This window comes from Lactuca sativa, chromosome 5 (genome assembly GCF_002870075.4).
Source record: "Lactuca sativa cultivar Salinas chromosome 5, Lsat_Salinas_v11, whole genome shotgun sequence".
NCBI classification, from domain to species: Eukaryota; Viridiplantae; Streptophyta; class Magnoliopsida; order Asterales; family Asteraceae; genus Lactuca; species Lactuca sativa.
In genome coordinates this window covers 305,558,078-305,702,256 of record NC_056627.2, presented here as the reverse complement: position 1 = coordinate 305,702,256, position 144,179 = coordinate 305,558,078, and positions in this window count along the sequence as shown.

Genomic DNA, 144,179 nt, shown 5'->3' with positions numbered 1-144,179 from the left:
CTTGTCTTTTGACCCAATAAACAAACTTGGTGTTCGTAATCTGGTTGAAAAATGTACCAAAAGTTATAGCAATATCATCAATTTACAAAGCAATTTCATTTTTCACAGCTATAATTAGTGATTATGTGAAATTAAATAATAGTATAATACAATAGAATTGATGTGTGTGTGTGCATATACATGTTCTAGAGTTAGAAACATGATGACATTCCAAGAACCTGATCGTCCAAAATTTGGGATAAAGCCTTTGTAGAATGCTAGAGGTCCCTGCTAACATGAAATTAAAGGAAACATTACTTGAAGGTAAATTCGTAAAAAGGTAGGGCTGGCTTAATGAGGAAACCCACATTTCTCTGACTTTCTGTATTAAGTGGTTCTTTTTGCATTAAGTCAAGAAGAAGGAGAAAAAAAAGGAAATCAATGGAGATTACATCATTCTTTAAAGTCTTAACAAAACAATCAATGGTGCTTGTGTAGCTTGGATCTCCCATCATTCTTGATTTGACCTGAAAAAGTTGAAGAAAGTACCTGATTGACTTGATCATAACTAGCTAATTCAGCTGCGTTTATTATAGCATTATGTGTAACATTAGGTCCAATACCCATCCATAGAGACCGAATCCCTTCCTGAAATACCCAAATTTTGACTCATTTTCAATTAATTGGGTTGAAATTTCACTCTTTATTTAGAAAAATTACCAACAATTGAACTGATGGAAAGATTTACCTGTTTGACAATTGTTGAATAAGCATTTAATGCCCCGGAGGAACACCTTGGAACACCTGCTGCAAGTTTTCCTTCCGCTTGTATACGGACCTTCACTAGATCAGTAGGATTTGCTACAGCAATTGCAAGACCACCTACACCTCAGAATCAAATGCTATTTGTGGTTTTGGGGATCGGGGTTTTGGTGGTGGATTTCTCTGTTTCGAATCCATTCTATACTCACCAGCGACAGCAGCAATAGGACGACAGGAAGGGAAGAAAGGCTCGCATCGCAGGTGTGCTGTCCGATATTCAGGATGTTGTGTTCAATTGCGATCATCTTCGGGTTCGAAGAGGTTGAAGAGACAGAAGGAAGAGGGGAAGGAAGGGTGTTGATTCTCCGGGGACCCTTGTGGCTTAATCGTCGTCATTAGCAGCGCACAAATGGAGGAAGGAGCAAACAACAAAAAACGACATTTGGGGTGAAATCAGGAAGCATCATCGTTCGATGTGGATGGTTCATCTGTCAAGCAAGGGAAAAGGAAAATGGAAATAATTGGGATCGGCCGTGTGATGAAGGTGTCGATTGTATGCTTTATGAAATTAGGTCAACAGAATAGAGCAGAGTAATTATAGGAGTTTACAAAATTAGGGTAATGTTTATTTACCTGAATACCCTTTATAATTTTTTTAATTTGAAATTTAAAATTTAAATGTATTAATAATTAGAAAAATAACAAGTAATTATAGCCACACATCTTAAAAATTAGATGGTCCAGATTTGTTCTTGCGTTCTCAACCTTTTAGGTGTTCTCATTTGATCCTACTCCTATATATATATATATATATATATATATATATATATATATATATATATATATATATATATATATATATATATATATATATATATATATATATATATATATATATATATATATATATATATATATATATATATACACACAAAAATATCACATATTTATTAAAAATATCTCATACTTTAAATTAAGGGTTCTTTGGTAACTTTTTCAACTGTAGTACTAAATGACAACCTCTGCATGCTCAAATATTTAATAAGTTTGAAAAAGTCAAAATTACATATTAATCATTAAATGTGTGTTAATCGATCGTTTAATTCCTAGGAGCCCTCAGTCACCGAAACTTTTACGTTTTTTAAAATCCCCTATTTGTCCTAAGAAAAAACATGACATTTTCCCTCCATCGTCCATCAACGGCCACCAGAGATTGAATGGGAAGATATCGGATGGAGAGGTTGAAAGATATAAAGCACAACTCTTTGCAAAGAGTCACACAAATAGGAGGAGTTAATTATCATGACACCCTTGCACCGGCAACAAAGGTTGTTACCCTATGAAGATTGCTCGTCATTGCCAAAAAAAGGAATTAATTCATCCATCAACTCAACATGAACAATGCATTCTTGCATGTGGATTTTAATGAAACAGTGTACATGGAGATCCCACAATGTATATGAAAGTATGGGGGATACAAGAGTTTGTAGATTAAGAAAGTATATTATGGGCTACGAAAAGCTTCCGATAACTGGTACCAAAATTTCATGTTGGCACTGTCAAATCTCGGTTTCAAGCAATCAAATACATATCTTTCTCTCTTCATCTACAATCGAATAAAAACTATGTGGCAATCCCTATCTATGTTGACGATGTGATTGTTACTGGAAATGACATCACAAAGATTAAAAAAAAAATACACACAATAATCTTGATCTAAAGTTGAATACGAAATACCTAGGAACACTAGCTAAAGTATCTTTTGGGTATTGAAGTGGCTCGTACACCAAATGACCTTATCTTGAGCCAACAAATTTATACACCTTGGATGTCAGTGAATTATGGTGCATACCAAATTCCTATCCCATAAAACATAATTTCAAGCTAGATCAATGCAACAAGATTTTACACATTGATGCTAACCAATATCAGCATCTCATTTGGAGGCTTATTTACCACCAAATAACATGACAAACACTGATTATTTACTCAAAATGTTGAGTCAGTTTATTTTCAATCCTTGTCAAAACACAAAACAAGGATGTGGCTACAAGGACCTTCATGATACCACAAATCATTTCCTGGACAAGGCATTTTCTTTCCAAAGGATGTCGAAATAAACATTTCCACCTATTGTGATGTGTATTGGCTTGGGTTTGCTTATAAAAGACGTTCACGAACCGAGTAGTTGCTTTTGTTAGGGTTGTGGGAACCAATTTTCTCTTCTTTTAGCCCATATTCGATCCGTTCTAATACAAATCTTCTCATGTTTTAGCCCTTGCAAATTAGCATTTTATAAATTCCTTTAGTTTAGGTAGATTTTGTGCAAATTTATGTATTTATCTGCCTTTTACTAAATTAAATTTTCAAGCTTTGGATCCCATAGATCTTTAAATTATGTTATATTTTTTTTTTATAAAACCACATTCTAATCTAAATTTGTTCTACACCTAAAACTCATTTATGTTCCAATTGAAACTTGAAACGTCCTAGTGATAATAGGAAGACAATTAATCGTACCACTAGGACAAACACGTTCTGGTCTAATCTATTACATTAGCCTTAAACAAATTATATATTTAAAATTATCATCGAATCGTTTAGAATTGAATAAATGCCTTCGTTAATGAAAACAGTTAGTATATATATTGAAATACATTTGTAATATTTGGCATGTTTTCCTTCTGGTATCAGACTCTTTTTTTTTTGGGTTTATATATAAAGACAGTGCTTCTTCTCTTTTTATTAATTATTTAATTTTAATATTTTACATTAATACAGTTCAAAAAATATCTATTGTTTATAGTTACAACATAATTTTTATGATATGAATGCTTTTCTTAAATAAGTAAGTAATATGAATTTATATCAAGCTTGCGAAAAAAAAAAACAAAGGCTATGATATATGACTTAGGTACTATTTTTTTTTTATTTGCTAAAAAACTCTTCAAATCAGTTTGTGTTGCGCGGCACAGCACACGCATAGTCCTTTTTATCCCACAGTAGTTTATTTTTTCGCAGACCTCGAAGTTAAAAACCTCTACGATGTACTGTTCAGGACAACACTTGATATCTCTCTTCAAACCTAAAACTAAAAAAATAAAAAATAAAAAAAATCGGCTACACCCCCATAAAAAAAGCGCTACATATACTTTTCTTCCACCATTCGGACATCGATCGCAAGAAGCAGCCTCCCAAAGCCCTACCGTCGCACCTCCTACCAGCGCACCTCCCACCAGCATACCCTCCTCCCGGCGCATCCCCAACCGCTCGGATTCTCCTTCCATCGACAGCGGTTTCTTGAGTTCGGTAATTTCTCTTTTCTTTTTTCTTTTCATATTTTGTTGTTGAAGGCAACGATTTTGCATAGGTTTTATTGAGTTTTTCGATTTCTTGGTGGAACAACTTCATCTTTCATGCTTCATCTTAATTTTTTGATTTTTGTTGTTGAATCATTGTTGATATGTTTGTTCTTGCTCAATCTTGATGTTAATGTTATCAAATCTTTGATGATGTTGTTTTTATCTAAATTAATGATAAGTTCTTGTTGCAATGACTTAAATTTATGCTTAAATGTCGCATATTCTGCTGAAAGGTCATTAATGGATGCTGAAATGTCATAAAATGTTGCTGAATTGTTACTGAAATGTCATAAAATGTTGCTGAAATGTCATAAAATGTTGCTAAAATGTTGCTGAAGTGTCATAATTGTTGTTGAAATGTGAATAATCTTTGTTGAAATTCATTAGTTTAATCAATACAAGTTGTTATGCTGAAAGTTGTTGGTATAAGGTTTTGTTTGCTTAAGTCTGAATTCCATATGTTTTTTTTGTTAGTAGCAATGAGAGATAATCATATATGGACCAACGAGCAAATAAATTCTTATTGCACACTTGTATTGAAGAACTACAAACTATGGGTAGAAAAGTTTTGAGTTTGCACAAACATTCATGGAACAAGTTAGGAATAGCCATTAAGGAAAAGTATGACATGGATTTAACTCTAAAACAATTGAAAAACACCTATGACAACCTTAAAGCCAAATATATATGATGATTATACTTGAAAACCACTACAGCTTATGGACGTCCCTTCTATTGACATAGATGAGGATGATTACTTTTCCAATCATATTAGTGAGACTTTTACTCAACCACCACCTTCTGCTGATTCACTTTCTACTGCTTCACCTTCTCATAACCCTAACAAAATGGCTAAACCCTCAACTCCTAGACCTTGAGCTCCTAGTGCCTCACCTGATCCACCTTCTAGTGCCTCACCTAAAGCTTCTGCGACTACTGATGATTTAGCAACGGAGATGCAAAAAGCTTTACCACATTTGACTCATGGGCCTACAATTCCTCAATGTTTAGAGATGCTAGAGTTGCTCGAGTTAGGCCGAACATACACTCTACCATTTGTTGTGTATCTATAACACCCAGAATCAGAAAGACGAAGAAAATAAAGGAAAAGCTCTAAGTCATGAGTCAACTCGTCGAGTCCAGGGAGGAACTCGACGAGTCGGAGCGGGATCCGGGGCATAGAGTAAGTGGCCGACTCGGCGAGTCGGCTAGTGGCCTCGGCGAGTCTGGTATGGACGAGAAAAACCCTAATCCCGGGGGTTGTGCCCTATTTAAAGAACATTACATCCCTTCCCCAGCCTCTTTACCACCCTTTTGAGATCCAAAAACCCTAAATCGTGAGTGAGAGTCCTTGGAAGCAATTTGGAGCTTAGATAAGTGGTTTTTGTGAAGAGATCTTGATGATCAAGAAGCTTGGAGCAAGGGGCTTTGCATTGAATTGGATTATTCTTCAGTGGGAGGTCATCCTTGAGGTAATAAGTTGTTGCTTTGGCTTTATTGCAATTAGATCTATTCTTGAATGAGATTTTGGGGCTATTTTGGTAAGATTGAGATCTATTTCGGGTTTAGGGCTTATATCTGAGGTTGCTACTTCAGATCTAGGGTTGTGATGGTCCAGAATGTCTTAAAGCAGCAGTCAATGAGTTATTGGTGAAGCCCTTTTGTCTTAAACCCTATACCTAGAGTGTTTTGGGCCTTTAGCTCCTTGGTTTCACATAAAGTTTGCAACTTTACATGGGGTTTAGACTGTAGAAGAGTGGATATATGGATTAGAGCCTCTGCGTGGCTCGAAAAGCCACTGTATGGATTGAGATCTGAAGAGACTCGGCGAGTCACATAGGTGTACTCAGCGAGTTCTATGAACATGAGCATGGACTCGGCGAGTTGGAAGAACAACTCGGCGAGTTTGTTGAAGATTGCCTTGGACTCGGCGAGTCTGTTCTTGGACTCGACGAGTCTGGTCGCAGAACTTCAACCTTTTCTGGTTAAGATGCAGATCAGTGAGTTGAGTGGTGACTTAGTGAGTTGGTCAGGATGGGACTCAAAGATCGTTGAACTCGACGAGTCTTGGGGTGACTCGGCGATTTGAGTCCTATTTTGAGAGTTTCTGAGTTTAAGAACTCGATGAGTCTGTGAGTTGACTCGGCGAGTCGAGTCAACTGGAAGGTTGACTTTGACCAGGACTTTGACTTGGACCAGAGTTGACTTAGTTTGAATTCTAGAGTTCAATTTGGAACTAAGTGTTATATTGATAATAGTAGCTCAGGGAGCTAGTGGAGCAGCGGTTCGGAGAGTTGTCGGGGAGCAGCCAAAGAGTTATCAACAAGGTTCAGCAGTGCAGGTGAGTTTCCCTTCGTGTGAATGGGTCTACCGCCACAATGCCGGCACATGTAGTTATGAGTAGGAAGACTCGGGGGTTAGCCTTGGCATAGTATGCTAGTATGACATTCGGGACTAAGGTCCAATGTTAGCAGGAGGGTGCCCAAAGAATGGTTTGTATGATAGTTATACTTTTTGTCTATGTGATCCATGTATGTGCCTGGTAGGGAGGTGAGTGTGAGAGAGGTCCCGTATCTCACCAACAGTAGAGTATGGATGGTGTTCCATTCCTCATTAGCAGTAGAGAAAGGGCGAGGCCCAAGTAAGGAAAAGAGTGAGTGTGGGTCGGGCCCGTATCTCACTGTCAGTAGGAGTGTGGATGGGGTTCCATGATTCATCAGTAGTAGGACAGGGGCGAGGCCTTAGTATAGTAATCCGGTAGAGTTTGTTAGTTATGTGTTGTGATTTGATTGTATGCTAGTATATGTTAGCGGGCAGGGCCCAGAGACAGGCGGGGCCTAAGGAAAATAGATTTGTATGCCGAGCGGGGCTCGAAGCCAGGGGGCCCTGGTGACGGACAGGGTCCGATAGCGGGTGAGGCCCAATGTAGCAGGCGGGAGCCCAATATGTGGTTATGTGCTCAGTAATATGTATGGCATGTATGGACCAGTAGATATGTATGGTATGCGGTAGGTTGGGGAACTCACTAAGCTTCGTGCTTACGGTTTTCAGTTTTGGTTTCAGGTATTCAGTTTTCAGAAGAGGAGCTCGGGAGGGTTGCAGTGCACACACCATGGCAAGTTAGCCTGGGATGTTTACTTTGATAATTAAACAAGTGTTTTGGAAATGAAACTATGATTTGTCATATAAACCCTTTTTGTATGTTTGAATGACTTAACGCTATGAATTAGTAATGTTTTTAAAAGATTTTTTTTGGACTCAAAATTTGGGATGTTACAAGTTGGTTTCATAGCCTTGGTTTGAGGGATTCGGGCACGCTCTCGGGTGTGTCTGAACTCAAACTGAGGAAGTGGTATAAAATTTTCCAAAAGAAAAACCATATTTATAAAAAGGATTTTGAGGAAAGAAAGGGGTTTTAGAAAAAGCAAAAGGAACTTTGAAAAGAGAAAAGGGTGTGGTGCATGCAACCAACCAAGCTTAAGTAAGTTCTCCCAAATTACCCATACAAGTTTATGTTATGATATGTTTATGTGATCAGCATGCTAGATTTAGGTCTAAGGATCTAGGAGGATGCCTGCCTTATGTGCCTATTATATGCGCTTATTGAGCTATATGCTAGCATTGGTTAGACAGTGGTAGGATAGCCTGTTTAGGTTATGCCTGATTATGTGAGCTTATACTGCATGCTAGTACAGATTTCTGTGTAGAGGATAGAATAGTTTGATTGGATTATGTTATGGTTAGATTTTTCCTTTGTCCGAATGTTGCTTGCTCTATGCATTGTGGGATTCTGAGTGATGGGAGTTAGTCATTAGATGAATACGTTAAGTCACATGTGATCAGGGTTGAATAATCTCAGAGTTCTGGATTTGACCCTACGGCGTAGCTCTCGTTTAAGTCTAACTGATGTAGGGATGAGTCCTTTACGTGAAGGATTATCTGAGCCTCGTCACATGTGTTAGTATTCAGGTAATGGTTGATTAGAATTACGAGGAAACCTTCAGCAACTGAGGACTGGTTGGGTCAGAGGTTTCCCTAGGGTAAGCCTAGGATGAGGTTAGTGCTGGGAGCAGTGATGGTAGTAGTACAAGGGACTTGGTGGATTTGAGGCAATTCTTGAGAAAAGTACGAATAGATGTATAAGGTAGTATGGGATCGTACTACTGAAAGCAGAGGATCTGTACTCGATTCAAGAGGGGCCGGGACAAAACCAGGGAACTTGCAGTGTGTGTTAGGTCCCTCAGCAGTGATGTGTATTTTGATGATTGTTATGGCATGCTTTCAGTATGACGACATCGCAAGATGGACCAGTGGATGGATCATGTGTCAGAGAAGGGTCAGGCTCAGGTTCAGGGATCAAGCAGCTCGAGGAGCAGATGAGAGAGTTTGTATCAGCTAAGATTACGCGCGGTATTCTTGACCAGACTCTTGTGATCTTTCGCACGGTCAAGGAGGGCATCCTAGAGATTTTGGATGAGAGGCTTGGAGCCTTTCGCACAGAGCTGATGGCTATGTTGGGAGTGCGTACTTTGACTTTCCGGGAGTTCAAGGGTTGTGGAGCTGCAAATTATCATGGGGCTAGGGACCCCATTGCTAGTGGCAAATGGTTGGCTGATGTCGCCAATGCTTTTCGTTCTAGCCGGTGTCCCGAGGGGGACAAGGTTCGACTCGCCTCCTGTCTTCTGAAAGACAGAGCACGAGATTGGTGGGAGGAGGTTGATCATGCTATCAGGGATGATGTCGCGTTGGACGCGATGACATGGAGTGATTTCTCGGCCAGGTTCAAGGCCGAGTTTGCACGGATTATTGAGGTGCAACAGTTACCCCGGGAGTTCCAGGATCTACAACAGACAACAAAGACGGTGGCAGAGATCACCACCAAGTTCAGGGAGAGGGCTCTTCTTGTTCCGCAATATGTCGCGGATGAGGAGATGAAGAAGGCTCGATATCACGATATGATGAGAGACGACATACGAAAGTTTGTGAGTCGGTCCAGCTGCAAGACGCTGGAGGATATGATTACTCGGGCCAGGGAAAGGGAGATCGATCTGGAGCACCTCCGGAAGAGGAAGTCGGAGGAGGTTCCGGTATCTACGGGATCGGGCAAGAGGCCCAAGACATCAGACTCTAGATCGAGAGGTCCTCAGGATCGAGGACGCTGTGGCAAGTGCGGCAGGACGCACGAGGGTGTGTGTAAGAGTGGCAGCGGTGGTGATTCTGGTTGCTTCAAGTGCGGTCGGATTGGTCATTTCAGCAGAGATTGTACTGCTACCACCACCCAGGGATCAGACTTGTTATGTTTCCATTGTAGTTAGGGGGGCCACAAGAAGGAGTAATATCCGAGTTTGCATTCAGCAGGACAGGTGATAGCACCTGCCCCTACAACCATGAGGATCACCGACGACCGTCAGGCCCAGGCAGAGACACCTGCAGCGAGGAGCAGGGCGTACCAGTTGGTTTCAGATGAGGTGTGAGCAGCCCGATGTGTCAGGTACATATCTTCTTTCATTTCTCTAGCAACTTATGATATGGTCTTATTGTTATGGTTCTGCATCGGCATTAATAATGATACTTCGGAATTTTGCGGCCTACTGGTGATTGATTTATATGCCATCTGCATACCTTGGATGTTAGAATGATAGTTGGAGTTCGTCTCCTTTAGAGTGGGTTACTTAGGATGCATTATTTTTAGCATGCCTGTGAGGGGCTTGGTAGTGACTCGCTAGTTCAGGAAGGTGTCGATTGGAAATGGATCGGTTAGATTCCCAGTTGTGGTAAGTTGGGTTTTCAGCGAAGTGGCCAGGGGATGGGAGGAAGAATTGGAAATTCTTTTGAGTTGTGAACTGTGAGGAGCTAGTCAAGTTAAAGTGGGGGAGAGCCATCCGCGTGGCCAAGGATAGAAGTAAGTACAATACTGGGGTGGTTTCACAGTCTTGGTAAGGAAGGAAGCAGCTCAAGTGACTGTTTGGATGGAGGATCAGGTTAGTTAGGAATTGGAGAAACTTTCCAACCTTGAGTTTGTGTATTCATGTGAAGCGGGTGACTGGTTCGGGAAAACTAGGTCACAGAGCCTTCGCCAAGTACGAGTTTAGGCGGGATATAAGATTGTGGGGTAGCTGCAGAATTCCCTAGTATCAAGTCATGAGGAAAGTGTTGTAAGACTGCGGGTAAGCCGTAGTGTTCATTAGCAGTTTAGTTCGCGGAGTGTGGGCGAAGGCCCGTATCTCCTGGTTCACGGAGTGTGGGCGGAGGCCCGTATCTCATAGTTAGCGATGGGGATTAGGAAAGGCTAGGTCGTTGAGGTTTAGTATAGAGTTGGCCTGCATAGCCCTTGTTAGGTGAGGCCACTCTAGTATGCAGTTGGGTGAGACCCGTGGGTGAGGCCCGTATGTTAGCAACAATATAGGTGAGACTTGGGAGCAGGATTGCTCAGTAGTATGGTGAGACCTATGGGCGAGGCCCGTGTAATAGTAGCTAGGCAGGTGAGACTAGAGGGGAGGACCGCTCTAGGATATAGTCGGGTGAGACCCGTGGAGCGAGGTCCGTGAGATTATAGCAACACAGGTGGGACCTGGTAGGGACCTTAGGTTCAAGATAGGGGATCGAGGATCCCAAGACTCATAGCACCAGAGTGACAGGATAGATACAGCAGTTTAGATAGCCGAAGTTTCTTCAGAAGTCGCTGGGAGCGACTAAGAGATTGTTCTAGTTGTAGTGACCGGTGAGTATCCAGTAACCCAGTTACCGGAAGAATCTGTGGAGGGACCAGGGTGGTCTCGATCCATTCGGAAGGTGAATGAGAAATGGCAGGACTTTAAGGCAGGGAAGTAACGATAGAGAAGTATGGTGCGGGACAGCTAGTTGACCGAGGAGTGCTACGCCTCTCTCAGCAGGGTTGGATAATCTCAGAGGGAAGGGTTTGACCCTGTTGCAAAGCTCTCGTTGGATTCTAACCGTTACAGGGATGAATCTTTTATTCGAAGGATTATCTGATCCATACGCTGGGTTGGGTGCTCTGCGCTAAGTTAGAGTAGCATTAGGTGTTCGGTAGGTATCGATAGTAGTGACCAGCAATAGGAGTGGTTGGAGTAATGGATACCATGAAGGATATGTCTTTCACAGTGGTAGAGGAGGTGGTTCGTGGTGGAACATTTCCTTGGGAAGGCCGGAAAACGCGCAAGGACAAAGGGGGGTGAACCCCTAGGATTTCAGCATAAGTACTCGGGGAGTACTAGAAGGATTGTCAGTTGAGTGAGTTGTGTGCTCAGGATTGGTGGGATTAGAGTACACTTGAGGATTGATAACTACAAGGACTAGTTTTATTCTGGGTAACCGGGCGGAACGTCCATGGAAGTGGTCGACTGGAGATATATTCATCAGGCAGGGGTGATGTGAGCGGATTGTAGGATAGTTGGTCATAGCGGACTTTGAGGACGAAGTCTAGTTTAAGTGGGGGAGAGTTGTAACACCCAGAATCAGAAAGACCAAGAAAAGAAAGGAAAAGCTCTAAGTCATGAGTCAACTCGTCAAGTCCAGGGAGGAAATCGACGAGTCGGAGCGGGATCTGGGGCATAGAGTAAGTGATCGACCTGGCGAGTCGGCTATTGGACTCGGCGAGTCTGGTCTGGACGAGAAAAACCCTAATCCCAGGGATTGTGCCCTATTTAAAGAACATTACATCCCTTCCCCAGCCTCTTTACCACCCTTTTGAGATCCAGAAACCCTAAATCGTGAGTGAGAGTCCTTGGAAGCAATTTGGAGCATAGATAATGTAACGCCCCGTTCTAAAAGTAATTATTTATGGGTTCCCGAGATCAAGAGTAAGGGCGTTTCAGTGTTTTATGGGCAATGGGTTTCATTCGAGAAAGTTTCGGACCGGGGTGTGTTTCTAGAAGCGTGGGGATTGTCGCCACCTTTACGTGGATATAAAGTTCGTCGGGAACGGACTTAGGATAGAGGAGATATTGTAAATTAAAGATATTGGCATCAATGGTCCCTAAAGGGGAAAGTTTGGCAAAGGGGTCCCATGCATGCTAAGCATGCATGCATGTGTTTCGCTGGGTACGCCCAGCGTAAGCTGGATGTACGCCCAACATAATGGAGTAAATGAACGTGGGAGTCCCTAGACATACACCCAGCATACGTCTATCATCCAGAAACCCTAATATTTCGAGTGTGGATGCTATTTTAACAACTTAAGAGCTCATAACCCTCCCTAACCCTAGCCTCTACTATTTAGAGCCGTTTTCCCCAAACCCTAGCCAACTTCTTGAGTGTGTGAGCTTGTGAAGTGAATTTGGAGTGTTTTGAGAAGAAGGTGTTGCATCTAGTGAGTAGAGGAAGAAGGCCAGCGTGTAAATCTGAAGTTTTCTGGTGGTTTAAGAGCTCCTAAAGGTATAAAGCTTCTTGCTTGACATCTATTTTGTGTAGATCTAAGTGTGGTGAAGTTTCGACACCATTCTTGTCCCAAAAAAACCCCCTATTATGATGCATGATGTGTTTTGGTTAAGATGAGTTGTCCTTTCAAACCATTGGAGAGGTCTTGAGTGATAAAAATGAGGATCCAATTGCCTTGGTTGTCCCATGTATGAAGTAGGAAGGTCTTAATGGGTTAAGACCTTGAGTTAAGAGCTTTATGGACGTCCAAAAGGATAAAGATTGAGACTTTATGAGTCCTAGGCCCTTTTGTCACTGGATCTAGCATACGGGCTTAAGTGCTTAAGCCATTAAGCATATGGAAGGATTTTTGGTACATACGTGCGTATGCCCCGCGTACCAGAGGAGTACGCCCTCTGTTGCGCTTTCGATTTTGGGCCGTGAAGTATTGGGCTGTTTATGGGCCAGTTGGGCTTGGGCTGTGATTGAACAGTGTAGATGGAGTAATTTGGGCCCAATAATTATTATGGACCTTGGATCTAGGCCCGATTAGAAAGGTGGGCCCAATTGAGTAAATTGGGCCAATATTGGGCTTTGCATAAGGACTTGGTTTTGGGACTTGGCCTAATACAAGGAAGATGGATTTAATGAATGGATTCTAATGTGATGATTTTCATGTGATAGTTGGGATTTCCGGTGACTCAGCGGTCAGAGATTTGCAGGATTTCGGCAGTTGCAAGGTGAGTTATCCTCACTGTACTCAAGGGTCTAAGGCACCAAGGCCAGCCCTTTGAATTGTTTTTTAGAGCTTGTTATGTTTATGTGATGATATGCTTGCTAGTATCCTGGTAGATAGGATGATGATATGAGGATATTCCTTGTTAGCTTAGTATCCTAGAGGAATGGATGGTTAAGTGATGGCTAGTTATGTTAGATCAGTGCCCTGGTAGTTGGGTAGTGGTTATTTATAGACCTGTAGTTGGTCTTGCCTTATGTACGCTGGTAGGAGGTTACCTACGGGTTATGTATGCTGAGCAGAGGGTATTCCATCCCGGTAGGATAATAGGGCCCTAGTATGTTGGTTCTGTAGAGTGTTATGTGGTTTCCTGTTATGTGTGCATGTTTGCTAGTGTGGGGCATTCCAACCCAATGGTTGTGGGCCAGGAGTATTCCATCCCGATAGGATGATTGTACTCATAGTAGGTTGGCATTCCAACCCGATGGTTGTGGGTCATGAGTATTCCATCCCGGTAGGATGATTGGACTCATAGAAGGTTTGCATTCCAACCCGATGGTTGTGGGCATGGGGTATTCCATCTTGCGAGATGATTGGAGCCATAGTACTAGTTGTTACTGTATGTATAGGAAGTGGGGCATTCCAACCTGATGGTTGTGGGCCAGGAATATTCCATCCCGGTAGGATGATTGGACACATATTATGTTGGCAATCCAACCCGATGGTTGAGGGGCCTGGGGTATTCCATCTTGAGAGATGATTGGACCCATAGTAGTTATTGTTGTACGTATAGGTATGGGCATTCCAACCCAATGGTTGTGGGCCAAGAGTATTCCATCCCGGTAGGATGATTGGGATCGTAATATGTAGGCATTCCAACCCGATGGTTGAGGGTCAGGGGTATTCCAATTGGAAGGTTGATTTGACTCATAGTATGTTTTTCTTTGTTGTATGCATATGTTTATGTGTTTATGGGTACTTTGGGGGAACTCACTAAGCTTTCGGGATTACAGTTGTGGTTCATTGTTTCAGGTTCTTCAGGAGATCATGGCAAGGCGAAGGTATGAGCATACCGCTCCTCATGTTTTATGTTCTTATGATATGGTTCTGGGAAATACTCTGATGGTTGAAAGATTTTGAAAACAAGATGTATGAACTTAATGGTTTTTGAATCAAATATAATGTTCTAATTTGGTTGAAATTTTCGGTCGTTACAGATAAGTGGTTTTTGTGAAGAGATCTTGAAGATCAAGAAGCTTGGAGCAAGGGGCTATGCAGAGAGTTGGATCATTCTTTAGTGGGAGGTCATCCTTGAGGTAATAAGTTGTTGCTTAGGCTTTATTGTAATTAGATCTATTCTTGAATGAGGTTTTGGGGCTATTTTGGTAAGATTGAGATCTATTTTGGGTTTAGGGCTTAGATCTGAGGTTGCTACTTCATATCTAGGGTTGTGATGGTCTAGAATCTCTTAAAGCAGCAGTCAATGAGTTATTGGTGAAGCCCTTTTGTCTTAAACCCTATACCTAGAGTGTTTTGGGCCTTTAGCTCCTTGGTTTCACATAAAGTTTGCAACTTTACATGGGGTTTAGACTGTAGAAGAGTGGATATATGGATTAGAGCCTCTGCGTGGCTCGAAAAGCCACTGTATGGATTGAGATCTGAAGAGACTCGGCGAGTCACATAGGTGTACTCAGCGAGTTCTATGAACATGAGCATGGACTCGGCGAGTTGGAAGAACAACTCGGCGAGTTTGTTGAAGATTGCCTTGGACTCGGCGAGTCTGTTCTTGGACTCGACGAGTCTGGTCGCAGAACTTCAACCTTTTCTGGTTAAGATGCAGATCAGTGAGTTGAGTGGTGACTTAGTGAGTTGGTCAGGATGGGACTCAAAGATCGTTGAACTCGACGAGTCTTGGGGTGACTCGGCGATTTGAGTCCTATTTTGAGAGTTTCTGAGTTTAAGAACTCGATGAGTCTGTGAGTTGACTCGGCGAGTCGAGTCAACTGGAAGGTTGACTTTGACCAGGACTTTGACTTGGACCAGAGTTGACTTAGTTTGAATTCTAGAGTTCAATTTGGAACTAAGTGTTATATTGATAATAGTAGCTCAGGGAGCTAGTGGAGCAGCGGTTCGGAGAGTTGTCGGGGAGCAGCCAAAGAGTTATCAACAAGGTTCAGCAGTGCAAGTGAGTTTCCCTTCGTGTGAATGGGTCTACCGCCACAATGCCGGCACATGTAGTTATGAGTAGGAAGACCCGGGGGTTAGCCCTAGGCATAGTATGCTAGTATGACATTCGGGACTAAGTTCCAATGTTAGCGGGCAGGTGCCCAAGTAATGGTTTGTATGATAGTTATACTTGTTGTCTGTGTGATACATGTATGTGCCTGGTAGGGAGGTGAGTGTGGAAGAGGTCTCGTATCTCACCAATAGCAAAGTGTGGACGGTGTTCCATACCTCAATAGCAGTAGATCAGGGGCGAGGCCCATGTAAGGAAAAGATTGAGTGTGGGCTAGGCCCATATAACACTATCAGTAGGAGCGTGGACGGGGTTCCATGATTCATCAGTAGTAGGACAGGGGCGAGGCCCAAGGTAGGCTAGGCCTTAGTACAGTATTCCAGTAGAGTATGTTAGTTATGTGTTGTGATATGATTGTATGCTAGTATATGTTAGCGGGCGGGGCCGGAGACAGACAGGGACTAAGGAAAACATATATGTACGCCGAGCGGGGCTAGAAGCCAAGCGGGGCCTGGTGACGGATGGGTTCCGATAGCAGGCAAGGCCCAATGCAGCGGGCGGGAGCCCAGTATGTGGTTATGTGCTCAGTAATATGTATGGCATGTATGGATCAGTAGATATGTATGGTATGTGGTAGGTTGGTGTGACATCCCCAATTTCACATCCAGAAAAGACCGATTTGTTTATGATTTGTTTTTAAAATCAGAGTAATCTTTTAAGGAAAACAGTTGCGGAATTTGTTCCCAAAACAAAATATGATAAGAATTTATCAAAACATTTCTTTAAAGAAACGTATTTTCATTATATAACAAAATCTCGGGATGTCATGTTCAATACAGACCAAATGCATAAACAGAGCAATTTGACCTTACAACAGTTATTTACAACTACTGGTCTATTATCCAAAATCTCTCGTCAAGTCCACCAACTTATACTCTTGTTCCATTACCTGTAATACAAAGAAAACTGAGTGGGTCAGGCTTGGGAACCTGGTGAGCATATAGGGTTTTCAACCCATAATGTTATATCATATATATATATATATATATATATATATATATATATATATATATATATATATATATATATATATATTAGAACTCAAAAACATATACAATTTCACTATATACAAGCAACTTTTATCCCAAACCATCGATCCTCACAACGACACGATCTAAACTCTTGCATCTAAAATTTTCCTCTTTACCTGATCCCTACTCACGGATCTAAAACTATCCTCTTCACCCGATCCATACTCACAGATCTAAAACTAACCTTTTCACCTGATCCATACTCACGGATCTAAAACTAACCTTTTCCCCTCATCCATACTCGCGGATCTAAAACTACCTGATCCATACTCACGGATCTAAAACTACATGATCCATACTCATAGATCTAAAACCTCCTGATCTGATCCATACTCCCAGATCAATAATTGTACCCAATCCATACTCCCAGAATATGGACAATTAACTATACCTTAATCTTCATCTGATCCATACTCCCGGATCAATAACTGTGCCCAATCCATACTCTCGGACTACGGACAATTAACTTAGTCTTAATCCATACTCCTAGACTAATAACAAGTTTTATCACTTTACCAGATCTATAATCCCGGATCTAAAACTAACCTATTGATCTGATCCATACTCACGGATCTAAAACTAACCTCTTGATCTGATCCATACTCACGGATCTAAAACTACCCATGTCTTACCCAACATATTTATAGTTACAAAATACATATACAGTTTACCTCATTAAAACCTATATAGTTCATCCATTCCACTAAAATCTCAAATAAACCACAATATATAAACACATAACACGTATTTCATAGCAAATACTTCATACTTAAGCGTTAGAAGAAAGTGACTATACAGTCACTTGATTAGAAGATGATCAGACAGTGCTACGGCTCTTGAAATAATCTTTTGTGACGAAATTGGGATGTTTTCCTCCAAAACCGGGCTTCACGCAGGCATAGTTTCGGCTTGAAAACTATTTTTCTCAGGTTTTTCGAGGCTTCAGGACTTGCTTCGGGTCTCGGGAATGATATCGGGCCTTCGGGGTATAAAATGCCAAGAAGAAAGAAGCTTAGGGTGAAGGAGTGTAAAAATTAGCAACAAAAGTCGGAGGCCTCGCTGCCCTTTTATAGGGGCTGAACCTCGCACGTACATTGGGTGTACGAGGCACTACGCGGGGCGTATTTTGGATCAGCCTACCACATGTCGAGCTTCGGGTGGTGGATCGTGGCCTCCTCCGGACTGTGAAAGATCGAAATACGCGGGGCGTACACCTAGGTACGTTGGGCGTACCCTTCAGATTGGATAGGTGGCTCCTCGGATTCGGATATTATCCGAAATAATAATTGAATAAATATATTTTAATTATTTAAAAAACTTCAGAAATTCATATCTTCCTACGAACTCCGTTTTCGGCTTTCTTTATATCTACGCGTAGGTGAGACTGTGCTCTACAACTTTCGTTTAGACTCCGTCGGCTAATTTTGAGTTTATTTTTATTATTTATTTTTAGTAGGCCTGGACAGGAAAACTTCGTTATAAATTCATAACTTCTTCATCTGACGTCTGTTTTCATCTGTCTTTTTTACCGTTGGACTACTATCAATGAGATCTTCGATTCTCGTTTAGATTGTTTTGACTAACAACCACTCGATCTCGAATTCGAGTTTCGGGCTGCATACTACTAAGCTGAAACTTAGAAAAATCATAACCTCCTCATACGAAGTCAGATTTTGGGCATTCTTTATATGCACGCTCAGGGTTTGACGAACTCTACGACTTTCGTTTAGATCACTAAGGCTAAATATTGCTCTATCGTAAATTCACTTTTTACGTCATCCAGCGTCGTGTAGTTTCTGTCGCGAAACTTCGACAGGTCATAACTTCTTCGTTATAACTCGGATTTCGGCGTTCTTTATATGTACGAAATCCTTGTAACATATACTACAACTTAGTTAAGATTATTCATTCTAAATAATCTTCTATCAAAATTTCATTTTTGACGCTTATCGTTTCTAAATTGACTAGCCCTGATCTACGGGCATGACAATTATCTCCCCCTTAGGATGAATACGTCCCAGAATCATCAACGAAACAGGGCTTGAACAATGATTCCATACGTTACCTCTTCATCCTAGGTAGTGTAACTTTTATGTTTCCTCGAAAGAGTATTTAACTCTATGGCTTTCTTGACCGAAGACGGTGCCCAATCTTGCATCTGCTTATCATACTATGTTGTACTCTCAATCGTAACCTTCGAGTTACCAAATAAGTCCTTATTATTGGCTCCTTCTTCTTATTAGGATAAATACTTTCCTTTATCCATTGTAACACACCGATGGGTCGTACTCCATGACCTCTCATCGCATGATGCAATGCTTAGACTCAGGTCTTTTAGAGTTAAACTCCATAATGGAATATACCTTCCTTCATATTCTAATGTGATATAATCATATTTCAGCATGTAGCATTTCTAGCTACAAATTTCATTAACAACGAGCGCGATACCAATGATCACATTAACTTCAATCTTTTGACTTACATCAGATGTTACTTCGAACTTGGTTCTCTGAGCCACATAACAAACTTGTCGTAGTCGGACTCAATTTGATATGACCACTAGGGTCGGAATAACAACCATCTTACTAGTCATTACTGAAACAAGGGTAATGACATACTTGAATAAAACAGAATCAATCACTAGCTTCTTGGTAACCTTGTGACTTTCCCTGATCCAAGTGCGAGTCCTGTGCTTCCGGTAGTATATGCATTTACTACCTTTCACACCTACTTGTACTCGTCCTAAGTATTGTCTTGCAGTCGACCAAGTCACCATACAAGAAAATCATACGATCATTCAACACACCAGATAACAAAACTAGGGTTTATATTATTTCCTTGAAACTATTACACAAAAGTTCAAGTTCACCCTATAATATGCCTCTAATAGGCTACACCATAAGTTACTATTCTCACTGCTAATTCATAACTTGATCTTTGGATATAAAATCCTCATCCTTGATTCCTCGCGTTGTCATTTGCTTCATCAAGGATCATTTGAAGTGCTCTTGCCTTTGGCATTGGCAGCACATTTGGCTTTGTAATCTCTTCCCTTCCTGGGCAGTTTTGTTTGAAGTGTCCATCTTCACCACACTTAAAGCAGGCTTCTCTTTTGTTTGTGCATTCGCTGGCATAATGACCAGTCTTCCCACATTTGAAGCAGGTCATTTCTTTAGTGCATCTCCTAATGTGCTTCCTCTTGCACTTATCACACCATTGTGCTTCTTCTTCGAGATTTTTCGAACCAGACTTTGAAAATTTTCTCTTCTCATCGGACCTTGAGGATCCTTCAAACTTTCTTTTCTCGCCAACTTCAACCTTGCTGGCGGTTCTTCCCTTAATCATATCTTCAACAAACTTGGCAGCCCAGATAGCTGCCTTAAGAGTAAGTACCTGATGCACTGGCACCGCATACTCCCATGGGAGTCCCTTTGCGTACCGGTCAACTTTAGTCGTCTGGGACGATGTGCAAGCCAAACTCCATCTTGTCTGTGAAGGCATTAGTGTATTCATCAACTAACATGCTGCCTTTTGTTAATGTCAGAAACTTGTTCTCCAACTCTATCAAATTTTGGGCCAAGCAGAACTTGCGCTTGAATTGCACCAAGAACTCTGCCAAAGTCAGTTGCAGTGGCTCATTAGGGCTTAGGGTCTTCCCTAGAGTGTTCCACCAACGGACAGCGCCACCTCTGAACTGACGTACTGTGAACGTGGTCTGCAACTTGCCTCAGCAACCACACGTCATGAAGGCTAGCTCCATTTCTGAGATCCAATCCATCACTCCGATCAGATCCTCTTTTCCAGTGATGGTCGATGGTTTGCAAGTCAAAAAGTATTTGTACTTGCATCCAAGCCCATCAATTCATCCCTCTTGTTTGTTTTGTCTAACTAACGGTGGGTTGGCTTGACCAACAGTCCTACAAAATTTACCTCCTTCCGAATGCCCTTCATTCAACTCGGGCTGTTCAATCGGCATTGAAAGTTCTTCATGATTCTGCCAAAGTAGACGTCTAGTTTCATCCATTTGATGATCCAACATCGTCTGAATCATCAATTGTACACCAACCATTGTTATTGGCTCAGGTGCTGCTGCTACAATAAGTACCCGCTCAACCACAGGTGGTTGATTCCTGTCTTCGTTCACATTTCCAACTCCACTTCTGGTTCTTACCATTATTGATCTACACACCGAATAAGTTGAATTTAGATCCTCATTCACGGTAGATATTTTAAATCATCCTTATCACTCCGAAACGTTTACATGCTAGCTCTAATATCGTAGTCATACGCTTAGAATCCTAAACACATAAGGTTTCCAGATCCGGTTGGCAATAGACCATAGATCCGAACAAATAATAGCATCAATATAGCTATCACACAAAACATTTAGCACATAAAAACATTTTAGGCATCATTCCTAAAATAAACTAGTGCTTGTATTAATTTAGGTGTACTACCAAACATATTTTAGACACACTCCTCACGATTATTACTTAGCATTCTAAGTTTAAGTCGAGAAATTTTCTACAAATTCCTAGTTCGCTTAAACTAATGCTCTGATACCAACTGTGACATCCCCAATTTCACGGTCAGAAAAGACTGATTTGTTTATGCTTTGTTTTTAAAATCAGAGTAATATTTTAAAGAAAATAGTTGCGGAATTTGTTCCCAAAACAAAATATGATATGAATTTATCAAAGCATTTCTTTAAAGAAACGTATTTTCATTATATAACAAAATCTCGGGATGTCATGTTCAATACAGACCAAAAGCATAAACAGAACAATTTGACCTTACAACAGTTATTTACAACTACTGGTCTATTATCCAAAATCTCTCGTCAAGTCCACCAACTTATACTCTTGTTCCATTACCTGTAATACAAAGAAAACTGAGTGGGTCAGGCTTGGGAGCCTAGTGAGTATATAGGGTTTTCAACCCACAATGTTATATATATATATATATATATATATATATATATATATATATATATATATATATATATATATATATATATATATATATTAGAACTCACAAACATATACAATTTCACTATATACAAGCAACTTTTATCCCACCCCATCGATCCTCACAACGACACGATCTAAACTCTCGTATCTAAAATTTTCCTCTTTACCTGATCCCTACTCATGGATCTAAAACTATCCTCTTCACCCGATCCATACTCACAGATCTAAAACTAACATTTTCACCTGATCCATATTCATGGATCTAAAACTAACATTTTCCCCAGATCCATACTCACGGATCTAAAACTACCTGATTCATACTCACGGATCTAAAACTACCTGATCCATACCCACGGATCTAAAACTAACCTCCTAATCTGATCCATACTCCCAGATCAATAATTGTACCCAATCCATACTCCCGGAATAGGGACAATTAAATATACCTTAATCCTGATCTGATCCATACTCCCGGATCAATAATTGTGCCCAATCCATACTCCCGGACTAGGGACAATTAACTTAGTCTTAATCCATACTCTCAGACTAATAACAAGTTTTATCTCTTTACCTGATCCATAATCCTGGATCTAAAACTAACCTCTTGATCTGATCCATACTCACGGATCTAAAACTAACCTCTTGATCTGATACATACTCACGGATCTAAAACTACCCATGACCTACCCAACATATTTGTAGTTACAAAATACATATACAGTTTAACTCATTAAAACCTATATGGTTCATCCATTCCACCAACATCTCAAATAAACCACAACATATCAACACATAGCATGTATTTTATAGCAAATACTTCATACTTATGCGTTAGAAGAAAGTGACTATACACTCACTTGATTAAAAGATGATCAGACAGCGCTACAACTCTTGAAATAATCTTTTGCGACGAAACTGGGATGTTTTCCTCCAAAACCGGCTTCACGCAGGCAGAGTTTCGGCTCGAAAACTATTTTTATCGGGTTCTTCGGGGCTTCGGGACATACTTCGGGTCTCGGGAATGATACCGGGCATTCGGGGGTATAAACTGCCAAGAAGAAAGAAGTTTAGGGTGAAGAAGTGTAAAAATTAGCAACAAAAGTCGGAGGCCTCGCTACCCTTTTATAGGGGCTGAACCTCGCACGTACGCTGGGCGTACAAGGCACTATGTGGGGCATAGTTCGGATCAGCCTTCCACGTGTCGAGCTTCGGGTGGTGGATCGTGGCGTCCTCCGGACCGTGAAAGATCGAAGTACGCGTGGCGTACTCCTAGGTACGCAGGGCATACCCTTCGGATTGGATCGGTGACACCTTGAATTCGGATATTATCCAAAATAATAATTAAATAAATATATTTTAATTATTTAAAAAACTTCAGAAATTCATATTTTCCTCATACGAACTCCGTTTTTGACGTTCTTTATATCCACGCGCAGGTGAGACTGTGCTCTACAACTTTAGTTTAGACTCTGTCGGCTAATTTTGACTTTATTTTTATTATTTATTTTTAGTATGCATGGACTGGAAAACTTCGTTATAAATTCATAACTTCTTCATCTAACGTCCGTTTTCGTCTGTCTTTTTACCATTGGACTACTATCAACAAGGTCTTCGATTCTCGTTTAGATTGTTTCGACCAACAACCACTCGGTCTCGAATTCGAGTTTCGGGCTACATACTGCTAAGCTGAAACTTAGAAAAATCATAACTTCCTCATATGAAGTCAGATTTGGGCATTCTTTATATGCACGCTCATGGTTTAACGAACCTTACGACTTTCTTTTAGATCACTAAGGCTAAATATCGCTCTATCGTACATTCACTTTTTACGTCATCCAGCGTCGTGCCGGTTCTTTCACGAAACTTCGACAGGTCATAACTTCTTCGTTATAACTTGGATTTCGGCGTTTTTTATATGTACGGAATCCTTGTAGCATATACTACAATTTAGTTAAGATTATTCATTCTAAATAATCTTCTATCAAAAAGTCATTTTTGATGCTTATCGTTTCTAAATTGACTATCCTTGATCTATGTGCGTTACAGTTGGGGAACTCACTAAGCTTCGTGCTTACGGTTTTCAGTTTTGGTTTCAGGTATTCAGTTTTCAGAAGAGGAGCTTAGGAGGGTTGTAGTGCACACACCATGGCAAGTTAGCCTAGGATGTTTACTCTGATAATTAAACAAGTGTTTTGGAAATGAAACTATGATTTTTCATATAAACCCTTTCTATATGTTTGAATGACTTAACGCTATGAATTAGTATTGTTTTTAAAAGAAATTTTTGGACTCGAAATTTGGGATGTTACAAGTTGGTATCAGAGATAAATTTTCCCAATGATCCACAGATATTAATAGGATGGATCGAGATGACTGCTACAAGTTTAGAAGTTTTACAGGATGGAAAGATTGTTCGTTAATTTTACATATTTAAGTTGTTTAGGTTTTAATTGCATGTGATGGAACTATGTGGTTGTGTTTATTGGTTATTTGGTACTTAAATGTTATTTATGGTATTTGGTACTTGAATTTTATTTTATTTGGTACTTGAGTTTTGTGTTATGGTATTTGGTACTTGAGTCTTATGTTATGTTATTTGGTACTTGAGTTTTATTTTATGTTATTTGGTACTTGAGTTATATGTTATGTTATTTGGTACTTGAATCTTATGTTATCTTATTTGGTACTTGAGTGTTACTTTATGTTATTTAGTACTTGAGTTTTATGTTATTTGGTACTTGAGCTTTATGTTATGTAATTTGGTACTTGTGTTGATTAATACGTTCCTAATGGATCACGACAAAAAGATCATGTTGGGAATAAATTCGAGATGAAGAATGCGGAATATCAAGAACAATCAAGAATCAATCACCAACATATGCAAGTAATCTGATAAAGGTTTTTCTTGTATTGATTATGAGATGAACGTACAGAGAAAAACCTAATCTAGTAAAAAGCTCACCCAAAAGTTAACCTAATGATTATTTATAGGGAAAAATAAATATCTACCATAAATATAAAATAAATGCCTAATATAAAACCAATGCCTTAGAAGGGCTCGATTAAGAACTTCTACTATAAAGGCACCATAAGGAATCATAAAATGATTAACCCTAAAAAGCTTCCCTAAATAACCAAATATGTCAAATCAGTTTCAATATCTCAAATACTCAACAATCTCCTCCTAGATGTTGAAACTGATGAAGATCACGATTTCTGATCTTCTTGGCATTTCTCCCCCTAAATTGCGATACACATCAGCACATGGGGTCTTCAAAGCGAGAGAAATAAAAATAATCTTCCAAATACAAACTCCCCCTTGAATAATCATCACTCCCCCTTGAATCTTCAACAAATACCATTGAGAGAATCCAGAAAGTTAAGAAGAATCACCAACAATCTTCAAAACCCGTCAGATGAGATGAAATAAATCCCTTTGGAATAAAACCAATCTTCAAAAATTAAAACCGGAAAAATAACAAAAATTAATTTTTTATTTTTCGATTTTTTTAAATTTAGACAAAAGAATAAAAAAAAGCAATAATTTAGAAGGGTTTTAAAAAGAATAAGACCAAAGAAAAGATTAGAAATTAAAATATTTTGGAAAGAAGGGGATAAAATGGTAAAAATCCGAGAAATTTGAAAAGAATTTTGGATATAGGGTTAAATCTGTGAAGTTCTGAAAGTCAGGGGCAAATATTGAAAATATAACCCATTTTCTTCAATGTAGTGCTGAAATAAGTGGCATCTTCCAAGGACCGGGAGAAACTGAAAAGTCTGTAAACATTGGAGGACTGGAACGTTCAAAACGCTGAAGTTTCAGGGACTGACAATGAAACTTTTAGTCTTCTTCCCCATTTAGACGTCTGATAAAACTCGTTTGCGTATGTTGAAGAACACGAATCCAAAACATCTCGCATTTTTACTTTCGTTCCGAGCATAAGGTTGATTGTGAGAGGCGAGTCCAAAATTAGTTTCACATATGGGAAATGGGTGCGAACCCGATTCCCTCACCTTTCGCTCCTAATTTGTTCGTCCTAAAATTTGACTTTTATGGTTTGACCTGCAAAAGCGAACAGATACACAAAAACATTTAATCTTGTTCCGATTGATGGGTCATTCCGAGTGAGGAATTAAGTTCCAATTTCGATTTTGTTTTGATGTATTGATTCCGAATGCGATTTCCATTTTGAAGGCGTCCATATTCCGATACCATAAATACGAAAGCGAGTTCCATTTTAAGTATGATATTAGTGCCGATTCCTCAAACCTTTGTTCCGATTCTGAACACAACAATGAGTTACGATTCCGTGACCTCATTTTACCATGAATGATAAGAACTGCAAATCACCTCGATCGAATAGATGAGAAACAGCGTTCAAAAGAAAACCACAATTTCGATTTCGATTTCAGCTCCAATTTTTGCTTATGAATGATTGCAGTTTCGCTTTTGTGTCTTAAGGCGAGTGACGAACTTTCGCGTATTGATTTGTCAGGTTGGTTGAGAATCTATAATCCAAGTTCGTTTGCATAACAATGACATCTCGCTCCGAATCAATTGTTCATGAACCAAAAGCTCTCTGGTTCGCTGCAATTTCATACCCAAAGCGAAATAAACTGAACGCTTCGGTTCCGTTGGGTTCCATTCGGTTCCAATTTTTGGACACTATTAGTTTATTGGTTCTGGGAGAGATGGTTAGCTTATTGGTTACGGGAGATGCTTATTACAGGATTTTATCCAATCACTTAAATTAATTTAAATTAACTTATTGTAAGAATAAACAATAATCATTTTCTTTTCCTATCCAAACACCCCCTAACCCAAGTTGGCTTCTTGTGATGAGTTTGCCTTTGGTTGCTCTTGAACAATAACCTGCGAATGTGATTGTCGTGGACGACAATTTACAGGAACCAAGTTTAAGCAATTTACCAGAGTTCCATTAAGAGCCCTTTTGGTTTTAATGAACTTGCAGTTTGTACTCAAAAGACCGAAAGTGATAATCATTTTGTGAATAACTCGGAATCTAACCCCAATACTTGCATAAAAGCGAATCTGACCCTTTTGATAACAGTAAACCGACAGCTTGTACCCTTTTTTGCTGAAATGTGTCAGGAAATTACCTCTTTTTTCAGAAAAATTCTCTTTTCATCCCATCTTTTCAACTTTTTCAACTTTTCTTATTTCCAACAATTAAAAAAAACAATAAAATTGATTTCTTCAACACACTTTCACATCTATGACTCAAATCCACCAGATTTCACCAAGATTTTGTCACTTTTTCGTCTTTTTTTTTTAAGGACAAAATCTTTTATGGGACTTTTGCTACCCATTTAAGGTTCAACATTGAAGTTCGTTTCTTGAAGAATATCTGTCATCCTCTGAAAATAATACCCGCCTTTTAGTTGGAAAACAAAAATTTCCAAAAAATTCATTAAACCAATCAAATTCTCTTTTCTTTTTCTTCCAAATTCTAACATTTTTAACTGAAGAAAAATAAGAATCAGAGATTCTTTGAACGAGCTTAACTTAACTTTTTCACAAGCATTAGGTACTTGTACCTTGGGCATCCAAACCTTCTTCATTTTACTTTTGTTCTTCTTCCTCTTCTTTTTTTTTTTTCTAATTTCTAGGCTTGATAAACGAATTTTGAATAGGAACAACCTTTTCATATTTCTAAATACGAACATTTGAAGACCTTTGAACATAATCCTAAGGAGTTGCATAGATATGAACATCTTGAATTATTGGCTTTCTGTAGGAAACCAATCATTCAAAGACATCATCAGAACACAATAAATCATCTGTTGTTGTTCCAATAGAACAAAATGTCTTTACTTTCATGACTTCCAAAGATTTGCTTTGAGATTCATTTTCAGAACAACTAGATTCAGAATGTAACTCTTCTAAAAATATGAACCACTTGACTCCCCCTCAACAAGAACAACTGGAGTCACTTTTGCTTCAGAAACTTGAAGAACAACATGAACTTCTTATTTTTCTTTTTCAGCCTTTTTCATCTTCAACATCTGTTTATTTTCTTGATCTAAATGTTCATAGATAATACGAAATTATTCTACTATTCTCTCATTCTCTCTTAATTCATGGTGATTAACAACATATGAGTATCTAGATATTTTCTTATGAACAAGAAGATTATACAACTCAGGAATATCATTCAATATAGATCGACCACTGATTTGAAACATGGTCACTTTGATAACACCATAGATTGGTTTAGTAACTTTTAATCCAAGTTCTAAAATGGAATCAAACAATAAATTTGTTTTATCCATTAGATCTTCAACAAATGATAGAACTTAAAGAGAGAGAAAGTAGATCTGCTAAGATTCTAGAGAGAAAAAATGGATCTGAAAGGGTTTCTAGATAGAGAAAATAGATCTAAGATTGAATTTAGAGAGATAAAGTAGATCTGAACACGAAAATCCAAATAAACACGATTTTTTTTCTAAATGTCTTCCAGAACATGATTCAAGAACAAATCAGATGAAATAATGAATTGAATAAAATAGATCTGAACAAGATTTTTCAATAAAAACGAGGTATAGACTTTTTCTTTTCAGAAAACTTACAAAACTTGAAGAACAAGGTGAGATTCAAGATAATATATCGCCATAAACAAGATCGATTCTTGCAAAAATCGTTGAGATCTACAAGAACCCGCTCTGATACCACTTGTTGGGAATAAATCCGAGATGACGAATGCGGAATATCAAGAACAATCAAGAATCAATCACAAACATATGCAAGTATTCTGATAAAGGTTTTTCTTGTATTGATTATGAGATGAACGTACAGAGAAAAACCTAATCTGGTAAAAAGCTCACCCCAAAAGTTATCCTAATGATTATTTATAGGGAACAATAAATATCTACCATAAATATAAAATAAATGCCTAATATAAAACCAATGCCTTAGAAGAGCTTGATTAACAACTTCTACTATAAAGGCACCGTAGCGAATCATAAAATGATTAACCCTAAAAAGGCTCCCCAAAATAACCAAATATGTCAAATCGGTTTCTATATCTCAAATATTCAACAGATACTTCTCATAATTCTAATGTACTTGTACGTCCGCTAATTTTGGAATAGGGGTGTGAAACGAGTGCGGGACAACGATACACAAATAACGGGATATGATTTACGTTAGAGTTACTTCACCGTAATCCTCTTCAATATGTTAAAGTACTACGCATGTCCCGTGAATCATTTGTCCGACTATGTGCTCATTTTAGAGTAAATTACACATTAAAGGATAACAAACCTGTATCAGTTAAGGAAAAGATGGTTATGTTTTTTATGATGATCGGTCATAACCAATGTTACGTGATTATCAAGTAAAGATTTCAACACTCAAAGCGAACATCATAAAATTTTTCATGAAGTGTTGGACAAAATTCTACTTTTCGCACATGACATTATAGTACCAACTTCTTTTATTCCGAGTCCAAACATTCCAGAACATAATAGGAGGCTACGGCGGGTTTTCAAAGGAGATGTTGGTGCACTTAATGACACTTTGATACATGTTATTGTCCCTGCAAACAAATGATATTTATATAGAAGTAGGGGAAAAGGCGATTGTTACCAAAATGTATTGACAATTTGTGACTTCAACATGATGTTTACGTTTGTTGTGGCCAGTTGGGAAGTGATATCATATGATTCTAGAATATTATCTTAAGCATTAACAAATGCACATGCACGTTTCCACCATCATGTAAGTTTATGGTTATTTAAGTAGTTTTATGTTAGTTTGAAAACTGAATATATATATATATATATATATATATATATATATATATATATATATATATATATATATATATATATATATATAGAGAGAGAGAGAGAGAGAGAGAGAGAGAGGAAAAGTTCAATAGAGAACCATGATTAGGGATACTTCAAGGAACCAAATCTTTTTTTCAATTTCTAGAGCTTATTCTTTATCGAAAAAAAAAAATCTAAAAATATCTAAATTCATATATTAACATTGTGAATGTGAAAAATATTTTTCGGATTCACTGTGTGAATCCGGATTCACGTTGTGAATTTTTGAAGATTCACATTATGAATTTGACGTAAAAAAAATCGAATTTTATATCATTGGAAAAAGGATAAAAAGTTATGAATTTATGTATTTTTATTTATTTATTTTTTTGATAAAAAAATAAGTTCTAAAAGTTGAAAAAAAGATTGGTTCCTTGGTTAATTATGGTTCTCTATTGAACCTCACCCTATATATATATATATATATATATATATATATATATATATATATATATATATATATATATATATATATATATATATATATATATATATATATATATATATATATATATATATAGAGGTGTTGGATTTGAAATTTCTGTCGAAGACATGCATTAACTAATAAAGAAAATATTAACCATGCACTCGCAAAACTTCAGAACATCATTGAACATGCTTTTGGTGTCTTGAAAGCACGATTCCTTATATTGAAGAAGATGGTACCATTCTCGTTGGTTACACAACAAAACATTACCCTTGCATGTTTCGTGCTTAATAATTTTATAAGAAGTGAGAGATTACTTGATGAGTAATTTTCACGATATGATGATTGAAATGTCACGGTTCGAAATAACAATGTAGCCGTTAATGATGATTAAGATGAGATTCCAACACATGGTATTGCAGCGGACGGTGAATATATGATCTAGTTAGGAGATGAAATTGTTGAACATTTGATGCAAAATATGGAATGAGAATTATTAAAGTTTGGTTGTATGAATTTTATTTCAATGTTTTAAAACTAGAATTATTCAATTTTCGGTATTTAAAAACTGTCATTGGTTTATTAAATCAGTTTATTTTAATTTTTTAATATTTGCGACAATCTGTAGATGTTAAAAAACAAGCACACTTCTTATTATAGTTTGCAGTTGTTTGGTCCACCTCTTCTGCTGCAAAAGGATTGCAGAGCTAGTCCGCAGACCTTTTGAATTTTTCTTTCAAAAAAACTAACAACATCGTAATAATTGTATAAATTGATTTTATGAAATGGATAAGAACGTATTGTTTTTACCTCTGCAAGTCTTTAAAGACGATTTTCCAAGTCTTCTATAAAAACGATGCACATACAAAGGACACAATTTTTTATTATATCTTATTTTTTAGCTAGAAAAACAAACACCATCTTACTCTTTCTTATTATATATTTTGGTTACTCATCGTTATTGCTGTTACTTACGTATATCAGTTAACAAATACATAAAACCAAGCTGTGACCGAGTACACTTCCCTTTAAAGCCCTGCGAATGTAATGTAACATTATCAATTTGCAATCAAGTTGAAGCTTTCATCACCATAATACATTTAGTTATAGCAAGTGTGATTCATTAACTTCCTCTCCGCACAATCGTAACGATGGATGGCTATCACCGGTTGATTGACAGCTTCCACCCATTGACCAATCACTACAACCACCACAGGGGACCAGAAATGTGTGTGTTTAGGTGCATCTTTCCTAGCCCAACACATCACCCACTCAACAATAAATGTAAGAATTACACATACCCACCTTTCAACAGTGTCTTCATAAATTTGTAACACCTCAAATCAACTTCCATTGGGTACGTCTACCCCTTCTTAAAGAGATGGATACGCTTCAAAAAATTGAACAATTGTGGTCCTTTTTTCTGGACTTATTTTGGTTCGATCCATATACCATGCTTTTTCATCATAAAAATAGGTTTACTTGAATCGGCAAAAGAATAGGATAGATCGAAAGCAAGCAAAAGTATTATTGCCAAAAAGATGGACCAGATAGTAAATGATTCTTCATAAAAGATCTTATTACAAACACATATTTGACGAATTCATTACAAGGAAAAACAGTTTGGCTTAGACTTGAGGGTTAATATATTAGTTCAACATTAGAAAAGAATGGTTCGAACTTTTTTAAAACAACCAACATAAATTTATTGAAACAACTTCCCAAAACATAGCCTAACAAAAATATAAGAATCAAAAAGTCAAATGAGGATTCTTGAGTAAATCTATCCAATACACCTTAAACTTTGTACATAGATGTCTAAAAAGAAGGAAACCGCTGCAATAGAGTCAAAGAGAACAAAATTAATTATCATCTTTGCATCATTATATGATGTTATTTAGGAAAAGGAAAATAACCAAACAAGTTAGATCACCACCACATCAAACCAATGCTTTCGAACCCCCTACACTTGAGTTTTTTTTTTTTTTTTTTTTTGTCAAACTTTATCATGGATTTGTAAACTAACAAGACACAGAACGGCTATGATTTCATATTATTGTCGAATGAGAAGTATAAAATACAATGAAAGGAAAAGACATAATATATAGACTAGCTAATTAGGGTTGTGTAGCTAATGTGCTAACATAAAACTCAATGCAAAATAAAACCCAAAATCTTATTAGGCTAATATCCCCCCCCCCCCCCCCCCCCCCCCCCAAACTCACAATTCAACAACAATAAGCATTGAGAGTTTGTCTGACAGAAAATAAAATCATGGAGCAACCAATGGCTTCGTAAGAATATCAACAATCTACAGAGTGGAAGGAACATAAGGAATGGAGATAGTGCCCTTCTAGAGATGATGTCGTGTGAAATGACAATCGATCTAAATGTGTTATGTGCGCTCATGAAACACTGAATTCTAGGCAATCATTATCGCACTCTCGTCGTGATAATACAAAGGGGTAGGCTGAGAGATGTGAACGCAAGCCAGCTCAACCAAACAATCTCACAAGTGGCGATAGGCATGGCATGATACTCAAAATTTTTAGAAGATCGAGAGACAACATCTTCTTTCTCAATCTTCGATGATATCAATGAATTTCCAAAAACAAAAACACAATACCTAGTAGTGGACTTACAGTCATAAATATCACTATCTCAATTAGCATCACTATAAGCACATAAATCAAGAGATGATGTAGATGCAAACACAAGGGTGCAAAACTGAGTATCCCAAAGATATCTTAAAATTTGAAGAACAGCTCCCCAATAAAAAACAGAAGGGGCAGTGAAAAACTAGTTAACCACATGAACTGCATGAGCAATATCCGGTCTAGTGATAGTCAGGTAAACCAAACTCCCTACCATTGTACGATAAATGCTTGGATATGATAAGGGGACACCATCAGTTAGAGAGTACTTTGCATTACTCTCTATAGGCGTATCAACTATCACATTGCCCATGGGTCGTGCGTGTTCAAATAAATCTGAAATATATTTCGTTTGAGATAAAAGATGACCCTTTGGAGACTGGGCAACTTCAATCCCTAAGAAATAAAGTAATAAACTCAAGGCTGTAACACCGTAAAGTTTTAAACCAAAATTTTCATTTTAAAGCACACAAAACTCATATATTATATTTCATAAAACCACAAGTGTCTCAATGTCAACATAAATTCCCAACAAAAGTCAAATCCCAGAATCCTCAACATAATCATAAACAAGTGTGTACAATCACGTCGGTGCCTTCCCGTGATCCTGAGAAGTACCTAAAACACATAACACATAACACGGTAAACACAAAGCTTAGTGAGTTCCCCAAAATACCACACACAACTCATTAGCCACTCTAGGCCATAACTCAAATAAGACCCTCCGGTCGATGTGTCTCAGTGGGACCCTCCGGTCCCAACTCAGTAAACTCATAATAACAATATCCAGCATAAATCACAAAGACATAATGCAGAATATTACAATACCACTCTTGGTAAGTATAGTGAGAAGACTCACCTCGTAAAACTAGCAAGTAACAGTCACGTACTCGGAAATCCCGAACTAGCCTCTACCTAACATATTAGACAAGCATCTCTAATCAATACCCCACTCTTACTCAAATACACCAAAAGTTTCTCTTACTCTCTCTCTCTCTCTCTAACTCTTGGAATGGGTAAAAGACCATTTTACCCCTCCACGGACTCCATTACTACGTTAGCCAAACCCTAAAGTCAACAAAACGTCAACTCGAGTTAACAGTCCCGGATTGACCTGACTCGCCGAGTGCACTCATGTGACTCGTCGAGTCCAGTCGTTACATAGAGGTATTTGTGAGGGTCAAACTCGCCGAGTTAACCCCTAACTCGCTGAGTAACAAAGTAGACGGCTCATCGGGACAAACCCTAACCGACTCGTCGAGTCGGATCCTCGACTCGGCAAGTCCATTCAGACGATTTTAAGGTAGAAAACCTTTCCAAACTCCAGATCTACACTCTCAAGGATCATTTATCACGTAAAGTCACAGACATTACGTCCATGCATGGCAATTTGTGACAACCCAAAATTTAGTCCGTCGTTATAACCCGTTTTCGTTAATAGAATATTCTATTTTATAAAAGTTCCGTTAAATTGGGGTCGACAAATAAATAAATGTTTTATTTATTTGTATTTTATGTTACTATCGTCGTAATAAAATAAATAAAAACATGAAAATTATCTTTTCATTTTACTGGAAAATGTTTATTTCTAGTTACGACCATTTAACCGGGTAAAAAGTTTAAATCTCGTTAAACATAAGTATTGGGTAGTCGTGAACAGGGTACATCACCCACTTCCTATATAAAGGAGGGTGGGCACTCCTTAGAAACCGTTTACCACACTAGACCCACTTTCTCTCTCTACTCTCTCTCCTCAAGTTAGATTTCACCTCAAAACCGCAAGTTTCCGCCTCCAAAACGTAAGATCCCTTACCCTAACTTGTTCTAGACATCATTTATTGTTGTTTTAACTCAAAAAGCGTTCATGAAGGCTGAAAAAGAGGAGTGTACGGCCTAAGAACATCCTTAGGCCGTAAACCCCTAAAATGTTGTCAAAAGTGCCAAATTTCTTCCCTTTAAGCTTAGAAACTAGTTTTGGACTTAGCCTAGAAGTGTTTGAACCTTGAATCAACAATTTTTAGGGCTAGAAAGAGGGTTTAAGGTCCAAGCACATGCTTAGACCGTAAACACCCTCTAAGTTTGCAAACCAAGCCCAAAACACTTCCAAACCACATTTAGGCTTAAGATATGGCTTAGGGACTTGCTATTTTGGACATGGAACACCTAAACATCAACATTTGAAGGGTAAACTAGAGTTTACGGCCCAAGCATATTCTTAGACCGTAAACTCCCCTAAACCACGCCAAAGGACCCTTTAAACCCCTAAAGAGCCTTATAACCCTCACTAGAACTTGTTAGAAATAAGCCAAGGACCTTGAAAGCAAAGAATGGAGGTGTCCAAGAGTTTACTACCGTAAACCATGGGGTTTACGGCCGTAAACTCCCAAGGAGTGGTCCTTGGACTGTAAACTCCAAGGGAGTACTCTTTTGTAACCTTGAACACCCTTATAACCTTGTGTATTGCCTTAGAATCACTTCTAGAACCACATGAGGCTTGAAAACACTCAAATACACTCCTCCAATGACTTTACGGCCGTAAACTCATGGGCGATGTGGTCTCCCAACGTTAAACTCACTTAAGGTGAGTTTTAGAAGAGTAAACTCCATGGTGAGGTCTTATACTCTTTCCTTACAACCCATTAGCCTTCTAGCACTCAACCATAATACCTTTAATCACATTAGAATGCCTACATGTGTATAATTAGAGTCTAAATCACTAATTACTTGTAAACATATGTCTTCATATGTTACTAGGGTCATAAAGGGTGTACAAGTCTCTACTTGACACCAAACGCTCATCCGACACTTCCACCCGATCTACTCATTACAGGTGAGTTCATACCCCTTAATGAACCTTTTTAAATGTTTTTACATGTTTTAGGGGGGGATACAAGTTTAAATTCTGCAAGCTTTTATTATTAAATCATATGTGATTCACAAATGATCATCAAAAAGGGATTTTTCTATACTTTTAGCTGCTTACCCATAAAACTGTTTTAGTTGATTATCAAATGCATTTTTAAGATTAAATTGTTGTTAAACTGTTTTTAAAATTGTGTTTAAATCAATTTTCTTTTTAAAATATATCTACACTAATATATTTATATAAGTAAGGCTTGAAGGACTTAGGACTGATAGCTCGCCTTATTTCCTGTTCTTGTTTGATGTGGTCTTAGGGTATCTATTATCCGTCCGACTGTCGTTGATTTCTTAGTTATATATCATATATATTTGTGTTAGATATGAAAGTCTTCATCTTATTCAATACCTTTGTTATCCAAAGGCAGGAAATCATACACTCTAGTTAACTATAGTAGGTATAGTTAAGACTACTACTCGTTACCACTACTACTATAGTCACCATAACTGCTATTACTACAAGTTAATACATGTATAAGAGAACACTCTACGAACTATACAAAAGACTACTATACTATAATACCAAAGAATACACGAATCCAGAGTATAACACACTATCCCTCTATAAGACACTCTACTACGCTTACACCATGTGACCAGGGCTTTCCGAAAGGTAGGCAACACTACCCGTATAGATCTATATAGGGCGGACACTATTACATCCCAACTGCTAGCTACAGTCCGAGCCGACTAGGCCCAGGGGTGGCACTACATCACTACACTACGCATGACCGTGAAGGTCATCGGGTACTCTATTATCACTTCGGTCTGGTTACATGAGGGGTTACACCTTTATCCAAACTAATACACTAAGACTTAAGTCTAAGCTAACATCCCGAAGTAAGTAAATATCTATTTCTATTGGAAGTTTGCACCACTACTACTGTCAGCAGGCATAACTTTTCTTCATCTATGTTACTCATATGAAATTTATTATCGTACTTTTACAACTGAAGGATGTTCAATGATAATACTTTCACACAACTCAAAGGATTTAACTTACAATGTACTTTTCTGGAAAATATAGGATTTTCTAGGGATTTCTACTACTCATAAATACAAATTTCAGTTTTTATACTATAAGTTTGTAAACACTTTTACATAACAACGACACTAAATTCTTATGAACTCACCAGCTTTATGCTGATACTCGTTTTCAAAATAACTTGTATCCTCAGGTCAAAGATAGACAGGTACAGGTGCAGCTTTTGGAGAAGATGGAGCACATACAAGACCCATCTTTTATTTTGTTATACTTTTGGTGTCTATTAAACTTTACAGAACACGTTTGTAATTAAATTTACTATATAAATGCAATGGTTGTTGTCGCTTGTATTTACTATTATGTAATCGTTATGATACTATACATGACGTCCTCCACCCCAGAACGTATTCTGCCGTTATCGGTTTTTGGGTGTGACAGATTGGTATCAGAGCATTGTTTATAGTGAATCAAGTATATCAACCTATAAAAGATATACGAACTATAAACACTTCGGGACTAAAACACTCTGACCAAGAATATATACTTATAAATACTAAAATATTTAATTAAGTATATATATACACACTCACCACTACAAAAGGGTCAATATCATACTAAAACAGAACAAAAGTATTAAGATTGTTGAACAACACAATTAAGCTTAGAGACATATAGTCACATCTGGGTGGATGTAGGCTGATCAACTACATTTTTCCAGGAGTGACTAGCATGTGCCTAAGAGTGATTGTGGTGTTGCAACAAGTCTAAAAACTTTCCAACACTACCACAAGAACGTTAGAACAAGAATACTATAAGAGTATTTTGCCATCTACTAACTACGTATGTGATAACAAAAAGGGTCGTTACTGGTAGGACAATGGTTGCTAAGTGGATACACCACGGGTATGTGTGACTAGGGCGTTATAAACTCAGAATCTGTGGCCTTTGCTTCATTTCCTGTTCTTGTTTGATTGGGGATCTGAAGTTAGGGTTGCTTATTCGAAGGACTATCTTGCTTCGGTTACATGTAACTGGTATGCACTACGCAAGTATTGGGTCGACCAATAACGATCCATCTCTTAAGTATCCTAGATAAGTACGTCTATTAACCTTTCTTTCCCCCTTTCTCGCGTAGATAGCATGGCTGGCTTCCACCATCCCGGCGATCCGTATTATCCAAACCAGGGCAATGGAGGACGGATCGATGAGGAGCCAGAAGATGATCACCCGATCCCTTTGGATGATCATCATGCAGAAGGCTTCTTGGATAGCTCCAGCTCCGAGCCAGAAGTTAACAATTTACCCCCTGAAGCTCCAAACCCCAACCCCCGTCCGGCATTTCAAGGTCCCACTCCCATGTGGGCAATAACCTTGAACCGATGGAGCGAGGAGCAGGGTCAGCCCTTACCTTACAATGGAGACCGAAGCTTCTACAACATAAGTGAGGGAGGATCAGCGGACCAAGTTCTGCCCATCCTGGTCCGAAGGATTGCCAGGAACGTCGAGCAAGGTCAGGCAGCCATTGGCCGAGTTGTAGAAGTGGATGCCAACTCAAACCTCAACACTGTTCACATCCGCCAACTTGAAGAAGCTATGGATAGGAAAAGGAGGACCAACGAGGCTCTGCAGCAACAACTAGCTGCATCCCGAGCCGAAGTTAAGGAACTCCGAGCACGTCAGAGGACTCATGAACGACAACTTTCAGGAAGTTATGTGCCAACTAGCAGATCTGAGGGTTCGCCCATTGGGGACCCGTCGCCAGTAGAGAATGTCAAATCATCTCACTCTTTTGTTTAAGGACTAGCCTTTTCTTTTCTATGCTCGGTAGAGCATTTGTCTGTAAACATTCCTAACTTTGAAAGTACTCTAATTAGGCCTCTAGACTGCCAACATTTTCCTTTTGGTTTGATGTAAGACCTACTGTTTGGTCACTTTTCCCGAACTTGTATTACATCATCAATACCAGTAAATTGGCAGTTAACTACTCTATTGTTATGACACTCTCTCTAATTTTTGGACTATGTTGATTTAGTCCGTGAAATACTCTTATCATACTTGCAATAGACTCTTACTATTGTCATCATCCCTATTAACTTTTAGTGAAAGATGCCTCCTCGAAAGTGCCCAAACAGAGGCAGACCAGCGACTCAAACTCCACCTCCTCCTCCGCAGTTCGATCCAGTGTTGTTTCAAACAGCTGTGACCGCAGCTATGGCCTAAATGAATTCTGGCGATGCTAGTGGAGCCGGAATGGGCACCAACTCCAGACATGGTGAAATCCCTTCTCGTATACAGGGGTGTACTTATAAGGATTTCATGAACTGTAAACCCACATTCTTTAATGGGACCGGAGGAATCCTTGCTCTGTCCCAATGGATCGAAAGAGCCGAATCTGTTTTCGAAATGTGCTCATGCCCCAAAGAAAGCAAAATCAAGTTCGCTGCTGCCACCTTCACTGAAAGGGCCCTGGCATGGTGGAATGGCCATGTCAGTTCACTCTCTCTAGTAACAGCCAATGCCATGGGCTGGGATACACTAAAGGACCTGCTGAGAAAGGAGTATTGCCCTAGAGGGGAGGTTCAAAAGCTTGAAGAGGAACTTTGGAACCTCAAGATGAAGGGAACGGACATAGTGGCTTACACGGCCTGGTTCTGCGACCGGGTAGCTATGTGCCCTAACATGATCCCTTCTGAGAGCAAGAAAATCGAGCGATACATCTGGGGATTAGTGCCCCTGTATCAAGGAAATGTTCTCTCTTCCCATCCTGCAACCTTTGACAGCGCCAAGGAGTTGGCCCACAGGTTGATTGATCATGAAACTCCTTCCACTCCAGCTACAGCAACCACAACTGCCACTGCACCGCCCAAGTCAACCGACAAAAAGAGGAAGCATTGGGATCGGAAGAAGGGAAAGAAAACTCAACCCTCCTCCAAAGATCAACAAATTGTGGTTGTCCATGCTGCCACCACTCCTGCTACCCCTGCACCAGCAAAAACTTATGTTGGGAACCTGCCCAAGTGCCCCAAGTGCCCCTTCCATCACAACGGCCCTGTCGTGAATTGCAATGCACCAACTACGGCCAGAAGGGCCATACTGTCTGGTTTTGCAGATCCCAACCCAAACCTATCTCTCAAGTCCCCAGTTCGGGAGTGAATCAGGCCTGCTATGGCTGCGGTGAAGCAGGCCATTTCAAGAAAAACTGTCTAAAGGCTGGGAATGCGGGAGGAACAGGAAGACTACTTGCTATTGGCCACAACGAAGCGGTAGCGGATCCCGCAGTAGTCACGAGTACGTTCCTTCTCAACAACTCTTATGCCTATGTCTTATTCGATAGTGGTGCAGAAAGAAGCTTCATAAACCAAAACTTTAAACACTTACTTAAACAATCCCCACAACTACTAAAAGAAACATTCGTCGTAGAAATGGCTAACGGAAAGACCGAAAGCTCTAACGAAATTTACATAGGTTGTACCCTCACATTAGGCGATCATTCATTCCCAATCAATCTCATACCAGTCTCGATCAAGAGTTTCGATGTCATTGTTGGCATGGACTGGTTGAGTCTTCATCGCGCTGATATTCTATGCTTCGATGTGACATCCCCTAATTTCTCGGCCATAAAAGACCGATTTAATTTATGCTTTTTAAAATCAAATCATAGAAATCTTTATAAAAGATGTTGCGGAATTGGTCCCCAAAACAAAATATGATAAAAGTTTGTCAAAACCTCTCTTTAAGAAATATATCATTTCCTTTTCTATCAAAACCTCGGGATGTCATGTTCCGATACAGATCAAAATCATAAACAAGACATTATAAGCCTTACAACAGTTATTTGTAACTACTGGCCTATAATCCAAAATTCACTCATCATCATCATCCGACTATGCTCGGGGTCCTCTACCTGTAATATAAACAGCTGAGTGGGTCAGGCTTGGAAGCCTGGTGAGCATATAGGGTTTTCAACCTACAATACATAAATTTATTATGTTTAAACATCAATCAATCAACCGAATTACCCCAAACCCCATTATTTTATTTATTTCTTGAGGGTTTACCCTAAGAATCAACTATCACCCCTTCCTAAGGATTCATCCTAAGGAATAGACACAAAGTCACCTCGTGACCGGGGTTTATACAACGGGCACTAATTCCATAGCTGCCAAAGTTTATTCAACATGTCCTAAGTCCATAGCTCTCATTTATCGACAGTATTATTTTCAGGTATTCTCTCCTGCAATACATGTCAATGGGTTTTTAGAGTACAACAAATGAACATATAGTTCATTACACCTACAGGTTGCGGGCATACTTTGCTGAATGACGGGGGCCAACAATTTGGATAAGTGATTCTCTCAAATTTTCACCACTCACCCTCAACTCATGATCAATATTATTGATCATCTCCTTTATCCAACTCACCTTTCATCATACCCACTATTTCATCTACCCATGTTTTACCCAACATTTTTCGTAGATAAAAATACATATATAGTTTAAATTATTTAAAAACATGTATAAATCATTCCTTCAGCACCCATCCCAAATAAACAAACAATATATATATATATATATATATATATATATATATATATATATATATATATATATATTCACACAACACGTATTTTATGTAAAATACTTCATATCTATGTGTAAGGTGAAAGTAACTATACACTCACTTGATTTAATGAAAACCGGGCAGCAATTCGTTTCCTAAAATGATCGTTTCTAATAAAACTGAGAGTTTTATTGAGAAACCGGGCTCTGCGAGGGTCGGGCTTCGAAACCGAAAAGATAAATTTTCCGGGCTTCTCGGCTACTTCGTGGCGTATTCCGTGGCTTACAATCGATACCGGGGCTTTGGGGGATTCTAAGATGAAGAAAATATGAAGAGAGGGGCTAAATATGGCAAAACTCCAAAAGTAACCGAGAGCCTTCGCAGGTACCCTTCTATTTATAGGGTCCGAAGTCCTGATCCAACGGCTGAGAAGCTTCTGATCCGACGGCTGAGAGGCTTCGCAGGGGGGTAGCTCGCACGAGGGTAGCATGTGCGAAGGGCTGCTGGCTTCTTATGATTGGTCCGAAGCGTGTGTCCGATGTGCAGGTGGTCAGCATGTGCGAGGGTCTCGGTGGCACTCGCTGATTGGACCGCGGAGTCGTGTCACACATGCGAGGCTCAGAGCTAGGTGCGAGGTTCGGTCCATATGCGAGCCTCAGATTGGACCTCCCTTCGGTCAAATCAGAATCCGACATGTGGCTTCGCATGACTCAGCAGCTTCGGTGACTCAGCAGCTTGGTGACTCAGCAGGACACGTGGCACTTTTTCAGCGAGGGTGACGTGGCAACTCGTGACTAAGCGAATTTTCTCGATTTTCGCGCCAAAACTTCTAAAATCCTTACTTTTCGCATACGAGCTCTGTTTTTGACGTTCTTTATACGCACGCGTAGCTAAAATTACGCTATACACCTTCCGTTTAGACTTCGTCGGCTAATTTTGACTTTAAATTTTATATTATTATTTTTAACAAACCGGGACAGGAAATCCGTTAAAAATTCATAACTTCTTCATCTGACGTCCGTTTTCGTCAGACTTTTTACCGTTGTGCTCCTAATAACGAGACCTTCAATTCTCGTTTAGGTTGTGTCGGCTAAAAATCGCTCGATCTAAAATTCGAGTTTTTAGCTGTCTACTACTAAGCTGAAACTTCGAAAAATCATAACTTCCTCATACGAAGTCAGATTTGGGCGTTCTTTTTATCGAACTTCTCGGTTTAACGAATACTACGACTTTTGTTTAGATTACTAAGGCTAAAAAGTAGTTTATCAAAAACTCACTTTTTATAACATTCAGTACCGTGCCGGTTTTGTCGCGAAACTTCGACAGGTCATAACTTCTTCGTTATAACTCGGATTTCGGCATTCTTTATATCCCCGAATTCCTTGTTTCGACCACTACAACTTTATGTAAAGATAGCGGGCTTATCTCACACTTTAATTTTGACGCTTATTTTTATTCTTAATTAATTAAATCCTAATAATTAAGCATAAAACACATAATTCACATAAAATTCACATAATTCCTTTTCATCTCTTCTAAATGAGTTACAAAGGTTAACCTAGACCATTATGTCAATATTAATGCCTAGCCTAGAAACACGAGCGTTACATTCGACAAAGCCATTCACCTAAATCCACCGAATAACGAAACTCTGTTGATCTACGAAGACAAACCCGGTACGAGCCTTCATATCATCTCAAGTATTCAAGCCCAGAAATACTTGCGTAAGGAATACCACGCCTTCCTTGCACACGTTGTCGACACGAGCCAGGAAGCGAGAGATCCAAAAGACATCCCTGTTGTATACGATTTCCCAGACGTCTTTCCAGAGGACCTTCCAGGTTTACCTCCCAAACGTCAGGTTAAGTTCAGAATCGACCTAGTCCCAGGAGCTACCCCTGTAGCTAAGTCGCCCTATCGTTTAGCGCCTGCCGAGATGCAAGAACTATCCGGTCAACTTAACGAGCTGCTCAGCAAGGGCTTTATAAGACCGAGCTGTAACATCCCCCTCTGACACATATCACAATATTGTCTGCTTTGGGCCACTCGGCACGAGGACTTCCCAGCGAGTCACCCATCCTGGTACTACTCCCGCCCGAGCACGCTTAACTGCAGAGTTCTTATGGGATCTGCTACCCTCACGGCTTTAAAACGTGTTGTGTTAGGGAAGGTATCTACACCCCTTATAAGGAATGCTTAGTTCTCCTTCCCAGCCGATGTGGGATCAGATCTAACCCACTTTCACCCCCCATTATAGGGTTCGACGTCCCCGTCGAACACATCGACCCGTGCCCTGGCTCTGATACCATTTGTAACATCCCCCTCTAGCACGTATCACAATATTGTCCGTTTTGGGCCACTCGGCACGAGGACTTCCCAGGGGGTCACCCATCCTAGTAATACTCCCGCCCGAGTACGCTTAACTGCAGAGTTCTTATGGGATCTATTACCCTCACGACTTTAAAACGCGTTGTGTTAGGGAAGGTATCCACACCCCTTATAAGGAATGCTTAGTTCTCCTTCCCAACCGATGTGGGATCAGATCTAACCCACTTTAAAAGTGGGTTAGATCTGATCCCACATCGGCTGGGAAGGAGAACTAAGCATTCCTTATAAGGGGTGTGGATACCTTCCTTGTCACAACGCATTTTAAAGCCGTGAGGGCAGCAGATCCCATAAGAACTCTGTAGTTAAGCGTGCTCGGGCGGGAGTAGTACCAGGATGGGTGACCCCCTGGGAATTCCTCGTGCCGAGTGGCCCAAAGCGGACAATATTGTGATACGTGCCAACGGGGGATGTTACACGAGCTTCTCACCCTGGGGAGCTACAGTCTTGTTCGTGAAGAAGAAAGACGGATCGTTCCGTATGTGCATCGATTATAGGGAGCTCAACAAACTCACGGCCAAAAATCGTTACCCTCTTCCTCGTATAGACGACCTATTCGACCAACTACAAGGGGCGAGTTACTTTTCCAAGATTGATCTTAGGTCCGGGTATCACCAGTTATGAGTGCTTGAGGAGGATGTTCCGAAGACAGCCTTCCGAACTCGTTATGGGCACTACGAGTTTGTAGTGATGCCCTTTGGACTGACTAACGCACCCGTAGTGTTTATGGACTTGATGAATAGGGTGTGTCATCCATACTTAGATCAGTTTGTCATCGTCTTTATTGATGATATACTCGTCTACTCACGGAGCGAAGAAGAACAAATAAATCATCTACGACGAGTCCTAGAAACCCTGCTATCGGAGAAGTTATACGCAGAGTTTTCTAAGTGCGAATTTTGGATCCGAAGAGTTGAATTCTTAGGAAACGTGGTTAGTGAGGAAGGAATCCATGTGGAACCATCCAAGATTAAAGCTATCGAGAACTGGTCAGCACCGAAGACACCTACAAAAATTCGTCAATTTCTAGGCCTCGCTGGCTACTACCGCAGATTAATTCAGAACTTTTCCCGGATTACGAAACCTCTTACCACATTGACGCAGAAAGGCGTAACATTCAACTGGGAAGAGAAGCAGGAGAAAGCATTCCAGAACCTGAAGCGAGCTCTATGCACCGCACCGGTATTATCCCTACCCGAAGGGACAGAAGATTTTGTGGTATACTGCGATGCATCGAACCAAGGGCTCGGTTGTGTCTTGATGCAACGAGGTAAGGTCATCGCCTATGCCTCAAGACAGCTGAAGACACATGAGGTTAACTACACCACTCACGACCTCGAGTTAGGGGCGGTTGTATTCGCTCTAAAGATCTGGAGAAATTACCTGTATGGAACAAAGAGCATAATATACACTGATCATCAAGGCCTCCAACACATACTGAACCAGAAGGAGCCCAACATGAGACAACGACGGTGGGTCGAACTACTCAACGATTATGACTGCGAGATTCGTTATCACCCGGGGGAAGCTGTCACAACTGGAAATTTTGTGTCATGTAATCTATACATTCAAGCTAATGTGAATCAAAAACTTCAATCAAATACATCATAGAAGTACTACAAATAGTCATCAAGCAATTGGAAACCTTAGAAGTCCTTGTTTAGGTCCATTTTGGACTAGAACTTCCTTATTGGATCCAAATGGACCAATAAGCTTCCAAATAGACTATCATGGGCTTAGAACCCTAATTGGATCCAAATTGGACCCACATTTATTTAATTCAACATTTTAGGTCATGTTGGACCTAGAATGAAATGAACTAAAAGCCTTGATACATGAATAACCTAAACTAGTCCAATAAAAATATGAAAATCCTACCACATTCTTTTAGGTATAAAACATACCCTAACTAACTCTAATTTTGGGCTTAAGGGGAAAAAGCCCAAAATTTTCTTTTCCCTTTCAAATTCTCGACCCAAGGCCCAAACCCAAAGAGAAATGGAAGTGTTGACTTTGGATGCCACCTCACTATTACCCAAAGGATATCCATGCATTGTATCTCATTCTTCCATGCAAGTATCACTTCAAAGATCACCTCACTTCTTCCTCTCTCTCACTCTCGGCCATACACCCACACACACCCACAAAAATCTCTCAAATTCTCTCTAGATTACTCAAGAACTCTCCTTCCTCCCCTCTTCAAAAATCTCGAGTTTTAGGAAGCATTCAAGAGGAAATTTCCACAAATTCTTCATCTAAGGTAAGATTATGCATAGATCTATGATTTAGATTCTTTTTGTTATCAAAATCCTTTCCTAATCTATGCAAAAATCGTGATCTTGCATCCTAGAACCATCTCAAACTCGAGATCTACCAAGGAAAGGTGCTAAGGCCAAAAATCATCAAGTTTTCCTCCATCTTTTCTTCCAAAAACCGAAACCACACCCAAGGTGAGCTTCATACCCCCTATTTTCTGTTTTTATAAGTTTTGTGGGGGGGGGGGGGGGGGGAATACAAGTGAAAGTGTAGATCTATATGTGTTTTGTATGCCTTGTATGATTTCCATGCTTATATGTATGCATTTGTGTGATATAATGTTGGATCTAGCCATAAAACCCCTCAAAACCGAGATATATCTTGTGATAAATGATTTTAGCTTCAAATATATTTCTAAATACAAAGTGTTTCAAGAAAAATGGTTAAGTGGGTTAGTAACAATTTTCTTTGGGTTAAAAACACAAATTTTGGGCCTAAAATGTGAAAAATACAAAATTAAGGGTCCAAATGGGTATATCACGAATTCTGATGGATGAAGTGTGCCAAAACAGTTTCCATAAACCAATTTCTGGAAATATACTCATTTAGGGGATTAAAAACATAAATTCCAAGCTTAATGGGCTAAAAATGACATTTTCGGCCCAATGAGGCCCATTATACGAATTTTTCTGTTTTGGAGGGCCAAAACTGTGATTTTCTGTAAAACAGTGGACCATAAGTGATCCAAGTCCTTTTCAAAGGTTTAAAATGCTTTTTAAATTAAAAAGGACCAAAGTTGCAAAAAATTTCCAATTTGGGCCAAAATTGTCAAAGTTGCGAAAAGAAGGGATTAAAACCGAGAAAACTGCATTTTCAGGGACTTAAACTGTTTTCTATGAAAAATATGCTGAAAAATATTAATTTCAATAATTTTTGGTGTTGAAATGTCAAGAAAATTAATTTAAGGACCAAACCGGGAAATATTCAATAAAAGGGTTGAAAATATAAATTTTACAAATAATGAGGGGCTGAAAACAGAAATATTTCAAGGCTAATTCAATATACACAATTTGATCAAATAATGGCACCGCGACTATCGACGAAATACAATACAGTACAATACCAAAAGTCGTTGTTAAACGAATTGGCTCGGTCTCGAGCCAATAGAAATCTACAACTACTAACACTACGACACTACGATTTATACAAGTAACGTTTGGGAATACATTATACATGCGAGTGTGCACAGACGTCTACGCACCATCTTTGGGCCCCAAAAGTGTAAAATCTTGTTCGTTGAGCCTAGCTAGCCCAATGACCTGATCTTAAGGCCCGAAGACATTTTTTTTACGGAGTGTTGGGTTTTACCGATCCGACACAACGTAAATGGACTTTCAATGGCTTGTATACTACCGGTCCCCAAGGGTCCTTTGGTATAGCTAGTAAAGTCTACATTTTATGCGAGGCGGGTCGGGGACCCCTCGTACATTTTCATCCCCAACCGGTTAATGGAGTCACCGGGGTCTTCGTGACCTCTTTCTCTTCGGATGTGGGACTACACCTAGTCAGGGCGATTGGATAACGTGATTAGTACGAACGACGCCTTCGGGATCGTTAGTATGGCTATAAACTGGGCGTTTGTGTAATGCGGGTTTGTAGTAATTAATCATGCTCGAGAACTTTCCAACGTCGCCTGGGACTGACACTATACGATATGCAATGGTTTCAATGTAACTTCATGTAATTCAAGGAACTAGGAGAACATCAGGTTTTCCTAGGGTTTTCAATACATACAGATTCAAAATGCATACAACTTCAATGAACATTTTTTTTTACAAAGTATAGGAATAAACAAGCATACCTATGGATCTTCACAAACGTTTTCAAAAGCTTTTTCTTTTCAGAAAATATCGGATTTTCTGGTGGTTTTCAAACAATACAAACATTGGATTTCAAACACTACTTATGAACTCACCAACATTTCATATGTTGACGTTTTTCAAAATACTTGTATTCTCAGGGAACTAGTGAATCAAAGGAAATCATATTCAGTGACGACTTGTAGTTTATTTATGTACGAACCGAACAATTTAATTTTTGGCAATGTAATGTTTAAACAATGTATGACATGTAAACGCTACTGGTTGTACTGTATTAATGAATGGTGACGAATGTTGTTATGTTTCATATATATTCAATGTTATGGTATTCAATTGAGTCACGACAGCCCCCGGACGTTTCCGCCGTCTGGTTCAGGGGTGTGACAGGTTGGTATCAGAGCTTTGTTTATAGTGAACTAGCATGTCGAGCCACACATTGATATGCAACTATAAACCAAAAAGAGGGACTAACATAACTCTGAACAAAACAAGTAAATAAAACACACTTGCTTGCATTAGAAATAAGGACCTAACGCCGAATCAAACACAATAATGCTAGTATCTCGGTTAATTCGGGACTGTTCTTAGTGATACCAAGGAGTGAATGTAGGCTGATCAACTACATTCTCTCCAAAGTAAAACTAACACACGTCTTGATGAGATCGGGATAGCTAGGGAACCTAAAAGTATACCTTTAACACCAAAAAGAGAACGTCTGTTTAGTCTGCAATAGTGGAAGAGGCATAGGATAATATTAGTGAAGTTTTACGTGTTTTGCTATGTGTTGCGAATCTAGGATTGTATGCTAAATGATAGAAGTACTTAAGTTCGTACCATACACCTAGTTAGTAGGATCACAACCTCACGGAAACCACGTACACCCAACATCTTTCCGTTTCGTGACAAGAAGATGCCCCTCCGACCTACTCGCGGAAACCCAGGACCAAATCCATCCGAAGTTGACACCACTGCTTTCCAGGCAGCCGTGTCTGCTGCGGTCACAGCAGCTATGGCACAACTTCACCGAGGGAACAACGGAGGAGGTAACGGGTAAGGATCCGGAAGTTCGAACAACGGGACGAACCAAGGACCCACTAAGACGTGCACCTACAAGGACTTTGCGAACGCTAAACCCCGAACTTTCAACGGCACTGGAGGAGTGATTACCCTAAAGCGATGGATCGAGAAGGTAGAGTCGGTATTCGAGATATGCGAGTGCCCCGAGCAGATGAAGGTGAAGTTCGCGGCCTGCACTTTTGTGGACCAAGCACTCACTTGGTGGAATGGACACGTAGAAGCTATGACGCTCCCTGTCGCCAACTCTATTCCCTAGGCAGAAAAGAAAGAAATGTTAATGGCGGAGTACTGCCCCCGAGGCGAAATACAGAAGATGGAACAGGAACTATGGAATCTCACTGTGCAGAATGGGAACATCGATGCTTACATATCGAGATTCAGCAAACTATCTCTGTTGTGCCCGGGTATGATCACATCAGAAGGAAAGAAGGTCGAAGGATTCATCTGGGGACTGACACCCCCCATTCAAGGGAATGTGATAACTGCGAACCCTGAAACGTTTGACAGTGCAAAGAGATTGGCAAAGAGACTATATGATCATAACCACAAAAAGGGCGAGAAGCCAGTGGAGACTGAGAAGAAAAAGGAGGGTGATGGTAAGAAAGGATGGAACAACAAGAGAAAGGGGCGTCAGGGCCCCGAGGCCTCTAAAAAGCAGCAGACAGTGGCGGTTAACGCTGTCACTGCGCCGGTTCCAACCACACCACATGCTCCAGCCTCAGCTGCTTCAAATGCTTCAAGACCCTATTCCGGTAATCTTCCCAAATGCAACAAGTGCGGTTTCCATCACCAAGGAGAATGTAGGGAGTTCCATTGCACCAGTTGCAACCGAAGGGGACACACTGCAAGGTTCTGCAGGACTTATCCTTCTCAGAACCAGAGTCAGGGAAACAACCAGAACAACAACAACCACCGCAATAACAACAACACCAATGCCGGCAGCAACAATACAGGGCCTAGCCACACCTGTTTCGGGTGTGGAAAGACGGGACACTTCCGTCGGGATTGCCCTAACAACAACAACTCAGGAAACAGAGGAGTAGGAAGAATGCTGACTATGGGTCAGAGTGATGTAGTTCAGGACCCCGCAGTTGTGACCGGTACGTTTCTCCTAAACCACACTTATGCATGCATCTTATTTGATACCGGAGCAGAGCGAAGTTTCGTAAGCGAGAAGTTTAAACATTTATTAAATCAACAACCCCAGAAGCTAAATGAAACCTTTACGGTGGAAATGGCCAATGGGAAAACCGAATCCACTAGGGAGATCTACATCAGATGTACCCTAACCCTCAACCAACACGTCTTACGAATAGATCTGATGCCAGTATCAATTAGGAGTTTCGATGTGATTATCGGCATGGATTGGTTAAGCCCCCACCATGCTGAGATTATGTGCCATGAGAAGGCCATTCGCCTACGTCTCCCAAATCACGAAACCCTAGTAATTTACGGAGACAAACCCAGTACAAACCTTCGTCTCATCTCGTGCATCAAAGCACAAAAACACTTGCGAAAGAACAATTTGGCGTTCTTGGCTCACATAGTGGACAAGACCAAAGAAGAAGCTAACATCCAAGACATTCCAGTAGCATGTGAATTTTCGGACGTGTTTCCCGAAGATCTTCCAGGAGTACCCCCAGAGAGACAGGTTGAGTTCCGAATCGACCTCGTTCCAGGAGCAACTCCTCTTGCTAAATCACCATATCGATTGGCTCCTGCTGAAATGCAGGAATTGTCCAGCCAACTCAGTGAGCTTCTGGACAAGGGATTTATCCGACCTAGCTACTCGCCATGGGGAGCTCCGGTGCTCTTTGTCAAAAAGAAGGACGGATCTTTCAGAATGTGCATCGATTACAGAGAGCTGAATAAACTCACTGTTAAAAACCGCTACCCACTCCCACGAATCGATGATCTATTCGACCAGCTCCAAGGAGCTAGTTATTTTTCTAAAATAGATTTACGGTCCGGATACCATCAACTCAAAGTCCGAGAAGAGGATATTCCTAAAACCGCTTTCCGAACCCGCTACGGACATTATGAGTTCGTCGTAATGCCCTTCGGTCTAACAAATGCACCCGCCGCATTTATGGACCTAATGAATCGAATCTGTCGACCGTTCCTGGACAACTTCGTCATTGTGTTTATCGATGACATCCTCGTCTATTCTCGAAACAAAGAGGAGCATGGCCAACATCTCCGACAGATCCTAGAAACTCTGCGAACGGAAAAGCTATACGCCAAACTCTCCAAGTGCGAGTTCTGGCTCCGGAGTGTAAATTTCCTAGGCCACGTAGTTAGCCAAGACGGAATTCATATGGATCCCTCTAAGGTCAAAGCTGTGGAAGGATGGGCAACTCCGACTATGCCCACCGAAATTCGTCAGTTCTTAGGCCTAGCAGGCTACTATAGGAGATTCATCCAAAACTTCTCTAAGATCGCCAAGCCGCTTACCTTGCTTACGCAAAAGGGCGTGCCATTCAAGTGGACAAACCGACAAGAGATTGCGTTTCGAACCTTGAAGCAAGCTCTCTGCAACGCTCCTGTACTATCTCTACCCGAAGGACTGGAAGATTTTGTAGTTTACTGTGACGCGTCAAATCAGGGCTTAGGCTGCGTTCTCATGCAACGTGGAAAGGTGATAGCATATGCGTCCCGCCAACTAAAGACGCACGAAGTAAATTACACGACCCATGACCTAGAACTGGGAGCCGTGGTCTTCGCTCTGAAAATTTGGAGGCACTACCTGTACGGTACAAAGTGCACCATCTTCACGGACCACAAGAGCCTCCAGCACATCTTGAATCAGAAAGAGCTGAACATGAGACAACGAAGATGGGTGGAATTGCTAAACGACTACGAATGCGAGATCAAGTACCATCCAGGCAAGGCCAACGTGGTAGCCGATGCATTAAGTCGGAAGGAGTACTCTAATCGCCGTACGAAAACGCACTCGATAACCATTCAGTCTCATCTGGCCACTCAAATTGCATTATCCCAGTCAGAGGCTATGAAAGCGGAAAATAGAACTAGCGAGGCATTACGCGGGATGGAGAAGAACCTAGAAGTCAAGGAGAATGGGGTATACTACTTCATGAACCGTATTTGGGTCCCAAAAATCGGAGGATTTAGAGAGACCGTTATGAAGGAAGCCCACAAGACACGATACTCCATTCATCCCGGTTCGGACAAGATGTATTTGGACATTAAACAACACTATTGGTGGCCTAACATGAAGGCGGAAATCGCGACTTATGTTGGTAAGTGCCTTACGTGCGCCAAAGTGAAAGTGGAGTACCAGAAACCTTCCGGATTGTTACAGCAACCGGCAATCCCTGAGTGGAAATGGGAGGGGATTTCTATGGACTTCGTGACCAAGCTGCCCAAGACGTCGGACGGATTGGACACCATATGGGTAATAATCGACCGACTGACGAAATCTGCCCATTTCCTGACAATCAAAGAATCCTACAAGATGGAGAGACTGACGCGTTTGTACCTACGAGAAATCGTAAGACTCCATGGAGTGCCAAAATCTATCATCACGGATAGGGACAGTAGGTTCACATCGCGCTTTTGGCAATCACTCCACACGACAATGGGTACTCATCTTGATATGAGCACCGCATATCACCCACAAACGGACGGTCAGAGTGAACGAACCATTCAAACGCTTGAAGACATGCTTCGTGCTTGTGTGATAGACTTTGGAAAGTCTTGGGATACCCACCTACCGTTGATCGAATTCTCATATAACAATAGTTACCATTCGAGCATCAAGGTGGCCCCTTTCGAAGCACTGTACGGGCGTAAATGTAGATCACCGTTATGTTGGGCGGAAGTAGGTGACACCCAGCTAGCAAAAACGCATACGTCCAACAGGGCACTAACGGGACCGGAAATCATTCGCGAAACCACAGAAAAGATTGTCCAGATCAAAGCTCGATTACAAGCATCGCGCGACCGACAAAAGAGCTACGCTGACAAACGGCGAAAGCCCTTAGAATTCCATGTCGGTGATCGAGTATTGTTGAAAGTCTCACCCTGGAAAGGGGTTATACGTTTCGGAAAATGGGGAAAGCTGAACCCGCGATACATTGGACCTTTCGAAATCGTCGCCCGAATAGGTCCGGTAGCCTACAGACTACAACTACCCGCGGAGCTAAACGGTGTACACCCCGTGTTTCATGTCTCTAATCTGAAAAAGTGCCTATCAGATGAAACCCTTGTCATTCCGCTTGACGAAATCGAAATCAATGAGAATCTCCTGTTCGTCGAAGAACCAGTCGAAATCATGGACAGGGAGGTGAAGCGTACTAAACAGAGCCGCATCCCAATCGTGAAGGTACGGTGGAACGCGAAGCGTGGGCCAGAATTCACTTGGGAACGCGAAGACCAAATGAAACAAAAGTACCCTCACCTATTCTAGCATTCTCAAATCTAGCTTTCAAACAGAATTTCGGGACGAAATTCCCTCTAACGGGGGGATGATGTCACAACTGGAAATTTTGTGTCATGTAATCTATACATTCAAGCTAATTTGAATCAAAAACTTCAATCAAATACATCATACAAGTACTACAAATAGTCATCAAGCAATTGGAAACCTTAGAAGTCCTTGTTTAGGTCCATTTTGGACTAGAACTTCCTTATTGGATCCAAATGGACCAATAAGCTTCCAAATAGACTATCATGGGCTTAGAACCCTAATTGGATCCAAATTGGATCCACATTTATTTAATTCAACATTTTAGGTCATGTTGGACCTAGAATGAAATGAACTAAAAGCCTTGATACATGAATAACCTAAACTAGTCCAATAAAAATATGAAAATCCTACCACATTCTTTTAGGTATAAAACATACCCTAACTAACTCTAATTTTGGGCTTAAGGGGAAAAAGCCCAAATTTTTCTTTTCCCTTTCAAATTCTCGGCCCAAGGCCCAAACCCAAAGAGAAATGGAAGTGTTGACTTTGGATGCCACCTCACTATTACCCAAAGGATATCCATGCATTGTATCTCATTCTTCCATGCAAGTATCACTTCAAAGATCACCTCACTTCTTCCTCTCTCTCACTCTCGGCCATACACCCACACACACCCATAAAAATCTCTCAAATTCTCTCTAGATTACTCAAGAACTCTCCTTCCTCCCCTCTTCAAAAATCTCGAGTTTTAGGAAGCATTTAAGAGGAAATTTCCACAAATTCTTCATCTAAGGTAAGATTATGCATAGATCTATGATTTAGATTCTTTTTGTTATCAAAATCCTTTCCTAATCTATGCAAAAATCGTGATCTTGCATCCTAGAACCATCTCAAACTCGAGATCTACCAAGGAAAGGTGCTAAGGCCAAAAATCATCAAGTTTTCCTCCATCTTTTCTTCCAAAAACCGAAACCACACCCAAGGTGAGCTTCATACCCCCTATTTTCTGTTTTTATAAGTTTTGTGGGGGGGAATACAAGTGAAAGTGTAGATCTATATGTGTTTTGTATGCCTTGTATGATTTCCATGCTTATATGTATGCATTTGTGTGATATAATGTTGGATCTAGCCATAAAACCCCTCAAAACCGAGATATATCTTGTGATAAATGATTTTAGCTTCAAATATATTTCTAAATACAAAGTGTTTCAAGAAAAATGGTTAAGTGGGTTAGTAACAATTTTCTTTGGGTTAAAAACACAAATTTTGGGCCTAAAATGTGAAAAATACAAAATTAAGGGTCCAAATGGGTATATCACGAATTCTGATGGATGAAGTGTGCCAAAACAGTTTCCATAAACCAATTTCTGGAAATATACTCATTTAGGGGATTAAAAACATAAATTCCAAGCTTAATGGGCTAAAAATGACATTTTCGGCCCAATGAGGCCCATTATACGAATTTTTCTGTTTTGGAGGGCCAAAACTGTGATTTTCTGTAAAACAGTGGACCATAAGTGATCCAAGTCCTTTTCAAAGGTTTAAAATGCTTTTTAAATTAAAAAGGACCAAAGTTGCAAAAATTTTCCAATTTGGGCCAAAATTGTCAAAGTTGCGAAAAGAAGGGATTAAAACCGAGAAAACTGCATTTTCAGGGACTTAAACTGTTTTCTATGAAAAATATGCTGAAAAATATTAATTTCAATAATTTTTGGTGTTGAAATGTCAAGAAAATTAATTTAAGGACCAAACCGGGAAATATTCAATAAAAGGGTTGAAAATGTAAATTTTACAAATAATGAGGGGCTGAAAACAGAAATATTTCAAGGCTAATTTAATATACACAATTTGATCAAATAATGGCACCGCGACTATCGACGAAATACAATACATTACAATACCAAAAGTCGTTGTTAAACGAATTGGCTCGGTCTCGAGCCAATAGAAATCTACAACTACTAACACTACGACACTACGATTTATACAAGTAACGTTTGGTAATACATTATACATGCGAGTGTGCACAGACATCTACGCACCATCTTTGGGCCCCAAAAGTGTAAAATCTTGTTCGTTGAGCCTAGCTAGCCCAATGACCTGATCTTAAGGCCCGAAGACATTTTTTTTACGGAGTGTTGGGTTTTACCGATCTGACACAACGTAAATGGACTTTCAATGGCTTGTATACTACCGGTCCCCAAGGGTCCTTTGGTATAGCTAGTAAAGTCTACATTTTATGCGAGGCGGGTCGGGGACCCCTCGTACATTTTCATCCCCAACCGGTTAATGGAGTCACCGGGGTCTTCGTGACCTCTTTCTCTTCGGATGTGGGACTACACCTAGTCAGGGCGATTGGATAACGTGATTAGTACGAACGACGCCTTCGGGATCGTTAGTATGGCTATAAACTGGGCGTTTGTGTAATGCGGGTTTGTAGTAATTAATCATGCTCGAGAACTTTCCAACGTCGCCTGGGACTGACACTATACGCTATGCAATGGTTTCAATGTAACTTCATGTAATTCAAGGAACTAGGAGAACATCAGGTTTTCCTAGGGTTTTCAATACATACAGATTCGAAATGCATACAACTTCAATGAACATTTTTTTTACAAAGTATAGGAATAAACAAGCATACCTATGGATCTTCACAAACGTTTTCAAAAGCTTTTTCTTTTCAGAAAATATCGGATTTTCTGGTGGTTTTCAAACAATACAAACATTGGATTTCAAACACTACTTATGAACTCACCAACATTTCATATGTTGACGTTTTTCAAAATACTTGTATTCTCAGGGAACCAGTGAATCAAAGGAAATCATATTCAGTGACGACTTGCAGTTTATTTATGTACGAACCGAACAATTTAATTTTTGGCAATGTAATGTTTAAACAATGTATGACATGTAAACGCTACTGGTTGTACTGTATTAATGAATGGTGACGAATGTTGTTATGTTTCATATATATTCAATGTTATGGTATTCAATTGAGTCACGACAGCCCCCGGACGTTTCCGCCGTCTGGTTCGGGGGTGTGACAGAAGCCAATGTGGTAGCAGATGCCCTAAGTAGAAAAGAGTATTTTGGTTGAAGAGTCAAGTCATTAACAATGACTATCTATTCGCATTTATCCGCACAGATTAAGGAGGCTCAGCTCGAAGCATTAAAGCCCGAGAATGTGGCGGGAGAATCCCTGTGTGGAATGGATAAGAACTTGGAGGTCAAGGGTGATAAAGCCTATTATCTCATGGACCGAATCTGAACCCGGCGCCACGGTGGTTTCAGAGACTTGGTCATGAAGGAAGCACACAACACTCGATACTCCGTTCACCCAGGTTCAGATAAGATGTATCTGGATCTCAAAAAGCTATACTGGTGGCCTAACATGAAAGCAGAGATTGCTACCTTCGTGAGTAAGTGCCTTACTTGCGCAAAGGTCAGGGTCGAATACCAGAAGCCATCAGGTCTTTTCCAACAACCGGAGATACCGGAGTGGAAGTGGGAGCAGATCACCATGGATTTCATAACCAAGCTACCCAAGACAACGGGTGGGTTGGATACCATTTGGGTCATCGTCGTCAGATTGACCAAGTCCGCGCACTTCCTACCCATCAAAGAAACAGACAAGATGGAGAAACTCACAAGAACATACATTAAGGAGATTGTACGACTGCATGGTGTCCCTATATCTATTATCTCTGATAGAGATAGTAGGTTTACTTCGAGATTTTGGCAATCACTGTAAAAAAGCATTAGGGACGAGGCTGGACATGAGTACAGCCTACCATCCGCAGACTGACGGACAAAGTGAGAGGACTATCCAAACCCTAGAGGATATGCTGTGAGCCTGTGTGATTGACTTTGGTAAGGCGTGGGATACACACTTACCCCTTGTGGAGTTTTCTTACAACAATAGTTATCATACGAGCATCAAGGCAGCTCCATTTGAAGCCCTCTACGGTCGGAAGTGCAGATCCCCTTTGTGCTGGGCTGAGGTGGGTGACACTCAGTTAGCTAAAGGACGAGTTCCTGACAGCACTCTCACGAGTCCAGAGATCATTTGAGAAATGACCGAGAAGATTGTACAGATTCACAAACGATTAAAAGCCGCTAGGGATCGACAGAAAAGCTACGCAGACAAACGAAGAAAACCTTTGGAATTCCAGGTGGGAGACTGAGTCCTATTGAAAGTCTCACCCTGGAAGGGCACGATACGTTTTGGAAAGCGTGGAAAGCTGAACCCAAGGTACATAGAGCCTTTCGAGATTCTCTCTAGAATTGGCCCCGTAGCCTACAAACTTAACCAACCTCGCGAGCTAAGTAACATACATCCTACCTTCCATGTCTCAAACTTGAAGAAATGCCTGTCCGATGAGACTCTCGTTATCCCACTCGACGAGATCGAAGTCAACGAGAGCCTCAACTTTGTGGAAGAGCCTACGGAGATTATGGACCGGGAGGTCAAACGAATGAAACAAAGTCGCATTCCAATTGTGAAGGTTCGATGGAATGCCAAGCGAGGAACGGAGTTCACTTGGGAGCGTGAGGATCAAATGAAACTCAAATATCCCCATCTCTTTGATTAATAGTACTGTAATAACTTAACTGCTTGAATTCTAAATTTCGGGACGAAATTTCCTTAACGAGGGGATGATGTGACAACCCAAAATTTAGTCCGTCGTTATAACCCGTTTCTGTTAATAGAATATTCTATTTTAAAAAAGTTCCGTTAAATTGGGGTTGACAAATAAATAAATGTTTTATTTATTTTTAATTTATATTACTAACGTCGTAATAAAATAAATAAAAACATGAAAATTATCTTTTCATTTTATTGGAAAAAGTTTATTTTTAGTTACGACCATTTAACCGGGTAAAAAGTTTAAATCTCGTTAAACATAAGTATCGGGTAGTCGTACACATGGTACATCACCCAAGTCCTATATAAAGGAGGGTGGGCACTCCTTAGAAACTTTTTACCACACTAGACCCACTTTCTCTCTCTACTCTCTCTCCTCAAGTTAGATTTCACCTCAAAACCGCAAGTTTCCGCCTCCAAAACGTAAGATCCCTTACCCTATCTTGTTCTAGACATCATTTATTGTTGTTTTAACTCAAAAATCGTTCATGAAAGCTGAAAAAGAGGAGTTTACGGCCTAAGAACATCCTTAGGCCGTAAACCCCTAAAATGTTGTCAAAAGTGCCAAATTTCTTCCCTTTAAGCTTAGAAACTAGTTTTGGACTTAGCCTAGAAGTGTTTGAACCTTGAATCAACAATTTTTAGGGCTTGAAAGACGGTTTACGGTCCAAGCACATGCTTAGACCGTAAACACCCTCTAAGTTTGCAAACCAAGCCCAAAACACTTCCAAACCACATTTAGGCTTAAGATATGGCTTAGGGACTTGCTATTTCGGACTTGGAACACCTAAACATCAACATTTGAAGGGTAAACTAGAGTTTACGGACCAAGCATATGCTTAGACCGTAAACTCCCCTAAACCATGCCAAAGGACCCTTTAAACCCCTAAAGATCCTTATAACCCCCAGTAGAACTGGTTAGAAATAAGCCAAGGACCTTGAAAGCAAAGAATGGAGGTGTCCAAGAGTTTACTACCGTAAACCATGGGGTTTACAGCTGTAAACTCCCAAGGAGTGGTCCTTGGACCGTAAACTCCAAGGGAGTACTCTTTTGGAACCTTGAACACCCCTATAACCTTGTTTATTGCCTTAGAATCACTTCTAGAACCACATGAGGCTTGAAAACACTCAAATACACTCCTCCCATGAGTTTACGGCGGTAAACTCATGGGGGATGTGGTATCCCAACCTTAAACTAACTTAAGGTGAGTTTTAGAAGAGTTAACTCCATGGTGAGGTCTTATACTCTTTCCTTACAACCCATTAGCCTTCTAGCAATCAACCATAAGACCTTTAATCACATTAGGATGCCTATATGTGTATATTAGAGTCTAAATCACTAATTACTTGTAAACATATGTCTTCATATGTTACTAGGGTCATAAAGGGTGTACAAGTCTCTACTTGACACCAAACGCTCATCCGACACTTCCACCCGATCTACTCATTGCAGGTGAGTTCATACCCCTTAATGAACCTTTTTAAATGTTTTTACATGTTTTAGGGGGGATACAAGTTTAAATTCTGCAAGCTTTTATTATTAAATCATATGTGATTCACAAATTATCATCAAAAAGAGAGTTTTCTATACTTTTAGCTGCTTACCCATAAAACTGTTTTAGTTGATTATCAAATGCATTTTTAAGATTAAATTGTTGTTAAAATGTTTTTAAAACTGTGTTTAAATCACTTTTATTTTTAAAATATATCTACACTAATATAATTATATAAGTAAGACTTGAAGGACTTAGGACCGATAGCTCGCCTTATTTCCTATTCTTGTTTGATGTGGTCTTAGGGTATCTGTTATCCGTCCGTCCGTCATTGTTATCCGTCCGACTGTCATTGATTTCTTAGTTATATATCATATATATTTGTGTTAGATATGAAAGTCTTCATCTTATTCAATACCTTTGTTATCCAAAGGCAGGAAATCATACACTCTAGTTAACTATAATATGTATAGTTAAGACTACTACTTGTTACCACTACTACTATACTCACCATAACTGCTATTACTACAAGTTAATACACGTATAAGAGAACACTCTACGAACTATACAAAAGACTACTATACTATAATACCAAAGAATACACGAATCCAGAGTATAACACACTATCCCTTTATAAGACACTCTACTACGCTTACACCATGTGACCAGGGCTTTCCGAAAGGAAGGAAACACTACACATATAGATCTATACGGGGCGGACACTATTACATACCGACTGCTAGCTACAATCCGAGCCGACTAGGCCCAGGGGTGGCACTACATCACTACACTACGCATGACCGGGAAGGTCATCGGGTACTCTATTATCACTTCGGTCTGGTTACATGAGGGGTTACACCTTTATCCAAACTAATACACTAAGAATTAAGTCTAAGCTAACATCCCGAAGTAAGTAAATATCTATTTCTAATGGAAGTTTGCACCACTACTACTGTCAGAAGGCATAAATTTTCTTCATCTATGTTACTTATATGAGATTTATTATCGTACTTTTAAAACTAAAGGATGTTCAATGATAATACTTTCACACAACTCAAAGGATTTAACTTACAATGTACTTTTCTGGAAAATATAGGATTTTCTAGGGATTTCTACTACTCATAAATACAAATTTCAGTTTTTATACTATAAGTTTGTAAACACTTTTACATAACAACGACACTAAATTCTTATGAACTCACCAGCTTTATGCTGATACTCGTTTTCAAAATAACTTGTATCCTCAGGTTAAAGATAGACAGATACAGGTGCAGCTTTTGGAGAAGATGGAGCACATACAAGACCCATCTTTTATTTTGTTATACTTTTGGTGTCTATTAAACTTTACAGAACACGTTTGTAATTAAATTTACTATATAAATGCAATGGTTGTTGTCGCTTGTATTTACTATTATGCAATTGTTATGATACTGTACATGACGTCCTCCACCCCAGAATGTATTCCGTCGTTATCGGTTTTGGGGTGTGACACAATTTGGGCTTTAAATGCCAAGAACATGCTCTAAAAATGGTTTTTCACTCAAGAATTCCATTAAGGCTAAATAAAGCAGGGACCTTTGGATGCTAGGGACCTCACAAGGTCCAGATCTGAAGTCTAAACCTCCATATGAACTCAATACCCTCAAAGTCCCAATAATAGATAGAAAAGAAGCCCTAGTCTCCATAAATATGAGATCTACCCAAACAAATGAAAAAGTTACAAGCTTTATACCTTTAATAGAAGCTCTTGGATGAATAACAACAGATCTAACAGCCTCCTCTTGCTCCTTGATTGAAATCCTTCTCTTCTCTTCCAAAGATACACCAAAAATACACAATGTTAGCTCACACACTCTCTCTATAAGCTCAAAGGGCGATTAGGGTTTCTCTTAGGGAAGTATAGCCGCAAATGAGGCTATAAGTGCCTTTAAATAGGCCCCAAACCCGAGGATCTAGTGTTTCTCATCCCAGCGTCCACTCGGCGAGTCGGCTCTCGGACTCATCAAGTAGGTCATTAATCCCACGTGGCACATCGCGACTCTATTCGACGAGTTGTAGCACCGACTCGTCGAGTAGCTCAATAGGCCTCAAAATAATTGAATAAATAAATAAACAATATACCTAGAAGTCTGGATGTTACAAAGTTTTTCATAGAAAAATGGTGAGCCAAATCACGCTTTAAAGACTCTATACCATCATTATTATCACCAATAACAATCATGTCATCGACATATAAGGAAAGAATAATCCGACCTAAACTCGTACATCGAACAAATAGAGCCTGGTCATGGTTACTTGTTTGAAAACCAAGAGAAGTAATCACCATAGAAATTTTCTCAAACCATACCTTAGTGGTTTGTTTGAGGCCATATAGTGCTTTCCAAAGTCGACAAATTCACCAGTTTGGTGAGAAATACTAGGGGGATGAAACATGTATACTTCCTCATGAAGATCACCATTCTAGAACACATTCTTAACATCCATCTAATAAATATTCCATTGACGAATGGAAGAAACCGCAATCATGTAACATTTGTAAATTGGTAAGTTTCCTTTTATCCCCTTTAATGCAAATTGTTAACTTTTTGGTCCCCAACCTAGTACTGGGGGCGTACTCTAGGAGTACACTTAGCGTACTAGCCATTTCCAGATTGCGAGACCCATCCATGTATGTGGGGCATACGTGGAGTAAGCATAACATATGCGAGGTAGGGGCAAACCCTAATTTTTAGGGTTTACACCCTATTTGAACAACTTTTCTCCCCTTTGGACACCTTACTGATCAACCTCTATCAGCTTATTCCATAATATCGAAACCCTAAGTGCCTCTTGTGAGTTTTGAGCTTGTGAGTGAGATTTTAGTAGTGTTTTACTAAAGGAAGAAGAATGAGAACTCTTGTTGGTTGCTTGGGAGTAGCTTAGGCTTGTAGATCCAGTTTCATCATCATCATTTCAAGCCATTTGTGGAATAATGTTCTCTACTTGATGGTTCATTATGCTAGATTTAGTTTTGGGACTTAATTTATGCATTTTTGGGTATTCAGAGTTAAAGTTGAGCTTTGAATCTGCTCCAGGAGCCATGGATGTTAGATCTTAGCTCCATTAAGGCCCTATGTTCATAAAAATCCAAACTTTATGGAGGATATTGGTCCATGCATGTATTAAGATCTTTATTAAGCTCTTTTATGAGCTTTGAGTCCCATTAAGCCATGCATGAGTGTAAAGTTGCCAACTTTACATACCTTAGGGACCAAATCTGAGAGTTTGGCAAAAGGTCATAAGTGTTTAAGTGCTTAATGAAGTGGTTTGGGAGTCGGAGGTGTACGTTGGGCGTACAAGTTGGGTAGACCCCACGTACTAAGTAGATGGACGCATGGGATTGGCGTTCTTAGATTTGGTCAATGATTTGGACTTTTAAGATTAGGTCTTGATGGGTCATTAGACTTCTAATTTGGACTTTTAACTAATATATTGGGCTTCCTTGGATTTAGGCCCATGATGGGCTTTGGTCCCAATTTGGACAATTGGGCCATATTGAGCTTTAGGTTGCCATTTAAGATTTTGGACTTTTAAGTAGTTGGGTTGGGCCTTGGTTTTGGAATGAGTAAGAAAAAGGGTAAAATGGTCTTTTACCCTGGTTATGGGCTAAGTAGCTTAGATTGTTGGTTATGGGTAGAGATCGAATTATTAATTGGATATTATTTTGATGATGTTAGCATGGGGATTTTCCAGTCAAGTAAATCGAGATTCATTTTAGTGTTTCAGTAGCTAGAGGTGAGTTTCCTTAATGTGTCTAGCGGGTCGAAGGCACCAATGCCGACCCATGGTTTATTATGTTTAGGATGCTAGATGTTTGCGTGACTCTTGCAAATGCTATGTGTTTGTATGTATATCGGGCGGGGCTCGACGACTATTCTGTATGCTATTTATATCTATGATTATTGCATGTGTTATGTGTTTATCTATTTATATTATTATATGTATATCGGGTGGCGCCCAATGACGAGAAGGGCCCAATGACTAACATATCTATATACCGAGCGGGGTTCGATGTCGGGTGGGGCCCATTATATGTTTATTATGTATAGTATGTGGTGTCTTGGGGAACTCACTAAGATTTGTGCTTACGGTTTTCATTTTATGTTTTCAATTAATTCTGGTTCGAAGGGGAAGAGCCCGGGATGATTGCAGAGCACACACCATCTCGTTTTGCATTTTATGTTGCTCTAATGTTTTGTGATGTAATTGATACACTTTGTTACACCATGTTTTTATAATTATGTTTTGGATAATATTTTATTAATTTAAAAACAAAAATTTTTGGTCTTAATTTTTGGGACGTTACAAGTTGGTATCAGAGCCTTAGTTTGAGGGATTCAAACATACTCTCGGGTGTGTCTGAACTAAAACTGAGGGTTTGGTAGAATTTTTTTCAAAGAAATGTTTTATAAAAAAGGTTTTCTAATAAAAGAAAAGGGTGTGGTGCATGCAATTGACTGAGCTCAAGTAAGTTTTACCAAAATACACATATATGTTCTATGATATGCTTTGATTTATGAATATATGGATTGCATGCTAGTTAGAGCTAAGGATTTGCTCAGGATTCGCATGATAGAATGCTAGGATAGATGATTTTATATGCGTATTGTATGAGTTGGCCGACTTGCATGCTAGTACTGATCAATCAATGATAGGATGGCATGTGTAGGTTATGCTTGATTCTGAATACTCAATGCTCAAATGCTACTTGGTTTGTGCTTTTTAGGAATTCGCACTGACTTCATCTAAATAGTAAGCAAATATACTAAGTTACATATTATGAAAACTAAATAATTTTAGAATGTTAGGTTTTACCTCTATTGTGTAGCTCTTGTTTGAGTCCACTCGTTGTAGTGTGAGACCTTTCATTCAAAGAATTATTTGGGGACAGTGATATGTAATTGTATTTGTGAGCTAGTAGAGTTTTAAAACACTCTTGCTTCAGTAAGGTGCCGATTAGGGAGTACTCAGATTCTATAACTCGTCTTGGTAAGGGGCCGAGTAAGGAGTACTCGGCCGAGTAATCGTCCAACTCGACGATTTTTACAACAATGCTTTAGCCAAGTTGTTAAATTTAATGCCAATGGATGCCCCACCTATTCAAACAGGGGTCTAAGGGGGAGAAGGTGTTGGTGTTGGCATTGAGGGAAGTTCGAAGGTTAACATGGGAGGTAGTGGATCTTTGAAAGGAGATAACGATCCAAAGGTTGTTGGGAAGGTGATAACTACTCAACCTCACACTTCCTTACCAAAAGTTTCTACTATTGTTACCTCAACATAAACAAAGAAGGGGATTGTGATCGGATCTAGTGCTAAAGGCTCAAGTTCTTCAAAACCATCTCCATCTAATGAAGAACTGAAAAACAAAGGGAAGGGATACTACAAAAGAAAAGAAAGCTATAATTGAGAAGGTGATATAAAAGCAGAAGCATATTCAAAGCATTCTTCAATAGAAAGCCAGTGATCCACCTGGTCTAGACGAAGGTGATCCTTCGAAACATTATTGTTATGAAAATATTGAAGCTTTGGCTCTTACTGGTGAAATGCATGATTCTGAGAAGGTTCCTAAGAAGATCTATGCCATCGAGAATACTGATTTCAATCAGTTGGATTTTCCAATAAAAAAAATGTTGTTTATAGCTAAACAATACCAAATAGCTGACAAGTTTGAAAATGGATGAAGTTGCTTTTTCATGTAGTCCTTGGAAAATGAGAAGAAGAAATCCGGTCACTTGTCAAGATAGTTCGAGTTCTAAATATATCCAAAGACGTTTTGTTCAAGGGTATATTGCAGAATTGTCGCTATCATGAAGTAAGGGCGAACAATGTGCCATTTGACTTTTTAGTGGCAGATTTTCCATTGATGAATGTCCATGATTTGATCAGTGTTGCCAGAATCCTCGAAGGAACCGAGGTTTCAAAACTTCAACTTACGAACAAAGAAGACTTCTTACTTGGTTTAGCTCATATGAAGTTGTTCATAGATAACTACTAAGAAATTTTTAGCTTTAACTGATATTGATTTAGCATTGTCCATTAACAAGAAAATGATTGTGCCTCAATCAATGATGAAATCCTAAGCAAGTTTCAAGAAGTACGAAGATGGGGAGATATGTTTGAAACCATTTGGTAAAGAAATGGAAGATAACGAAATATCTATTCCAAGCATGTGATGTTGAAAGATATACCACTGCACATTATACAAACCTTCTTGTTAAGATGAAAATTTGTGCTAAGAACAACGATGGTGACAAGGCTGAACTTCGAAAGGTGATCAACTAGTATACTGAAATTCGAAGAACTATTCACCAAGTTGGTCAGATGCTGAAGACTTGGATTTGACACTTCTCACAAAGGGGGAGAATATTGAGGTCGAAGATAGTTGTCAGGTGTCGAAGGTCATCTGGGTCTTTTGTAGTATTGAATATTTTGATTGTAATTTTATTATTAGGGCACATAGTATCGAAGGTTTTAATGTCCAGTCCCTTATATTTTTTGCTTACTTTCTTGATCCCTATAAATAAAGGATGAGTACTAGAGTTAGAGATAGTTTTTGATGAACAACTTGTATTCTCTATTTTTCTCTCTGTACTTCATGAAAGCAATATATTGAGCCAACCAGATTATATTTAGATTGTGTGTTCTAAATCATTTCTCTACTCTAATTTGTATTTCAAACTCGATTCAATCAACACTACAGGAAAAGACAAAGAGACATTTTCAGTCGGCTCACAACATCTCCCCCATAGAATGGAGTGAGTGCAGACCTGGGAATGGCTCAGCAAGAATATGAAGTAAAACTCGCGAAGCAAAGAAATGTCTACCCATGGGCACAAGCACCAGCCTGGCCCACAATCGATAACCGAACCATGCCCAACTAAAGAGCGACTTGGAACTTGAAGTAGATCTTGGCCAATGTCAAACATGAGCCAAAATCTAGTGGGATAAAAAAGACAAGTGCCAGGTGCAGCAAAAATAGAGGCAGAATATCACTTATTTTAACCCATAAGCCCTCCTGTAAAAGAGAACTGACAAGGGCCTCTGATGAGCTACACAACACCCTATGTGACAGTGTGACATGTAAGGTTGACAGGCATATAGAAAAACGCAGTTGGTACCATCATCCGGCCAAGGGGAGGCGCTCCCCATAGTCTAAGCACACACTGGGTCAAGAAGAAGGGAAAGTCTCCAGAGCAGGAAAGACGAAATTCAACTCTCTCATGTTGGGCACCGATGGTGGTAATGAGAGGAAACCCCAACCTATCAAGAAGTACTTGCAACATATGAGGAAAATAGACATTGCCAATGTGGTAGCCACAGAAGAACACTCGATCAAAAAATAAAGCAGAGGCATAGAAAAAGGATTATGGTAAAACTCCGCACAGGAGAACCATACTCCAGGTGCCAAAGCGAAGACCGGGAATATGCCTTGATACGTAGACATTCAGGGTCTAGTGTTTCATGTCTTTCTTTTTCTTTCTAGAAATAATATAACTTGCATTTTGAAAGAGATTTCTAGAATTCTGTTTATCCAATTGCAAAAACGCAAAGTGTAGAGGTTGTGCACATTTTCCAAGTAGCAATAACGGCTGATCACCTATGCTACTTGAGCAAAATCTATGCAAGAATATAACCGTAGGTCTTAAAAGAGTCATAATATTTACCTACAATGTTGCAATAATATCACAAACCTGAGAATGCATAAATCCCAATTAATGGCATAGAATAAGAGGTTGTAAAAGATTCATAACCTTTCCCCTGAAAATTGAACAGTGAAAGGTCATGAGGAGACGATCACGACTAATATATTGGTAGCTAAACCATACAGTATAGTCAACAACATTGACTAACATTTCGCACCTTACATAATAAGCCTAATTAAAATATACAAGTCAACAAAACATAGCTTAATAAGTATTAGCTATACGAAGTCCGTAGCACACATTAGCCGATTAACGCAAACCCTAGAACAAGGGAGTGTGCAGAAAAGAAATACAGTAGAAACGTCGACTAGCCCGTCCTTAAAGATACCACAAGAAAATTCAAAATATGTGTATACATATACAACAAAAAAAGGGGGAAGAGAACACTTCCATGCTAAATACAAAGCCAAACGCAAAGTTCATGGTTAGTAACAACCAGTTTTTTTCACTATACACATAGTGCATAGAAAGGCAACTACAATACAGAACGAACAAAAGGGACAAACACAAATCAACCCTCTGAGTCCGAGGAAGAACCTCCCGCACTTGGCCTATGAAACGACTGGCGGAAGCCATCATAATCTAGCTTCCCCAAGAGAAAAAGGCCTGAAAATCCATCTTAGCAAGGGACGATAGAGCAGTATCCACCTCTTTGGACCTTATCGCGACACAGCCAGGATCCGAGACTTCAAGTTCATCGACAATTGTCGAACAACCACATAGTTGCTTCCACTTTTCAAACCTAAGGGCCTCACATGCCTCATGAACATCCTGGATCCTACTGGAAAATTTCACTCTCTCGAGAACTTTATCAATTACACAAACCACCACCTTCTCCAGCAATGATTGCAAACCACCTCAGGCGACATCACCATCAATACGAGCACAGGCCAGTTGAATTTGGTACCAGGCCAACTCACTCACTAGCACACCCTTCTACCAAGTGAAAGAACTCACTTGGATTTTGTGTCGTTCTATTTGGTCCTCCAAAGTGGCCACATGATCTTCCAAAGAGGCCTTCTTACAGACCACAATACAATTCTACTCAGAAAGGACCCGCCGCTCAGCCTCAGAATCATGGATTTTCTCCCTTATGCTTGACATGTCACCTCGCAAACCCGGTCGGCGGCAAAAACCATAAGGTCAAAAGTATGAGCCGTGACATAACGAAGTTCACCAGCTATATGAATGCTTGATTGATTTGCAAGCAGATTCATTGTGGTCGGGAGTGAGCACAGCGGCTCCACTCCTGGGCGGAAATGTCTTCCGATAGTAAGGAATCCATAGTAATCACCTAGCCCGGGGCATAGGCCTCAAAAGATAAGGGGTGAGATGAAGTTCCTATTTTGCTAACCAAGGAAGGCTTCCCTAGCTGGAAAGAACCTCTAGGTGAGCCCGGTGCACCCCCAAACACGAAGACAGAATCAGGATCAACTGAGAGTGAACCGGTAAATGATGAAGGTGGTGTCATTGAAGAACTAGGAACCACCACACTCTCTTTCTGCTCAAGCACATAAAACGTACCAACAAGAACACCCCTGATACCACCAAGAAGCTTGGCCACAAACACAGTCCTATGCACCTTATGAGGATGGAGACCTACATCATCAGATTCAATCTCCTCATCTGACGATGGCACCACACGTAACCTTTACCTTTTCTGAATATGGGCATTACCTTTTTCTGCTTGTACTCCCGCATGCAAACCAAAAGAAGCCGGAACGGGTGAATAAACTAGGGAAACGACCCCAACGGTAGGCCGGGAAGGTGAAGCAAGTCCACTAGAACCAGTATTTCCCTTTTCTACCGAGGGCAATCCAGTGAGCTCTCTCATGCTCTTTTCAAACACGAGAGGAGGAAGGGCCTCTACAAGATCGATCTCTCGGTGGCACAACTTACCCTAATAGTGACCACGCAAGGCCATCTCCAAGGAAATCTCGGCTTTAGCAACTGTAAAAACAAATGACAAGAATAAGACCTCACAAGCCAAAAAGATACCCTATGCTCATTCCTTCTTCTTCTTTTTTTCCTTTTTGTTTTTTAAAAAGGAGGGGGAGGGGGAAGAGGAGATGAGCTAATACCGCATCTCACGACGAACATTTGTTCCATCTTCCCGCAAGCTCTCCAGGTGGCACTCATACCAACCGCTGCAAGAATGAAATCTTCCCAGTTCTTTCCAATGATCATGATGTTTCCTAGTCGCTTTCCAACAGTTAAATTATTCCCAAACAACTTGCGAAGACGGCCAGGAAAGTCTTGGGTTCTACGAAACAAATGCCCCTTAAGGTTTCGGTTAACCCAAAGCCATTGCCATTGCCAATTTTTCTTTGGAGCATCTTGTTCAGAAATCAACTATGCCCTTTCTCTTCACTAGAGTGCGGACTCCGAAATTCGTAGTCGAACAAAAAAAGTAACTGAAAACCCAAAAAGTGGGTATGTAACCCAGAGATCGACAAATCAGTTTAAAACCTACGATCTTGTTGACAACACTAGGGGTTAACTCGTCAACGGAGAAGCCGTAATGATGCACAATCATAAGAAAAAAAATATCAGAGGTTGGCAGGCGCAACCCCGTTTCGAACATAGGGATAGGAACCCCCACTTTCCCTTGAGGACAGTCGTAGATCGATAACACCTTTGTTGGAATCATCACATCGTGCCCTGGTAAGAAACCAAAAAAACAGTTGAATCGGTAAGATGATTGTGTTGATACATCGAAAGTAAAGAAAGGATGTGATGATGAAAGGTCTTGGAAAATGGGGGATTTTAAAGAAAAAATTGGTGTCACGAACCATGTCACGATCGATCTGACACACATTAACGACGCTGTCTAAGGCCTGTCAAATGCTAGAGAGAGTCCCAGACATACACATGTTGAAATATAGGCTCGAACGGCGACCCTGTTAAGCCGATGCATACACCTACAACCCTAAGGGACTTGTTAATGTATCCCTCAGGAAGAACATCAAAAAAGGAGAACCCAAACTAATGTCGGGCTTGGCCTGGTTAGAACCCGGTCGGACCCAGTCCGAAGCCAATGTTGGGCCTTCGCCAACGCGAAGGTCACCGGTGGCAGCTAAGGTGTAGAACCGTACCTTAACTCTTCTCCAAGGAATTACATCTCGGCATACGTGGGACCAATCAGGGAGTTCCACTTTCCCATTAGACGATAGCCACGATCTTCATAATAATTAAAAGATTTCCCTCTATCCAATAAGGGAATGAGGCAAAAAGACATGATAGAGGATCCGCCAATATGGGTCTGCCACGTTGCACCCCACGAGGGAATGCTCAACAGAATCAATTGAGGGGCACGCCTCTCAAACAGGTATAAAAGGATCCTTCTTCCTCGCGAAGAAGGGGACGAAACTCTTGTTCCTATGATTTACTATTATCTCTCTCAGACCTCATACTAACTTTATCGTCGGAGCTTCGTCCCAGGAATTCCTCTTGGACGACGACTAACGATCTCCTCTTTCTCTTTCGCACTATGATATCAGGATAAGATACTTGCACGGAACTCATCTATAGTCCCTACTCAGCCCTCTCCAATATACCACGATAGTTGTGAATGTATAATTTTTTTGAATTAAACTTTGAATTTATTGTACTAATCTGTGAATTTTCTGTATTAAATTACGCATCAACTATAATAAGAGTTTTAAGTTGATAATATGGATGTGAAACTACTTTTTTGTATTAAAATGTGAATTTAGTGTACTAAGCTGTGATTTTTGTGTTTTAAATTGTGAATTGACTGCATTAAGCTCTGAATTTTCTTGTTAAACTACGAATTGACTACATTAAACTATGAATTTTCTGGTTGAACTATAAATCGACTAGATTAAGCTATGAATTATGTGTATTACACTATGAAGTTATTTGTATCACGCTATGAATTTTGTGTATTAAACTATTAATTGACTATAATAAGAGTGTTAAGTTGATAATTTGGTTGTGGATGCATACTTTTTTGTGTATTAAATTGTAAATTTTGTTTGTTAAGCTGTATTTTTTTTGTTTTAAACTGTGAATCGACTTCATTAACAATTGAATTTTCTTTTTAGACTGTGAATTGAGTATATTAAGCTGTGAATTTTATATATTAAATTATGAATTGATTGTATTAAGTTGTCAATGAATTGACATTAAGTTGTGATTATGTTACAAATTTTTTGTTTGCTATTTGAAATATAAGATGAAAGAAGCGTTATACACATGTATGATTTTATCTAATTTTGATTAAAGTATGTAAAATTTAAATTTTGAATATTTATGTTAAAAAAAACTTTGATAGAATCACAAGACTATAGTTGTGTAGGTATACATGTAAGTCTTAAGTTCAGGATATGATTGTGAATGTACATCTTTTGTGCAAAAACCTATGAATTTATTATACTAAGTTGTGAGTTATGAGTACAGAATTGTGAAGTGACTATATTAAATTGTGAACTTCTAATGAATTTTGTGTTAAAATATGAATGCTTTATATATAAATGTTTGCATTAATTTTTTTTTTGAATATATTTTTTTTGTGTTGTATAAATATGTAAGAATGTATTAGTTTTATAATAATTATGCAGTGAACTTTGAATAAGTGAATTAATTGGTTTACTAAGATGTGAATATAGTATTTAAGATTTCAATCAATGGCTTTTCATGCATATATGGTTTATACGAAAGGAAGCTTGCGAAAGTGGCGTAGGTGGTTGGTGGTGGCCTGTGGTAGTCAGTGGTACTGGTGGTAAATTTTGGATTTACCTTCTTTAAATATGCAAATTAGTGTGTAATAAATTTTGTTATGTTATTTTGTAAAGTTTATGTATTAAACTAAAAAATGATTGTTTTAAATTGTATATTCTATATAATATTTGTGTTAAATTATAAATAAATGTATGCATCAACATATTAAATTGTGTATTAGTAAATTAATATGTTTATTAAAGTGTGAACATATCTTATACACAATATACATTTACAAAAATGTACAATTTAGAAAAACAGAAAATTGAAATTGTCAAGGCATAATTCTATTTTTTTCTACTAAATTCTTTTATATTTTGGTTGGAAAAATATAAACTATTACCAAAGAAATGGGAGAACGAATGTTTGTTATGTTAAGATGTGAATAAAACCAAAAAATGTTCAATTTTAATGATAATCTGCTGGCGGTCCGACGTTGGTGCAAATACAAGTGTCAAATTGTTTGTAAAGTGGAATGGAAAAGTTTGATTAATACAATATAAATATTGGATTTGTCCAAAATGTCTTTAATGAAAACATTTATAAAAATGGTTCTTAACTTTTTTTGGGTTCTCATTTAAATCACTCCTTATATATATATATATATATATATATATATATATATATATATATATATATATATATATATATATATATATATATATATATATATATATATATATATATATATATATCGCAGAGAAAAAACAATTTGAATTTTTTTTGGATAATTAAAATTGAAGCATGGATCATTTTTAAGATCCATGATTCACTTTTTATAATCAAGATTCAATTTAAATGATTTTTATTTTTTTTTAAAATTTTTTTAAGGTGTTCCTCATCGAAAAAAAAGTCCTCACCAGAACCAGACTATATATATATATATATATATATATATATATATATATATATATATATATATATATATATATATATATATATATATATATATATTTTCACTCTTGTAACCCCCAAGAAGATCATAAATACTCTGGAAGGGCTGAGATGTGACTTTTTTTTGGGGAGAAACCAAACTGAAAAGACAATCCCTTGGATTCAATGGGAGAAAGCTGTAATGGATAAAGAAAAAGAGGATTAGGTATTGGTTCTTTGGAATTGTTAAACTGGCCCTGTTAGGTAAATGGTACTAGAGATATAAAACGGAGGGTGGAGCTTTATGGGTTTCAATTATTAACAGCATTCATGGTAAGGATACATGCTTGGAATCTTGCGCATGTATAAAACACGGCCACACGTGGTGGCGAATTGTTCAATAGTGGAATATGTTGAATGAAGTTGATCTCGATCCCAGAAAGCTCATAAAAAACAAATCGGCGATGGCGAAGGCACTCTCTTTTGGTTTGATCGATGGATTGGGGAAGATCTACTTCGTGAGGTGTTTTCCAGATTGTTTAATTTGGAGAACAACAAAATATGTTTGGTGGAAGATAGATTACATGGAGATGGTAGTTCATGGGAGTGGAGAGGCAAATTGCGTACTGGTAGAAGTATGGAAGAGCTTGTTCGGCTACGTGAGACCTTGTCTATAGTGCAACCGGTCAACAAAGTGGATAGGTGGATCTGTCCTAGGGGTCCCAATGGTAAATTCTTGGTTAGCTGGATAAGAAAACAATTATAAAAAAGAAAGATACTTGGACTGAGATAAATAGGTGGTCTAAGTAGATCCCTAAGAAGTTAAATATTTTTATTTCAAGGTTGGTTAACGACAAGTTAGCGGTTAAGCTAAACCTGATCAAAATGGGGATTCCTTAACTGTCGAGCCTCTATGATGTGTGTCATTTAGGCGAGGAATCAGTTATACACGCCCTTAAAGTTTGTAATTTGGCTTAGGTTGTTTGGAAGAAAGTGATATTATGGTGGAATCTCAAAGCTCGGGATACGACAACAGTGGAACAGATCTTAAGTTGGTTGGAGGAGGAAGGTAATGGCATCTTGCAGGAAAAAAGCTTTAGTTTCTGTAGGGATTGCCACATTGTATATTTTATGGAGGAATAGAAATGAGGTAACTTTTTTGATCCAGTAGAGGAAAGCGCAAGAGCTATTTGTCCATATTCAAAGGGAAACTTTTTTCTGGATCGAGAGTAGGGTGTCTAAAGTGGTGATTGATAGGAGTTTGTGGATTTGGAACCCTAGAATAACTTTGAACCCTATCTAACTGTTCGTTTGAGCGCCCCAGTTCCTTGCTCGGGTGTGCTTCTGTTATAAGGTTGCATTCTCAATATATATATATATATATATATATATATATATATATATATATATATATATATATATATATATATATATATATATATATATAAGGGTATATAAGTTTATCTACCCATTCCTTATATTCGATGTCGTTTAAGTGAATATATCGGGCCTTTTTTCTTCCTCGTACTCGCATCGATCAATTGAGCCACCAACGTCCACTTATCGGGAATGAAGTTTATCAAGCCCTAATCAAATCTTCGTCTTTAGCTCTTTTGTGGTAGCTCGTATTGATGAGTTCACAACTCTTAGAGATATTTCACAAGTACGATAAAAGAAATCTAACAGTTTAAGAACAAAACAAGAACAAACACAGAACAGAATCAAATATGAGCTTATGATTCAAAACTGAGTCACGCCTCAGCAGAGCTCGATGAAGAACTTCCGCTGTAGATGCGAGCTAGGGTTTACAAGCTATGAAAATGAAAACAATAAAAGCGATATCTTCTAAGTCTGCATGCATGCAGCTTATATACTAAACCCTAATACAAAATTATGCACGGCTGGACAGGCCCAATACCGGCGTTTAAACTAGGCTATGGACCGAGCCCATGACACAATCCACTAGACTTAACAATCTCCCCCTTTGCGTCAAATGAGGCGAGAGATTATTTCTTCTAAGCAGGTTTCACCGTCTTTATAACTTTAAACAGTTTAGTTTAGGAATACTGGCGAGAAGAGTCTGTCGGAATAGAATGTACCACCTCAGCATGTTGACGAACAACTTTTTATCAACAGCACTGTTCTGGTCACACCTCTGTATGATCTCCAAGATATGTTCGAGACAAGTCGTCGAGAGAAGGTGTTTATCAACAAGAGCGAACATACATTTTTGACCTTCGCCCCTGAGAAACATGATCGTGTGATACTTCAAATCTATCTTCCCCTTGATCATGGAATTGACATTGCCAGCTCTGCCCATGGGTTTGATCGTTGGTCACTTGTGTATGGCAGAGGCAATTTCCTAGTCCATCTTCGCTACCTCATGTATGTAGCAAACAAGCATACGCTTGACATGATTGATTATTGGCTGATACTCCTGAGGATTTGACAAAAGAATGTTGTTGAGGAGTATCTAGTCATGGGGGTTGAGGTTCGGTAGATCAGCAAGGGAAAAATGGTGAACTGAGCCTTCAGTTCCTTTAGTCACCCTAAATTTGACATTGATAAATTTCCCTGCTGAATAGGGATTCATCACCTTGACGGTGGTTATCTTCTTTGAGCTCCATGTCTGGTATTGAGGTTGAGCAAACTCCAAGTAAAACTCTAACATATCCCTATCTACCTTCGGGTCTGGAGATGGAATGGCAGCAGTCGAGTTGAAATAGTAGAAGATGAATGCCTTTCGAGTGATTGGCATATCGAACTGCGCATCCTTGGAGTTGTCAAGGCTAAATGACATTATTGGCTCGAGCCATAGAACAGTTGGCTCGTCAATTGCACACCTCTGAAGCGAATCTTTTGTCCATTCTGGGAACATGGCCTTTTTCTTCTCTAGGAGCTCCGCCTCCTTTCGCTTCTGTTCTAGCTCAGCTCGTTGCTTCATAGAAGTTTCTTCAGTTTGTTTTTCAGAAGAATTAACCTTTAAGACGGGGTTCCTGGGAATTTCAACATAGACATCATCTTCGTTGTCTGTATCATCTTTACCAATCTTCTTCTTTTTCTTATCCTTGTTACTGAACCAAGCTTCATTACCCTTCGGTTCAGCAGCTGGCTTGGAGCTATATGGAGGAGGTTGATTCGTCTCTTGCTTCAACTCTTTCTCTCCCCCTTGTTGCGGTTGGACACCAGTCACTGGAACACCCTCGATATGGTTGAGAACGTCCAGTGTCGGTCTGAGCTAGTCTGCCAGATGTCGTCTGATGGTGATAGTGATAAATGGATCATGACCTTCAATAAGATGAAGAAGGATGGAGTGAACATCTGCAGAGAACTCCGTATCACCTCCCTTTCTGACTTGAGGTCATCAATCTCAGCATGAGCAGTTCGCAGCTTATGTGTTTGCAATTTAAGCTGATTTGTGCGTCTGGCAAGCTCATCCATAATTCCATTTTCCATAGCTAAGTCCGCTTGTAGTTGAGATAAGCGTTCGTTGACATTAGCATGGAACGTGTCATTTGCCTGTTCAATAGCAAGGCGTGCCGCTTCAACCTTCGAGCACTCAGACTGAAGAGTCTGTTGAAGAGTCTCTATGGAAGAATTGACAGTGTCAGCATTCTTGGCAGTAGCAGCCTGCAAAGAATCTAAAAACAGGTGATCCTGGGAAACTAGTTTATTAACTTTTGCGGTCGCATCCTTGCACTCCTTAATAGAGGCATCAACAGCACGAGAGGCCTGTTGACATTAGGAAGTGGAGGCTTCAATAGGCTTGGCTGCAGCAGATAATGAGGCTGAATGTTCAGCAACAACCGAAGAGAACAGGGCCTTTAACACAGCTTCTGAATAAGCTCCTAAGGAAGAGGAGGAAAGCAGTTGATCAAGCTTGTCGTTTACCGCTTTGAGATGACGTTTGGTGATAGGCTCATCGTCATCATCCTCACTTTATACTCGATAAGGACTGAAATATGTGGACTCAAATTCCAAGTCCTCACCGCCCAAAATCACGGTTGTTTCTGTAGAAGGAGTTGGAGATAAGGGTTTTGAAGAAGTTGGAGGTTTGGTTGTTACTGGAGGTTCGGTTGTTAGAGGAGGTTCGGTTGTAAAAGTAGGTTCGGTTACAGGTAGTTTGGGAAGAGTGAATGTAGGTTTTGTAGTGGTGGTAAAGGTTGTATCTGTGAAAATGGGAGTGGGAATAGGTATTGAAGTGAAGGGTTGAGAGGTAGTTGTTTGAGAGATAGGAGGGACAGAAGCAGGAATTGTAACAGGTGGAGGTGAAGGAGGCAAAGAACGAACCGGAATTTCTGGAGTAAGGGAGCGAGGTGGAGTATCCCCTCGGCCCGAAGCCTCTTCATCAGAACTTTCGTTCTCAGAGTCTGAAGATGGAGCGTTCTTCTGCTTAGGAGGAACGTATTCTGAATCCGAATCGCTTGAGGATTAAAGAATAAGTCTCCTAGCAGGATTCTTCTGCTTTTTGGGTTGAGGTTGAGAAGGAGTAGCTTTATCAGTTTTCCTCTTCTTGGGGGTCTGCCCCTTGGATGGTTTTGTACCGGTCCCTCCTTCTGCGATTCAGGCTTCTTGCCCCTTTTGGTTGGTTTGTCAGCCTCTTCAATGGAGCGAAGCATTGTGGGAGTAAGATCACGTGGACCAACGGATTTACGTTTCCTATATTGCTGAAGAAGATTGCTTGATGTTGAGACACAACCGAGCATGGTTTTAGGAATAGAGCCGATGTATGAGAATTTTGTGGGATCAGTGACGATGATCTTCGTCGTATGAAAGGTGGCGATGGAAGAAAGCAAGGAATCCGCCATAATTGGGACACGATTACGATCCATTGCCCATTTGGTGATGATAGTCCAGAAACACCCACATGAAATCTCCGAGTGCCTGGACGAAGAGACTAGGCTTTGAACCAATTGCTGCCAAATAATGGATCCATAGTCAAGGTTAAGCCCACTGTACAACCCATACAACACCGTCATGAAAGCCTTTCTAGCACCGTCAGAACCAGCGCTCTACTCAGAGAATCCCTTGAATAAGAGTGTGAAAAGGCCATTCCATTGAGTATGAAGACAAGACTTCTTGAACTTGGTGACGGTTGTTAGGGTTTCAGTATACCCCATCTGATAAAACATTGTAAACAATTGGTCAGTTGTAATGGAATCAGGGTTTACCAGAGACGGGTCTTGAGAAAGACCAATTAGGGCACAAAATCGACTCTTTGAGATAGAGACCTTCTCATCGTGAAGCTCAAAGTGGATACGTTCATTCGCCTTGTCATAGAACGCCGTAGAGTAGACATGTGACAAGAACGACGTAGGCACAACTTCAACCTTTGTCAGTGCATCGACGAGTGGTGAGTATTTGAGACACTCAACCACATATAGCATATACAGCTCATAAACGAAGGGAGTGAGATCAAGGATTAGGTTTTGTTGGGGTTTTATAATGAGTAGGTGTCACACCCCCGAACCAGACGGCGGAAACGTCCGAGGGCTATCGTGACTTAATTGAATACCATAACATTGAATATATATGAAACGTAACAACATTCGTCACCATGCATTAATATAGTACAACCGATAAAGTTTACACGAAGTACATTGTTTAAACATTACATTCCACAAATAAATTGTTCGATTCATTAATAAGTAAACTGCAAGCCATCACTGAGTACATTTTCCTTTGATCCACTGGTTACCTGAGAATACAAGTATTTTGAAAAACGTCAACATGTGAAATGTTGGTGAGTTCATAAGCAGTTTTTGAAAAGCAACGTTTTGTATCATTTTGAAAACTACCATAAAATCCGATATTTTCTGAAAAGAGTTTTTGAAAACATTTGTGAAGATCCATAAGTATGCTTGTTTGTTTCTATAGTTGAAAAAAAATGTTCATTAATCTTGTGTACATTTCGAAACCGTATGTATTGAAAAACCCTAGTAAAACCCGATGTTTTCCTAATTCTTTGAATTCCATGAGGTTGAAAATAAAACCATTGCAGCGTGTGAAGTCATTAATTCCAGGCGACGTCGGATTATTTTTGCGCATGATTATTTGCTATAAACACGCGTTACACAAACGACCAGTTTATAACTATACTAACGATCCCGTAGGCGTTGTCCGTACTAATCACGTTATCCAACTGCCCTAACTTCGAGTAATCCCACATCCGAAGAGAAAGAGGGTACGAAGGCCTCGATGACTCCATTAGCCGTTGGGGATAAAAAAAAAAAAGAGTACGAGGGGCCCTTGACCCGCCTCGCATAAAATACCGACTTTACTAGCAATACCAAAGGACCCTTGGGGACCAATAGTATAAAAGCCATTGAAAGTCCTTTTACGCTATGTTAGATCATGTAAGACCCAACAACTCGTAAGGTAGAAGTCTTCGGGCCTTAAGATCAGGTCATTGGGCTAGCTAGGCCCAACAAACAAGATTTTACACTTTTGGGGCCCAAAGATGGTGCGTAGACGTTTGTGCACTCTCACGTGTGTATTAAATTCCTAAACATTACGTGTGTGAATCGAGGTATCGTCGCATTAGTAGTTTCGAATTTTTATTGGTTCGACACCGAACCAATTCGTTTAACAACCATTTTTAGTATTGTTGTGTAGTGTATTTCGTCGGTAGTCGCGGTGCCAATATTTGATCAAGTTGAGTGTATTGAATTAGCCTTGAAAATTTTCTGTTTTCATCCCCTCTTGGGTTTGTAAATTTACTTTTTCAACCCTTTAATTAAATAAATTTCTGGTTTGGTCTTTAAACCATTTTTCTTGACATTTTAACACCAAAACTTATTGAAATTGATATTTTTCAGCATATTTTAGGTTGAAAACAGTTTGAGTCCCTGAAAATACAGTTTTCTCGGTTATAACCCCTCTTTTTCGCAGTTTTTACAATTTTGGCCCAAATTGGAAAATTTTTGCAACTTTGGTCCTTTTTAAATTTGAAAAGCATTTTAAACCTTAGAAAAGGTCTTGGAACACTAGTAGTCCACTGTTTTACAGAAAAACACAGTTTTGGCCCTTCAAAACAGAAAATTTCGCATATTGGGCCCTATTGGGCCGAAAATGTCATTTTTAGCCCATTAAGCTTGAAATTTATGTTTTTAATCCTCCAAAAGAGTATATTTTCAGAAAATACATTATGGAAACTGTTTTGACTCGTCTCACCCATCAGATTTCGATATATTTCATTTTGGGCCCTTTAACTTTATATTTTTAACATTTTATGTCTAAAAAATGAGTTTTTCGCCCAAAGAAAATGTTATTAAGCCATTTAGCTATTTTTCTTAGAACACTTTGTATGTAGAAATATATTTGATGCTAGTATCATTTAACATAAAGTATATCTCGATTTTTAGGGGTTTATGGCTAGATCCAACATCATAAACACACAAAAACACCCACATAAGCATAGAAATCATACAAGGCATACAAAACACATATAGATCTACACTTTCACTTGTATTCCCCCCCCCCCCCCCCCACAAAACTCATAAAAACAGAAAATAGGGGGTATGAAGCTCACCTTAGGGTGTGGTTTCGGTTTTTGAAGAAAAGATGGAAGAAAACTTGATGATTTTTGGCCTTAGCACTCTTTCCTTGAAGATCTCGAGTTTGAGGTGCTTCTAGGATGTAAGATCACGATTTTTGCATGGATTAGGAAAAGATTTTGATAAAAAAAAGAATCTAAGTCATAGATCCAAGCATAATCTTACCTTAGATGAAGAATTTGTGGAAATATCCTCTTGAAAGCTTCCTAAATTTCGAGATTTTTGAGTGAAGAGGGAGGATGTGTTCTTGAGTGTTCTTGAGAGATTTTGAGAGATATTTGTGTATGTGTGTGTGTGTGTTTCGGCCGAGAGTGAGGGAGGGAGAAAGGAGAAGTTATCTTTGAAGTGATACTTGCTTGGAAATATGAGTTGTGTGCATGGAAACCCAACAAATAAAAGTGAGGTGGCAATCCAAAGTCAACTCTCCCTTTTTCCTTAGGCTTGGGCCGAGAATGGAGAAGGAAGAAGGGATTTTTGGGCTTTTTACCCCTAAGCCCAATATTAGAGTTAGTTTGGGTGATCATTGGCCTTATAAAATAAAATTGTGATTTTTGTGCTTTATTAAGCTAGATTAGGTTAATCATGGATCAAAGCTTTTAATTCATTTCATTCTAGGCCCAAAATGGCCCAAAATGTTGAAATAAATGATTGTGGGTCCAATTAGAGCCCAATTAGGGTTCTAAGCCCATGATAGTCAAATTGGAAGCTTATTGGTCCATTTGGGTCCAATAAGGAAGTCCTAGTCCAAAATGGACCTAAACAGGAACTTCTAGGGTTTCCAATTGTTTGATGACCATTTGTAGTACTTGTATGATGTATTTGATTGAAGTCTTTGATGTCATAATAATAGGTATCACACATGCTCTTAAGTTTTTGATTCACATTTACTTGAGTGTATAGATTACATGACACAAAATTTCCAGTTGTGACATCATCCCCCCGTTAGAGGGAATTTCGTCCCGAAATTCTATTTGAAAGCTAGATTTGAGAATGCTAGAATAGGTGAGGGTACTTTTGCTTCATTTGGTCTTCGCGTTCCCACATGAATTCTGGCCCACGCTTTGCGTTCCACCGTACTTTCACGATCGGGATGCGACTTTGCTTAGTACGCTTCACCTCCCTGTCCATGATTTCGATTGGTTCTTCAACGAACAGGAGATTCTCATTGATTTCGATTTCGTCAAGAGGAATGACAAGGGTTTCATCTGATAGGCACTTCTTCAAGTTAGAGACATGAAACACGGGGTGTACACCGTTTAGCTCTGTGGGTAGTTGCAGTCTGTATGCTACCGGACCTATTCGGGCGCCGATTTCGAAAGGTCCAATGTATCGTGGGTTCAGCTTTCCCCGTTTTCCGAAATGTATAACCCCTTTCCAGGGTGAGACTTTCAACAGTACTCGATCACCGACCTGAAATTCTAAGGGCTTTCGCCGTTTGTCGGCGTAGCTCTTTTGTCGGTCACGCGATGCTTGCAATCGAGCTCTGATTTGAATGATCTTTTCCGTGGTTTCGCGAATGATCTCCGGTCCCGTTAGTGCCTTGTCCGATGTATGTGTTCTTGCTAGCTGGGTGTCACCTACTTCAGCCCAACATAACGGTGATCTACATTTACGTCCGTACAGTGCTTCGAAAGGAGCCACCTTGATGCTCGAATGATAACTATTGTTATATGAGAACTCGATCAGAGGTAGGTGGGTATCCCAAGACTTCCCAAAGTCTATCACACATGCACGAAGCATGTCTTCAAGCGTTTGAATGGTTCGCTCACTTTGACCGTCCGTTTGTGGGTGATACGCGGTGCTCATGTCGAGATGAGTTCCCATTGCCTTGTGGAGTGATTGCCAAAAGCGCGAAGTGAATCTACTGTCCCTATCCGAGATAATAGACGCTGGTACTCCGTGGAGTCTCACAATCTCCCGAATGTACAAACGTGTCAGTCTTTCCATCTTGTAGGATTCTTTTATAGGCAGGAAATGGGCAGACTTCGTCAGTCGGTCGACTATTACCCATATGGTGTCCAGTCCGTCTGGCGTCTTGGGTAGCTTGGTCACGAAATCCATAGAAATCCCCTCCCATTTCCACTCAGGGATTACCGGTTGATGTAACAATCCTGAGGGTTTCTGGTACTCCACCTTTACCTTGGCGCACGTAAGGCACTTACTAACGTAGGTTGCAATTTTCGCCTTCATGTTAGGCCACCAATAGTGTTGTTTAATGTCCAAATACATCTTGTCTGAACCGGGATGAATGGAGTATCGTGTCTTGTGGGCTTCCTTCATAACAACCTCCCTAAATCCTCCGATTTTTGGGACCCAAATTCGGTTCATGAAGTAGTATACTCCATTCTCCCTTGCTTCAAGATTCTTCTCCATCCCGCGTAATGCCTCGCTAGTTCTATTTTCCGTCCTCATGGCCTCCGACTGGACTGATGCAATTTGAGTGGCCAGATGAGATTGAATGGTTATTAAGAGAGTTTTCGCACGGCGATTAGAGTACTCCTTCCGACTTAACACGTCAGCTACCACGTTGGCCTTGCCTGGGTGGTACTTGATCTCACACTCGTAGTCGTTTAGCAATTCAACCCATCTTCGTTGTCTCATGTTCAGCTCCTTCTGGTTCAAGATGTGTTGGAGACTCTTGTGGTCCATGAAGATGGTGCACTTCGTACCGTACAGGTAGTGCCTCCAAATTTTCAGAGCGAAGGCCACGGCTCCCAATTCTAGGTCATGGGTCGTATAATTTACTTCGTGCGTCTTTAGTTGGCGGGACGCGTATGCTATCACTCTTCCACGTTGCATGAGAACGCAACCTAAGCCCTGATTCGACGAGTCACAATAGACTATAAAATCTTCCGTTCCTTCAGGTAGAGATAGTACGGGAGCGCTACAGAGAGCTTGCTTCAAGGTTCGAATGCAATCTCTTGTTTGTCTGTCCATTTGAATGGTACGCCCTTTTGCGTAAGTGAGGTAAGTGGCTTGGCGATCTTAGAGAAGTTTTGAATGAATCTCCTATAGTAGCCCGCTAGGCCTAAGAATTGACGAATTTTAGTGGGCGTGGTCGGGGTTGCCCATCCTTCCACGGCTTTGACCTTAGAGGGATCCACATGAATTCCATCTTGGCTAACTACGTGGCCTAGGAAGTTCACATTCCGGAGCCAGAACTCACACTTGGAGAGTTTGGCGTAAAGCTTTTCCGATCGCAGAGTTTCTAGGACTTGTCGGAGATGTTGGTCATGCTCCTCTTTTCTTCGAGAATAGACGAGGATGTCATCGATAAACACAATGACGAAGTTGTCGAGGAACGGTCGACAGATTCGATTCATTACGTCCATAAATGCGGCAGGTGCATTTGTTAGACCGAAGGGCATTACGACGAATTCATAATGTCCGTAGCGGGTTCGGAAAGCGGTTTTAGGAATATCCTCTTCCCGGACTTTGAGTTGGTGGTATCCGGACCGTAGATCTATTTTAGAAAAATAACTAGCTCCTTGGAGCTTGTCGAATAGATCATCGATTCGTGGGAGTGGGTAGCGGTTTTTAACAGTGAGTTTATTTAACTCTCTGTAATCGATGCACATTCTGAAAGATCCGTCCTTCTTTTTGACAAAGAGCACTGGAGCTCCCCATGGCGAGTAGCTAGGTCGGATAAATCCCTTGTCCAGAAGCTCACTGAGTTGGCTGGACAATTCCTGCATTTCAGTAGGAGCCAACCGATAGGGTGATTTAGAGAGAGGAGTTGCTCCTGGAACGAGGTCGATTCGAAACTCAACCTGTCTCTCTGGGGGTACTCCCGAAAGGTCTTCAGGAAACACGTCTGGAAATTCACACGCTACCGGAATATCTTGAATGTTAGTTTCTCTCTGGTCTTATCCACTATGTGAGCCAAGAACGCCAAGTTGTTCTTTCGTAGATGTTTTTGTGCCTTGATGCACGAGATGAGGCGAAGATTCATGCTGGGTTTGTCTCCGTAAATTACTAGGGTTTCGTGATTTGGGAGACGAAGGCGAACGGCCTTCTCGTGGCACATAATCTCAGCATGGTGGGGGCTTAACCAATCCATGCTGATAATCACATCGAAACTCCTAATTGACACTACCATTAGGTCTATTCGAAAGACGTGTTGGTTAAGGGTTAGGGTACATCCGATGTAGATTTCCCCAGTGGATTCGGTTTTCCCATTGGCCATTTCCACCGTATAGGTTTCATTTAGCTTCTGGGGTTGTTGTTTTAATAAATGTTTAAACTTCTCGCTTACGAAACTTCGCTCCGCTCCGGTGTCAAATAAGATGCATGCATAAGTGTGGTTTAGGAGGAACGTACCGGTCACAACTGCGGGGTCCTGAACCGCCTCACCCTGACCCATAGTCAGCATCCTTCCTGCTCTTCTGTTTCCTGAATTGTTGTTGTTAGGGCAATCTCGGCGGAAATGCCCCGTCCTTCCACACCCGAAGCAGGTGTGGCTAGGCCCTGCATTATTGCCGCCGGCATTGGTGTTGTTGTTATTGCGATGGTTGTTGTTGTTGTTGTTGTTGTTGTGGTTGTTTCCCTGATTTTGATTCTGGGGAGGATAAGTCCTGCAGTACCTTGCAGTGTATCCCCTTCGGTTGCAACTGGTGCAATGAAAATCCCTGCATTCTCCGTTATGATGGAGATCGCACTTATTGCACTTGGGAAGATTACCGGAATAAGGTCTTGAAGCATTTGAAGCAGCTGAGGCTGGAGCATGTGGTGCGGCTGGAACCGGTGCGGTGACAGCGTTAACTGCTACTGTCTGGTGCTTTTTAGAGGTATTGGGGCCCTGACGTCCCTTCCTCTTGTTGTTCTTCCCTTTCTTGCCATCACTCTCCTTTTTCTTCTCAGCCTCCACTGGCTTCTCGCCCTTCTTGTTGTTATGATCATACAGCCTCTTCGCCAATCTCTTCGCACTGTCAAACGTTTCAGGGTTCGCAGCTATCACATTCCCTTGAATTGGTGCGGTTAGTCCCCAGATGAATCGCTCAATCTTCTTTCCTTCTGAGGTGATCATACCTGGGCACAGCAGAGATAGTTCACTAAATCTTGATATGTAGGCATCGATATTCGCATTCTGCATAGTGAGGTTCCATAGCTCTTGCTCCATCTTCTGTATTTCGCCTCGTGGGCAGTACTCAACCATTAACATTTCTTTCATTTCTGCCCATGGTATAGAGTTGGCTACAGGGAGTGTCATGGCTTCCACGTGTCCGTTCCACCAAGTGAGTGCTTGGTCCACAAAAGTGCAGGCCGCGAACTTCACCTTCATCTGCTCGGGGCAATCGCATATCTCGAATACCGACTCCACCTTTTCAATCCATCGCTTCAGAGTGATCACCCCTCCAGTGCCGTTGAAAGTTCGTGGTTTAGCGTTTTTGAAGTCCTTGTAGGTACATGTTTTGGTAGATCCTTGGTTCATCCCGTTGTTCGAACTTCCTGCCCCTTGCCCGTTGCCTCCTCCATTATTCCCCTGATGGAGTTGTGCCATAACTGCGGTGACTGCAGCAGACACGGCTGCCTGGAATGCAGTGGAGTCAACCTCAGTTGGAGTTGGTCCTGGGTTTCCGCGAGTAGGTTGGAGAGGCATCTTTCTGTCACGAAACGGAAAGATGTTGAGTGTATGTGGTTTCTGTGAGGTTGTGATCCTACTAACTAGGTGCATGGTACGAACTTAGACATTACTACCATCGGACATACAATCATAACTTCTCAACACATAGCAAATTGTAATATCATAGCAAAGCACACAAAAGTTCATTAATATTATCCGCATTTAATACAAGAAAATTTTGCTCGTAAGAGCATACATAAGTGATGCTATTTCGACAGCATAACAGCTCTATGAGTAGTGTAGTCACTTAAACATAGAGTCGGAGTACATAACATAGTTCCTAACGACCTACCAAGACAAGTCTATCCCTAACCGTGATGAGCTGCATCCGGAGGTGGTGCCGAGGTCATATGCCGAAATGTTGCACTAGTAACTGCGCCATCTCTGCCATGTCTCCAATAACCTCATCCCTCTCATGCTCTGCTCACACTGCCCGAGCTTCCATAGCATACAGCTGTTGTCACAGTGCGGCGATCTCAGCTTCGGGGGAACGGTTCCCCCTTGGGGGGTTCACTGGTGGAGCGGGGTGGTCTGGTTGTGCCTCGTTCTCATACGGCGGGACGGGGTCCTGGTACCTGACCTGGCCTTCCTCGTCGTCGTCGTCGATCTCTCCAAATTCGTAATCGGTGTCTACGTATTCGTCGGGTCCGACTTCGTGTGCTTCCCCTGGATTCTCTCCCGGTTCATCCTCAAGCATCCCGTGAGCTACTAGGACCTGATGGAACTGGATACCCTGCTGCTCTTCCTCCATGACGACTGGGGAAAAGTATAAACTATCGTCACTCTTCTGACTATGACTTATGCTAACTAGACGCTCTCTTTTTGGTGATAAAGGGTATAGTTTTAGGTTCCCTAGCTATCCCGATCTCCTCAAGACGTGTGTTAGTTTTACTTTGGAGAGAATGTAGTTGATCAGGCTACATCCACTCCTTGGTATCACTAAGAACAGTCCAGAATTAACCGAGATACTAGCATTATTGTGTTTGCTTCGGCGTTATGTTCCTATTCCTAATGCAAGCAAGGGTGTTTTATTTACTTGTTTTGTTTAGAGTTATGTTAGTCCCTCTTTTTGGTTTATAGTTGCATATCAATGTGTGGCTCGACATGCTAGTACACTATAAACAAAGCTCTGATACCAACCTGTCACACCCCCGAACCAGACGGCGGAAACGTCCGAGGGCTGTCGTGACTTAATTGAATACCATAACATTGAATATATATGAAACGTAACAACATTCGTCACCATGCATTAATATAGTACAACCGATAAAGTTTACACGAAGTACATTGTTTAAACATTACATTCCACAAATAAATTGTTCGATTCATTAATAAGTAAACTGCAAGCCATCACTGAGTACATTTTCCTTTGATTCACTGGTTACCTGAGAATACAAGTATTTTGAAAAACGTCAACATGTGAAATGTTGGTGAGTTCATAAGCAGTTTTTGAAAAGCAACGTTTTGTATCATTTTGAAAACTACCAGAAAATCCGATATTTTCTGAAAAGAGTTTTTGAAAACATTTGTGAAGATCCATAAGTATGCTTGTTTGTTTCTATAGTTGAAAAAAAATGTTCATTAATCTTGTGTACATTTCGAAACCGTATGTATTGAAAAACCCTAGGAAAACCCGATGTTTTCCTAATTCTTTGAATTCCATGAGGTTGAAAATAAAACCATTGCAGCGTGTGAAGTCATTAATTCCAGGCGACGTCGGATTATTTTTGTGCATGATTATTTGCTATAAACACGCGTTACACAAACGACCAGTTTATAACTTTACTAACGATCCCGTAGGCGTCGTCCGTACTAATCACGTTATCCAACCGCCCTGACTTCGAGTAATCCCACATCCGAAGAGAAAGAGGGCACGAAGACCTCGATGACTCCATTAGCCGTTGGGGATTAAAAAAAAGAGTACGAGGGGCCCTTGACCCGCCTCGCATAAAATACCGACTTTACTAGCAATACCAAAGGACCCTTGGGGACCAATAGTATAAAAGCCATTGAAAGTCCTTTTACGCTGTGTTAGATCATGTAAGACCCAACAACTCGTAAGGTAGAAGTCTTCGGGCCTTAAGATCAGGTCATTGGGCTAGCTAGGCCCAACAAACAAGATTTTACACTTTTGGGGCCCAAAGATGGTGCGTAGACGTCTATGCACTCTCACGTGTGTATTAAATTCCCAAATATTACTTGTGTGAATCGAGGTATCGTCGCATTAGTAGTTTCGGATTTTTATTGGTTCGAGACTGAACCAATTCGTTTAACAACGATTTTTTGGTATTGTTGTGTATTCTATTTCGTCGGTAGTCGCGGTGCCAATATTTGATCAAGTTGAGTGTATTGAATTAGCCTTGAAAATTTTATGTTTTCATCCCCTCTTTGTTTTGTAAATTTACTTTTTCAACCCTTTAATTAAATAAATTTCCGGTTTGGTCCTTAAACCATTTTTCTTGACATTTTAACACCAAAGCTTATTGAAATTGATATTTTTCAGCATATTTTAGGTTGAAAACAGTTTAAGTCCCTGAAAATACAGTTTTCTCGGTTATAACCCCTCTTTTTCGCAGTTTTTACAATTTTGGCCCAAATTGGAAATTTTTTGCAACTTTGGTCCTTTTTAAATTTGAAAAGCATTTTAAACCTTAGAAAAGGTATTGGAACACTAGTAGTCCACTGTTTTACAGAAAAACACAGTTTTGGCCCTTCAAAACAGAAAATTTCGCATATTGGGCCCTATTGGGCCGAAAATGTCATTTTTAGCCCATTAAGCTTGAAATTTATGTTTTTAATCCTCCAAAAGAGTATATTTTCAGAAAATACATTATGGAAACTTTTTTGACTCATCTCACCCATCAGATTTCGATATATTTCATTTTGGGCCCTTTAACTTTATATTTTTAACATTTTATGTCTAAAAATTGAGTTTTTAGCCCAAAGAAAATGTTATTAAGCCATTTAGCAATTTTTCTTGGAACACTTTGTGTGTAGAAATATATTTGATGCTAGTATCATTTAACATAAAGTATATCTCGATTTTTAGGGGTTTATGGCTAGATCCAACATTATAAACACACAAAAGCACCCACATAAGCATACAAATCATACAAGGCATACAAAACACATATAGATCTACACTTTCACTTGTATTCCCCCCCCCCCCCCCCACAAAACTCATAAAAACAGAAAATAGGGGGTATGAAGCTCACCTTAGGGTGTGGTTTCGGTTTTTGAAGAAAAGATGGAAGAAAACTTGGTGATTTTTGGCCTTAGCACTCTTTCCTTGAAGATCTCGAGTTTGAGGTGCTTCTAGGATGTAAGATCACGATTTTTGCATGGATTAGGAAAAGATTTTGATAACAGAAAGAATCTAAGTCATAGATCCAAGCATAATCTTACCTTAGATGAAGAATTTGTGGAAATATCTTCTTGAAAGCTTCCTAAATTTCGAGATTTTTGAGTGAAGAGGGAGGATGTGTTCTTGAGTGTTCTTGAGAGAGTTTGAGAGATATTTGTGTATGTGTGTGTGTGTTTCGGCCGAGAGTGAGGGAGGGAGAAAGGAGAAGTGATCTTTGAAGTGATACTTGCTTGGAAATATGAGTTGTGTGCATGGAAACCCAACAAATAAAAGTGAGGTGGCAATCCAAAGTCAATTCTCCCTTTTTCCTTGGGCTTGGGCCGAGAATGGAGAGGGAAGAAGGGATTTTTGGGCTTTTTACCCCTAAGCCCAATATTAGAGTTAGTTTGGGTGATCATTGGCCTTATAAAATAAAATTGTGATTTTTATGCTTTATTAAGCTAGATTAGGTTAATCATGGATCAAAGCTTTTAATTCATTTCATTCTAGGCCCAAAATGGCCCAAAAGGTTGAAATAAATGATTGTGGGTCCAATTAGAGCCCAATTAGGGTTCAAAGCCCATGATAGTCAAATTGGAAGCTTATTGGTCCATTTGGGTCCAATAAGGAAGTCCTAGTCCAAAATGGACCTAAACAGGAACTTCTAGGGTTTCCAATTGTTTGATGACCATTTGTAGTACTTGTATGATGTATTTGATTGAAGTCTTTGATGTCATAATAATAGGTATCACACATGCTCTTAAGTTTTTGATTCACATTTACTTGAGTGTATAGATTACATGACACAAAATTTCCAGTTGTGACAGTAGGGGTTGACGAACTAAGGTATCATGAATAGATGAAGATTCTGCCATTGTAGGAGCTTGAGAATGATGATGAACAGTTGCAGAAAATAACCGGGTTTCTTTGAGAGCTTTTTGGAAGTGATAAAGGTTGAGAGAGTACCGTTCCAATTCCTTTTATACGTACAAGGAAGAGAGAGAAGAATCCGGCTGAAATCTTGGATTATCTCAAAAATATCGGCTGAGTTGATGTGTGAATAGTTGGCATGCCGAAGATGACGCAGGAGAGAGAAAAACATTTCCCCTTTTTCACTCCTTTTCATAAAATCACCTTTTTCAAACCGCTAAACCTTTTGGATTTCTGCTGAGTCAGCTACTTTTTTATCCCAATCGTTTCACCTGATGACGCTTGAGTATTTGTGCCTTGATCTTTTGAATCATGAATCTGTGTGAAACTTAGAATTTTGAAAAATTAAAAATTTTCATGCAAAGGGTGTAAAAGATAAAGAAATAAAACAAGTATTTTGGGATTATCTATGATGTCGTATTTAGACATAAAATAATTGATTCTGGGCAAAAATCACTTCTTTCAAAGTCAAGAGAGACATTGAAGTGCTTGCTTGGTTTCCCATGAAATAACGATCAATAACTTGTTGAGAAGTTTTGAAAGGCATCTTTTAAAGGTTAAAGTGGGTGGCTTTTGCTTCAATTCATAATTTCGATACTTAACATAAGAGCAAAAGAGAATGAAGTATTTGTGAGATCATTGTGATCTGTTGAACAAGTAAGTGAGAAATGTTTTATAGTGACGAGAGAATTTAAGAAATCTCAAAAAAAAAATAAACTGAATCTTTTAGGGTTAGAAAAACCTTGGTGAAAGGCAATCTCATAAAGATCACTCAAAAAGAAAAGGAGATTTCATTGGGTAACAAGTAATATCTTGAATTTACCATCAATTCCTTAGTGGTGTTGAATTTTGGGTTTCACTTAGTACATAGTGACATGAAACTAAGATCATGAACGCAAATTTTGTATAACCATAAACTTCAGTGGTTAAAACTGAGAGTCTTAGGGGTTATATTGATGAAACGAAATGTAGTGGAGAAAGATGATGGAGATGGTATAAGAAGCGAATGTACCTCTGCTTATTAAAGAAAAGAGGGTCCAAGCAGACAACTCTAAACTCAGTTTGAGTAGACTAAGGTAGCTCATGATTAGAGTGAACTTGATAGCCTGGATTGGGAAAACATGATTGGTGTTGATCATGTTATTAAGGCTTCACTTAGAATCAGTTGAGGCTTGAGACTACATACAGCAACATGCTTCTAGGGACGCCTAACCAATGAAAAAAAAATTTACCTGCCGTAGATGTGCCATCGAGAATCACACTTAGACAAACATAAAAACGTTAGAAATATGGAAATATTTTTAAAAAAAATAAAGAAAATATTTTTGGATGTTTGTGAGAATTGACCAAATGAACGAAAAGAAAAAAAATTATTTTTGGAATTTTATTAGTAGAAAAGAAAAAAAATATACAAAAGAATACTTTTGAAACACCTTTAAAAAAATAAGCAAGTTCAGAAGGATCGAACCCGAAATAGATCGAACGCTCGGTTCATTTCGGTTCATGGACCAACTTCACTCGAAATAGACCGAACCCGAAATGGACCAAACCCGAAATAGACCGAACGTTCGGTTCATTTCGGTTCATATAGGTTTGCTCTATTTGGCTTGTTACCTTTATGGGAGCGAAGGCGATTTCGATACTGACTCGACTTGCATCATTCCTAGGCCTCGTAAAATCTTATTGAAGCTTGCTTTAGGTAAGGCCTTTGTGAATATGTCTGCCAGTTGATCAGTCGTTCTGATGAAGTGAATTTCGACGTTGCCATCTTCGACGTGATCCTTCATGAAATGGTACCTCAGTGCGATATGCTTAGTCTTCAAGTGTTGCATTGGGTTGTGACAAATTCTGATTGCACTTTTAGAGTCACAATATAATGAGATTTTCTTCATGTTTAAGCCATAATCTCGGAGTTGACTCTGTATCCACACGACTTGAGATGTACATGATGCTGCAGTAATGTATTCGGCTTCTGCAGTGGATAACAAAACACAAGTTTGTTTCTTTGATTGCCAACTGACTAATTTTCCATCCAGAAATTGACATCCTCCAGTGGTGCTTTTACGATCCAATCCACAGCCACCCAGATCGGCATTTGAAAATGCTTGCACAAAGAATCCGGAGTTGGCTGGATACCATAGACCGAGAGAGGAAGTTCGATTTAGATAGCGACAGATGTTCTTCATTGCTTGAAGATGAGGTTCTCGTGGGTTGGCTTGAAATCGAGCACAATAACAGACAGAGAACATGATATCAGGTCTACTGGCTGTAAGATACATCAGAGACCCGATCATCTGTCGATAAAGCGTTGTATCAGCAGCTGGTTTCTCCAATGATGGTGTGAGTTTCGTTCCAAAAGCCATTGGCACTTTTACTTTGGAGTCTCCCGTCATTCCAAACTTGGTGAGCAACGTCTTGGTATATGCTTCTTGATTAATAAAAATGTCTTCGGGTCCCTGTCTAATGTTCAATCCAAGAAAGAAATTAATTGGACCCATTGAGCTCATCTCAAACTTAGTTTCCATCAACTTTAGAAATTCAGCTGTTAAGCTAGGATTCGTGGAGCCAAAGATGATGTCATCAACATAAATTTGGACTATCATAAGGTGGTTACCTTCTCGCTTATGAAAGAAGGTTGGGTCAACCGAACCTTGTTTGAATTTAGACATTTTTAAGAAATGAGTGAGAGTTTCATACCATGCTCTGGGAGCTTGTTTCAGCCCATAGACAGCTTTGTCGAGGATATAGCAATGATCAGGATACTTCTCATTCACAAATCCTGGAGGTTGCTCAACATATACGGTTTCGTCAATTTCACCGTTGAGGAAGGCAAATTTGACGTCCATATGATAGACTTCAAAGTTCTTGTGAGCAGCGTACGCTAGAAAGATACGAACAAATTACAATCTAGCCACTGGAGCGAAGGTTTCTTCATAATCAATTCCCTCTTCCTAACAATACCCTTTGACCACCAGCCTTGCTTTATTACAAATGACATTTCCTTCTTTGTCCATCTTGTTTCTGAACACCCATTTGAGACCGACAACCGAAGCATCCTTTGGTGTTGGAATAAGACGCCATACTTTGTTTCGTTCAAACTCATTTAGCTCATCCTGCATGGCTTGAACCCAGTTTGAATGATCAAGAGCTGAATTAACAGTCTTTAGCTCAATTTTGGACACAAATGAATTGAACATACAAAATTCGACTTTTGAAAATAGAACAACCTGTTTTGCTTTGATTTGAGAGTGAGTCAACACATTTTCAGAGGATTCCCAATGATTTGAGTTTGGGGATGATCTTTGGTCCATTTCACAAGTGGAGGAAACTTTGGATCATAGATGGGATCCAATTCAGCATTGATTTCTTCTTCGAGTTGAGACAAATTGTCATCTTCACTAACTGTTTTCTCCCCCTCGAAGAATGATTCCTGTTCAGGACCAGCATTTGTACCTCCTTCATTGGTTGGAATTTCAGTGGAGGCTGTTGTATTTGGCGATGAGTTCTCCCCCTGGAAAGAAGAACCTTGATCATGATGAGGAGAAGAACCCTCCCCCTCGACAGTAGGATGGTCACCAGAAGGTTCACTTCCGTCTGCACTTTTGGTTCCTTTGGATTGATCATCAGCCATTTTTCTAGCAGCATCATCTATAAGTTGTTTTATATTGGCAACTTTGTTGTCTTTCGCAGTTGATTCTGAGTCAATTGCTTTCTGAGGCTCATCAAACAAGAGCATGAATTGGTCGAAAAGATTCGAGATGGAGATAGTAACCTGACCATTCTTGGGAAATATGTCTTGTGATGCATCTTCGGTTGCTCTTAACTTCTTAACATAACTATCGTCAAAAGTGACATAGTATGTTTCTTCAATTTTCTTCGAGCGTTTATTGAGAACTCTATATGCCTTGGAGTTCAGGGAGTAGCCCAAGAAAATTCCTTCGTCCGCCTTAGCATCGAACTTGTTTCGATTCTCTTTGGAGTTGAAAATGAAGCATCTAGAACCGAACACATGAAAGAATTTCATGTTTGGTTTTCGATTGTTCAGGATCTCGTATGGAGTAATGGAGAACCATTTATTCAAGTAAGATCGATTCTGAGTATAACATGCAACCGCAATTGCATCAGCCCAGAAGTATAATGGCAAGGATGCAAAGCATAACATGGTGCAAGCAGCTTCACATAGGGATCGATTTCTGCTTTCAACAATGCCATTTTGTTGTGGAGTATAGGGAGCTGAGAAATTGTGAGTCGTCCCCTTTTCAGCAAGGATACATTCAAAATATTTGTTTTTGAATTCCAGGCCATTTTCGCTCCTTATATTACGAACAACCTTTCTGAGTTGCGTTTCTATCTGTTTAATGAAGAGCTTGAGCTGTGGTGCAGCTTCAGACTTTTGCTTGAGACAGAAGGTCCATGTGAACCTTGAGAAGTCGTCTACTATAACCAGAATATATTTGTTTCCTCCAATGCTTTTGATGGATGATGGACCACATAGATCAATATGCAGTAACTCCAATGGTTCTATTACCTTAGTGTTGATTATTGAAGGATGGCTTTGCCGACTCTGCTTTCCCATTTCACACGCTGCACGGAGACGTTCTTCATCAAATTTCAGAACTGGCAACCCTCGAACATGATCACCTAAAACTAATTTGTTGATGTCCTTGAAGTTCAGGTGAGAGAGTCTTCTGTGCCATAACCAGCTTTCATTGGAGTGAGCCTTTGTGAGTAAATAGATTGCTGGTTTACCTCTTATCGGATTGAGGTTCAGTGGATACATTTCTCCTTTTCGTTTGGATTTTAATAGAACGTTGCATGACTTTTTCTCGACAATTTCTGAGCCTTCATCGTCGAATGATACTTTTAACCCGGTACCAACCACCAGCTGTGATACATTGATGAGATTGTGTTGGAGCCCTTCAACGTATGGAACCTTCCTTATAGAGAACTCGTCGTTAGTGATCATTCCGTAGCCTTTAATAGTTCCAAAAGAGTTGTTGCCATACTTTACAATACCGCCATCTTTGAGAGAGCGAAACTCCCTTAGTTCCTCCTTCCTTCCTGTCATGTGACGCGAGCAGCCACTATCAACGTACCATTCTTCGTCAAACTGCTCATCTCGTATAACGTGCAAAAGATTAAGCAGATTTAGGAACCCAAAGTTTCTTGGGTCCTTGTGAGCCTTTTACATGACATGGTATAGTAAGAGAAATATCAACCATATATGTGCGTTTAATTAAAGTTGTTTCATCCTTTCTTTTAATGGTGAAAACTTTAATTTTTGTTGACTTAGGAGGACTAGGGTTTTTGACAGAAGGAATGGAATTTAGAGATTTGGAATTAGGAGAGACGTTAGGTTCTTGGTTTCTGTGATCAGACTTGTAGGCTTGAGGACTGAAACTTTTCTTTCGGTTGGAGTTGGATGAGGAACCGAAACTGCCCTTTTGGTTGGAGTTGGATGAGGGACCGAAACTGCCATTTCAGTTGTTCAAGGATGAGGGACTGAAACTCTCATTTCGGCTGTAGTTGGAAGGTGAACCGAAACCACCCTTTTGGTTGTTGATGGGTGATGAACCGAAACTGCTCTTTCGGTTGTATTCAGTCGAGGGACTGAAACTACCCTTTCGGTTCCTATATGTTGAAGGACCGAAACTTTCTTTTCGGTTCCTATCGTAACTATGCTTCTGGTTCCTTGAGTTTTCTTCCAATTTAGACTTCCTTCCAATCCTTATAAAATCAGGATTCTGAGAGTTCCAAAATCGCTTTCTTTCGGAGAGAATCTTCTTGTATCTTACGTTTCGTTGATGCTTTTGATCAGCCACCTGTTTTGGATTTCTATGAATGTTGGCCTTTCTTTTAGAAGCATGAGCACAACATTCACTCTTTGTTGAAGAAGTATCACTCGTGGTTTGCATCGGTTCATCCACAGATGGTTTAGTTCCACTTGTGCTCGGTACAGCGTACTTTGTAGACTCATTTAGTGGTTCAGGTATATATCTACGTTTCACTCTCCATGAGGTTTTCTGAGAAAGACCCTTCGTCTCGTCTACGTTGTCGATTGCGGCCAACCAAAAGTATTCATCACATCCACCAGCATTGTCTTCTTCTACCATCGTGGTTAACTCTGCAGTTTGTTGTGGAGTGACTCCTGGCACAGTGTAGACTTGATTTGGGGTAGTCTGAACCTTTTGGTACACAACAACTTTAGCTTTGAGAACTTTGGACTTGTCGGTAGAGGAACGAGTAAACTCAACGGAGTTTTCAAAAATAAGGTTTTTATTAGACTTGGGCTCATTTTTGGCTAATTCAGAACAGTCTACCAAATCTTCTACAGAAATTTCACTCATATCATCATCCTCATTAAGTTCAGATGTATTTTCAACATCAATTTTGTTTTCTGAACTTAAGTTGGCATTCAATGAGTCAAATTTTTGTATATTTCGGCTCTCAGTTTCAATCTATCATTTTAATCTAGTAGATTTTTTAGCATATCCTTGTGGTCCTTGGACTTTATGTAAGATTCAATTATGTCCAGACCTATCTTATATGTTGGAGACACTTCGTCAAAAGATACAACGCTTACACAGTTGTATGCTTCTGCATCGATTTCATCCTCCTTTAATTCAAGGAAAGGTAAAATCATACAATGAGTTTTCTTCCCTATTTCACAATCAAGATGCAACCGAGTGATGTTAAAATAAAGCCTCTTAGCAATTAAACAAATAACATTTCTCTGCTTGAGAAGTTTAAGATTGTCTCTTTGCAAATAAATAGAATCATCTTTAGATCTAATTAATTCCTTTTCCTTTTGCTCGATCCACATTCTTCGTTCCTCACTCTTTGATGAAATCCTGCTGATTTCATCAGTTAGGTTAGAATTCGTGACACGGGTTTGAGTGAGACTGCTACTTATGCTAGAGAATTTTGACTTCAAATTATTTAATTCCTTTTCATAACTATTAGCAGGTATTTTTAGAGAAACAAGAATATCTTGTACCTTTTTGATCAACTCATCACATTCGTTGATCTGAGCACTGATAGGCTTGGCAGCAAAACATATGTCCTCTCGCTCTCTTTCTTCTTCAACTCCCCCATCAGTTGTTTATCCTCTCATTTGGGGTACACCCTCGGTCACTACAAAGCATCTTCCCATTGACTGCTCTGCTTTTGCCATCATAGCTTTTCCGTGAGTAGGCTTCCTAACTTCATCATCCTCCGAATCTATGGACCAGACCTCCACACTTCCAAACTCATCATTGTTGTTTGAACCCTGCACAATTAGAGCATTCATAGTAGAGTTATTAACAGCAGACTTTCTTTTCTTTATCTCCTCCAATCTTCTCAGGAGGCTCGCTTCCTCATCATCTTCGCTTGTCTTCTCTTCTTTCTTTCTCAGCGTGCAGTGTTTAGCGAAATGATTTTTGCCTCCACAGTAATGACAATCAAATCCTGAGTCGCCTCCAATTTTAGCTTCCTTCTTTGACTCTTTGGATTTTGATCCCATCTTCAGTTCCTCCTTGATCCGTTCGGCGCTATAACTTCCCTGCCAGTTTCGGTTCTTGTTGGCTGGGAATTTCTTCTTGATGAATTTTCTGGGGTTTGACACCATCATTGCATATTCTTCGCCGGTTAGATCAAAATCAGCAAGATCTAATTACTCTTCTTCTTCAATCGAACTCTTTCCTTTGGAGACAAGAGCTAAGGAACCCAGACCCGAAACTACATTCGTTTCCTTCGATAAGGCATTCTCATGATATTTTAAAATACCCACAAGTTTTGCCAGAGAGTATGACTTGAACTGTTCATGAGCTTTGATAGTTGACACAACGGCCATCCATTCAGGTCTTAGACCATTCATGAAAGTGACCTTTTGTTCAATCACCTTTCTTTCAATCCCATGCTTTATCATCTTGCTCAAAAGATGATTGAAATGATCAAAAGTTTGGATAAGTTTTTCTTCAGGCTTTTGCTTAAAATCACCAAACTCTGATAACAGGAGGGTTTGAATAGAGTATTCCAGATCTTCATCTGTGGAATATAATTCCTTCTATCTATCTCAGATCTCCTTAGCTGTAGCACAGGAACTTACCAAACGAAACGTATCCGATTGCAGCGCAAACCTTATCATCCTTAGAGCTTTGATGTTGCACTGAAACTTCTCTTTTTCATCCTGAGGAATGTCTTTGACGTCATTGACAAGCTGATTGTATTCTTTCTACGTTTTAACAATCTTTGATGTGCTAGAATGAGAGAATGGGCCTGAAGTGATTGCTTCCCAGATTAGATACCCATTGTCCTCCGATCCAATCACGTAATATTGAAAATGATACGTCCAGATTTCATAGTCTTGTGTATACAAGATCGGTATTCTTGTTGTAGACCTTATGCTGTTGGAGATATTTATCTGATTGGTTTGAGAATCGTCCATAGACATTGTGAATACTTTTGATTGAAAACCTGTAAAAGATCAAACTTGTAATTTTTTGATTAGGGTTAGTTTAACAATTAATGAGATACACCAATAAAGAATGAGGGCTCAATAAATATCAATCAATGCAGAATAAAAACCCTATGAACTTCTTCGACAGAAGAGGTGTGTATAGATTACACAGTCTCCTGCTCTGATACCAATTGATGAGTTCACAACTCTTAGATCGTTTAGATCATTCACAAGTACGATAAAAGAAATCTAACAGTTTAAGAACAAAACAAGAACGAACAAAGAACAGAATCAAATATGAGCTTATGATTCAAAACCGAGTCATGCCTCAGCAGAGCTCGATCCCACACACATGTTTTCGATTTTTTTTCTTAGGTTAAAGGGGGCACAGTCATCCATTGATCCAATGGGTTCTCTATCTACTTGATTTCACGCCTCTCTTCACCTAACGATTCTTACTCGACGAAACGGTGGTGTTAAAATCCACCTGTTTCTGACCCATCCGATTGTATATTTTGTTGAGGTACGCCACTTTACTCTGTAAATGGGCTAGTATGGGAAGAACATAAGTTGTGCACATAAGGTGCTCGATAAAATGCCCGAGTGAAAGTCAATATTCTGATTAAAGGTTGTTGAAATGTACAGAATGGAATACATGAGTACTTATTTACCTAAATTTCATATAATGGAAAGAAGGTTCGAATCGATGACTCTTGGGACCTTCTATTGGACAACATATTAGTTGCAAGTATAGTACATTTTTATCTCAAAATGCATATACATCAAGGAATGTTTCTTTGTTACGATTAATTTTTTTGTTTTTTATTTTATCATTTAGGTGTACAAGTGTATGACAAAATGCCCAATAGAGACTACTCAATGATGCAGCTCTGGTGGCATAGTTCAATACACTACATAAACCAGGTTAGAGAGCTTTCCAAAAAGAATAACTTAAAGCTTCATATAAATGGGGCTCGTACCTTTAATGCATCTGTTGTGAGTTAAACAAACCCTTTTTAACCTTCTTCTTCATTTTCCATCCATTAATTTTCAAGATTTTTTTCAGGCTCTTGGAGTCCCTGTTCACCATGATGTATCTCAGATTAGAGCATCCTGTATACCACCTAGAAAACTGGTTTATTGACACATCATAACACAAGGAATTAAAGCCAAGATAGCTATTAAATGGGGAAAGCCTCATTTCCTTTACTTTCTGTATTAAGTTCAGTTGTTTTTTTTTATGTTGAAGTCAAAAAGAGACTCATGTGTATAGCTAATTGGATTGACCGAAGGGTGAAATGGTCATCTATTCGTATTTTAGACAGTTCATTAGTTCAATAAGGAAACACCCCTGTATAGTTTATAGTTTACTCGATTAAATGACCATTTAATCAAAGGTTAAAATGGTTATTACTTGTATTCAGTCAAAAAAGAAAGACTTTATGCATAAAGCAGTTTATCTTAAAGAAGAAAAAGAAACAGGCACTATGTTCTGACTTCAAGGTCTATAATGCTTTGAATTCTCAAGAAACTTGTAATAGCTCAATTGAACCTTGTTTTTTGCTAAAAATGTTAATATTGTGTTGAATTTGTAGAATATTCGTATTTGATTCTGAATATGGAAAAAGAATTGGGTGATTTTGAAGTCAAAATCTTTAATATTACCAACTTTCAATTCAGATAATTCACTCTGAGGTCTTGATGATTACCATCTTTGGGATAGGGGCAAAATCGTCGAACAACGTTAAATCAAACTTATATGTAGATAACACAACACTAACAAAAATGATAGCATACTTTCTTTCTTAACCTTTAATTGTAGATAAATTTCGTTTTGAACCCAAAATGACAACTTATTTTCATTTTTAACCCAAAATTGCAGAAAAGTTTCATTTTTTTTTCACAAAATACCATCACATTTCCGTTTTTTCTCAAAATACCATCGTACTCCCGTTTTTTATTACAAAATATTGTCATAATTTCGTTTTTGCACAAAATACCATTGTAATTCAATTTTTTTTCACAAAATACCCTCATAATTTTGTTTTTTCATATAATACCTTCACACTTCTGTTTTTTCACAAAATACCCTTATAATTTCGTTTTCTCACAAAATACCTTCGCAAATTTGTTTTGTTTTTTTTTTTTTCATAAAATACCATTATATTTCTGTTTGTTTTTTTTTTCACAAAATAACCTCATAATTTTATTTTTCACAAAATACCTTCATAATTTTGTTTTTTTTTTTTTCATAAAATACCATCATACTTCTGTTTTTTTTTCACAAAATACCCTCATAATTTCGTTTTTTCACAAAATACCCTCATAATTTTGTTTTTTTTTTCATAAAATACCATCATACTTCTGTTTTTTTCACAACATACCCTCATAATTTCGTTTTTTCACAAAATACCCTCATAATTTTGTGTTTTTTCATAAAATACCATCGTACCTCTGTTTTGTTTTTCACAAAATACCCTCATAATTTTGTTTTTTCATAAAATAGCCTCATATATTTTTTTTTCATAAAATACCATCATACTTCTGTTTTTTCACAAAATACCCTCATAATTTTGTTTTTTCACAAAATACCCTCATAATTTTTTTTCATAAAATACCGTTGTACTTCTGAATACCCTTATAGTTGGATTTTTTTTTTCGTAAAATACCATCGTACTTCTAAAATATTAAAGTTGTTAAAAACAATCAATAACTTCTAAATTGTCCATACATCGTTTGTGATTAAAACATGAAAAATGTGAAGTTAACCAAAAAATGTCATAAAGCATCTAGTTTTTCTTTTGCTCACAGAAACAACACATCTCATCATTATGTTTCTTGCAACGATTCATCCGCCTAATACATGGAAAACATAAAAGATTGTTAATATGATTATTAGAGTTCTCAATACTGAAAATCAAATTATTATTATAGTTACCTTTCTTTTTGAACAACTAGTAGCATAATGACCTAATCCTTGACAGTAAGAACATGTTCGTTTTTTGCGGGCTTCTAAAGAAGAGTTGATTCTACTTGCAAGTTTAGGACGCCCTTTTGTAGTAGTTGGACCAAGAGGATCACAGACAGATAACTGTGGCATCATATCTATTTGCGAAACTCCCATACAAGAACCTTGAGATGCATTCTCCAAAGACATAGATTTCCTTCAATTTGTTTGATCATCTAAAACACTTATCAATAGTGTATTGAATTTTTGTATCTCTGAATGAGAGTCTCTAGCTTGTTCAATGAGTTTAGTAAAATTTGAGCGGACACACCATAGTGTGTAGGCACTAACTCCATTTTCATTATTCATTTCTCCGAGTCCGATACTAGCACTACCCAGTTTGTACCTTGCATTAACGGTCCATCGTGGTAAAATATAGTGACTCGGGAGTTCTTTAACATGCTTCTTATTCATCACATATAGGCTATGTTTACATAAAATCCTATTTGTCTAATACTTAGCATAGGAACATGTGATGCTGACTTGATCCAAAGAACGAAAGGTAACAATGCGCCAATATTTTTTATCAACATCCAATTGCCCAACTAGGTATGTGCTTTCTTTTGTAGTTTTTCCTATAGTGTCATGATCAAATTGGTAATAGCTTCGGTCCATTCTTTTTTGAAAGTATCAAACATCTTTCTAGTATAACATTGACATGCTTTTGCTTCGATTGGATGCACTGAAGAAAGAACCGGCCTCGGGTTCATAGTCTTGAAGTTTCTTCTTCTTTGGCGGCCCTTCGAGACTTAATTGCTTTGTCATATTGTACAACAAATTCATTCAACATGGTCCTAGAATTAACAAATCCATCAAAAAATGAATTGATACGCTCACTTCGTCCGGTTGTTGTCATACCACCAAAGAAAGTATCATTCAAGAAGGGTTTAGAATGTATACGTTGGTTATACATGCCACTAATCCAATAGTTGCTTTCTAGTTCATACTTACTACGCATAACCTCCCATGTTGCTTCAAATTGTTCAATGGTGTCACTATTTACTGATTGTTTGTGCGCTTCTTGAAAATCACTGTAGCGGGAAACATACGATCGAAGGTGCTCAGTTTCATGCTTCATGATATGTCATGAATAAAAACGATGTCGAGTCTTCGGAAACACTTTTTTTATTGCATTTCTCATTGCTTTGTCTTGATCACTAATAATTGCCTACGGATAATTGCCAAACATACATTTGAGGAAATGTTCAAATAACAATTCAAATGTATCTTCCTTTTCGTTTTCAAGCAATGCTCCACCAAAAAGTATAGACTGCCCATGATGATTCACCCTAGTAAAAGGAGCAAAAGACATCTTGAATTTGTTAGTCATATAAGTGACATCAAACACAACAACATCTCTAAATTTTGTAATGGCATCTCTTGATCTACCATCAGCCCAAAAGATATTTCTAGCATACCCATCATCAGATAAATCCATGACAAAATATTGGTCACTGTCAACTAATGTTTTATTGTGAAAATGTTTTATAAGTCCATAGAACTCCTTTCCTCTATGTTGTTTTTGATGCTCAAATAAGACATCAACACATTGCTTTGAAGTTACATCAGCTACATTTGAGGTTTTCATTGTATTAACAGCCTTTTTAATCTGATAAAGTTTCAACCCTGCTTGACCAAATTGCACCATAAGAGATTTACCTTGTACTAAACGGTGGAAATTAGTATGAGATCGATGCTTCATAACGTTCGTAGGTGTCATGGTCAAGTCGTGATTGTGTGTGTCATTAAACGAGTCCACCAACCATTTCCCATCCTCCTGTCTTTTTATTCGAAGTTTTGCTTGACATCTGCTTCTCACATCTCTACGACATTTTTTTCTCATTTTCACTTGAAGCATTTTTGTCCATCCGCTTGAAACCTTCTTTCTTGCATACATATATCTTCTGAAAAGGCTCATTTGTTTTAGGATTTTTAATTGTGTCATCTCTATGTATACCAAAGCCATGCAAAAATGAATAATCATTATAAATTGTATAGGTATCATCGGGTGTATCAAAAATCTTTCCCAGTATCCTTTCATCATTAACATCATTAATATTATCCTCATCAAATTCAATGTTCACACCGATATTGTTTAATTTTTCATGTTCATATGTTGCTTCCACGTAATGATTTGTGTCAATATCTTCGGTTATATATTGTTATATAACTTGATTACTTGCTTCGGCTTCACTTATTATGGCTTATAGTAGACAACGATGCATATTTCCAAATAAAAGATTAACAGAAAATTGTTTTATATGGAATATAATGGAAACATTATGCATAAAAAAACATAATAACAACCAATGACAATGTCTAAAAATAACAATGTCATTTTTAAAATCCAAACTTTGAAACTTCACAATTAGTTCATATTGCAAATATTGATTAATCATATACACATAACATAGGCCATAAAACACGAGATCAATGACTTACTTGGAAGTGCTCTGGAAAGAAAAACAGGGGATGCTGAGATTTGTAGTTTTTAAAGGTCTGATCAAATCCAATTCATTATGAGTTGTGATTTCTGAGAACTCGTTGAATTGATTCCAATTTGAATGAACTCATTAATGGTGAAATTCGAAATCAATAGTTTTTTTTTTAAATCAATTTCTCTGAAATCGTTGTTCTTTGAATGGAGATTTTTTTAAATCATTATTTTTCTTTCTTTGATTTCAATTTTTTTTTTGTGATAAGCAACCGATCATCCAGCGATCAACAAAGATGTGATTTGCAGCCGATGAATATACCCTCAAGGAAGACGTGATTTGATGTTATCAGTAGTTTAGGAACGTAGCAAATCATTTATGAAAATTGTATTTTTTTTTTCAAAAAGTCAATCCAATAATCGAAACTACGTAGTGTTGTGGTTATGGATACCTAACCTTATATACCCTTAAGGTTATATTAACTTTTCCCTGTATATATATATATATATATATATATATATATATATATATATATATATATATATATATAGGGAAGGGTTATTTGGAAAACAAAAAATCCATAAAAATCATAAAAATGCATAAAAAAAATACTTAGAGATCACAAAACTTTTTTTTGAAAATTTATTTGAAAAAATCGCAGCTTTTTATACGAAATTGGTGGAAAAAGATTTTGAAATATTTTTTTTACGAAAAAAAATTAGATTTTAATTTTTTTCTTCAGCGAATTTTAACAAAAACCTGCGATTTTTTATAAAAAAAATTCAATTTTTTTTTGTGATCTCTAAGTATTTTTTTATGCATTTTTATGATTTTTAGAGTTTTTTTTTTAGGATTTGTTTGTTTTCCATAAACCTAACCCTATATATATATATATATATATATATATATATATATATATATATATATATATATATAGGGTTAGGTTATTTTATTTTTACTAACTATTGTGTGCCAGAATGCACAGATGGAATATAATCAAAGGTCATGATATGAAGGTCTATGATAGTAGAATAAGATAACATGTACCATATAATCACACAAATTTCAGCGTAAGGGCATTTTAGTCAATTAACCTATATTAAAAAAGGAAATTTTCGGATTTTTAGGGATGATTAATTCCTTTATTTTTTAAAATTTTGAATATTTTAAATTAATTCAAATTTAAAAATCCGATTTTATTTTGTCAGAATAATAGAATGCCAACAATAAACTAGTAAATATATTTTTCGATTTTATTCTGTCAGAATGGCAGAATGTCAACCATAAACTAGTAAATACATTTTGAAAGAATACACAAATCAATTCTTGAACTAATAATATAACAAATAATTACATTGTATGATTGTGATTCATTGAATAATAACAACATTCTGAAAGAAAAAAAAAACATCAAAATCTAACAAAAACACTAATCTATTCTGAAAGAATATTATTTTTAAGCAACACTTTATATATTGTAGCATAACACATTCTGGTATAATACACTCTCGTTCTATATGTTTTCTTCCTTGTCCACATCAATGTTAGCCTCTTCAAAACCTAAATCCACAAAGAAAAGATAATCAAGTTTCAAAAATTAAACATTTCAATGCATTCTAATAGAATACAACAATAAATATTCTTACAGAATAAAGTATTCTAGCAGAATATTCTACTTGGATATTCTACTTTACTTCTAACAGAATATTTCAACACAAGTATAAACATGTTACCTTAACATATTCTGACAGAATCTTCTCAATAAGTCCAGCATATCAAACTTGCGTCATTTACACAAAAACTTTCTCTTTTTGACATTATATCAAACACTTGGAGGGCATGTTTTATTATCAACATTCAAAAAACGCAATAGTACAAGCAACATGCAAAAGCATTGATAACAGAAAAAATTGATTCTTGATTCTGAATCATTTTCAAAATTAAAACTAGTAGATAGAAAATTTGAGTGCAATATTTCAATATTTTCTTAGGATTCAAGCCCTAAAATAGAGTAAGACAGTCCATATCCATTATTGAATTCTCAGATTGGAAATTTGTAGCCATACAAATGAATTGCGAAATAAACCAAAACTAAAAATAAAGGAAAGTAAAACCACACCTAGATTGAAGAAAGAACAAATTCATATCGGCTAAGTTATGCTCTCGTGATGGCCCAAACTTAAACCGATTTAGGGCTTTTATGTCTTGTTCGTCATTTGGTTGATTGAGTAAACGATACAAATCATTCACAAAGGAGGTCATGAATGGAACGGATGAACGAAGAGGGGGAAAGGAAGGCTCACAGGCGACACCATTTTCGTCGATTGATTGCGAGATGGAGAAGCAGCAAAGTTTTGATCGTCTCTTCCGACTACAAGGTGTGAGGTCCGGGCTTTGCAAGCAGCGTTAGTAGCGAAGATGAGCTTTTGACCTCTGTGGTTGATGGGAACCTCAGAGGAAGAAAACGAGATGAAAGCGGGTCCGATGGGAGTCCGGTCGGCAGCCATTCGTCGCAGGTGAGGACCTCAGTGATGTTTGCTTGAAAATCACTTAATAGAAGAAATGTCGTTCACCTGATGATTGATAGTGGAGATGATGGCTGCCATGGTGGGTTTCTTCTCCTGGAATAATGAAGGAGTCGATGGTGAAGATTGAAGAAGCAATTTAAGGACGAATGGTGAGTGTTTTTCTAAGGTTAACAAACTAGTTTCCCTGGACATTAAACGTTTTAAATATTTATCAAAATTAAATGTAGCCAAGATTACTATTATACCCTTTTCTGATTTATTATTTAATTTATTTTTGCTTAATTATGATTGGTTGTTAGAGACACACAATACTTGTTGAAAACATTTGAACCTATATATATATATATATATATATATATATATATATATATATATATATATATATATATATATATATATATTGTTTGCGTTTGTATGTGTTTGCGTGCCTGCTTTCGTACAAATTACCATATTAGAACAATTAGATTTGGTCCACTTTGTTTTCTTCCACTATATATGAACATAATCCGACAACAATCTTTTCCATTTATTTCCAGATAATGAGTAATCATGAGCTACTAGATGTTTTTAATTATTAAGTACTTTTTGTATAAAAGTTTATGATATCTTTTTTGAATTAATTATTGTTATATTTGTTGGAAAATTCAATAACGACAAATGATCATGATTTATATCCTTCAGAATAAATTATACGAATTGTCCGTCTAGTCTCAAATAATTTATTTATTTTGTTTAACTTTTTTTTAATAATTTCGATTCTTTATTATACAAATTGTCAGATCAATGTAATATATATATATATATATATATATATATATATATATATATATATATATATATATATATATATATATATATAGAGAGAGAGAGAGAGAGAGAGAGAGAGAGAGAGAGAGAGAGGTGGGTTCAATTGAGAAAATAAAAAAGGTTGAGAATGGGGGAATCATTCTCAATCACTCATTTTATTCAAGCATAAAAAAATACGGTGGCAAACTTGTAAATATGATAACAACCTTCAATATCAAATACGTATCTGTAGTTCAAACTCATTCATCGTTCATCATCCAAATTTCTTTTCAAACTTTCAACAATCATCCAGATTTCTTCAATTAAACCATCATCAACATCATCCAGTGTTAATCAATCATCGATCTTCGTTAATAATCAACACGATTCAACAGTTAACAACAAAAATTCGTTTTTGGTTCGTTTAATTCAACCTTCAATTGTGCTTGAATACGATCAGATCTTCAACATCTATGATTAATTATACTTCCAGCGTTATTAGATCAACATCATCGATAATCAACAAAAATCCACTTTATATCATTCATTCAACATCGATTATCAAATAAAACTTGAAAATTGAGGTTAGAAAAATATCAAATCGTTTTTTTTGAAAAATTTCATATAATTCTCTATCAATCTACTCTTTTATAAGATTTAAATAGTCAAAATATCATGTTTTTAACATTTTTAAAAAAAGTTAAATTGTATGCACTCCAACTGTTTGATGAAATGCATGAACTAAATTACCACGTTATATTCATATATGAATATGTTTTCTTAGTATATGATTATTAAAACAAAAAAACAAATATGCAAGTCTGTATGTTATTCATATGTGAATAACATATAAAAGTTATATATATTTGTGAAAATACATTGTAATATTCATATGTGAATATACTATGTAATATTCATATGTTAATATACTGTGTAATATTCATAAGTAAATATATATCATATAATATTCACAAATGAATATACTACGTAATATTCACATGTGATATACCATGTAATACTATGTAATATTCAGATATGAAAATATTATCTAATATTCATAAGTGAATATATCATCTAATATTCACAAGTGAATATACTATGTAATATTTAATAAGTGAATGCATTGTCTAATACTTAAATATGAATATATTATGTTTATTATATGCTATATTCATATATGAATGATACTTCAATTGTAAAAAAACAAATTAATCATAGTTTTTATTCATAACTGAATAACGAATGTATTGTAGTAAAACCTGATTCATTTTTATTCACTTATGAACAACGATAGCTGAAAATATAAAAAAAATAAATTTTTTATTTTATCTTAAAACTATATCAATATGGCTGTCTATTTGTAGAGAATAAAAAATCATGAATTTTGGTATATTTAAAATCATTTTTCGATAAAAATAACTTCTTAAAAATTAAAAAAACGAAAAAACTATGTTTTTGTATATATTAAGGTAATGATTAACATAGTTTAAGGAAACATGTTTTGTTGGAAAACACATGTCTATTCCTTTCCCATTTCTGCTGGTACGACGGAGGCTTTTGCGGCAAAAATAAATGAGTGACTGAGAATGATTCCCCCATTCTCAACCTTTTTTTTCTCAATTGAACTCTCCTATATATATATATATATATATATATATATATATATATATATATATATATATATATATATATATATATGAATTAAAAAAAATTACTAAATATAAATATCAAAATATTTGAGAACTTTGAATTTATAAGAACATAAGAAAAATAATAAATTATTATAATGAAAATGTGTTTTATCTTTTAAATTTAAACAAATAATTTAAGTAATTAAACAAAAGAAACTAATGAACTTTAATTTTAGGAATTTTAAAATTAAAAGGTACCTCCATTAATAAATTGATATTCATTTATTACAACATTTATTGTAATTATTACATTAAAATATTATGTTGAATTTATTAAAATAGAAAAAAATCCATAAAATAACATATGAAAAAGAAATTAATTCAAAATATACACAAAATGATATTTGACAATTTGAATGAGAGTGTGATATTTGGCAAAAAAAACATCATTTATTATAGTAGAGATATTGTGCTAAGTGTTTTGTGTAAAAAGATTACATTGCCCGATACATTTATTTTTCAATTAATTTTAATGCTTGTTTCTTAGTTATTTATTAAAGAAATTGTTTGATAATTAGTTAAGTCCCACCACTCCATTCCTATTCCACCCAAACCACCCCGACTATCTTCTTTCTTTCCTTAATCTGGTGGATAGATCTGTCTTATTTCATGAGGTTGAGATGAGGTGCCACTCCATTTCTTTGTGGGCCGAATTTTTATATGCAGATGATTTTAGTTGTATTTGGGAGATAAACATATTTGGTCCACTACTTGAGTTCAGTAAGACGATCCTTTGGGACTATTTCTCTTTTCTCGTGTATTCAATCTATATTTTCATAATATTAGAGACAATTACAAGCTTCTTCTTCATGCTTGGCATCTTGATGATGAAACCGTTATTGGAGATTAAGAGGATATGGTCATATTATCGGATATCATTAGGGTGACAAACCCAATATTGAGTCTTCAACTGAATATTAAAAAAACTGAACTATTTTGGCTTTTATGTGTTGGTAGGAAGCTTCATGCAGGCTTATTCCCTACTAACATTAGGGGACCATTATTGGGGGTGAAGCTTCATTAGGGAGCTGTTAGTATTGATGCGATTTGTATCATTGGCTTAGCAATGAAGAGAGATGAAAATGTTGTTAATTTGATGTGACTTCTTCCACGGTTACATGACCCCCAATGTGAGCTCATTTTCCTTCGATCTTGCATGGGCATTGCCAAACTTTTCTTTGGCCCGAGGATGGGCTCACCCGTTCACATGGATGAGGCGACTTTGTATTTTGATAAAAGGTTACATAGGAAGATTGAGGACATTGTGGTTTGTGGGGTTCATTTTCTTTGGGGAATTTCAATGGCGACTTGCTTCATAACCAATTAAGTTTGGTGGTTTGGGGCTGTACTCAGCGGTAAAGGCTTCCTCCTATGCTTTTGTAGCCTTATGAGCTCAATCGTGGGTGTTACGAGACCACATCTTACGAGATAGTGGTATATATGATATGGATTATGATTATGTTTATGATTTGGCCTGTCTTCATGATTCGATTCCAGGCTTTGACTTTAGTAGTTTCACTAATAAGGACATTGCCCCTCCAAAAGCCCAACATTCATTGGCGAGTGCCTTTTTAGGAAAATTGTCCAAGCCATGAAAGTTCACTTCGACATGACTATTAGGCATAAATAAGTTTTTGAGTGTCTAAGGGCACCATATGCTGAAGATGTTCTTATGAATATTCCTATTGATGGTCTTGGCCAGCATATGTTTTCAATGGAGTACCATGTCATTCTCAAGTATTGCCTTCCGATCCGTTTATTTACGGTTGATGCAACATGTCTTGCTTGTCACAAGGCATGGTTTTTGGGAGCATGAAGTTCATTGTAGAGAGCTCACGGGTTTCAAGTACGAACTCGATCTGGTTAGGGAAGTTTTTTTTTGTAGGGTTTTAGTATACTACAACATCCTATGGTGCACATACAACCCTAAATGCTTTGGATCTATGTTTTCTCTAATTATACATGCGATATTGTTTCCAAAGTATTTAGCCTACAACTAGCATACAATTGACATAAACAACATAAAATACTAGTTAGAAGTTTACATCTTTATATATCTTGTAGAACTTGTTGTATCTGACCTTTAAGAACTTAGCACCCCAAGTGTGATGCCTTAAATGGTTCACAACACACCTTAGACAAGGATGACTTTTTAGAGAATGTATTGCACACAAATCGGGTTATATGAACTCATAGAACATTAGGGTGCCGATTTGGTGATTTAGGGGCTCTATATATATAGTGTGGTAAAGCTAGGGTTACAACCATGCAAACCCTAATGCTCCATAACCTTTCATATTACTTAGGATCCATTAGTTAAACCTCTATGGACTATCCATGTACTATCATATTGGTTTAGCCTATCCTAAATAACCATTGGCCCACATTATAAAAATCATTGATTTACTTAATTAGTCTCCGTATATTTAATTAGTCTCTTTTGATCAGCAAATTAATTCAAAATTAATTCTTGATCAATACTAATTAAATCATATTATTTCATATTAATATATTAGAACTTATAATATATTAATAAATCATAAATAAGCTCTTCTCAAAAGTCCATCCTATCAAATTGTCGTGGTGATATGCAACCCAAAATGGACCATGCTACTCTTGGGGTATCGGTTGTTTGTCCGAGTGTCGTTTAAATCTTAGTTATATATTATGTATATGTATGAAGATATAAAAGTTCTTCCAATAAGTTCAATACCTTTGGTTAGAAAAGGTGTACAAACATGATCAATCATTCAACTACAAAGCTTACTAGTAAACTATAATAGGTATAGTTTAGAGGATTACTACTTACTATTTCTAGAACAATGAAACTTACAAGAGTCAGTTCATACATGAGTCGGCTCAAACATACTAATACTAGAACAAGAAGCAACATACTATACACTAGAACACAAGGAACATATTATATACTAGAACAGAAGGAACATACTACACTAATATAAGAACATGATAACATTAATGTGAGCCACTACTTCATGGCATGGCATTTTACTGCTGTGTCACGTTTTGTAACCAGAGCCTCCTGGAGGGAGATCATGAGTTTGTGTATAGATCTATATGGGATTGACCATCCTATACCTTGTTGCTAGCTATAGTGGGACCTGCAGGTCTACAGGTGACAAATGTCATACCATTTCGATGTCTTTGGAACGTCGTGTTTTATAGTAGTCAATCAAGCATGGTTATAACCTCGTCACATTTTACCTTAACTAAACAATTGGTTTTAAGGTAGTTAGTACTGCATTAGTTATTGTATAAAATACTACTGCACATCTTTATTTTCCCATTACATTCATATATTGATCTTCTCACATTCAAGGTAATGTAAACTATTTTATGGTAATGATAGTCATATACTTGGGAAAACACTCACCTTTACAAAAGAATAGACATACATAACAGTTGGGCCTTGGTAGAAGACTACTTTCCATTTTTAGTAGAAAATATAGGATTTTCTAAGAGGTATACAAACATCTACATCAAACACTTACAAACATTTTCATGAAACTAATGCAAACTTTTGACACTAAAATAATTATGAACTCACCAGCTTAAATGCTGATCTACTCTTTCAAAATAACTTGTATTCTCAGGTCACCAGTTGACAGGTACAGATGGCCAGGTTTTGAGAAGACGGAGTACTTTCAAGACTCGTCTTTTATTTTGATATATATATTTTTGGTGTCTTACAAATACATTCAGAACACACATGTATAATTTATACTTTTAATGCAATAGATGATGTTGTTGCTTGTTTTACTATTGTGCATTGTTATGATACTGAACATGATGTCCTCCGCCCCCGAACGTTTCCGCCGTTCTGGTTTGGGGTGTAACATAATCTCTATCTATTATTTGTTGTGTTCTTGAGGCGTGTGTTACATATGAAGATGCCTAGGGCGCATCTTCATATGCACGCCGTGCATGAAGAAATACGTGTGAGGGGTACTTTTTCCCGATTTTTCAATTTTTATGTTTTTGTTTTAACTCCTTAACGTTACAAGTTAATTTTTCCCAGGTATCATGATGGACAGGAGGCAGGGAGCCGGGCCTTTTCCTTACAATTAGACGACATACACACATCTTTTCTTTCTTTGCTACCCTTCCTGATCGAGAGTCATATATCAGGAGAGGTTTGGAGATGCTGACTAAGCAGATCAACATTATGTGGTTTATCTACCGGTGTGTTGCAGATGAGTTGGGTTTGACGGTGCTACTGGATCCGTTTCTCACACGATCTCTTAGCGATGAGACAGGTCACATAACCTTAGTTAGTCACGCCTGGCGTCGTGTTTTGGGATTCTGGGAGATTATCTCTAGCAAGCTCATTCTAGAGTTCCTTTCTACTGTCCAGTTCAACCGAGATGTTAGGGTTTGGTCGGACGACTCAACCTTTTCTTTTAGGTTTGGTCGGATAACTGAGCCGAGTGACTACAATTATTTGAGCGTCTGGGACCTTGTCATCAAAGAGTACGTGTCGAGGTTGGTGAAGGAGAGCAGCTTCATATCTCCTTTGCATCGGTTCATGCACTACGCTATCGTTGCTACTATTCATCATCATGAGGAGCATAATAAGGGCTGTTCAGGTGATGTTTTTCATATGTGGTACCTCCTTTATAATCATGTTCACCTTTACATCCCTTAAAACATTACTTCATTCCTTTCCTCCAGTCTAGCTCTGGGCATACAGCTACATATCAAGATATGTGGTGGCCATTTTATAGCAGATGGTTCTCATTTCCATTCCTTCAACTTGTAAATCATGTTCATAAGCGAAGAGATGACACTGTGAAAAGTTGATTAAAAATAATTAAATCTAACACATAAGTTTGCTGGTTCTACCAATTTGGCCCCTCATCTAAAATAAATCATCATTTAACACCAAACAGCCTTTTAAATTAATCAAAAATAGTCCCTCCTTTCAAATATCCTAACAAGATGAGTCCTAAAACTTCAACGTATGCTTAAAATGTGCATTTTCAGTCCCAGTTTTGGAAATAGATTACAAGATCATTCTCTTGTGATTGAATTTAGCAAAATCAATCCCTAGAATTAACTGTTTTAGCAAAAACCACCCCGTACTTAATAATTTATACCAAAATTAACCTTTGGTTTATTTGGTAAAATAAATAGGCATGTTAGTTCATTTTAAGAGTAAGGAACGTCATGAAGCAATTTTTCACGACAACTTTTATCCCACAACCCTCGTTCACGTTACGGAGGTGAGTGCTTACTACCCCTTTTTAACATTTTCATTATTTTGGGGGAGAATACTTATGAAACATATTTATCGGTTATGAAATATGCTTAAACGTACATCTACTTATGAAACATATGTTATAATGGTTTATAAATGTTATCAACATTATAAATATCTTAAACCTATATTATGCATGTAAAAACTCATATGTTCAATATACATGTTGGAATTATAACACTTATACCTTGGAATTTATACATGCAACACATTATCTATTTAAGTGATATTGTAATATTTATACATATTTTTAGGCAATATTTAAGTACATTTTTATATATATTTTGGTCATTTGCATAGAATAATGATACTTGTAAGGTAAATTATATTTTACAGCCAAAAAGAAGACATTTTGAAGAAAGGGACTAAAAGCGTTAAAGGATGGAAATTTAGAGGTTGAAGGCTAGAAAGACAAGAAAAACACCCAAAAAAGACGTACTCACGACGTGAACAGTTGATGGTTCACGACGTGAGTAGAAAAAGTTAGAAGATAAGCATCCGGGTGAAGGAATCCTTGACGATCATGATTACCTCGAGTTCACGATGTGAGTTTTAAATTCTCACAACGTGAACGGTGATTTTCCATAAAATATATATATCCTTTTCCATTGAGATTGGAGAAGACTTTTGGCTGGTAAAGAGGATTCCTGGAGACGAAATTCAGAGAAAAAGAAGTTCTGGAAGTTGGTTTTAACACCAAGGAAGGAGAAGTTCATAATTTGTCTTTATAGATTGGTACATTTAAATATGTTTTTGATTATAGTATTTGTTTGTTTAGCTGTTAATATGTCCCGCTAAATCTACCTACTTCTGTTAGCTAGATGAAGCTGGAACTCATGGTTTTAATGCATTAGACTTAACTTTACTTGTTGGTGATATGCTTGTGTTGATTGATTTTACGAAGCATGCTTGAATTAATTATTTTATCGCTTTGAATTCTTGTTCTGTGTAGTTAGTGAACAAAAATCTACATGAACTTGAATACCTAATAATACAGTGAACACTAGTTTATTGGAGCTAAGATCAAACCAGTCTTAGATAAGTAATTGAATCATTAAATTAAGCTGTGTTAGAGAACTCATATTATGATCGTAATTGTTTTTTGATTAATCAATCTTTCATGGCTCCAATCTTAATTAATAATTGATTATGTGTTAACTATTGTATGAACATAAATAGATTTACATGGATTGATTAATAATTAGTAGATTTAGAACTAAATTGCTAATACTTCCTTAATTGGTCACCAACAGTAATCGTCATAGCTAATGTATAACCATTGAATGAAAGCGGATTCGAACTAACAGAAGTGTTTTGTTTATTGATTGAGTTTTTGTTAAAGAATTAAGTTCATCTAAACTTGCAAAATTAGATAAAAAAAAACCCCTTTTAGATTATTAATAGTTAGATTAATTTAGTAGTGAATAGATTAATTAATAACACCGTTCCCTATGACCGACACCCAACTTACCTAAGCTATACAGTAATCTGACTAGGCACACTGCCTACAAGTGCATAGTTAGTCTAAGTTTGTTAAGTTATAAATTTAAAATTAGTGGGTACTTCCGTGCACATCATTAAGCGAGTAATATACATCTTTTACAGATACATCAAACTTACTCGACTTTTATAGGGAACTTTATCGTATATCATAGTTAATGGCCTTTATATTGAGATACTATTATTTACCTAAGTTGACACCCCCACCTACGATTGCTAGTTAAAACCTCGACGGATCAATTAAAGCGGGCGATAATTATATTTTGTTTATCCATGACGTCCACTGAAGCATCGTAAGGTGTTACCGCTAGTTACATAGCTCAGTTATAGAACTTACGATACGCATTAGTCAAAATCTTTATATAAAAACCATGGATTGGGTTTATCTCTTCATCAAACATTTTAAGTATCGATTTACTTATGGTTTATCTATTTATCAAACATTTCAAGTATGGATTTACTTATGATTTATCTCTTTATTAAACATGGTTTTAACTACAAAGGGATACTTTTTAGACTTTTAAATTACCATTACTGCGGTTAGCAGAAAACCTGTAACTCTCACTAACCTTTATATTGAATCTCAAACTACATGTAATCTCAGGAGATCATTGAACCAACTTTTAGCAGAATGAATGTTCATGGATATCGTACAATCTGGTTTTATCTAGCTTTTGTTACATCGGCCCATCTGTTAAGATAAATTTATGAACTTATTATTATTATGAACCTTGTATTCAAACCTTAAAGTGGAATGTAATTGCTATGTTATTATTGTTGTAACTTGTGATGTATATTCAATTTGCTTCTGATTTATGAAGTAAGTCATACAGCCTGACATATTTTCTCGCCTCGGTCGGGGTGTGACAGGTTGGTATCCAAGCTAAATTGGGTATAGGGAACTCGTACCCTCGAAAGAGGAAATACAACTATAGTACATGATCCTAATAAAAGTATTATTAATAATTACACTACTTCTCGACTACCTTTAATTTGGGGAATTCGGTGTGAAGGGCCACTTAGGTTGCTAGATTTTAGAACAGCTTATTTGCCAAAATAGACTTGCCCTCTGGTGTTTCCTGTGTGGCTCTCGTCAATTGGTAGTATTGGTGTAAAAAACAAAATTTAATAATACTACAACCCTCACCAACACTAATATATAAGAGTTATATATATACTTTGACTCGCGATGAGAATACCTAATAAAAATTATGGCATATCTTCAACTAAAGCTACCAACTCAATCCTATAGGTTAACGCCTCAACTAAGGTTAGTATCGTACATAAGATATACCATAAGTAAATCTAGAATGCGCGCCTATGTTACTTATGTTCGTGCCAGTGAACAACCATCCTTGAGCGACGAGTTTGACAGACTACAATGGTTGAGAGTTTTAGAGATTGAAGGAAGTTCTCAAAATATGTTGCGGATACCTTGTATCTTAGAATCCCTATGCCCAATTTAAAACACTTGTACATTTAAAACTCATCTCTAACATTCTAAAAAAATTTCCAACCTCTTGATGTAGATAGCTGATGACCACTAAGATGGGATTCACAATGGAAACCACGAGGATCATCACGAGGCCCCGATACACTTAGTCGGGGACCTATATTTTTCTAGAAGACGCCCCAACTGACCCCATTAAATAGGAATAAACTCTTGAGGATGAAGAGGAAGACCCTTCGGATGATGAAGATGATCCAACGGAGGTTCTAGAGTCCAAGGATGAGGGCATAGTTGAGGACATACCAGATGAGTTGGACGATGATGACCCAGTTGAGGGTGAGGATGGCCTCAGAGATGGGGAGTCTATCCATACTCCACGTTCTTCCCCACCTATATCGTGTTATCAGTCATATCACCATCATGGAAAGAGTCCCTTATTGATGAGGACTACGAGGATGAGTGTTCCTCCAGTGTCTCGCCTACACACTTTATCTTACCTTTCTCGACCTATCGGTCATCAGAAAAGGAAACCAAGTTCACTCCCTGAGTTAACTTGGCTCACCAATATGCTCAAAAAAAGGAGGATTACTGATAGTCCTCCATGATTTGAGAGAGGCGAGTCTTACCAGGCTCCACCACATGCACCATTCGGGGGTAACCCCGTAGAAAAGGACGACGTCTAGAGGAGTTTGGTAGAGCTTCAGGCATCACCTCTAGAGAGATTGAGCAACGAGTTTAAGGAACGAGCAGGAGACGAATGATGATTCAGAAGCCATCCATACCCTTTATCATAGTATGGGTGCTAATTTTATTGAGGAGAATGATATGGGTGCCCATGTCAGGGCCCTAGAGTATTGTACTCAAGTTATACAGAGCCAACTGGATGTAGCCAAGCATAGAGTGACCATTGCATCACAGGATCAATGCTTACTCCAGGATCATTTTGATGAGCTGATCACCTACTTGATTTTTCGCTCAGGATGGTAGACTTTCATCTTGGGTGGCTTGTGCCAAAGGGTAGGGTTAGGATTCTTAGTGGAATAATCATGCTAAGTCCATGCGGATCCATGAAGCTTATGTCATGGGCTGCAAACCCCTGAAACAAATTATGATGATAGAGTATTGTCCCCAACAAGACGTTCAGGCTCTAGAGCAGGAGCACTAGAATCTCACCATGAAAGCATTGGAGGTGTATGCCTACACTTCTCGATTTAACGACCTTGCAAATCTCTGTCCATGAATGGTGACCCCGAAAGATAAGAAGATTTAAAGGTACATTTAGGGATTGGCTTTGCCAGTTCAAGTTCTGGTGACTACATCTAGACCTTCCACATTTGTTAGTGCTAATCCATTGGCCTATCAATTGACTGAACAATGTATCCGTCAGGGTACCTTGGCCCCACAAGAAAAATAGAATCAGGGTACGAAGCGAAAATTCCAAGGGCAGTCAAAAGGGAACTCCAAGCATTACAAACCCAAGTAAGAACTTGTGGATATCTATGCCACAATCATAAACACTCCTACCACATCCACTTCCTACATTGGAACTCTGCCCCACTATACCAAATGCAACTTCCACCATGTTGGAAATTTCATGGATATGACCTGCAACAAAAATGGCACGAAAGGTCACATCACAACGTACCACAGAAAGGCAGCAAACAAAACGAACTCAACCACTACTATAGGAGGAAGCCACACCTCTTTTGAATGCAATCAACCATTTCATTTTAAGAAGGACTGCCCGAAACTAAAGAATCAGGGTGGAAAAGGAAGAGAATTTGTAATCACTGAGGGAGATGCTCTCCGGGAACCAACTGTGGTTACTGGTGTGTTTCTTATCAATAATATTTATGCTTCCGTATTATTTGACATTGGTGTCGATAGAAGCTTCATTGACCATAAGTTTAGAAACATGTTAAACCATAAATCCTACAAACATAATGAGGTGTATACAGTAGAAATGACAAACAGCCAAGTAGAAAGTACCTTAGAAATACTTACCAATTATCTTCTCGCCTTGAATAACCACGTCTTTCATGTCGACCTAATACCCATGACCACTGGAACTTTCGATGTGAGTATCAGAATAGATTTGTTATTGCCTCATCAAGCCGAAGTTATATGCTATGAGAAAGTCGTCGAACTACCCCTACCCAACGATGAAGCTCTTATGATTTACAGAGATAAATCAGGGAAGAATCTAAGATTCATATCTTGCATGAAGGAAAGAAAACGCAGAAGAGATTATTTGCTTTCTTGGCCTACATGGTGGATATGAAAGGAAAAGGTAAGGAAATCAAATATATTCCACAAGTCTATGACTAGTCAGATGTATTTCCGGAGGATCTACCTAGACTACCCCAGTCAGACAGGTTGAATTTTGAATTGACTTAATCCTAGGTGTAGTGTCAGTGGCAAGATCTCCTAATCACCTGGCATCATCTGACATGCAACAATTATCTAATCAACTTCAAGAATTAATTGACAAAGGATTTATCCGGCCAAGCTTCTCACCGCAGGGGAGCTCTAATATTTTTTTTCAGGATCTCCTAATCACCTGGCACCATCTGACATGCAACAATTATCATGTTGTTACTTGAATATTAATCTGAGATTTGGTTATCATTAACTCAGATTTCAAGAAAAATACATTTAGGACACGCTACAACCACTATGAGTTCTGGTTATGCCCTTCGGGTTGACCAATGCACCAACCATATTAATGGACCTTATGAATCCAACGTGCAAAACCTATTTGGACAAATTTGTGATCTTCTTTTACAAAGAAATTTTAATATACTCACAAACCAAAGAAGAACATGGGCAGCACTTGCAATTTACTATGGAACAACTAAGGATGCAGAAATTTTATGCAAAGTTCTCAAAATGTGAGTTCTGGATCAACGAAGTGCATTTCCTCAGTCATGTGGTGTGCAGAAAATGGATTCATGTTGATCATGTGAAGATTGAAGCGATTAGGGATTGGAAAGCAACAACAACGCCAACTAAAGTACGCCAATTCCTAGGGCTTGCGGGTTATTACCATAGTTTCATCGATAACTTCTCTAAGATAGCCAAGCCTCTCACAGCTATAACTCAAAAAGACAAGAAATTCGAATTGGGAGACAGTCAAGAGTATGTCTTTAAAAGGTTGAAGCGATTGTTGTGTAGTACATTGTTCGGTCTCACCCATTGGGAAAAGAAGTCATTAAAGTATGATGTGATGCCTCTCCCCAAGGATTAGGATGCATATTGATGAAAAGAGTGTGACACCCAAAAATTTCAAGACAAAATTGAACTTTTAAAACATTTCAAGCCATTAAAATCATTACAACTTTGTTTTCAAAATGTATAATATCAAAGTTTTCCCAGAAAACAAATCATGAGCAGGTGTAAGATCATGCCTTCACTTTGCCGCGATCCCCTGATGTACCTGAAACAATAAACTGAAATTGTAAGCTCGAAAGCTTAGTGAGTTCCCGCAAAATACTAATCTCATATAACCATAATCATATCACATCCACAGATACAAACAACATGCATAATGAGCCTTCAGCCTGACTTGACCGCCTCGCAGGGCCTACAGCCTATGTGGACTGCTCCCAAGCCTTCGACATGACTGGACCGCCTCACAGGGCCTACAGCTTATCTGGACGGCTCACCGGGTATGTTGGCCTTCAGCACAAAGCAGGACTGCCTCAACCCAAACCCCAATAAACATGTGCACATAAATATCATGCGCTAGCTCATATCATATAACAGTCAAACCAATCTAACAGATCACTAATGATAGCAACATCCCAATAACCGGGATATAGACCTAACCGGTCACTAATATAACATCATCCTATAACCAGGGCAATAACCTAACCAGGTCACTACACATAAGCATATCACCATCCTAACTACGAGGATGTAATTAATAAACATATCATTCCATAACCGAATACAATCCATAAAGGGTCAGCCTTGGTGCCTTAGACCGTATTGATATAGTGAGGATAACTCGCCTTGCAAGTAGTGCTGAAGTACTGCAAATCTCTGACTGTTGTCTCCCCGGAATCTCACACTATCACACCATAAATAATAAGTTAACACCCATCATGAACTTCTAGACTAAATGTCCCCACCATGCTCATATTTTCCCAAAATACCCCAGAAGTCGAATAGCAACCCTTCGTCAAAGTCAAAGTCAACTATCAAGGTCAACAGTCCACATCGACCTCAAATCGTTGAGTACCCTTAGCTACTCACCAAGGTCCCTCTTCCAAGCTTTAATACACCAAAGAAATACACACACACGATTTAGGGTTTAAGAGTGTCAAGGAGCTGTAAAGCGGAGGCTGGGGGAGGCCAATGATCCTTTAAATAGGGTTCAATACCCCAGAATTTAGGGTTTCATCTGCCAGCTTCTACTCGTCGAGTCCTTTCTTCGACTCGGCGAGTAGGTCACTAAAACACATGGACCAACCCTCTGCTACTCAACGAGTAGGGCAACCAACTCCTCGAGTAGACCTTGAAATAAAGAAAATTCTTATATAAAATCGATACCTGAGAATCGGGGTGTTATAATGATCCCCCACTTGAACTAGACTTCGTCCTCGAAGTCCGCCGCGATGAACAGCTTCGGATAGTGCTCCCGCATCTCTGCCTCTAGCTCCCACGTCCACTCGGAACCCCTCCAATGCTCCCACTGTACCTTCACCAATGTTACCTCCTTGTTCCGTCGTACTTTCATCTTCCTCTCCAATATGGCCACATGCCTCTCCATGTAATTCAGGCGCTCATCGACCTGAATATTATCCAATGACACCACTGCCTCCTGATCCATAATGCACTTTCATAACTGCGAAACGTGGAAAGTGTTGTGGATCTCATTAAGCTCCTCTAGTAGCTCAAACCTATAAGCCACTTTTCCAATCATGTTAATGATCCTGAACGGTCCAATGTAACAGGGACCCAATTTCCCCCTCTTCCTAAAGCGAATCACACACTTCCAGGTTGAGACCTTCAGGAGTACCATATCACCCACCTGAAATTCTAACTCAGATCGACGTCTGTCGGCGTAACTCTTCTATCGACTCTAAGTGGTCTACAATCGCTGCCTAATCTGCTGAATCTTCTCGGTAGTCTGCAAGACTACTTCCGTCCGTCCCATCACCCTTTTCCAACCTCACCCCAACAAACCGGGGTGTGACATCTCCGCCCATACAACAGCTCGAAAGGCGGGTCGCCAATGCTGGAATGATAGATGTAGTTGTAGGTGAACTCTGCAAGTGGTAGGTAGGAAACCCAACTCCCACCGAAGTCAATGACACACGCCCACAACATTTCGTCGAGGGTTTGAATGGTCCACTCGCTCTGACCATCTGTTTGAGGATGGAATGTTGTGCCGAAGTGCAACTGCGTTCCCAATTCTTCACGGAACTTCTGCCAGAAATGGGAGGTAAACCTAACATCTCGGTCGGAGCCAATGGAGACCGGAACCCCATGGCGAGCCACGATCTCGCGGATATACATGTCGGCCAACTTCTCAGCCGACGAACTCTCTCGGATTTCCAAGAAATGGGTACTCTTGGTCAATCGATTTACGATGACCCATATAGCATCAAATCCCGTTTCCATCCTCGACAACTTGGTAATGAAGTCCATTGTGATCTATTCACATTTCCACATTGGAATCTCTAGACGCTGCAGCATACCACGCGGCCTCTGATGCTCGGTCTTGACCATTCTTTAGGGAAAACACATCTCGACATACCAAGTGATTTCTCACTTCCTACATGGCCACCAATAACTCAAACTCAGGTCTTGGTACATCTTGGTGGCCCCCCAGGTGAATAGAGAAGTGAGACTTAGAGCGTCCTCCATGACTGTCTGTCTGACCCCACTAGACATCGGAACCCATTCCCGACCGCATCAGGTCAATAATCCTCGGCTATCCTACACAAATCGAGTGTTCTCACCCTTGATGCTCTCCAACTTCCAGTTCTCTGGTCACATGCCCTCAGCCTGAGCATCCCCGATCAAGCTAATAAGCGGAGAATCGACCGTTATCCTCATACACACTACTAGGGTGGAAGACCCAGCTGTCTTGCGGCTCAAAGCGACTGCCACTACATTTTCTTTATCGCGGTTGTAAAGGATCTCGTAGTCGTAGTCTTTAACTACATCCAGCCACCTGCGCTGCCTCATGTTCAGGTTCGGCTGATCCATGACGTGTCTCAAACTCTTGTGATCTGTGTATACAGTACAACGGACCTCATATAAGTAATGTCTACATATCTTGAGAGCGAACACCACTGCTCCCAGCTCCAGATCATGATTAGGATATCTCGTTTCATGCAGCTTCAGCTGCCGCGATGCGTAGGCTATCACCCGTCTTCTCTGCAAGAGGACCTTCCCTAAACCTATGATGGATGCATCACAGAGCACCAAAAAATCCTCCACTCCCTCCAGGAGTGTCAAGACCGGAGCCTCGCACAAACACTAACGGAGAGTCTCAAACTCCCTTTGCTGCTCCGGTCCCCACCGGAAATCCACTCCTTTCCTCGTTAGACGAGTGAGGGTACTGCAATCTTAGAGAAATCCCAAATAAACCTCCGGTAGTACCCTGCTAAACCCAGAAAGCTCCTGCTGTCCGAAGAAGACCTTGACACCTCCCACTGCAAGACTGCCTCGATTTTGGCCGGGTCGACCAAAATCCCCTCCTGGTTAACGAGAAGTCCGAGGAACTGGACATCTTGCAACCAAAACTCACACTTCGTGTACTTAACATACAACCGTTCTCGTCTCAAAACTCCCAACAACTCCCTGAGGCGCTCCTCGTGCTGCTCTCGGGTCTTGGAATACACAAAGATATCAACAATGAACACAATGACTGAGCGATCAAGCATCGGTTTGCATACCCGATTAATCAGGTCCATGAATAATGTTGGCGCATTGGTGAGCCCAAATGGCATCACCACGAACTCATAATGACCATAGCGAGTGTTAAATGCGGTCTTCTCCACGTCCTCCTCACTGACCCGGACCTGATGATACCCCAACCTCAAATCGATCTTGGAGAACCAAGATGTAACCTGTAACTGATCAAAGAGATCATCTTTCCTAGGGAGTGGATAACGGTTCTTCACTGTGAACTTGTTTAACTCCCTATAATTGACGCACATTCGGTGCGAACCGTCCTTCTTCCTGACAAAGAGGATCGGTGCTCCCCATGTAGAACTTATAGGTTGAATGAACTGTTTGCCCAGTAGTTCCTGCACCTGTGAAGACAACTCCTGTATCTTGGGTGGCGCCAACCAGTACGATGCCTTGGCGATAGGAGTCGCACCCGGCACCTGGTCGATCCGGAACATGACCTGTCTCTCCAGAGGTATCCCTGGCATCTCCTATGGGAACACGTCGGCAAACTCCCTAACCACTGGAACCTCTGAAACTGATATCTGATCCCTGACCCGCATATCCACCACATACTCTAGATAACCCGCACGCCCGTGCTGAATATACTGTCGAGCTCTGGCAGCTGAACAAAACCCTGATCCCACTCTGGTGCCCTCGCCATATACAATCAGTTCTCCCCACTTGGGGTTCGAACTGCCACCTACTGACTAAGCCAATCCATCTCTACAATCACGCACACCTCCCCCTTGGGGATCAGTATCAAGTCTATCAGAAAGGTTACTCCGAAAATCTCCAACTCACATCCTCGGTAGACCGAAGAAGCAGAAATCCCATGTTCATTGGCGATAGAGACTCGCAACAGACACTCTAACTTGCCCACTGGCACACTAAACTCCCTACTAAACGACTGAGATACGAAGGACCGGCTCGCCCCGAGTCAAATAAAACCAATGCGGGCAAGGAGTTCACTAAAAACGTACCTACTCATAGGTACAACAGATAAGCATAGAACAATTATAATAAATGAAATAAAGGAGAGAAACATACCAGCAACCACATTCGGTGTTGTCCTGGCCTACTCTGCGGTTAGCTGGAAGGCACGCCCCTCAGCCTTCGGAGGCTCTGTCTTGACTAGCCTCCCATCAGGTATCCTCAATGTAGATGGCGCTGGATCCTGCACCGGGACTGGCTGCGAGCCGTGGACAATTGGTCTTCACGTGACCAACCTGATGATAGTGATAACATGTCCTCATATCCGGTGCAGGGGCTCTCTGGAGACAATCCCTAGCATAGTGCCCCTCCTTGCCACACTTGTGGCACCCACTACCCGTCCGATAAACTCCAGAATTACTCTTGCTGCACTTTCCACAAGTACGGATCTGCTGCCCCCCGATCCAAGAATCAGCAGTCTTAGATCGCTTTGGTGCCGGCTGCGACTGCGGCAGGGCCTTCCACTGCTCCTCATCTGCAGCTCAATCTCCAACTCACACTGCCTAGCGGCCTGCTGGAACTCCAGAAGAGTATCACATCACTAGGTAGACATAAACTGACGGATGTCAGTCTTGAGTATGCTCGGATAACGGGTCATCTAAGCATGCTCGTAAGCAAACTTTGGGCATAACATCACCCTATCAGTAAACATGTAAGTAATCTCCGTCACCGACTCCCCATCCTGTCTCAAACTCAAAAACTCCTGTGACAATCGTTCTCGCTCGACCCGTGGAATGTATCGGGCGCGTAACATATCCCTGAACTGCTCCCAAGTAACAGCAGCTCTCTGATGATCAGTGTACGACTCAGTCGCCAATCTCCACCAGTCCTTGGCCCTGGAGCTTAGCAGATTCAGAGCAAAACCTGACGTTCTCGTCAGTAGGACACGAGCAGGTAAAGAAACACCCCTCCACATCTGAGATCCACCTCATACCTTTGATGGGGTCCTACGTCCCATCAAAAGTAGGGGGCTTCGTGTTATCAAAGTCCATGTACTGAAATCCCCGAGTAGCTCCTCCTCCTCCCCCTTCCATTGTTACAGTCGATGCAGCTGCAGTGGCAGCCGTCTCCGCAAGGGTTGTGTATCGCTCGTCGAAGTACTCGACCAAGGTGGTCTTAATAGGCCCAAACATCTCCGGTAGTTGTGCCCGGACCAACGTGGCAACCTCATCATGCATGATCTCTAGAATCCTGGCATCTAACTCGTATGTCCCCATCTGCACCATAGGCTCAGGTGCTACTGGCCTCTCTTGGTGTTGGGTTGAAGATTTGTTTGAAGATCGCGTCATTGGGCTTGGCTGTTAGTCCGTTTATTTTGTACTCCGGTTTTGGGCCTGTCCAACCGTGAGTTTGTTAGGTTTACTATATAAAGATATGCTTGCATGCATATTAGGTGAATGATTTAGAGATTATTACGATAGTATTACAGATTTCTTTATCGTTCTTGTAAACCTCCAACCCTCTACAGTTGATGTTCTAGATCGAGCTCTTCTGAGGGTTATTTTATAATCATTCGACACGTTTGATTCATCCTGGTGTTGTTCTTTATTTTGCATTCGTTCTTGCTGTTTAATATTTATTTACCTGTTTAAGATCTAATCGATCTTCAAGATTAAGTTTTAATCTCAACAATTGGTATCAGAGCAGGAGGCTGTGTAATCGATACACTTCTTTTATGTGAAAAGGTTTTAATTAGGGTTTTTCCGCAATTACTGATATTTATTGAGCCGTCATCTCATTATTGACATATCTTGATATTTATTGTTTTGCCGTAATCTGATTTATTACAAGTCTGATCTTTAAACAGGTTATTCGATCATTATGGACGAGACGCAATCGAATCCCATCAATATTTCCAATAGCATTGGTTCAACTACGAAGATTCCCATCTGATATACCCATGATTATGAAGTTTGGGTGCATCACTTCGAAGACTATGTTATAGGATCTGAGGATAATGGATACCTCATATGGGAAGCAATTATCAATGGACCGTTTTCTCACTCTACAACGTCAAGGATTATCAAAACTCAAAAGGAGTACAATGATCTGCTGAAGGATGTTAAAAATATTGTGCAAGATGAAAAGGATAAATTCCAGTGCAATATCAAGGTGTTAAGATTGATCAGATTCGCCCTTCAGTCCGACACTTTCAGGTTGGTAAGCTCATACATGACGGCAAAGGAAGTCTGGGATAGACTTTGTGAACTGTACTCTACAGACGAGGATCTTGAACATTCTATCCAAACCTTGCTCTTATCTGAGTTTGGAGAATTCAGGCAAGGAGCCGAAGAAACTGTGACCCAGACGTTCGATCGCTTCAATCATCTTCTCAGCAAGATGATCAAACATGACATCGAAAGGAAGCTTATCGAGCAGAAGGTTACGTTCTTAAATGGTCTAAGGTCAGAGTGGAGAGCAGTGGTGTCAACAGTTAAAGCCCATGAGCAGTTTAAATCATATTCCTTGGCGAAACTCGTGGGTATTCTCAAGTCCCAGGAGAAGATTGTGCTGCAGGAAAAGAACGTTGTTTCAAGCCTAGGTTCACTGGCCCTCCTGTCAAAAAGTAAAGCTGTGATGGAGGATGAAGACCTCAACTTGGAGGAGTATGACCTCACGTCTGAGGATTATGCTATGATGGTGTCTAACCCCAAGAGGTTCATTAAGAAGAGATTCCCCAGCAACAAAAACCGAAACTGGCAGGGGAGTTATAGTTCAGAAAAGGTTAACAATGAACCGAAGGTTGAAGAGCCCAAGAAGGAACCGAAGGCTTGATGAGATGAGGAAGAAGAAATCTACCGCTAACCCTTCCATGAATGCTCTAATTGTGCAGGGTTCGGTTGCTGATGACGAGTTCGGTGGAGTAGAAGTTTGGTCAACCGACTCAGAAGACGATGAAGTGAGGAAGCCTTCCCATGGAAAGGCTTGTGTAGCAAAAGAGGAGAGCAGTGGAGGAAGGTGCTTCATGGTGTCCGATGTATCTCAGATGAGGGGATACAACACCGATGGTGGAAGCAATGAACTGAAGGAACAGCAGGATATGTGCTTTACGGCCAAACCACTCAGCGTGCAGTTCAATGAGCTCGATGAACTGATCAAGAAGGTACAATCGGTTTTTGTTTCATTTAAAATACCACAATCCTCATATGAAAAAGAACTAAAAAATGTTAATTCACGAATTTCTCATCTAGATAGTAGTTTAACTCAAACTCGAGTCACCAATTCTAACCTAACTGATCAATTAAGCAGGGCGTCTTCGAAGAGTGAGGAGCGGCGCCTGTGGATCGAGTTGAAGGAGTCTGAATTAGTTAAAATAAAAGATGAAAACATTTATTTACAAAGAGACAATTTAAAGTTGTTAAAACAGCGTAATGTTTTTTGTTTGATTGCAAAACGTCTTTATACTAATATTACTCAGCTTCACTTGGACTGTGAAATAGGCCAAAAGATTCATCGCATGATTTTGCCCTTCCTTGAGTTTAAGGAGGATGAAATTGATGCCGAAGCTTATAATTGTGAGAGTGTGATATCATCTGATGACGTCAATCTGACCTATATGTATGGACTGGACAAAATAGAATCTTTCATTAAATCCAAGGACCATAAGGACATGCTTAAAAACCTTTTGGATGAAAATGATAGACTTAAACTAAGAACCGAAACCATACAAAAATTTGACTCTTTGAACGCCAACTTGAGCTCAGAAAACAAAATTGATGTTGAAAATGCATCTGAGCTTAATGAGGATGACAACATGAGTGAAATTTCTGTAGAGGACACGGTTGACTGTTCAGAATTTGTAAAAAGCGAACCTGAAAACCACAAGAATCTAATTTCTGAAAATTCAGTGGAGTTTGCTCGATGGTCCCAACAAAAGTCCCCGATCTTAGCAGAGAAAGCGGTTGTATATCAAAAGGTCAGGACCACTCCAAATCAAGTGTACAAGGTCACTGGAGTAACCGAACATCAGACTGCTGAACTCACAGCAATTGTAAACGAAGACAATGCTGATGGCTGCGATGAGTTCTTCTGGTCCGCTCCAATCGATAATGCAGATGAAACGGTTGGCTTGTCAGAAAGGACTTCATGGATTAGTAAAGGTAGATACATACCAGAACCCTTGAACAAGCCAGATAATTTCGATGTGCCAAGTACTAGTGGTACGAAAGACATTCCTCAAGAGAATGGAAGATCGGCAAAAGAAGACATTCCCTCTAGTTCCTCAGTTCAAAGTGAAACTCCCACAGTTCAAAGTGAACCAGCCAAGGAGAAACCGAAAATGAAAGCCAATATTCATCATCAACCAAAACAGATGAGGAATAAGAAGCGTGAAAGGAACTAGAGATACAGGAAGAATCTCTCTGAAAGGAAACAATTCTGGCAATCCTAGAATGCATATTTCTCACATCAAGACAAGAATCTGAAGTTTGAGAACAATCCTGTCAAAAAGCATGAGAGCCGCAACAACCGAAAGCCAAGGTTCGGCTTGGAAGAGAATGCCAACTGAAAGCAAATCGTTCGGTTCTGAGGATGACTCCAACCGAAAGAAAAGGTTCGGTTCATAGAACGACTCCAACCGAAAGCATAGGTTCGTTTCTGAAATCAAAGGAAATCAAAACTCTAAGGTCAGTCCCACCAATGATCAAAAGCAAAAGGGTCACCTAGAGTCTCCAGCCAAGAAGTCATCTCAATCTAAGCCTACTCCTTCTCATTCATCTAATTCTTCTAATTCTTCCAATTCATCTCCATCTTGCTCTAAAGCTCATTCTGTTCGTTCTCAAAAATCTCATTCTTCAGCTGAACAAAAGGGCAAACAGAAGGTTTCTGCATCCAAACCAGAGTCTAAACCGAAAGCACCTAATCCTAATAAAATCAAAGTCTTTACCATTAAAAAGAAATATGAAACAACACTCATAAAACGAACATATCTTGTTGACATCTCTCTTACTATTCCTGCTCCTGTGAAAGGCTCACGTGGACCCAAGAAACTTTGGGTTCCTAAATCTGCTTAATTTTTGCAGGTTATAAGTGACGAGCAGTTCGACGAAGAATGGTACATCGATAGTGGCTGCTCACGTCACATGATACGAAGGAAAGAAGAGCTCAGGGAATACATGTCTCTTTCATATGGTGGCAACGTCAAGTTTGGAAACAACTCTTTCGGCACCATAAAGGGATACGGAATGATAACTAATGGTGATTTTACTATAAGGAAGGTGGCTTATGTGGAAGGACTACAACACAACCTCATCAGTGTATCTCAGCTTGTTGGAGGTACAGGTCTCAAAGTCTCATTCGACGATGAAGGTTCTGAAATTATTGAGAAGAAGACGAAGAAAGTAATTCTCACATCTGAATGTAAGGGTGAAATGTTTCCTCTAAACCTCAAACCCATCAAAGGAAACCCAGCTATATGCTTGTTATCAAAAGCGCAATCTGACGAAAGCTGGTTGTGGCACCGAAGACTCTCTCATCTCAACTTTAAAGATATCAACAAACTTGTCACTGGAGGTCATGTTCGAGGCCTTCCATTACTCAAGTTCGACAGAGATCATTTGTGTGTTGCATGCGAAATGGGGAAGCAGAGTCGTCAAAGTCATCCATCTATAATTAACACGAAAGTTGTTGAACCACTCGAATTACTTCATATTGATTTGTGTGGTCCATCATCTATCGAAAGCATCGGTGGTAGCAAGTATATTCTTGTTATTGTTGATGACTTTTCGCGATTTACATGGGTGTTCTTTCTAAAGCTCAAATCTGAAGCGACTCATAAGCTGAAAGTGTTCATCAAGCAAATTGAAGTACAGCTCAAGAAGGTCGTTCGCAACATCAGGAGCGACAATGGTCTGGAATTCAAGAACAGGGAAGTTGAAGATTTTCTAGCAGAAAAGGGAATAAGTCACAACTTCTCAGCTCTCTACACACCTCAACAGAACGGAATTGTCGAAAGACGAAACCGATCTTTGTGTGAAGCTACCCGAACTATGCTAAGTTTCGCTTCCTTACCTCTTTCTTTTTGGGCTGATGCAATTTCTGCTGCTTGTTTTACACAGAACAGGTCCTATCTCAACAAGCGATTCACGCTCACACCATACGAGATTCTCAACAACAGAAAGCCCAATGTGAAATTCTTCCATGTGTTCGGCTCACGGTGTTTCATCTTCAACTCTAAAGAACACCGTAACAAGTTCGATGTCAAAGCCGACGAGGGAATCTTTCTAGGTTACTCTCTCACTTACAAAGCCTATAGAGTCCTAAACAAGCGTTCGAGAAAAATCGAAGAGACCTATTACGTGACTTTCGACGATAGCTATGTCAAAAAGCTACAGGCCAAAGAAGACACAGCTGGGGAAATCTTTCTTCAAACTGGCCAAGTCACAGTCTCAATCGCTAATCTATATGACAAATTTATGGATCTCTTTGACGAACTAGAGAAAGCTACTCTCTCAGAAGCAGGCGCAGCAGACAACAAGGTAGACCACATGAAGCAAATTGTCGAAGAAGCTGCCAAGAGAATGAATGAAGGAGGATCGAATTCTGATGAACCTCCATCCAACGATGCTTCAGTCGAGGGGGAGCCAAGCTCACATGTTGAGGGGGAGCCTAGCTCTACAACTGCTACCAAAAGTCCAACTGCTCCCGAAAGTACTTCTCCAACCGAAAGTGCTTCTCCAACCGAAGGTGCATCAACGCCTGAATACCAAGCACCACAAGAAACCTTTGGATCTCAAGTTTCTCCAAACATTCCAGAAAGCTCATCTATCGAGGGGGAGCAAGCTGATATGACGCTCGACTACGAAAGCCAATCCGAGCCAGAAGAAATGATCAACGCTAAACTGGACCCCACCTTTGATCCAAACTACCCTCCTCTTACCAAATGGACCAGAGATCATCCTATCTCTCAAGTGGTTGGTGATGTCTCCGAAAAGGTTATGACCCGATCACAACTGAAGGCAAAACAGACATCCTTATTTTCAAAAGTTGAGTTTTGTATGTTTAACTCATTCGTATCAAAAGTTGAACCGAAGACAGTTAACACTGCTCTCGATCACTCCGATTGGGTTCAAGCAATGCAAGATGAACTGAACGAACTTGAAAGGAACAAAGTCTGGCGCCTCATTCCAACTCCTCCAGATGCCTCGGTTGTTGGTCTCAAATGGGTCTTTAGGAATAAAATGGACAAGGAAGGGAATGTTATAAGGAACAAAGCTCGTCTGGTAGTAAAGGGATATTGTCAGGAGGAAGGGATTGATTATGAAGAGACTTTCGCTCCTGTAGCTAGGCTGGAATCTGTAAGAATATTTCTTGCTTACGCTGCCCACAAAAACTTTGAAGTTTTCCAAATGGACGTCAAGTGTGCATTTCTTAATGGAGAACCCGAAGAAACCGTGTATGTGGAGCATCCTCCTGGGTTCGTGAACGAAAAATATCCAAATCATTGCTACATTCTGGATAAAGCTGTGTATGGCCTCAAACAAGCTCCGAGAGCTTGGTATGAAACGCTAACTAAATTCTTAAAGATGTCTAAATTCAAACAAGGTTCGGTTGACCCAACCTTCTTTCGCAAAAAGGAAGGTAACCACCTTATGATAGTTCAAATTTATGTCGATGACATCATCTTTGGCTCAACGAATCCCAGCCTAACAGCTGAATTCAGAAAGCTGATGGAGACTAAATTTGAAATGAGCTCAATGGGTCCTATTAACTTTTTTCTTGGTTTAAATATTAGACAGGGACCCGAAGGCATCTTTATCAATCAGGAAGCTTACATTAAGACTCTCCTAGAAAAGTTTGGTATGATGGGAGACTCCAAAGTCAAAGTCCCAATGGCATTCGGCACCAAGCTAACTCCATCTCTAGACAAACCGGCTGTTGATATCACGCTCTATCGTCAAATGATACGCTCATTAATGTATCTTACTGCTAGCAGGCCTGACATCATGTTTTCTGTGTGTTACTGTGCTAGATTTCAGGCAAACCCACGCGAACCTCACATGCTTGTAGTGAAGAACATTTTACGTTATCTCAAGCGAACTGCCTCCTTAGGTCTATGGTATCCTTCCAACTCAGGCTTCTTCGTTCAAGCCTATTCAGATGCTGACCTTGGAGGATGTGGACTCGACAGAAAAAGCACCACTGGTGGCTGTCAATTCCTTGACGGGAAGTTGGTTAGCTAGCAATCCAAGAAACAAACGTGCGTGTCGTTGTCTACTGCCGAAGCGGAATACATAGCCGCTGCATCCTGCACCTCTCAAGTGATTTGGATCCAGAGTCAACTTCGAGACTATGGACTCAATATGAAGAAGATCCCACTATATTGTGACTTTGAAAGTGCAATTAGGATCTGTCATAACCCAATGCAACACTCTAAAACCAAACACATAGCACTGAGGTATCACTTCATCAAAGATCACGTGGAAGATGGAAACGTCGAAGTACACTTTGTAAGAACCACTGATCAACTGGCTGACGTCTTTACCAAAGCTCTTCCTGAAGCATCATTCAACAGAATATTGCAAGGGCTAGGTATGATGGAATCAGAGTCAATACCTCAAACTACCTCTCAACCTCAAACGTAAGAAGCGAAATTGACCGAACGTTCAGGCTCGATTAAATCATCTGACTCGCTCATCACCACAAAGGTAGTTTTCTTGGTTGTATATTTTTTTTACAAAGTTGTTTATCTTATTGTAAAAAGTATTTTCTGATTGCATGTCTAAATTCCTTGGTTTTCTAAAGTTTTCCAAAACCGAAACCTACCAAAGGTTCGGGTTCGGTTTCTTAAAATTTTCCAAAACCGAAACCTACGGAAGGTTCGGGTTCGGTTTTTCAAAATTTTCTTGAACCGAAACCAACCGAATGCTCGGGTTCGGTTTTTCAAAATTTTCTTGAACCGAAACCAACCAAACGCTCGGGTTCGGTTTTTCAAAATTTTCTTGAACCGAAACCAACCGAACGCTCGGGTTCGGTTTTTCAAAATTTTCTTCAACCGAACGCTCGGGTTCGGTTTTTCAAAATTTTCTTACTCTTTCCAAAGTCTTATTTTTTTCTTATTGGTTTTATTTTTTTTATTATTATCTATTTCCAAAACTCCAAAAATATTTTTCTCTTTTAATTTTGTTTGTCTGTTCGTTCATTTATGAGGATATAATTGTTGGATTACTTAAGTGTCCCTAGAAGCATGCTGCTGTATGTGTCCTAAGCCTCATAAGATTCTGAATAATAGCCTTAATGACTTGGTATAAACAAACCTTGTCTTCCTAATTAGGCTATCACATTTATTCTAATCGTGAGCTACCTCACTCTCTTCTCACATGAGATAAGAGTTTTCTGCTTGGTCCTTATTTTCGCAGCAGAGGTACTTTAATTTCTTACACCATCTTCATTACATTTCTCCATTACATTCGTTTCATCAACGTAACCCTTGAGACTCTCAGAAATTACCACTGAGGTTTATGGTTACACAACAACTGTGTTTATGATCTCAGTTTCATACCACTACGAGCTGAGTGAAACCCAAAATTCAACACCAAATCTGAATTGACGGTGAACAATAAATTTGCTCAAGTTTTCACCAAAGAATTGATGGATGTATCTTACTGAAATCTCAATTTTTTTATCTTTGAGTGATTCCTATGAAATTGTTAAACACCATAACATTTCTTCCCTTGGGATCCAGTTTCTATTTTTTTTCTGAGATTTTATTTTTTCCAAGCCAATTTAAAATTAATTCCTACCTACTTGTTCAACAGACTACACCGGTCTCACAAGTACTTTGTTCACTTTCTTTCTTATTTCAAGATTAGAATTGTTAAATCAAAGCGAAAGCCACCCTTACTTAGCCTAATTAAACGACGCCTTTCAACATTTATTAATAAATGTTTGATCGTCATTCAACAGGAATCCACATTAACACTTTGAGGTCTCTCTTGATCTTGAAGGAAGAGATTCATGCCCGGGATCATTTGTTTCGTGTCATTGTTGACATCACAGTCATTCCTAAAAAGAGTTGCTTTATTTGTTTTCTTTTTACACTCTTCGCACGAAAATCTTTGATTTTCCAAAATTCCGTGACTAATAATTACAGGCTGTATTATTGCTTTGGTGGTTAATTATTAAGCTGTGGTCAAAAACCATCCACGTGGGTATTTAATTCAAAAGATGCCATTTCGAAGATAAGATAAAGGGTTGCTGACTCAGACGGGAGATCAAAGGATTAAAATTCAAACGGCAGTTAAAAAGGGGACGCGTGTGAATTTGAAATGCCCATTCTTTTACTGACATCATGGACGCGTGTGCGCATTTCAAGCGACACCTCTCTGGCCCTTAAAGGCGCGTGAGGATTTGAAATGGTATGCTCTGAAACGGCGCTTGCTGGGCGGCGTGATCCTAGGAATCTGACATTCTCTCTCCTACGTGATCATCGCATGCCTTAACTGTCACGCATCTGTCATTCCGGAAACCCTTTCGTATTTCCATAGAAGATTTGAAACGATTTTTCTCTCTCCTTTCACCCACTATAAAAGGCAGTCTATACTCCTATTTACCTTTTTACTGCATCCGGAATTTCCAAGAGAGCAAAACATCCCAAAAGCTTCACTGTTCATCTTCTTCTACTACCTTCAACAATGGCAGAATCATCCTCAGTCCATGCTACCTCACACATCCTTCCTATTCGTCCACAACAATGCTTGGTGATCGATCTAAACCCTCTGGTGTACGACTCTTATATGTCGCCGATCATCGAGTGCCTAAAGTACTCCCAAATCGCTCCAGCTCTCTCCAGGATTGAGTCTGTGCCCATGGAGATTCTCTCGCAGGTGTATGCGACTGCATATTACGACAAAGCAGTTGAGTGTGTGTTCTTCGAGGTTGCTGATCACAAGACCTCCATTTCTCGACAACGATTTGGTACACTGCTAGGTTTGGCTGCTGATCCTACAAGAATCTATCCGGAGACGATTCCGGTTGGGCATCTGTACAACATGTTCTATAATATGGGGTACACGGAGGTGCTCACCTCCGTTGCAAAGTTCAAGAAATCCTGCTTGCCGCCACAGTGGAACGGCATGTTTACAGTCCTCTTCAAGGGCTTATCTGAAAGGAGCTCAGGATCCGATGGTTCTAGTCGACTGTTCTTGTCGATTATGTATGCAGTTTACAACGGAGTCAACTTAGACTTTGGGTTGGTCCTCTGGCAACAGCTCATCTAGAGCCTTTCTTCTTCATCACGACATTCTGAGGTGTCGTTTGCCCGGTTCTGGATTCTCATTACAAAATGGGCGATGGACAAATTCGATATTTCCACTGCTGCAGGTGCATCGATGTCTTCAATCGGTACTTTTCATACCACGAAGATCATCGTCTCTGATGCATCTAAATTTTCGTTCATTGGCTCTATTCCGGAGACAATGTATGACGATGTTCCCTCTGACAGCAGGCTCATCCGGACGATTAAGGAGTTCAAAGCGACTGGACCTAGGCAACTTACACCGGAAATGCTAAAGTCTATCCATGATGCTGACAAACCGGTTAACAGGGGCAAAAAGGCGGAAAAAGGGAAGCAAGTGACCAAAGCTCCTAAAGGTCCTTCTCCTAGGAAGAGGAAACAAACAAAACCTGCCCAGTCACCGCAACCGAAGAGAAGGAAGACTCAACCGAAGCGAAAGCTTGTAATCGCTTCCTCTTCGAGTGACTCAGAAAACGAGAGTTCGGGTTCGGACGGCTCTCAAAGAGGCGAAACCCCTCCCAGAGGCAACACCCCACCCCGATCACCTACCCCAGACATGGAAATTCATGTCTCACCCGTTCCTTCACCTCCTCCCACCATCCCTACTTCCATTCCCACCATAAACCCCGTCACCACCATTCCTAAAACATCTTTCCCTATACCAGCACCCATTTTCACAGATACAACTACAACCACTACAAAGGTTACAACCAACGTATCTGATACGGGGGTTCATACCAGTGCAACCAAAACACCACCCGTAACCGAACCACCTCAAACCGAAACCCAGCATACAACCGAACCTACCCACACTCAACCACCACCCAAAACTACCCCCACAAATACTCAACCTGAACCTACAAAAACCACCACACCCCCAGATTCACCACCCCCACCATCTCCAGATCATGCCTCTGATGGAGATAACCCATTCCTTGGCGGTGACAACATGACCTTCGATTCGGTCTACTTTAGTCCGTTTCAGGTTCGAAGTGATGATGAGGACGACGCTCCAGTAACAAAGAAGCATCTAAAGGAGCTAAACGAGAAGGTTGACTTACTTCTTGCGTCATCCACCAACTCTCAGTTCTCTCTCTCTGAAGCCGCTCTTCAGAAGATTGTTGACGCCTTCTCTAGGGCTCAGCATGATTCTGTAGCTTCAGCCACAGCCGTCATAGACGCCTCCACAAAAGCCTGTGAGGCTGCGACCGCAAAAGTCGATAAACTATTCTCAGACGCCTCTTCCCTGTTGAAGTCCTTACAGGAGAGCGCTGATGCCACCAAGACAACTTTGGAACCAATTGTTCAGCAATTGGCCAAGTTCGTCTCAACGGAGTTACGGTCATTCGCTAACCTTCGCCAATCCATAAGCGATGACAACTCGGCCCTTCATGCCTCCATTGATGAGCGCCTCGCTAAGCTTCAAGAGGATCTCGCCGCTGAAAACTCATTAATGGACGTTCCGGCAAGCAAAACCACCGCCCTAAAGGTCAAGAGCTCTCAACTTCAAACTCACAGCAACAGCTTGAAGCTCTTCGATCCGAACGGGAGGTTATAAAAACATATGTTTCGGATGTACACGCTGCCCTCTCCAACATCCTGGAAGCACACGATCCGATTCTCAATCATTCGGTGAGGCGCACCCTTGCTGAAAAACTTGCTCCTGCCCTGGACCTTCTTAGCAAAATTGAAGGCTTACCTAGTTTCGTGTCTGATCCGAAACAAGGGGAGAAGTGAAGTCCGGATCGAAACCACCTCCTTCCTCCAAAGCTACTCACACAACTGAAGCACCTCCGACTGGTCAAACTTCGGGTTCGGGTATGAAGGATAAAGGGAAGAACATAGCTGAGGAAGAAGATGAAGATGAAGATAAAGAAACCATTGCGGACATGTTGAAACGTAAAACCAGTCGCAATGTTAATGATGACTACATTCGTGTGACGCGAGAGGCTGAAGAAGCCGAACGCAAGAAGAAAGAAGCTCACGATCTCCTTGAGAGCAGGAAGACTCTTTTCCCTGCCTGGACTCGGGAGAGAATGATAAAGGAGGCCATAGATACTCCTAGCATCCTATGGCTCGAGCCGGTGATCTCCTTCGACTGCTATAATTCTGTCGATTCGCAGTTCGACATGCCGTTGACTCGAAAGGCGTTTATCTTCCAAGCCTTCTCCAACATTTTTGAAGTCCCTCATCCGAACCCTGAGGTTGATAGGGAGCTGATCGAATTCTATCTGAAGGCTGCTCGTCCTCAGTATCAAACATGGAGCGCCCAGAAGATAGTGAATGTTCGGGTTTTGAAGCCTTATACCGAAGGAAGATTCATCAATGTTCGGTTCAAGGTGATTCGAGGGTCTGCAAGAACTGAACATCTTATATCTTTGGCAAATCTACCGAACCTAAATCCTCATGATTGGATTGTTTTGCATATCATCCTTTTGATGAATGAAGCCGAATATGGTCCAATTATAGACCATCTCAAAAGGATGTTAGTCTGTTACATCATGGAGGTAGCCCTAATGGATCAAGAGGTAGCCACAGTCTTCAAGAAGAAACCGAAGATAGCTCCTGTGGGATCGGCCAGTGATCTCAATCAAATGAAGATGGGCAAGATCGACCCGAGACGCAATTCGGTCATGTTCACTAGAGCAGAAGGACAGAAATGTCTCTTTGCTTTAGCTGACAAACATCTTTACACCACTTCTTGTCTAGAGCACGTGCTGTCGATCATCCGAAGGTGTAAAGAGAATGCAGCAGACGATGTCAAGTACATCAACGACATGATCCAATGGTACATCAGATTCAGGCAAACGATACTTGCTCTGAACTCTTGTCTGTTTCAGACCGTGAAGAAGAAGGTACCTGCTGCCGCTGCTGGCCCAAGTAACAAGTGAAGATCTCGCTCCAATTGACGCAAAGGGGGAGATTGTTGGGTTGAAGATTTGTTTGAAGATTGCGTCATTGGGCTTGGCTGTTAGTCCGCTTATTTTGTACTCCGGTTTTGGGCCTGTCCAACCGTGAGTTTGTTAGGTTTACTATATAAAGATATGCTTGCATGCATATTACGTGAATGATTTAGAGATTATTACGATAGTATTACAGATTTCTTTATCGTTCTTGTAAACCTCCAACCCTCTACAGTTGATGTTCTTGATCGAGCTCTTCTGAGGGTTATTTTATAATCATTCGACACGTTTGATTCATCCTGGTGTTGTTCTTTATTTTGCATTCGTTCTTGCTGTTTAATATTTATTTACCTATTTAAGATCTAATCGGTTCAAGGTGATTCGAGGGTCTGCAAGAACTGAACATCTTATATCTTTGGCAGATCTACCGAACCTAAATCCTCATGATTGGATTGTTTTGCATATCATCCTTTTGATGAATGAAGCCGAATATGGTCCAATTATAGACCATCTCAAAAGGATGTTAGTCTGTTACATCATGGAGGTAGCCCTAATGGATCAGGAGGTAGCCACAGTCTTCAAGAAGAAACCGAAGATAGCTCCTGTGGGATCGGCCAGTGATCTCAATCAAATGAAGATGGGCAAGATCGACCCGAGACGCAATTCGGTCATGTTCACTAGAGCAGAAGGACAGAAATGTCTCTTTGCTTTAGCTGACAAACATCTTTACACCACTGCTTGTCTAGAGCACGTGCCGTCGATCATCCGAAGGTGTAAAGAGAATGCAGCAGACGATGTCAAGTACTTCAACGACATGATCCAATGGTACATCAGATTCAGGCAAACGATACTTGCTCTGATCTCTCGTCTGTTTCAGACCGTGAAGAAGAAGGTACCTGCTGCCGCTGCTGGCCCAAGTAACAAGTGAAGATCTTGCTCCAATTGACGCAAAGGGGGAGATTGTTGGGTTGAAGATTTGTTTGAAGATTGCGTCATTGGGCTTGGCTGTTAGTCCACTTATTTTGTACTCCGGTTTTGGGCCTGTCCAACCGTGAGTTTGTTAGGTTTACTATATAAAGATATGCTTGCATGCATATTACGTGAATGATTTAGAGATTATTACGATAGTATTACAGATTTCTTTATCGTTCTTGTAAACCTCCAACCCTCTACAGTTGATGTTCTTGATCGAGCTCTTCTGAGGGTTATTTTATAATCATTCGACACGTTTGATTCATCCTGGTGTTGTTCTTTATTTTGCATTCGTTCTTGCTGTTTAATATTTATTTACCTGTTTAAGATCTAATCGGTTCAAGGTGATTCGAGGGTCTGCAAGAACTGAACATCTTATATCTTTGGCAGATCTACCGAACCTAAATCCTCATGATTGGATTGTTTTGCATATCATCCTTTTGATGAATGAAGCCGAATATGGTCCAATTATAGACCATCTCAAAAGGATGTTAGTCTGTTACATCATGGAGGTAGCCCTAATGGATCAGGAGGTAGCCACAGTCTTCAAGAAGGAACCGAAGATAGCTCCTGTGGGATCGGCCAGTGATCTCAATCAAATGAAGATGGGCAAGATCGACCCGAGACGCAATTCGGTCATGTTCACTAGAGCAGAAGGACAGAAATGTCTCTTTGCTTTAGCTGACAAACATCTTTACACCACTGCTTGTCTAGAGCACGTGCTGTCGATCATCCGAAGGTGTAAAGAGAATGCAGCAGACGATGTCAAGTACTTCAACGACATGATCCAATGGTACATCAGATTTAGGCAAACGATACTTGCTCTGATCTCTCGTCTGTTTCAGACCGTGAAGAAGAAGGTACCTGCTGCCGCTGCTGGCCCAAGTAACAAGTGAAGATCTTGCTCCAATTGACGCAAAGGGGGAGATTGTTGAGTTGAAGATTTGTTTGAAGATTGCGTCATTGGGCTTGGCTGTTAGTCCGCTTATTTTGTACTCTGGTTTTGGGCCTGTCCAACCGTGAGTTTGTTAGGTTTACTATATAAAGATATGCTTGCATGCATATTAGGTGAATGATTTAGAGATTATTACGATAGTATTACAGATTTCTTTATCGTTCTTGTAAACCTCCAACCCTCTACAGTTGATGTTCTTGATCGAGCTCTTCTGAGGGTTATTTTATAATCATTCGACATGTTTGATTCATCCTGGTGTTGTTCTTTATTTTGCATTCGTTCTTGCTGTTTAATATTTATTTACGTGTTTAAGATCTAATCGATCTTCAAGATTAAGTTTTAATCTCAACACTTGGCCTCCGTCTCCTGATCCTGAACCCGATCTGGATCCCGTCACAATGCGTCTCGTCATCACCATTCTAAAACATATCAAACGATATCAGATAATCGCATAAATAACTGGGAACCAACTCGCGACTATACCCTAGGGGTTGTGACTTCCTTGCTATGCGTATGGGTCATGTTCTTTCAGTAGTACGGGCCCATACTACCTTCCACACCAACCCATATTTTTCACAAGTATGACCACAACACCCTAAAAATTCACATGCACATGGTGGTCGCTCAACCTCACCCCTAGAGGAAGGCTAACTGACTCACAACTGACCTATCGGCCTCAGACAACCCACCTATTCATGAAAAATCCACCAACCCTGCAACATTAGTGTATACTAATCATACATAATGTTGGAGCCTATATACTTTCGAATATCCGATCCTACCCTAAACCCTAATCAATAAGAACAGAACATAAGGCCAAATCAAACATTCTCGGTCTATAAGATCTTAAGTATGTACAACTGTGATACATACACTAATCAACTATAGTAATGACGTCAATCTCGTATAAAGGAAACCCTAGGCTAGCAGACATCATACTATGAAGCAATTTTTATCATGTAATCTTTAAGATCCCTAGCCTAGTACTAGCATGCTATTCTAACATATCACATAAACAAATAACTGTATAGCATTTTGGGGTCTACTTATTAGCTCAGGCTGATCGTACACCTTGCATCCTCCTTTACTTTTTTTTGAAAACCGTTTGAAAAAGAATCATTTTCAAAATATTTTCCTTGATTTGAGACTGGATTCACACAAGTGCTCCTCCAATTCACTCAAACCAAGGCTCTGATAACAACTTATAGCACCCAAAAATTTCAAGAAAAATTTGAACTTTTAAAACATTTCAAATAATTAAAATCATTACAACTTTGTTTTCAAAATGTATAATAGCAGGGTTTTCCTAGAAACATAAACAAATCACGAGGAGTTGTACGATTATGCCTTCGCCTTGCTGCGATCCCCTGATGTACCTGAACAATAAATTGAAACTGTAACCCCGAAAGCTTAGTGAGTTCCCCCAAATACCAATCTCATATAACCATAATCATATCACATCTACGAATACAAATCAACATGCATAATGAGCCTTCAGCCTTACTGGACCGCCTTGGAGGCCCTACAGCCTATTTGGACCGCTCTCGAGCCTTCGGCATGACTGGACCACCTCGCAGGGCCTGCAGCCTATCCGGACCGCTCACCGGGTATGTTGGCCTTCAGCACAAAGCAGGACCTCCTCAACCCAACCGTCGATCAAACAAACATGTGCACATAAATATCATACGCTATCTCATATCATATAACAATCAAACCAATCTAACAGATCACTAATCATAGCAACATCCCAATAATTGGGATATAGAGCTAACCAGTCACTAACATAACATCATCCTACAACCAGGGCAATGACCAAACGAGGTCACTACACATAAGCATATCACCATCCGAACTACCAGGATGTAATCAATAAACATATTATGGCATAACCGAATACAATCCATAAAGGGTCGGCCTTGGTGCCATAGACCCTATTCATATAGTGAGTATAACTCACTTCGCAAGTAGTGCTGAAGTACTGAAAATCTCTGACTATTGTCTCCCCATAATCCCACACTATCACACTATAAATAATAAGTTAACACCCATCATGACCTTTTAGACTAAATGTCCCCACCATGCTCATATTTTCCCAAAATACCACAGATGTCCAATAGTCAAACCTTGGTCAAAGTCAAAGTCAACTATCAAAGTCAACAGTCCATGTCGACCTCAACTCGTCGAGTACCCTCGGCTACTCGCCAAGTTTCTGGTATAACTCGCCAACTCCCCGAGTCACTTGAGTGACTCGTCGAGTTCCTAGTGTCAGTGGCTGTAACTCCTTGGCCAACTCGCTGAGTCTTCCCCTTACAACTCATCGCGTTCATACGTGTCCAAAGGTTGGAAAACCCTAGTCGACTCGCCGAGTCACTGATCTGACTCACCGAGCCCAAGACAATCTTCATCGGACTTGTCGAGTCGACCATGCGACTCGTCGAATCCCCTCAATCCTTCTTCCATACAAAGGTTTTTTAAGCCATGCTAAGGCTCGAAATTGTAGATCCAGCTTCCCAAGGCATGTTTATCACATAAAGTTGCAAAATTTACGTGCATGCAAAGCTCTAAAGTCTTAAAATGACAACACCAAGCTTGTAAAGAAGTCTCACACTTGAGGGAAGGCTGATACTTGTCAAAGCTGATAACTTTATGGATCTAGAGGCCAAAGCGAGTCCAGATCTGAAGTTGCAACTTCAGATCTGAAGTTCCAACTTTAGATCTTGGCTCAAACACAAGAAACCTTTCCTAAAACCCACCCAAAAGAGATTAAAGATGAAATGAGCCAAAGAAACAGCCTAATACCTTCAAGACAGTGTAAACTGAAGTAGATCTTTGATTCCCACAAGTTCTTGCTTCAATTTACTTGTTTTCTCCAAATGTTTCCTCACCAAAGAAACACACACACACACACGTGATTTAGGGTTTAAGAGTGTCAAGGAGCTGTAAAGGGGAGGTTAGGGGAGGCCAATGATCCTTTAAATAGGGTGCAATACCCCAGAATTTAGGGTTTCATCTGCCAGCTCCTACTCGTCGAGTCCCTTCTTGGACTTAGTGAGTAGGTCACTAAAACCTGTGGACCAACCCGCTGCTACTCGACGAGTAGGGCAACCAACTCGTCGAGTAGACCTTGAAATCAAGAAAATTCTTATATAAAATCGATAGCTGGGAATTGGGGCGTTACAAAGGGATAACATCATTGCATACGCATCCAGACAACTTAATCCAAA